The sequence below is a fragment of the Streptopelia decaocto genome (assembly GCF_964273445.1).
Source record: "Streptopelia decaocto genome assembly, chromosome: 7".
Taxonomy (NCBI): domain Eukaryota; kingdom Metazoa; phylum Chordata; class Aves; order Columbiformes; family Columbidae; genus Streptopelia; species Streptopelia decaocto.
In genome coordinates, this window is record NC_138661.1 from 45,990,855 (window position 1) to 46,135,033 (window position 144,179).

Below are 144,179 nucleotides of genomic sequence, written 5' to 3' on the forward strand. Positions count from 1 at the left end.
TAGAACCTGCTGTTGACACGCTCGTGGGCAGAGCAGCCCTGCAGGGGGATCTAGACAAATTATAGAACTGGGCAATCACCAACTGTATGAAGTTTAACGAGGGCAAGTGCCAGATTTGGCACCTGGGACACGGTAACCCTGGCTGTACATACAGACTGGTGAATGAGAGCCTAGAGAGCAGCTCTGCAGATAGAGACCTCGGACTTCTGGTCAGTGGCAAGTTGAACATGAGCCAACAGCATGCCCTGGCAGCCAAGAGGACCAACTGTGTCCTGGGTGCACCAAGCACAGCATTGTCAGCCAGGCGAGGGAAGTGATTGTCCCGCTCTGCTTTGCACTGGTGCAGCCTCACCTGGAGCACTGTGTGCAGTTCTGGGCACCACAGTATAAAAAGGATATAAAGTTACTGGAGAGTGTCCAGATGAGAACCGTGAAGTTGGTGAAGGCTTTAGAGTGGAAACTGTGTGAGGAGCAGCTGAAGTCACCAGGTTTGTTCAGCCTGGAGAAAAGGAGACTGAAAGGAGACCTCATTGTGGTCTACAGCTTCCTCACAAGGGCAGGAGGAGGGGCAGGCACTGATCTCTTCTCTCTGGTGACCAATGATAGGACCCAAGGAAATGTCAGGAAGATGTGCCAGGGGAGATTTAGACTGGATATTAGGAAAAGATTCTTCACCCAGAGGGTGGTGGAGCACTGGAACAGGCTCCCCAGGAAGGTAGTCACAGCCCTAAAACTGACAGTATTCAAGAAGCATTTGGACAATGCCCTCAGACACATGGTGTAACTAACACTGTAGCTAACAGAAGTGCTGAAACCATACTGAAAAAAGCAATATCATAAAATATTTAAAATATATATATATAAAGCAAATCCACTTTAAGTTTTGTTCGAGGTTGAACACAACATGCTATGCCAAATTTGCTAAGCATGGATTGTTTTCTCAGACAGTGACAATTAAACAATTTCATTTAGGTACATTATTGTTCTACTGAAAGAAGCTGCTTAATGTTTTCATATATTATGCAACTTGTTTAAATACATGTTAATACAGCTTCAGGCCTATTACTTTTTAATCATAGTGAGATTAGATTGTTCCACAAAGTGTGCTGCAACATGGAGAAAAACAGTTAGAAAAGACTGTAACCTGTCAGGGTGGAGTAGCTATGGAAAAATCACACATGATTACACACTGTAACAGGCAAAATAGTTTCAGACCTAGAAAAGAAGTATTGATACCAATGTACAAATCACTAATAAGAGCACATCCAGAGCAAGAGTCCATGGCTGCTAAATTCAAAGAAGAGCAGGCAAAGACAAGAGTGAATAAAATGATCAAGAGAACAGAGATCTTGTTTTACGGACTAGAAGAGCATGATGTTTAATCTAAGAAAACTAAGGCTAAGAGGGGAGTTTATTGATCGCTATGAATGTCTCAGATGATATCATCAGAGAGGAAGAAAGCTGTTTAAGCTTAAGGACAATTTCAGCACTAGAATAAATAGAGATAAACTGGCTAGGAGTAACTAGTCTATAAGGAAGTTGGAATGAGGTTTTCTCACATTTGAAAGGAGAATCAGAGAAAACAATATAGCTGATTTTGAGATAGAGCTTAAATTATTTATGAATGGGAAGCCACAAGGAAGTCACCTGTCAAAGGAGGAGACCAAGTTAAATGGCATGACACAGACCTTCAGTTTTCCATCTTCATACTTTGGAGGATAAAGACAGTCTTGAGCTACACAGAACTTTACAGAACTTGCCTTGTGAATATGGTTTTTTTTTTCCATAAACTTTTGTACCAGATTGCTTACAGCCTCACAGATCTGTAAAGGATTTATTCAGAATTCACAAAGATTCTGAAAGCTACGTATAAGCTGAAAAATAATCTGATTGAACTTAAATGTCATGTATTTTGACAATAAATGATAGATTACATTAAACTTTTTAGAAGGCTAAATATTTCCATCTCATTATAAAGAATTTTAATTCATCTGTGTGCTGTCCATAATACTTATCTGCAACTTTCAGCAAAGGTAATTAAATATGTAGTAACAAAAAGAGGGTAATTTATATCTTCTTAGCATCTCAGCTGTGCATGTAAATTACATCAAAATATTAAATAGGGAATGATGGCAGCAAACATAAAGGATTCTATTGTTACTAGCAACTTCATAAATTCGATGCTGTCTTCTTCAAAGTTGATCTTCGCTTATACCAGCATACTCAAGAAAAAAGAGTGTTTCAGAGTCATTTACTTAATTGCAATACATCTTAGATCAGTGAAAAATTAGTTACGTAAAAGTTCATTGAATTAAACTGCAGTAAATAATCAGGATTGTACTAGTATAGATTGATTCAGATCTAGATTGGAGTACAGCTCGACTGATTTTTTACTACTGATTTCAAAAAATTATAGTTTTCTTTATTTTTTTTATAATTGTTGGTCAAAAGCATGTTTTTTTCTGGATATGACTTTTTTTTTTTTTTTTAATTGTCTTGAAAATCTACATCTTAAAATAAAATTCCTGAAAAACAAGCTGTGTAACAGCTCTGGTTGGAGATATCCTTCCTCACCTTTACCTCACTTTTTACCATGGATAGTTAAATTACATTCCTCGTTTCTTTCTCTTTTCATTTTTACTATTCTACTTGTAAAGGGACAAAACTGCAATTTGTTCCTTTAGCTTCCTTAAACTATCTAAACAATATTTTCTCCTGTTTCAGCATATAATTGCATATGTGCATATCTATGTGTGTTTCTAACTCATTGCAAACGCACTTAATGTTCAGAGACATTGATCACTAATATTATTCAGAGGGAAGTCTGAAGTGAAAGCTGCTGCTTGCCACTGTTAGATATCAATGTGAATGTAAATTCCAATGAGTCGCTCACATACAGGGATGCGAGCTAAATAGAACTGTAAGTTGATGTAATTTAGCTTTTTTTTGTCTGAAACTAGAAGAGGAAAATATATCTCTAGTAGAAAAAGGAAAGAAGTTACCTTAATCTTTCCAGAAATAAAGCAATAAAAAAAGTCAAACCATTAGTTAAGCATTTGATATCTTTAATACCAATCAAGAGTTTAACACTGTTTGCTTTAGAACTATTAATTATATTTGATTAAAAAAAAAAAAAGTGTAAAACTAATGGTTTCAATAGTTCTGAAAGCATCTGGTTTCAGTATTAAAATAATTACGACCATAGGCTAGAAATTGGAGAAAAATGTGGCTTTGAGACTGCTCTTCCTACAATAGTAGATCATATATTTTATCTAGAATTTTCATCCTTCTTTCACAGATAGAAGTTCAGCGGGCTACCCAGGACTGGCTCAATCTGTTCACTGACTGCTTCTTGCAGTTTCATTCGCTTCCTCACAGCAATATCAGCAACTCTAGAACTAAGGAGGAAACATCTACACTTTTAAAAAAAGAAAAACAATTGTAGGGCATGAAAAAGCAAATCAATTTCTGTCTAAGGATTTCAAGTTGTTGGTTTTTTTTTTTTTGGTTTTTTAATAAATTTATTTTAGCAAGACCTTTCTATTTTCATGTTCTCCTTAAAGAAAAAATACAGTCACAGAAAGTAGTGGGCATCTAAGAAGAATGTCTAAAGTTTCACTTTCAGTTTTGCAAACAAGCTTCTGTATCTATAAATTGTCTTTTTGCATTGTACATAAGTTGAGTTATTAATTAATTTTATTATTACCTGATTTTAATTTTATTATTACCTGTTTTAAATGTAATTTACATTAGAAATCTCTGTTGTTTACAATGGAGTACTGACATAGAAGTCACTATTCAAAGTAGACTGAGTGAACAGTCTGTGAACAGTATTTTTCAGTTTCCTGTTTCAGAAGTTATAGAAGAGATAAACAGACATTTCAGAACTCTGAAATTCAGGTGCTGTCAAAATTATTTGGCATCCAGAAATCAACCTATTAATAGTCATTGCTTATTATAGAGAGTTAAGCCAAAAATTTAATTTTAAAATTGTGCTTCTCATTAGAAGACAGCATAGGTGCTTATTTGTGAGAAGGTCATTAACAAGATATGTCTTTAGTCAAAACTTTGAAAAGAATATTGCACTGAATTAGAAAAAAAAAAATAATAATTAAGAAGAGTCAAGCCTGAATCCATCTCTCTTGCTTCAGTAATCTGGTATCACTACTTTTGTATATCTTTTTCCCTTCCAAAATCTATTTTAAGTTCCTATTGTTTGAAATTTACCTAATTTCAATGTCTGTGTTTGCAGCAAGCACATATGTCTCACAAAGTATAGGAAAAATAGAACTACAGAAAATAAAAATTATTTTTTATGGAACAGTTCTAGCCATTCTGTTCCTATTTTACTTGTACACAGTCTCAAATTCTCTTCCGTTGTTATTTAAAGTCAATGTGGAAACTTTTTTTCATTTCAGGTAAAAAGAAACAAAGATTTTTTTTTTTTTTTTCCCTGTGCTGAATCAGACCCAAGGTCTATTTGTTTGAGTGCATGTATAGGTATGCATAATGCTGAAAGAATCCAGTAATATCCAATATCTAATATTTCAGATAAAGCTGTAAAATATCCACATCCATTCTTGTCCTTGTTTTTAGTAATTGGAGATTTGCTAAATCAAATATTATCTTGAAGTTTAATATTCCTTCCAAATATTCAAGAGTTATTTCTTATAATTCAGGATAACTTTGACTTTCTTAAAAAACTTAAGCATGTCTTACGTTCTTGACCTTAGAGCTTGTCCTGGTTTTGTTAAAAACAAGACCAGTTTCTCTTTTAGTGAATTTTCCTTTCAGCTAAGTTCTTCTAAGTAACTGCACTTTTCTGAATTTAGCTGCATGTTTTTTCAGAGACTGTCTGCTCTGGAGCTGATAACAGCAGCAATGGTGTGCAGCAATTGTGTGCAGAAGAGGCCCCGGTTTAGACTTATTGCTATGGCAGGCACGGTTACTCATAAATGTTGGATGTCCTGTAAGTGAAAGGGATGTATTTGCAATGAGGAGCAGACAGAACAGGTGACTGAAATTGACCAGCGAAGTATTCCATCCCATGCACATCATACACCCTATAAAAGTAGAGAGATCACAAGGGTCTCGCTCTCTTCGACCATGACCAGCATCTGAGGAGGACCCTGCCGGTCATGCCTGTGATCCGAGGCCTGTTTTATTGCAAAGTCCAGCCCAGGGCTTCCAGGTGCCTGACCTGCAGCCGCTGGAGCTATGCCAGCTCCACCACAGACAGCACTGCACTACCCTGGGAAATTCGAGATTGGTTTTGTATATTTTGTATTATTTTCTCTATTTATTAGTAGCATTAGTAAAGCATTTTTAACTTTTCCAACTTGCAAGTCTCTCTCCCTTTTCCTTATATTACCTTTCCTTAGTGGGGAGGGCAGGGGGGAGGGGTTAACAGAGAGCATCTGCCATGGTTTATTGTCACCCTGCAGTAAACGGTGACAGAGCTTCACAGTGACAATGAGTACCACAGCTTAATCCTGTAGTACTGAAATAAGAAAAAACCTTTTAAAAAAAAATCATATTATTTTCAGTCTTATTTGAAAGTTTCAAGACATTGCTACAACTTCAGTTTCCCATTTTCTGCAGTGATAAGGATATGTGACCATTTGCCAAACATTACTATGGGAAATGGTGGAAAGAGCTACTTTCCATTTGCTCTGGTAAATATGCATATGTGCACAAAAATGATTCTCTTTAATCCTATAGTAAAGTAAAAAGCAAATTAAGTATGATCTTAGTCCATTTAAGTATTTTTTCATTGTGCTAACTCTGCCAATGTATACTGTATTCAGTGGCTGTCAAAGGGATACTGCAAATTACTGGATTTAGTAGTAATACTTGCAGGACAGAACTACCTGTTTGTTCCTCTATCTAGAAGTATTATTATCACTGTGTATAATTTCTGAAAATTTTATCACCTTCTGATTCTCTAATAACTCTTTAAAAAACCCTATCATTATCAATGTGAAGAAAATGTATTTATCGTATTAGCACTTACAGTATGAGATGAAAATGTAAACCACAGCAGAAACAAAGAAGAAGAACCACCTAAATTTCTATGTGTTTTTCAGTCTGTGATCACTTTTGTGACATGAGTCAATGGACTTGGTTCAACAGCGGATAATAACACTATAAACTGCTTCAAAGTAATTTCAGGTTTTTAATGCATGAAAAAATGACAATTTGTAGTTTTTAAGTTTATCTAAGTCATATTTTATTTTCTGTTCTAGTGAAAACAGTAATGTTGCAACATTATTGCTATTTACTGTGAAAGAAAGATGTCTTTACTGCTGCATAGAAATAATACTTACAGATTACTTTCTGAAAGAGGCCAACTGCAGGGTGTTAGACACTCAGCTGAAGTTATACAACATTCAACAGAGATATAAGGCAATGTGAAAAAATCTGTTAGGTGTTAATGATAGGGAAGTGACATTATTGTTTGTATGCTTCCAAAATGCACAGTATAGACGTGGCATTTGTGAATCTGTGTTTCAGTATTGCTGTTTTCCCTGGCCTGTTCATTAGTGCACTGGTCCCAACAACAGACAAATTCTAGCCCCTTATCAAATAGCTATCAAACTATTTTATAATAAATATTGGTCAAAGTAAGAAGTTCAGAGCTTCCCATTTCCATGTGAGAGTTCCTTGTTTCTTGGATGTAGGCCCACAGATTAATCAGCTTTCGTTTGCTGAGTCTCAGTTGGACAGTGAAATTTTAATTACCTCATTCTTCCTTGGAACAGCTTCAGTAGGAGGGAACAAAAGAGCTTGATGACCACTTGTTGTTTGGGAGAGTGCTAGCCAGGTTAAAAAGTGTATGTGAAAATATTCTCAGAAAACCTTTTACCAGATGATCATGTTCCAGTGTCCTAGCTCTGTTGACCATGGGTAAGTCTGGGGACCTCAGTGATGAGAAGTTAAAGATTGAAGGATTGTGGGTGCTTCTAGAGAAAAGCTCAACACAGACCTTTAATGTTGAGATGGAAAGGCATCAGTTTATGTCTTTGACTTAATATCTCCTGACTACATCACTAAGGTGGAATAAAGACTATTAATACTACTAATAAAGGAATATTTATGATAAATAATAAAAGTACTGAATGTCACAAATTATGTAAAGCCTAACACAAAATTTACTACCAGTCCTGGTGGCTTATTAGAACTGCAGTTCAGCAGCTTCTAATTATGTCATTTATGAATTAGAACAGGCTTAGAACAATTCATTAGAGATGCTTTGTTCATCACAATTTATCAGATACTGAAACTTTGGCAGAATTGGCCTTCAAAAGAGCAAGCTTGACTAGCTCTTGGTTTTGGGCAGTACTGTTGAAAATCCTTGTGCTTTGACATAACTTGCATGTTATGAAGTCAGTTATTAGATACCTTGAATGGAAATGTTGGGTTTTTTTGTGATGTTTCCAGCTGCAGTTCATCCTAGCTTTGGAGTTCCCATACCCATGTTAATTTGCTATGCTGGCAAATGTATATCTCCTTTAAATCCAGGTTTACAAGTCATTTATTAAAATAAGTCTAAATTACCTGAGTTTCTAATTTGTCTTTTGGTGAAGCACCCCTGGATGCACAGCATTAAAGGTTCTACTGAAGTTTATCCTGATTAACTGATTAATAGATTTTTCTTTTTACTGGAGCTTATTATATATGTGAGCATAATTATATTCTATCACTTTCAGGGAAAAATGGAGTAATTCAGGCAGAGAAATGCTTTTGTCTTGCTATTTAATTAATGAATGTTGTGTGAAAAGGCCAGATTGACAATTCTGCAGAATCAAGTTCTCTTTATTTTAACACTATTCATCATTGAACTGCCCCTACCCCTGATTCCCATAACTCCCTTTTGCTTACCAGCCTTAAGTAGAATTATTTTAGAAGGATCAGGTTACTGTCAAATGCTGAATTGTCTTGAATTTAGTTGTTCTAATTCATGCAACTAACATTCTTCTTATTTTCTAGCTCTTTTTGTTCTTCCCAATGTCCTTTGATTTCTACAGTCTTCGGTATCTCTTATGAACCATCATTTGTTTCCTTATCCCATTTATTTTTTCTCTAGAACAGGTCTTTCCTGCAGTATCTCTGAAGGCTTCAAGTCTCAACACTTTTGTAAATTAGTGGTGGTCTTCAAGTGTAGGAAGATACTATTGAACCCTTGCAGTGTATATAGATATAAAAGACCATGATGGCTCTACCTTCCTTGTAGCAAAGGAGGCTAAAAATATCTCCTAACATGCATTTTTTGCATTCACTTGCATATCTCGTGTAGAGTTTCCTGGAATCTTCCAAAATCTATACACAAATAATCTGGGGGCTGATATGCATATTTTGTGTATTGCTAGTTATAACTATTTGTAGAGGTGACAGTTTTGTGTGTCAATATTCCTACAATACATTTTCCCTGTAAATAGATTTCTATTTGCAGAGCACCTGCAAGAAAAAAAAGTAATATTACTTTCATCTATTTCAGATGAACAAGAAAAAAATATTTCAAGCTGGGATGAAAATTACAGTTGCTTTACAGAAAGAAGCATATCAGTTCGTATACAGTAGTATTTGAAATGAAGCAGACAAAAAGAAATATCAGTCATCACCATAAGTAATGAAGGCAGATTGGGCTTGATAGGAAAGGCCTCATTGCCAGTACAGCAGTAATTGATGTATAGCATGCAACAGGTGCCACAAGCATGTAAGAAAAAGACAGGCCAATTCCTTCTAATGGAAAAAGCTCGGGTGCTCTTCTATCTTATTTCCTGACATGAGCTGCAGTGTTGTCCATGTTGTTCTAATCTCCTGCTTCTGAAAGTATTTAAGACTAGACATTTCTACATGTTGGCATACCTTTGGGTTTTTTTTTTTTTTGTATTCTACACCCAACACTGGATTATGTTGTTGACTTGAAATGCTTCCTGAAATTTTATTTCTGTGCCTTTGAGACGTTGCTGATGCACATTGGCCCTTCATCTGCTTGCTTGCTTGCTTCCTTCTTTCCTCCCTCCCTTCCTCCTTTCCTTCCTCTCTCTTGTTCTCTCTCTTTTCTTTCTCTTTTTCTCTCTCTTGCTCTCTCTCTTTCTTTCTTTCCTAGGACTTTCTTCAACAAAAATGAATATAAGTAAAGCTGGTATTAGCATTAAGGTTTTACAAACAGTTTCACTACTGCTGGAGACCTATGTAGCATCCCATCCCAGTTTACAAGGATGTTTCTGTCCTTCAGTGGTTATTTTTACTCTGGTTAGTCTCAGATCCTGAAGTCTGTGTTTGTTTACCGTGGCTGCAGTTTGAAGGGGCTACAGATGATAGAGTCAAGTGTCAGTATAGTAGCATTTCCTTGCTCTGTGCTCCTTGCCTGAGATATCCCTTAAGCAGTCTAGACAGGTATGATTTTTTTCATTACAACAGACAGAGTAACTGATAGGACAAAGGGTATTCACTTCCTAAAACATTCAATTTGGAAAATGACCTTTGCATCTTCTTGCTTCTCTACTGATTGAAGCTTTTGCTGACTAACTGCTTCATAAGGAAGCTTTGCCAAGTCAGTACAATATTGATGCCAACTTGAGTTTAGAAGCACACACTTAGAAAAGAAAATAAGTTCAACTGACTCTATGCAACAAAACAATGTTTATTCTAGTGACAAAAATAGATATATTTACTAGCTTTAAAAATTTTCATTGATGAGCTGCATTGCTGCACCGTAGAGCTGAAAATGCCAATAACATTTGCAGTCAGCATGAATAAATCTCTACGGTATGGTGCAAAATAACTCTTACCAAGAAAACAAGCCTATGCACATTGTTTCCTTGAGTGAAATATTTCAAGCTAATTGAACAAACAGCAAGGTTTTTAATCCTAAATAGTGTCTTCTTCTAAATTGGTATTTTTCAACCCTGACATTCCAGTCCTGGAAATGCCTTCACAGCAGAAGATTGTGAAAGAGGATCCTTTGACTGTTACTGTGATTCACTGCAATCCTAACCCTTTGTGTATTTGCAGTGTCAGAATGCACAGTCCTTCACCTCTCTCGTATATCAGAAACAGTATTAATTCTTATCTGTAGTTCTCTTAGTTCTCTACTATTTCAGCATAACATTTTCATCTTAGCTTGGAACAGTTTCTCAAATAACTTTCCTGTACTCATTGGCTATCTTTGTCAGAACACCTCAGACGGGATCTTCTGTATTCCCTGGATCTCTTACGCAGAAGTACAGAGACATTGCAAAATTTCTACGGTGCTTTTGAATTATGCAAAATTGTGAAATAAAATACGGCAAACTTTAGTCCTGAGCTGAGATTTAAAAGTGCACTTCCCTTAAATTCTTGTTGTTGTTATTGTTCGTTAGTTATAGTTCATTAGTGCTACATCAAATCAACTCTTTCTCTTCACAGTATGTATCTCAATGTTGTATGCTTCTGGATGGAGAGTTAGTTGTTTTTTTTTTAACTCAGGATTGTCAAGCTGGTATGTTAGCCTCATAGTTTTAAACAGTTTTGGAATAAAATGGGAGATGATAAGTAATGTTTTAAAAATAAAAGCCCCAATACTTTGAGCCTAAAATGTTCTCCCACACTCTCTTTTCTTTCCTCCTCGCAAGAAGATTAAATCAGTTCTGTACAGCTCTGGTTATAACTATCTGTTTCCTGGTGCTACTGTGATTAAACTGGGTGCATTAAAGTAAGCAATGGTAAATTAAAAGCACAGTAGAAATCTTGGTGGGTGTGAACGGATGAGTAATCTTAATTAAAAACAAAATATGCCCATTATTCTGTGCTATAAATGGACCTTAATATTATAAAATGAAGAGATAAAAACTTGATGTGTGTTGCAGTGCCACATTAGAGAAGTTCTTAACAAGTGTACCAAGTAAAGCCTTTTCTTGTATTATTAAGGACAAAGACAAGCTTTCAAGATGACTCTGTAGCATTTCTTTGCATGTGCAAAAAGAGATGCAACAGTAACCTTTCTGTTGAACATTCAGATTTTCATAATTCTTTTAGAAAATGCCCTGTAAGTACTTTTCTTTAAGGTGGTGACACAGTATATTCCCATTTATTTTACTTCCCAGTACTCCCCAGATGAAGCAACATAATTGGTACTGATTTGGAATCCATAAAAAATGTCAAAAATATGAAGCTGCAAAGTAATTACTTAAGACCCAAAGAGTCTAAGAAAAGTCTGTGTCTTACGGTTTAATGATTCCACGTGATCAACATGTATGACAGGACTCTATACAAATTATATGGATACAATTGACTTTTGTGAGACCTGTGTTTTTTTGGTGGTTTTTTTTTTTTTTTTTTTTTTTTTTTTAATTGAGAAGTAGCACTTGCTATTATCTTTCCTCATTAGAAGTGTTTCTCATGAAATTACATTACCTCTCAGTAGGAACTGAAGAACAGGCTGTGTGGGTTGAACACAAAACCACATTTGAGCCTACTGAGCTTTCCAATCTCTATCGAATTTCAAGAGCTTTTTACATACAATGCCAATTGTGAGCAAACTCTTAGACAAGACTTTTGAGGCTCTATTTTTTGTGATCACACAGTCAAGAAAGAAATAACAAAATCTCTCTCTTCCCAGAATCTAAGTATTTCAGAGCATTCAGACCTCTAAGAAACAGTCTAAGGTGTAACTTGCACTTCTACCACATGTAATATTGTTTACCTGAAATGAAGTGATAGCTGTAAGAGGAAAAAACCCCAAAAACTTTTGCCATTAAAATGATGAATGAAAATGAGAACAACAGTTCCAGTGCTCATCTCTGTAATCTAATGCTCCAAATTTATACAAATGAGAGAATTTTGCTTTAGAAACTAAGATTTAATCCAAGAGCCAAATGTGAAAATTAGTGAAAGAAGTGATCATATAACTGTTACTATAATTAGAGTGCCATAGAGCAATGAGTCAACCCAGATAATTAATTGAACAGAGGATAACCATGTCACCTCTAAGTTCTGACAGCTAGTGCTGTATTTGCCAACATGCCCTGTTGTATTGAATTTAGTTACATTTAGTTACATATTGCGTACATACGCAATATACATTGCGTATATTGTATTTGTATTAGAAGATTGGTTTTTTTGCTTTAAGGAAGCACTGTTCTTCATGCAGTTCAGCAATCTGAGGGCTGAAGGTTGCAGGGACAGAGAACTCCATAAGTTGGAGAATATGAGCTAGTAACTTTGTTCTGCTTTACACCTCTGACCCTCATCTTAACAATTATTCACATATGAGTTACTGCAAAATTCCTACTGTATCTGCTTTATGTAGCATTTCCACTGGTCCTAAACAGTATAGGATCTGAGGCAGCAACATTATGAGCTCATATATAGCATTTATAAGCATCTCTAGAGACAGCTAATGCAGAGACACAGATAATGCAGAAAGATATTCCTTGGACTGTGAATTCTGAGGGTCTGTAGTCTTGAATTGTAAGTGGAAAACAAGATATATTCTGACTCTTGATCTTGTTTTGCTTATGCCAGACCAATTTCACTGAAACATAATTTATTTGCTTCTTTCCTACATAGCAACAGAATAAATCTATGAGTTAATCTTGAGAAAGTACATAGAAATGGGTAAGTATCCTTCTTTACAGTCACCAATGCTGGAATTAGCTTTTCTGATTGGTCCAAGGAAGGCCAAATGTGTTAATCTTCACATTCAATACATGGTGTGAATCTTACATATCATTTCCATCTTCCTGTACCAGAGGTAACATTATGAGAGGACAAGGCTTGGGGTAGTCTTTATGATAAGTTTGTTTTTCAGTTAAGTAAATTATGTCACTATGTCCAGTGTGTGCCTTTTATAAATATAAAGTTAATACGTATCTGCTACTCTTCAAGATTAGATGAATATTAATTAAAACCTTAAACTATGTTATTCTTTTTCTTCTGTTACATCTATAGATTTTACACCTTTTTTACAAAATAATTTTACTGTCTGCAAAATGAGTGAATTTGAATGAGTGAATTCCTACACAATCAAATTCAAAGTTAACTCAGTATTTAGTAAAGATTAAATGCATTTGCAATACATTGAACTAGACTCTCACTAAAGCAGCTCTCAGGCCTCCTCTCTCCTCTGGATTTTTTGGAGTCGAAGGGTGAAATATACCTCTGCTCTCAGCACAGTACATGGAGAGAATTAAGTGCCTCTGTCTATACTGATACTCTAAGCAAGATGCTTCATAACTCTTTGACCTCTTTTTGTTTGACAAAATTCAGTTACTCTCTTAGCCTAATGGGGCTTAAGTCACTTTTCTAGAAGAAAATCTTGATCACTAGGTTGTAGATCTGAAGACTGTTCTTGAACTTATTCCAGAAAAAGTTTGCTGGCCCTGACTCGAGTGGCATGGATCATCTTGTCTACATTCTTAAACATTCTTGTTTTTCCCAAAACAATATTTCTGAATGCAAAATGCTAACTAGGAATGGGCCTTAAGACATTTTCTGAGGAGGACTTGACCTGTGCCAGTGAGGTCAAACATTTTCTCAGGCATCAGGCGAGAGCATTTGCTAACAGTTGAGTAGATGCGACCTTTCTAGACTTAGGTGTGAGCTCCTTAGCTTAGAGCCTTTTCTGCATGCTCTGAACTGGAACTTGAAAAGTTCTAAACTTAAAGAGAACTACAGAGGTGGCTGTTCTACTGCAGGTTAAGAATGCACATCTGAATGTTTTCACTGATATGGGCCTAGGAGTTTATGAAATGCCCAACCAATATGTCATTTGTCCATAAGTTTACAAGTTATAATGATATTAACAGAGTCCTTCTGTCTTTTGTAATATTTACTGGTAGATGTTTGCATGCCTTTGGTGAGGTCCTCTTAATGAAAAATTGACAAGGATAATATGGTCTGGCAGGGATTTAACACTGGGCATTCAATACTTTTGATTGATTTCCAGAGATAATTTTTAACATAAAGTTGAGGAATTCATAATTTGTATTTGGATTTTTTACTTTGCTTTCTTTTTTCATTTGTGTTGTCTTTAGTGGAAAACTTCAATCCAGTAACATGGCACGAGGCTGTCAGGCTTCCTTACTGGATTTATCAAAGACAACAGCACAGATAAAGAACATTCAGACTGACATTCTTTAAGGTTATACAACTTAAACAAGTTCACACTGGCACTTTATCGACAATATCTCTCCTTACCTTGTATTACTCTCTTTTTTTATGCTTATCTCAGAGCTAATTACCACCCTTTAACCTGCAGTGACTCTGATATATCTCTGTTCTTCAGCTATTAGTTGTGCACACTGAAGCAGATGGTTCACAGAATTTCGGACTGAGGTGGAACTCGAAAAAGATAAATAGGATTTTCTTTCCTACTTTTTGTTGGCTGACGCTGCCACCCTGTGAATTCATGTCCTTCTTCCTGAATAGATATATGCATGTCCATTTGCAAGTGATACTCTCTGTGGTTTTGTTTCTTGGCACTGAAAATAATGACCTGAAATTTTAGTGAGACTTTTATTTCACATACACTGCATTATTTCATTTCATGTTCCCTAGCATGACTTAGAAAAAAAGTAAATTTAAGAAATACAAATTATTCAACATCAGATTATGTATATGAAAATGGTGACATAACTAATGGCTCACTAATTATAAGCTTCCAAGAAGGCTGACTAATGTATCTCGAAATAGATTTGATTTGATCATCTATTGTAAATTACATCTCTTTCAAGGACCTAAGTTTAGAAGTTTGTTCTCATATCAATAGAATGCATTTGCACCACTAAAGAGTTTTCCATCTTAGTATTAACAGTTCCTCAATATTAAGGAAGCATTTCTTACACATAAAGAATATAATTTTTAAAGTAAGCCATCTAACTCCAATTAGGTTGTTCTGTGTAGCTCACACTAAAACCTTATAGCTGCCTGTTATGAAACCAAAGGTGTAAGACACAGTTGGAGTGTTACAGGTTTTTCAGAAACACTGGAATAGGATCCATTATCATATCTGTCGAGCCATAGTGTGGGTGAAAAATGTAAACTGTGCCTCCTAACTTATTGTAACAGAGAGTCCTAAAAAGGCATCTTTGTGGCTGTCAACGCAGTGCGAATGTACCTCTGGGGTAGTTAAATTCTTCTTATAACTCTCCAGCTTTTTGTGTGACATCATTGCAGGAAAGACCGAATCCACATTTGGTTGAATGTTTTCTCAGGTTCTAGTGGAAATCAGTGTCAGAGGTAATTAGTAGCTTTGCACACTAAGGGTGATTAATCGTGTGAAGATGGAAGCATATGGGGTTTTTCAGTGTTCCAAAGGTTGCAGATCAAATGTCTTCTTCAGTTCTTAAATAGAAGAATATTTGAGGAAGAAAGGATCTGTTGTTCTTTTGGTTTAGTCCTTTTGTAATCATAGTTGGGTATTTTTCTTGAGCCTTAAGGCTATAGACATATATAAACACAGATACAAACATATATAAATTTGTGGTCTTAGTAATACTGAAAGTTTTGTCTTTCACACTGATTTGCCATAAATATTTGGTAGCCAAATTCTATTTCCATGATGTCTGTGCAGATCTGGTTATTTTTCTGGAAGCAAGGTGAACTTACAAATGTTATTCCATATAGGCTACAGTAATACTGATGAGGAGTATTAAGAATGGGTTGTTTCAACTGCTATTATTCATATCACTCTTCTTTTTCATTGGAAAAAAGGTTGTAATCTCCAAGCAGCCAAACAAATACTTTTCTCCATAGTTAAATGCACATGAAAACAGAGGGAAAATAATATTTATCTAGTAGAATGAATATTTAATTAATATAAGGTACAAATTCTCAAACCTTCAATAGTGATCTTGGAAAAGTCAGGCAATGTAGTACTGAATGCATAGCTGCAAACCTTCTTCTAAATGCCTTTTTGTTAATAAAGTCAAAATTCACACTGAAAGCTTTCTCTTCTGAGTTCCAGAAACAATAAAGTGTTCACTGAGTTTCCACATCTATTAACCTATTAAAACAATCTAGCGATCTATTAAAATAATTTAGCAATCTATTAAAACAAAGATTGTAAACATGGCCTTACGTGAAAGTTCACAATGAAGCACAGAGGACATTGTCGAGCCACTTACCTGGTTTCAGTTAAGATAAAGATAGCAAACTGGCAAAAACAAAGAGAAACCCACATTTCTGCAGTGTTCTAAAAGCAAAACTTGTCTTAGTCATTTTGATTTCATTTAACCTGTAACACACGGTGATAAGTTTTGGTAAGATACAGAATACGGCCATTCAGCTTGCTTTATTTCAAATACAGCTTAGAGTAGGTGAAATAAGTTATGTAAAAAAAATACAGCCATCTCTGGAATATCAGGGTCAGGACTTCTAAAGGTTTGGGTATAATAGAACTCTACGGTACTGAAGAAGCCTTTTTTGCCTAAACCATTATTTTTGAAGTTCCTTTGTTAGAAGATATTAGTATTACTATTTCTCTTAGGATCTAACTGCAGAGTAGGTTATATTGTCTACACAATTACAGATGTATAAAATATAGAGTGTATGAAGATGTTAATTATTAAATTGTACAGAGATATTTTCATGACTGCATAGTACTTTGTGCATAAAGTTTCTCCACGTCTGTGTGGCAGAAGTATTTTTGGTTTCAGTGAGGAGCTAAGATATTACAGGGATTTTCTGAGTCTACCTTTTCAAAAGAAGGGTGTCCTCAGAACACACAGATGAAGATGAAAAAGTCGATATCCACCTTCTCATGCAATATCCATCCAAGTGGTCAGAATAGTCATGTGCATTATGAACAAATGAATTTCACATCTATCTTTCTGTACTGAGAGAAATTTGATTATAAAGTCACACTTCTCAGAAAACCATGCTAACAATTGTGTCATGAGAGGTTCTTTTCAGTGCTTGCATGCTTAAGGTGAGGCATGTTGAGTTAACACACATTCACTGTGACAAGTTTCCACACTTAATTCAGACTACTTAGTAACTAGACCCACCTTGAAGAATACGTTGATTTTCATATGCTTCAGAAACACAGAAAAAGGATTAAAACGTGCTTTGATAACAAAATTTATATATGGTATACACATATATGCTACATATATATTTCTATATAAACACCCTGATTTTGGTAACTGTGTTAAACATTAAACGAAGGAGGGACATTTGTTTCTTCCTCTCTAGTCAAATTCAGAAGGACCGATTTTGTTTCAACTCTTGTGAATCCCAAGTAGGAATAGCATCTTCTAGTCTTAGTTGACAATTCTCTGTACCTTTGACAGGATAGACCTGGGCATCTCCTAAATATATTTCTTACAATATTTTATTTCCTACAAGGATATTTCCTACAAAATTGTATTTCCTACAAATGTGCTCAGTTAGCTCTTTTGGGGAATGGTTTTTAAATTTATTTTATGCCTAATTGTTGCTCCCAATTGTGTTGTGATAAATTTCTTGCTGTTCTTCTGGACATCAGGATGTCTAAAATGTGTTTAAGCCCTAATGGTGATTCTAGGCTTAGGAGTCCAGTTTTCATATGGAGTGTCTGTTAGAATGCCTCCACTCAAATCTACATCTTTAGATAGTTACATGGATACATATTCTCAGGAACTATTTAATGTGAAAACTGAACTGTTCTCAATATGTACTGAACCATGATGAGGGGGCAAAAACCTCTGGTTGTTAGTGGATACTAGATTTTTTTTCCTGGTATTTAGGTAGACAGGCATCAAACTTGTGCTAATCTCCAGCTGATATTAAAAATCATAAAAATACATAAAGAATCTTTTAAATAGTGATAAAACAGTAAAAACATGGTGGATCTGTTATTGAGTTCCAACTTATTTGACTACAATGTGAAATATATAAATATATCCAAGGATATTACCCTACCTTTGAGGTTTGAACGCTTGATGATGCTGTACTTTTTTGGATGTTAAAGATGTTAAGTAGTTTCAGAGACCTGAATGAACCTCTAATGAATTTCAGTAATGGAGAAGTGACTCAGAATGAATATAGATAATTAACCAATTGAAGTTCTGTAAACAACAAGGAACTGGTGAATATTTTTTTTTTCCCACAGACATTTTTACTATCCTGGTATCTGCATTATTTCATTCTTATATTTTTATTAAACAGAAAATTATCTTTAAACCTTGGATTATCCTCAGTATGATCTTGGCTATTACATTACTGGAAGAGAAAGGTACCATTTATAAAATACTATTTTTAGTGATTGTCCATGTTTCTCATTTTAATTGTAAATTGCAGTTGTTTCTAGTTCTCTATGATGGCTGTACCATCAGGATCCCATAATGGTTGACGTAAAGACAGCCTCTTTATTTTCTGACACTAAATGTACCACTAGTCTTGATGCTCGTAAGTAAGGGACTATGGTAAATTCATCAGCAAGACCAATAAGGAAACTGTGTAGAGCTTCATAGGGTCAACAAAACAGGTAGGAAAATAATAGATTAGAAATCTAAAATGATTTATGGAACCTGTATTTGTGCATGTTGCGGGCTGTTTAAAGATAACCTGTAAAATATGATCACGTTTCCTTCCATCATACACAGTAGAATTTTTTTCTTCTTCAGTCCTATAAAATGTCTTCAACTGTTGTCCTCCTCTGCAGAAAAGCTGAAATCACCATTCTTTCCCTTCCTTTTGCATTTGGTCCCTGTATGTTTACGATTACTGTTCCATAGTAGAGTCACTGCCTACCAGTTACAGTGTGTCTTTTTCTGCATTCCGTCATTCACACATACATTTTCTTGACTTCTTTCTTATCTGACTGTTTTTTTAATTAGACCAAGAACTAGTCCTGGTTATCTGAAAAAAGATATGTAGTCAGTGCCCTTGGCCAAATTAATTTGATTTTTTTTTTTTTTCCCCAAGGTTAATGCCAATTGCATTTTTTCTCCTTAGGAATTATTTTAATGACTCTGTTACTTGGTAATCCATGGTCCTTGAAAGCAAACCAAAGTACATTGTTTTCCTGTGCACTAACTCAGCAATCAGTCAACTGGAATACACACAAAATAAAGAACACACGGCCTAATAACATTTGCATTGACTGGATATAAATTTCAGTAATTACAATCCAGATGTCTAGAAGGATTGGGAATTTGGTGATTATTTGTGTGTGGTTTTGTTTAAGAGAGAAATTAAGATAGTTTGGTTCTTTATTGACGATAGGTACATATAGTAAGCTTCTCTAATTTTTTTTCTCCAGGGGTGTTTTAAAATTCCCTTGTCTTTGTACAATAAGTACAGCTCCATTAGAATCATAGAATAATTTGGGTTGGAAGAGACCTTTAAAGATCATCTAGTCCAACCCCCCTGCAATGAGCAGGGACATCTTCAACTAGATCAGGTGGCTTGGAGCCCCATCCAGCCTGGCCTTTAGAATGGGACAGTAGAAATTGCCTGCTAATTTGATGAAGGCAAACAATTCTCTAGTTTTATATTATGAAGAACTGTGAGATCCTGTTGTCTCTGACAACTTCTTATATAACCTGACTGCCATTTACTGATGGGAAGAGCTTGTTCTATTTCACTTCTCATCCTCTCCAAATGACATCAGTTGACAGACTCGATATTAAAAATAACATTTTTTAACCATTATACCAAATTTCTTTTTAGCCACAGTAATCTAACTCACACAATCATCTCTTCCAACACAAACATGTCTGTAGTCAGAGATGACACCAGTTAAACAAAGGGTATATTTAAACTAATCGAAATTTGAAAAGATCTTGTTGGATCAAGGCCTGGCATGTCAGAATTTGACCATTGGTGTTGTGCTTGGCAGTAAGAAGAGCAATGATTTCTGTTCGTGTGGTTTGTGATTAATTTGTTACGGGCTATTGCAAATCCATGCTTCTTTTTGCAGTTATCATGAGAGGTATATATCTTCTCTGGCAATGATGGCTAGCAGCATCCTGTGCTCCTGGAAACCATTTTCTAATTCTGATTCATGTTACTGCAACATCAGGCTCTAATGTACACATTGTCTATAATTTAATAATAATTCAGTAAGTTTACAGTTACAGTTACTCTTTACAGTTTTTGAGACTATTTTTTTTCCTTCACAAACTGTTTCCATAATTTGATAAAGAATGTTTAAGAGGCAGCATTTTTTATTTAGAGCAGACATTAACTGGGAAATTATGATTAAAAAAATGCTAGAGTTGGTGACTTAGTAATCTAGACACCACTTTTCCCAGCAGGTCATACTGTCAAGTGGTCCTTTTTACAGATTACTGCTGCTACAGAGGGCAGGATGTTAGAACTATATTATCACCGAAGACATTTGCAGCTAACATTTTAAATGGGGATATTGCATCAGGACTAGTCTCCATACCTTGGGCATGAACACACCCCTTGTAACATTACTTAGCTAAAGGAGGTGATAGAATTCAGCATTGAGCAAGTAGGCAATCAACAGAGGTTCCATCATCATCCTGTGGAAAATGATTAGTTATAAATTTAATAGGGTTGGCAAATTTGCATTTGGCTTAATTGTCGTATAAGTACATTGAGAATTAATATAGCATATGTAAATAGATAGACAAAAAGAAAAGGACATACTGTATCATTATATAATTCTTTATGATTAAGTTTATGTACCTGCAAGGTACATAAAAAATAATTGTTGTGCCCATTTATTGTCATAGTCAACAGTTTATCAAATCATAGAATCATAGAATACCAGGTTGGAAGAGACCATAAAGCTCTGCTGGTCCAATCTTTCTTGGGAAAAGCTCATTCTAGACAAGGTGGCCCAGCACTCCATCCAGCTGAATCTTAAAAGCATCCAATGTTTGGTAATCCACCACTTCCCTAGAGAGATTATTCTAATGGCTGATCTTGTAACGAAAAATTTCCCTCTTGTGTCCCATGAATATCCAGTGCTCAGGAATATTTGATTGGTTTATTGAATTCTCTTCTGCTTTGGTTGAAAACTGCTGTTCTGATTTCATAAACTTTACAGAATAGAGTGCAACCACTGAGCAAGTGTGACAGGAGAAGCTGGAAGCAATGCTTTTTATGCTTTTATTATTGAGTTGTGTAGGTATCATAGTAAGAAAAAAAAAAAAAAGATAATTATAACTTGTAGTCTTGAAACTACATATGGCTTCAGGACAACAGAGTAAAAAGGGGAGTCTTGGGCTCGAAGTACTGGACAAGCCCAGTGACAGGTCCATTGTGACATGGGAAGACAGCAAAACATAGTTTAAGCCATATCAGAAAGGAGCGACACAATATTACTGCCCAGGGCCTTCTTTTTAACCAGCTAGTTTCATATTGAAGTGCTTTATTGAGATAGAAGACACTGAAACAAAACGCAAAAGTGAAAGATTAAAGATTTAGTACAAAATTTCAATAGAGAGAGATTATATGAACCAGAGCCATAATTCATCAGTGAAGTATTTACGGTGCCTGTAAGCCAAAGCCTGAGAAGTTACTCATTTATGAGTACATTTTTTATAAATCTGACATTAATGAAGTTTGATGATGTGATTATGAGAATGCTAGCATTCTAGGTAATGGCCTAGGTCAGTGGATGAAAACAAAGTGAGGTGATAAGTGTATGAAAACAAAGTCTGGTGACATTTTATGAAAAAGACCTCTTTCTGAGTGAGGCTGAAATAAATTGATTGGCTCCTTAAGGACATACTTGCTATGTTTAGAAAAATAAATTATTAGGTAAATAAATAAATAAACCACCTATGTCATCATAAGGGACTTTGAGAGGCTTGCTATTAACAGAAAGTTTACCAATAGTTAAATATCACTAGATTATCTCTAAATAATAATTATATCTTCATCAGTTAAAAGAGGCTGCCCAAGGCCCAGGAAAATTTTGTATTAGCTATGTTTTCATTACAAAAAATAACTATGTACTAAATAATATGGAGCAAAAGTACTGAAGAGGGAAGTGTAAATGGCTTTTGGGAATATAATCAGACTGCTTTGCTATATAAAAGGAAAAAGGTGACCAAGCTTGTATTTCTTAAACTATATATTGGTTAAAAGCAGAAGAGGAAAAAAAAATCATAACAAACCAAGAGAAAAAAATGAATATTATACCATTGAATATGATAGAAAATAAGTAGATTATAGAAAATGAATAAAGAAAAAAAAAATCCTCAAAGAGTTATTTTTGAGAAAGTAGTTAAGAATAAAGAATTTTCACAGTATTACTAGTACAATACAATACTGCTGTAATATAGCACTGCATGGAAATAGAAAAATGACAGTAATAACATACAGAAAGCTAAAATATTCAATAGCTATACCTATTTTGTATTTGGGAGGAAGGTATGTCAGAATCAACTCTAGCAGAAACTAGATTCCTGCTTCTGGATGCAGTAACTGAGAAGCTGGCAGGTATCACAGTATCACAGTATGTTTGGGATTGGAAGGGACCTCAAAAGATCATCCAGTCCAATCCCCCTGCCGGAGCAGGAACACCTAGGTGAGGTCGCACAGGAACATGTCCAGGCGGGTTTTGAATGTCTCCAGAGAAGGAGACTCCACAACTTCCCTGGGCAGCCTGTTCCAGTGCTCTGTCACCCTCACTGAGAAGAAGTTTCTTCTCAAATTTAAGTGTAACCTCTTGTGTTCCAGCTTGATCCCATTACCCCTTGTCCTATCATTGTTTGCCACCGAGAAGAGCCTGGCTCCATCCTCATGGCACTCACCCTTTATATATTTATAAACATTAATAAGGTCCCCCCTTAGTCTCCTCCAAACTAAAGAGACCCAGCTCCCTCAGCCTTTCTTCATAAGGGAGCTGCTCCACTCCCTTAATCATCTTTGTTGCCCTACGCTGGACTCTCTCCAGCAGTTCCCTGTCCTTCTTGAACTGAGGGGCCCAGAACTGGACACAATATTCCAGATGTGGTCTCACCAGGGCGGAGTAGAGGGGAAGGAGGACCTCTCTCGATCTACTAACCACCCCCCTTCTAATACACCCCAGGATGCCATTGGCCTTCCTGGCCACAAGGGCACAGTGCTGGCTCATGGTCATCCTGTTGTCCACCAGGACGCCCAGGTCCCTTTCCCCTACACTGCTCTCTAATATGTAATCTCCCAACCTATACTGGAACCTGGGGTTGTTCCTGCCCAGATGCAGGACGCTACACTTTCCCTTGTTAAATTTCATTAGGTTATTCCCCGCCCAACTCTCCAGCCTGTCCAGGTCTCGCTGGATGGCAGCACAGCCTTCTGGCGTGTCAACCACTCCTCCCAGCTTGGTGTCATCAGCAAACTTGCTGATAGTACACTCAATTCCCTCGTCCAAATCGTTAATGAATATATTGAATAATATTGGCCCCAGCACTGACCCCTGAGGGACTCCACTAGATACTGGCCTCCAACTAGACTCCGCACCATTGACTACCACTCTCTGGCTTCTCTCCTTAAGCCAGTTTGCAACCCACATCACTACTCTATTGTCTAGACCACACCTCCTCAACTTAGCTGTGAGGATGCTGTGGGAGACTGTGTCAAAGGCTTTACTGAAGTCAAGGTAGACCACATCCACCGCTCTGCCATCATCCATCCACCTTGTTACGTTCTCATAAAAGGCTATGAGGTTGGTCAAGCATGACCTACCCTTGGTAAAGCCATGCTGACTGCCCCTAATAACCCTCTTATCCTTGATATGCCTTGAGATTGCACCAAGGACAAGCTGTTCCATTACTTTCCCAGGGACAGAGGTGAGGCTGACCGGTCTATAATTACCCGGGTCCTCCTTCTTGCCCTTTTGGAAGACTGGAGTGACATTTGCTTTCCTCCAATCCTTGGGCACCTCTCCTGTTTCCCAAGACTTGGCAAAGATGATGGAGAGCGGTCCAGCAATGACTTCAGCCAGCTCCCTCAGCACCCGCAGATGCATCCCATCTGGACCCATGGATTTATGGATGTCCAGACTATTTAATTGCTCCCTAACCCAGTCCTCATCGGCTAAAGCAAACTCCTCCATTGACCTGGCTTCATCCGGGGTCTCAGGGGTACAGGGCTCCCCAGGACAGCCTCCGGCAGAGTAGACAGACACAAAGAAGGCATTCAGTAATTCTGCCTTCTCTGTATCTTCTGCCACCAGGACACCCACCCAATTCATCAGTGGGCCTACATTGCCTCTGGTATTAGTTTTATCTGCTATGTATTTGAAAAAGTTCTTTTTGCTGTCCTTGACCCCTGTCGCCAGCTGTAATTCTAAGGAGGCCTTGGCTATCCTAGCTGCCTTCCTACATCCTCTAACAGCAGCCTTATATTCCTCCCAAGTGGCCAGCCCCTGCTTCCATGACCTGTAAACTCTCCTCTTCTGCTTGAGCATACCCAACAAATCCCTATTCAACCACGCAGGCCTCCTAGCTCCCTTCCTTGACTTCCTACATGTGGGGATGCTCTGATCCTGAGCGTGGAAGAAGCAATCTCTGAATGCCACCTAGCTATCTTGGGCCCCTTTTCCTTCAAGCAGTCTTGCCCATGGGATTTCCCCCAGCAATTGCTTGAAAAGGCCAAAGTTAGCCCTGCTAAAGTCCAGGGTTGCAATTCTACTTGCTATTCTGTTCCTGCCACACGAGATGCTGAACTCCACCATCTCGTGGTCACCGCAACCCAGGTAGCCCTCAACCTTTACTGCTTCGACCAGACCCTCCTTGTTAGTGAGGATGAGATCCAGTAGTGCACCTCTCCTAGTCGGCTCCTCCACCATCTGCATGAGGAAGTTATCATCAATGCACTGGAGGAACCTCCTGGACTGTGGCTGGCTGGCTGAATGGTCCTTCCAGCAAACATCAGGGAACTTAAAATCACCCACAACAACCATGGCCTGTGACTGTGAGGCCACTCTCAGCTGCCCATAGAAGGCCTCATCAACTTCCTCAGCCTGATCTGATGGCCTGTAACAGACGCCCACAACAGTGTCAGCCCTGCCAGCCTGCCCTTTGATCCATAATGATTAACAGAAAAGGGATGTGGTTGAAAAATTTGTGATTGCTATACATACTAACCCACTGTGAAGTGAGAAGCTAGATATCCTGCTTTGGAAGATTATGGGTTTACTTGAAGAAGACAACAAGATCAATGTTACATTTCCATAAGGTAATATATTTTGCCTGACAACGTTTTGATTTAGTGAGAAGAATAAAAGAAAATCAATGTATCACACATTAAATAACAAGGTAGTAAGTCTGATAAAAATACCACAAACTGAGTTACTGTATTTCTAAAGAGTATACAAAGTAATCACTCCTTGGTCTATGTGCTATTCAATACCCATGGCTTGGAAGAGGCACACCAAATCATAGCTGATAAAATTTGAAAATGATACAGAAGTTTGTGAAATAATAATAAGAAAAACAGGTCCCAAATATAAAACCATCTGGATCCTTGGTAACCTGGAATAAGTAAATGAAGTATTTTATTATTATCAAATAGAATTGAATTCATAAAGGACAGGAATGTGAGAAGTGTTTTCCAGGCAGGAGACACTAAACTGAGACTCCTTAGGTCTTCCTCCAAAGCAAAACGCAAAAGAACTTATGCAATACCAGTATCTTTAGATGAAGTAAGAACAAGAAGTTTATATTGGTATGTGTCGCTGTCATGACTGCTATTGGAATACTTTATCCAGTTCTCGTGGTCACAACCTGCAAGTGATGTCTCTGCTGGCTAGGAAATGTTCTTTCGGGGACTGATATCTTAAAGTGCACTAACTCTGGTCTAGGATTTCCTATTTATTTCTTAGTCTGTCTTCTCAGCCATTATATTCCTGCATCAGAGACCAAAGACGACTATTATGGAAGCAGTGATGAGAACAATGATCATATTTTTGAAATGTGGTAGTGTGAAGAGGTTGGCATTTACATAAACCATTTGTTGCAATCGCTAAGTTTACTCTTTTTTTATTGTAGTTTGCTCCCTATATTTGAGCATGGCATCAATCTAAGTAACACAAGTGTGTTTGAAGGGTATGCATTTCTCCTTGATTACCATGTTAGCCAGGAAATTTGTCATTTCTTAAATTTCTAGTGAGAAGTAAATAAGAACATAATAAATGCTTTATTACATGCGACTAAAGGTCTATCTAGGCCACTCTTCTTCCTCCAACAGTGGTAACAACAGATTTTGCTTAGGGACAAAACAATATAGTATACGTACTAGAAATAAGATAGCAATGTGGGAGGAAAGGTAGAGCCATCCCTGACATCAGCTGCAGTTTCTGTCTCTGATTCTTTCTGCTGCAGAAAAGGCAGGGTGCCGTGCTCCAGAGCGAATGTCCTGGAGCTGGTAGCTGAGCACCACCTCTTGCCTCTACGGCCTGGTCCTGTTTCTTCCCCTCAAGTTGAGCAAGTTTGACTGGGTCTTTTCCTGCCTGACTTCTATTAGTACTGCACAAGGCTGCCAGAAAAAGAGGTGGGCTTCTTGGCCAACAGGAAAGCAAAACCAAATTGGGGAAAGAGAAGAAAGAAACCAAGGAAGGGAAAAAACAGAATGATATGAAAAGAGAGAAAAACCCTTCCTATATGTTTTTTCCCATGGCCTCCCCCTTCTCTCACATTTTGCTCACCCCTCCCAGCTCTCCTCCTGCTCTGTCTTTACCACAAAGAGAAATTTCACAATTTTCTCAAATTTTTTAACTTGTTGAAAAACTGAATTTTTGTCTTTAGTCCTGTTGCCATCTTTGAGCTTTGTTTTATTATGAATGTAAACAAAAAGTGATTGATGGTTAAACACTAAACTGTATATTAAAATAACAAGATATTATACATTGATAAATGAAAATAAAACCCAAAAATGAGCCCACTGTATGTTTTTTTTATGTATTATTCCACTGCAGTGTGGCCTATAAAGGGAAGACAAGCTTTTTCCAAATGAAGGATGGGTGCCTAAAATGTAGAAGTGGGGAGCAAAACAAATATCATGCAAATCCATCTGAGATATCTGCAATTGTGTAATTGAGTAGTTATTTTCCTAGTAGTTATTTTCTATTTAAAATAGAACAAAGCATTTCTGTATTCAGGTTACATGACATAATGAACTATTTCTTAGCAACAAAGCTAAGAGGTTACTAACTAAGATTTGAGTTGAACAGGAACACATCAAGATGCAATCTACTGCTGAATGAAAATTGGGCAGTAGTGACTAGTGCTGGACAAATATAGCAGAGAAGAATTTGGGAACATTCATTCTCACTTTAATTTCATGGTCATTTCTGTAAGCCAAATTTAACATTCTACAAGTATGCATATGAGCTTGTATTTACTTTTGAATGACTTGCAGATTCATTTTTCATTAATCTTGCCAGACCTCAGTACAATTTATCATGGTAGAGAAAAAAACACCTTGAGACATTACAGCCCTTGTTTATTGGTTCCATACTTCTTTAAAAACCTTTCAGGCATGTGCTAAAATGCCTGTCTGTTTGGAGTCCCACTTCTGTGATTCCCCACCACGAACTTCTGTATCTGTGACTAAAATGTAGCATCACTTTTGGTGTGCTCATGATGAGCAGTTACAGAAAGTTTTAAACTCTGGAAAGTGTTAAGAAGCTCTTTTCTATTTATCTGAAATAAAATTCAAAGCAATTGGAAAGAATTGTCTAACAATTTATGACTTTCTAACACACCAAGAAATGGTAGATCTAGAGGGTGAAGTGTAAACAATATATGTTTTGACTGGCAGTGAGGTCTATATTTTCTAAGTGTTGCAGTATAAGGATGCAAACTTGTATTCTTCACTCAAGGCCTGATATTTCATGCCTTATGCAGGCATGAGATGAGCCTCATTGTCTTTGTGGTAAGTGACATGTCAGAAGATATGAGCCTTCTGATCATAGAAACAGTGAAACTGGGAACAGTTATCTAATCCATCAAAAACTCACAAGTCATTTAGACTACTCATATGTGCAAAGCCAAGGCTTTAGTGTTTTGCTTTTTCCTTCCTCAGGGTCAAGTGTTCTTTAATTTCAAAACAGTGCTCTCAGTCTTTGCTCAAGAGCAGTGATTGCATTTTCCTGAGCTGGCAACAGGGCTTGTTCATTTCTGTGTTTGAATGATAGTACAAGCTACACATAACACAGGAGAAATGGTAAGCCAAGTGAACATGATGTTATTTTTAACTCACAGAATAATGTTGACACAGTAGGACAAAAAAAAGCGAAACACATGGAAGTTGCAGAAAACGCTTATCAGATAGGTAGTAGAGAGGAAAATTTCTTTTGTTTGTCAAAGCTTGCTTGGGGTTTTAGGCTGCTTCATTTCTGATGTTGAAGAGAATCTATCTTCAAAGATACTTAAAACAGGAACAAACTTTCCAACATCTAAGGAATGGAAAGAACAGTGTATAATGAGGAAATATTTGTGGTGCTCCTCAAATCAAAGGGAAATTTGAAAGCATTAATAAAAAAGGCACTCTGGGTAGCTAAACCTGTATTAGTACCACAGAGATGGCAGAAAACACAGTTCTGACTCATTTGAACGTATTGAAAAGGATAATCTCTATAACAGGAGGTGATCCTGACTAAACTTTTAAATCCTTTTCATTTGTGTTTTTCAGGGTCATAAGAATGTGGTTTTCTCTCTCAAATTGTAATGCATATATGAAAATACAATACTTCTTATACTGAGGATAGATCTAAAAGTCTTGCCTATAGGGAATGTGTTTCTCATGACAACATATAACATTTTTGATTACCATAAAGCAACAGGAATAATGGTGCCACAGGATCAATGTGAGATATTGAAATTGATCATATTTCAGCTGAACTTTATGATCCAGCAAAGAATTTAAGCAAGTATTTTATTTATGTTGTACACAGTGTTACATTAACTGCAGTGGAATATACTTACTATACTTGAACATTATTGTGTGTTTAACTGTGTTACTGGATAAATGTCCATTTCCAGGTCACTGGTACTGAACTTTTCTTCTTCAGACCTCTTGAAACTGTCACTGATGATCCTCATATAGGCTCTAACTCTTCTACGGGGTTAACGGGTAAATTTTGTATTTTCACAATGGCTACAAATGCAGGATGGAGGTCACAAATCCTGATAAGCAGATCTAAAACCACACACATACTGAGCAAGAAAAATTTTGTATGAATTGGCCTAATTTTTTTCATCTTAGAAAACATCTATACAATTCTAAGCACAAGGGCTTTTTTTTTTTCCTCTGAAACAAAGAATAAATTTGGGAAAGACAATAAGACAGTATTCCTATTTTTATACAGGATTTGTCAATCCAGCTTCAGCCTGCTGAATTCTAATTCACTGATGCAGACTTCACTGCAAAATAACAAAGCAGGTAATGGTACTTGTCCTGTAAAAATAACATTGGAATGACTTGTTAACTAAATTTCCTAGAAGGTGTTCCCACACATTAGTATTTACCTCATAATTCTTCTCTACAAGCCTAGTTTTTCTATGCAACATAAATATCCAAGTATAAATCTGTCAGTAATTTTCAATCTTACATAAAATAAGACCACAAGGATTTTAATTTCTTCCTAGTCTTCAGCTTCTTTATTGAGGACTTAATTGTGATAACCACAACAAAAACAGTTAACTTCTACTTTTGGACACGCCTGTTGTATGAAGCAATGATTTACACTCGTTCTTTAGCTTCTATGTGCTTCAAAGTAGCCTGTTCTCAGATTACATTTATTTTTGTTTGTTTCTTTGTCTTTCATATCCCTAGAATATATAATTTTGTATTGTTTTCTAACTTCTGCTTCATCTTCTTAAAATGCATTTCCATTTTGACCTGAACCACAGTGACTTAGGCGTAACAAACCTTCATTTCCAAATGCAGTAGTACCACACAATTGGTCTTCGTATTTCAAAGAGCCAAAAATTCTCCTTTTGTCTTGATTCTGGGATGAACTCTTAGCAGCTTGTAGCCTTTTTCTCTGTCTGCTGAGATGACTTCTTACTATTTTTTGCTCTCCATAGAATACAAAACTTATATACATTCTTTCTGCATTCATAACTGTAATTCCTTGTGGTTGATAGCATCGGGAATTATATCATTCAACAAAAGAAGATCAGAACAGTTACAAAATCTGGGACTTAGGTCGGGCTGGACAGGGTTCTGAGCAATCGGATCTAGTTGAAGATGTTCCTGTTCATTGCAGAGGGGTTGGACTAAATGACCTTTGAAGGTCCCTTCCAACCCAAAATATTTTACGAGTCTATAATATGATTCTATGTCTTAACCGCTGATTTAAAAAAAACAAAAACAAAAACAAACAACCAAAGAAACCCCTGAGCTATCAAAAAGAGCTTTTTTTAAGAAGAGAGAAAACCCCACCATCCCCCTGCAACCTCAGAGTGCTTTACCCCAGTGACAAAATGATCATCCAGCTACATTTCCCAAAATGTTACAGTGTTACAGTGTTTCTAGCCCTTCTCCTTCCTCCTTCTCTCCCTTCCTGTCATATATCAATGGGTTCCATGTTTCGTATCTGAATGTTAATGAATTACCAAAAATGTAATTACAAGTACATATTTATACTTCAGAGTTTAAATGTGAGCAGTTTCCAACTCATAAGTATGAACAGTTTAGCAACAAATTCAAGTCCATTTTTTCTGTCTTATCATAGGAATCTTTTTCCTTATGATGAATCTTTGTAAATATTTTGCACAAATGTAGAAATAAATGAGACCGTCATCTCGATCAGCTCAAATTATTAATTGTGAATAGACCTGATAAGAAATAGAAAAGAAATAATGGAAATTATTTCACCCTATTTGGTTTTCTTGGCATTTCAGAGGTGGCAACTCAGATTCAGCTTCACTCTTTTTTCGTACGTGTTTGATGTGACCTTGTGCTGTAGATTACCTATGCATTGTACAGCATGCCAAAATATCATTTGATTTCAAGGGTGCTTAAGTTTAAATTTTTTGTGAGGTTTTTCATAGTTTTAATGTCTATCTGTAAAAAAAATATATAAACCTGGAGCTTTGATTTTAGTGAGAATGAAACACTTCTATATGTTCTCTTGAAAATCAATGTCACTCTCTTGCCCTCCTTCCTTCTAACAATTTTATTACCAACTCCATAAACCTTTAATCTTTTCTTTAAGCCTGGATTGTGGACTTACTGATATCCTGTGGGAATGACTGCTATGAGTGGACCTGAGATTGTTTATGATCTTGTTATGTGTTTTATTTTTATTGCTTACAACACTCAAAGCAATTACAGATCTTGAAAGCTGCTTACTATAATACTATCTTATAACATATTTATTCTTCAGAAACAGAAAACAGTTTAATTCTTTTTTGTTTATTGATATTCTACCAGCAATTTTTCTTTCATAAACTGTGCATCTTTTAAGAAATTACATCAGTCATACACACTGTTGAATTAAATGTGTCTTCTTACCAGGGCTATTTTATACTTCCTCATCAGGAATATTATTTTATATTCCTGTCATCAAATTTTGTAAATCACTGTTCTGTGAAATCTGTATTTCTGTAAAATCACTATTCTTGAATAACTTAGGTGTCATTAAAAATAATCAATGACCCAGATAACTGAAATTTCATGCTTCAGTAATAATTCATTTCAATGTTTTTAGACTATTAGTATTTGAAACCTTAAGACTTTTGTCATGTTGAGTAAGTCTTTTGTAGAGGGCATCTCCAGGTTTATCTCAGACAACAATGAGGTACTTTGGAATATTTTGTGAGGAAGAACATCCTCAAACCTCATTTCAGTCAATAATAATCCCCTTAAGTCTGGACCCCAGAATGTAGCAGGCTATATCATTGTTGCTTCAGTCTCCAAAACTTCTCATGTCAAGTTCAAACAACCATGATGTCCTGGTTTTGTTAAAAACAAGTTTCTCTTTTAGTGAATTTGCCTGTCAGCTAAAGCCTTCATATTAGCTGCATTTTCCTGGAGAACCAGATACATGTTTTGGTAAACACAGCAATGGAATGTGAAGTTATGATAACAAATTGATGCACCTCTCGTGAGAGGGGCAATGAAAAACAGGTGACCCAGAAACTGACCAATGGAGTATAACATCCCATTCACGTGAATACTTCATATAAAAGTGGGAGATCACGAGGATCTTGTCCCTTTTCCTTTTCGCTTATGGCCGACATTAGGAGAGCACCTTGCTAGTCGTCCCTGCGAACTGAGGCCTAGTGAGAGAGTGAATCCAGCTCCAGTTGGCTGCAGAGTCCAATCCAGGACTTCGGGTGCCGGATCTGCAGTTGCTGAGACTTTCAAGACTGGTTTTGTATATTTTGTATTATTTTCTCCATTCTTATTAGTAGCATTAGTAAAACATTTTTAATTTTTCCAACTCTCTTCTCTCTGTCCTTCTTTCCCTCCTGATCGCCTGTCCTTAGTGGGAAGGGGAGAGAGGGAGGAGCTGAACGGGAAGGAGGGGAGGGGGGTTTAACAATGCATCTGTCATGTTTTTATTGTAACCCCTCAATCAAAACTCTCGACACATGAGTTTTTCCACACAGGACAAAGAGTAGATTTTGAAGGCACTGAATTGCCAAGACAGCACCTGTTTTCCCTTTTATGACACATATCTATAAAGAGGCACAAGAGTTTTTTACTTCTTTCAGGTATATGTTGATGGCTATATGAGATGACAAATACAAATATTTCATTTTATAGAGATATGAAAAACTTTGAGAAATAAAAAAGATAATAAAAGAGACAAGGTAAATATCTAAACCCGGAATTGAAATCTATTATAGGACATTAACAGATACAAAACACCATCTTGTGTACTTCTTGCCTTAACTAGGCAAACTGCCACTGACATCAAACTATTTTAACAACAAATCACTGTAGCATTGATCACATGTATCCCATTCCACTTTTACTTTTAACTTTTTTCCAGAAAAAAAATATATCTCTGTCTCAAGTTTAGTGATATGTATTGGTTCTGTATCTGAAGCAAGACAAAATGAATTCCTGAATGTTTTAAAGGAAAGAATTCTCACCTCATAGAAATTGGAGGGGCAGGATCAATGAATATTTTTGCCACTTACAGGTATACTTGGGCAAAGTAGAATAATATCACTTTGGAAAAGCGATTGGTGATATTTGTAGCTTCTTTTTCCCTCACATAAAATATGTGCATGCCCATTCCATATGACAAAATAAATGGTAAATTATCTTTTGAAATAAAGTTTTGCTGCAAATAGCCAAAGGAAAATCAATCAGTTCTCAACTCTAGAGAAGAGCAAAGTATAATTCTGTGCAACCTGAAAAAACACTGGAATCAATGTGATTCAGAATTTTAACAGGGAATACTAAGTAGTGATGTCTGTCTGCCTGAAATCATCACTATTACCCATGAGTGGAATTCAGTTCTTTGCTTTGTGCTAGGTCTTTGTACAAGGATGACCTTCTTCCTAATATAATAGAAAGCTTTGTGCTTTTCAAATACAGCATACCATGGCTGAAGTTCACAGCAATTCATCCGCAGATATTTTTGAAAGAAAACTTTTCATCATGTGAACAGAGTACTTATTCAGGAAGAGTTAGGTAAGTTTTCATATTTGAAGCCATCTCAGCAATCAGAAAGAAAGCCTTTTCCCTCTGTGCAGTTCTGAACATTTGGGAAGTGGTATAATCACTGTTGAAGGCATCACACTACTATTAATGGGTACATGTATAGTTTATGCTAAATGTCATCCTGAAACTGTGATCATGAGCAGATTTGCTATGCATACAAGTTTCAAGCCTGTGGAAACAAACCTTTGTCTTTGTAGGTCTTCTAGACTGTGATGGACTTGGTATGCATCTTGTTAGGCCTTAAACAGCTGATTTTGCAATAATGTAGAACCAACTAGTTCTGGATCACTCGTCTGATTATTTGGTGTTATGTTACATATTTAATATTGATATCAAATATGAGACCTTAATTTCCCTGCTAGACCTCTTTGTCATTACCAGCTGTCCTGTTAAAAGATCCTGGGAAAAGCTACATCTAGCACCTTTGAGTTAGGAAGAGACTTATTCTGTTAAGGCTTCTAAGGAAGAAAACATCTCAGCCACTGAAACAGTGTAAGTACATATAAGTAACATGTAAGTACATGTAAGTAGCATCCTCCCTTATATTGTTATTTGTTAATGTTTCTGTTTCTTCTACAGTAGGTGAAAACCATGTAGACAAATTCCAATCTTTCACTTATTTCTGCTCACACAAGTAAAATTGGTGCTTGTGTTAAAGAATAGTTACATAAAAGTTGTTCAAGTATTTATTTTTAATTGCTAACTCAGCTGACTTTCTGAAATGAAAATGTGAACTTTTTGTTTCTCTCTGTATTTAGTGTTTCAGAATGTGAGATCCATGGTATCTGCATGTGACCTGTGTTAGCTGACACAACTTAGAAAACTAATATACCTTGACTTTAAATATCTGATTTGTGACTCAGAATGAACCTTTGAATGTACTGCAATAGGTGTTTAGTCTAGGATTGTGGTATTCATAACATCTGGAAAATTATTCTATAAAAATAACTAATAAAATTTGGTTTATCTTAGAAATACCTTGTTCTGTGTTTCTCATTCTGGCAAGCTGCTGAGTAGTGCAAGCAATCCTGATCAGTTTTATACTTACGAGGAGTAAATGGAAAAAGCCTGGAATGATCCATTTGGGTTGTAAATGAGAAAAAGATATTTGTTTAATTGTAATAAAAGTCCAGGTGTAGAAAAAACCCAATTGTCAAACAGCACAGGGATTATGTTATACTTAGATATTCACTGATGCAGGAAGCAGAATAACAGTCTTCCAACAAAGTATGCTGCTCCATTGGCTACAGTAATTTCCACATTCTCCTCGGCTCAATGAATATCTAAATATTTTTTAGAAAGTGGAATGATTTAAATGGTGGTGGCACATCTTGATAAGTGTAAAGGCTTATATATCAGTCTGCTAACATTCTGACATACTTAAGGATTTAGGAAGCAGCAGTATCACTGTCTTTATACAGGTATAGCTTAGATTTCTAGCTCCAGTAAAATGGTATGACCATGAGTACTAACTGGCAGTGCTTGAGAAAGTGAGGCAAAGCACTGTCCTTCTTGTTGTCATTCTGTGCTAGGGAACTGTCCCTGTGACTTCCTGCTTTGTAGAAATCCTTTTTTTTTTTTGTCCCAATTAGGTTGCTCCATGCATTTTATGGGAATCCTGAGGACTCACCTTGGAAGTGTGAATACCCCACAGGGCAGGGCATGTGAGACATAGGAAATGAAAGTACTCTATGATTTAGTTTGAAGAATACAAATGTGATAGGAATGTCCTAAGCTTGACATGTCCTTCCACAAGTGCATAATGCACACCTAAGCACACCACAAAATTTTCATCTGAAGAAAAAAATGTAAACACTCATCAGAAACTAAATTAATTAAAGGTCTGACCACAATATTATGCACATTGTTAATGAATCAATTATAAACAGTAGGGGTTTATTCTTCTCTCAAGGTACAGATGCAATTCCTGCTAATTATAAATAATTTTTCAAATCTTAACTGATTTACATATCTAAAGAAACGCAAAGACAATGTGAGAAAATCACATTAAGCAGGAGTCATGCAGGTAATCAGTTTCTTTCCTTTTTTCTCTTCCTTTGAGTCAGAAGAGTACTGAGTATCTTCTGTCATACTGGGTATGAATTATATTTAACACCAATGGAAATTCACGGTAGTCCGGAAAGATAACTAATGTACATTAAATTTGTCATACTATATATGAGATTGCTTTCTTCATCATTATTAGTTGCACCTCCATAATGGTTTGCAATAGACAAAACCAAGTGGTGGATACTGAAAAGGAGTTATACTGGTAGCTTTCAGGTAGGAGCTAGCTAAATAGTCATAGTGAATATTCAGCATGAATTGAGCATTCATTTGGCTCTTCTTCAAGAACATACTTATTCACTAGTTTCAGCTGATGTAGCAATTTATGCTTGTACAAAAGGAGTACAAATTTAAGGTATAAGTTATTTCCATAGCAAGCTGTTTCACAGCTCTTCCACATGTCTGGAAGTAACAAATTGTAAGTAGGTGGACATTCAGATCATCTGTTATCTGGAATCTAGATGCATAACATATGTTCTTCTCTAGAAATGCTATTCAAATGTTAGAGATTGTGGGCTCTTTCCTGCATCTTCTCCTGGATGGTTGCTGTAGTATAGTTGCTGACTTGTACAGATAGCTGAGTATTTTTAATAAAACAAATTTTTTTACACAGATGCTTTTGGTCATCTGTGAATATAAGACCTGATATATTGGACAACCTTTCATCAGGATTTATGAGAATTAAAGCTTCCCTGCACAAATATGCATGAATAGGGCTTAATAAGAAAGAATGCGTTTGAACCAGATAGCAATTCAGTACTAAATAAATATACTTAGACCCTGTTTTACAGTGTTCAACCAACTTTAGTAATCTTATGTAAACCAATTTCACCATCAAAGTTATCTGCTGCACTCTCATGTATTTATCATGCTGAATATGCTTCTTGATCTATCTCACTGCACATAACTTAATGGGTCTAGAGTCATACTTGGGGCTCCCAAATCACAATGAACCCTGAAGAAGAGGCAAGACATTTTTTAAAATCTTGCAATCTTTCCAAAAAATCACAATAACTGATAATAACTGTCTGATTCATTATTTATGAAAGTGTGCATTAAAGGCAGTGGAAAAATGTCATAAAAATATTAGGCCTTGTTTATGTTTTTAAAGATGAGAAAGACCAGGAGGGGCACAGAGAGAGAGAAACACATACAAGAAAATGATAAAACATGCAGCCAGTTTAATTATATTTGCATGTTAATATTTCCTACCAACCTGAGAGGAGGCTATAGACCCTAAATCAGGGGTGTCAAACTCATTATCACTGGGGAGCACATCAGCCTTGAGGTTGCCTTCAAAGGGCCGAATGTAATTTTAGGACTGTATAAATATAAGTACTCCTACCCTAAATGTTCATGAGCTTATATTGGAACAAGCATGCAATTTTTTTTTCTTACAATTAAACCAGGCATTAAATTCTCAATGTTTAATTTTCCTGTTCTGAACTATAATTTCCTTAATATTACCTGCATGGTTCATTTTTGTCTCATATACACTGTTACTGAGTTTAGATAAAATCTATTTATCCAATTTGTTTAACTGCTCAAAGAGCTGAAGTTTGATAGCACATGTTAATTACATTCTCTTTCACAATAATCTCAATTACCTACTTTCTATTTAATTTTAGAACATTTAAACTAATTTAGAAAGAGAGTTTCCTTTAATCTTTTATACTCAAATGGCCATCACTTGTACTTTATGGCTGTAAAAACTGCAATGGCTTCACAGGCTGTTGGATCAAAACCTTAATTCCTTTACAGTGATATGTAATTCCTGGTAAAAGTTTATATGTATACTAAACTTTAAAGCATTTTGTAATAAAAGGGTTTCGTGATATATGACTACTTGTTAAGAGAATACTGTCAATATGAATGTAAAATACTAGGTTTCAAGCCTTTACATATTATACCAGTAAGTTTTTTGAAATATAATGTTTCTATTAATTGTGAAAGAATGTGCCTGCAAAGAAGTTTGGTTTTGATTCTGCAATCAAACAAGAAATGTTTATTTAATGGAGACCTGACATCTGAGAGGCAAGTAGATACACATCCAACAGAAGCTGGAACTACTGAAATATTTCAGGATTGGGTATCAGCTGTGTAAGACTGTTATTCTAAAGTTCTCTATATATTCATAAAGCTCACATTAGAGTCTAAAGTAATTGGATTTTTTCCCATTTCAATCATCATTTAAAAGCCCGGCCAAATTCCCATTTCAGGCTACTCCAATTTAGCAACTTTATAATCTAGTGGAGTAAACGAGAAACAGGATTTTATTCCTGTGACTTATGGTAGCATAGACCATACAGGAGAAAATTAGGTCTCTGGATTCATGAAACTAAAAATGCTGATAGTTGAATCATTTTATATGCTGTCATGGGGTACAACGGAACTGGGATCTTTCCTAATCAGGAGATACAAACATGCTTGCAGCATTTACAAAGTAGAGCTTTCCAACTGATAGTTATCTGTCAATAAAATCTGCTTGAAATATTAACTATTCTTGAGTAAGATAAGGTAGAATGGAAATTGGACAGTGGGGATAGTAGGAAGATAATATCATAAATAATATTGCTTGGTAGATCTTCTGAACAAATGAAGACATTTAAAATATAAGTATTTCCCAAGAGAGAGAAATAGGTTTTATTCGTAGAAAATATAAATAACAAAACAGAGTCAAATGTTTTCATTATTGGAGACTAGCATAGTGGGGAATGTATGTCTTAAATGATTTCCACTGGCAGAGCCAGCTTGAAAAGTCTTACAAGCACAGTGATATACTTACATGTATAATTACAAATGTAAAACTAAAATGGGTTGAAAACATTGTACAGTCTGAGCCTATTTGTATAATGGATCAGAATATAAAATCATGACATGCTGATAAGAAAAATTACAATCTGGAAACGGGATTATATTTATTTATGGATGAAATAGTCATTGGATGCAATTCAAACCTAGAATTTCTCTTTAAGTTTCCTGTCTAACAGTATCCTACTTCATATCATCTTTGTGAGATTTTTAAGTATTGTAATGTATGTGTTTATGAATATGTGCGTATCGAGATGCATGAAGTCTTCTTGACATATATGTAGAAAAATACTGAAATTTGTTCTGTAAGAGTTAACCTTACATAGAGGGTTACATTTGACTAGTCTACTTTTTTGAAGTTGTTCACTTTTTGTTTAAAGAGAATGGATGCTGTACTTCCATACATTGTTTTGAAAAACAGAGTTCAGAGGAGGGTGACGAGGCTGGTGAGGGTTCTGGAGCACAACTCTTATAAGGAACAGCTGAGGGAAGTGGGCTGTTTAGCCTGGAGAAAAGGAGGCTCAGGGGAGACTTTATCATTGTCTATAACTACCCGAAAGGAGATTGTAGCTTGGAGGGTGTTGGTCTCTTCTCCCAAGTAGCAAGTGACAGGATGAGAGGAAATGGCCTCAAGTTGCACCAGGGAAGGTTCAGATTGGATATGAGGAAACATTTTTTCACGGGAAGGGTTGTCAAGTAGTGGAACAGGCTGCCCAGGGAAGTGATTGAGTCACCATCCATGGAGGTGTTTAAAAGGCATTTAGATGAGGCTCTTAGGGACATGGTTTAGTGCTAGATTTAGATTATGGTTGGACACGATGATCTTAAGGGTCTCTTTCAAGCAAAATGATTCTATGATTCTATGGAATCCTTTTCCATTTCGTTCACATGAGCTGAATAAAATTCCAGGCAAGGTGTCAGAATGCAGTTTTATATGGAGATAAAGATTTCAGTTCACTTAGATCCTATCTCAGACTCCAAAAAAAGACATATCCAAGTTTTTGCCTTGATTGAAGTGTATTGTGTGCTTTAATACTTAGAAGTCTAGCACTTCAAACAGCATAAAGAATTCTATAAACAGCACCAGGGTGTACAACAGGGAATAAACCATTAAAAACTAGAAAGCTTCCAATACATAAAATTGATGATGTTACACTGTATATATGCTTCATGTTTCTACACGAACATAGGCCATGACTTCTCATGTACACTGTGTTCAAGGGATTCTAAAGTGCCATTGGAAACACTGAGTAATACCACAACATTTTTAAATATTACTTAGGATTTATATGTAAGTCTTTAGGAGACAATATAGTCATGATATGTCTTGCATTTTGTGTGACTAGCCTAATCAGTCTTATATCCTTCATATTAACTAAGAAGGAGAGCATCTTGCATAAACTTTCATGGTTAGAACATCTGCAAATGAAATAAAGTATGTGAGCTGGATACTGTTCGTTCTAAGGAAGAAAACTTATTTCCCACTCCTTGGATGAGTATCCTACACACAAGGTAATAATTTCCAGCAGACTCTTCTCTGTCAGCAGTATTATGAACTATGACCTGACTGCTATTATGCATTCTGTGAATGCATGCTAGTATTTCACAGAGCAGTAGACTTGTGCACTCTCAAGGTGTCATGATTTTCACAGGTGTTCAGCAGGTCTGAAATATAAGTCTCTACCATGGTGTTTAGCTAAGGCTGAGATCTTCAACTTTGAGTAACTATTTCAAAAATGTAACTAACAACTTCTAACATGTGTACAATTTTATAGAAATTCACGTGCATTGGACATTTAAATAGATGTTTGATCGTTATTAGGTTTCCAGAATGTAGCTTGTCAACAAGTTCATCCTCCGATGCATCTTGTGTGGTAGGTTTGTTAGCTGGTAAATATTTTTATTTGCTATTATGAGTAGGAAAACTGACAGGAGAAAATGAAGTGACTGTTGTCTTCATTTTTGGGAATGCCTTGACAACAGAAAAGTTTATGTAAGAATATTGGATGCATAGCTTAAGAAAGAATGAGCCTACTGGAAAACTGTCAAGAGCTACCCACTTTCAATCATTCCTTCTTTCTTAATTATGCAACAAATGACAGAAAACAAACAAACAAACAAACAAAACAAAACAAAAAAACACCCAAACTTCCTATGGAGTATTAAAGAACAATATGGTACTAAATAAATATAAGATAAAACATATTCAACTTTGTCATTTTTGCCTTAACCAGTAAAGTTTCTGAGAGCTGGAGCTGGAAAGGCACTGTAATGGAATAAAATCAATAACTCTGAGATACTTCAAGTTAGTTTTAAATATTACACTCTGCTGTCCATGGACTTGGGCTATTGATTATAAAAATTGTTGCCAACCCTTCTTTTTTGCATAATTATGTCATATATATATATAATGACCCTGGAGAATGTAACAATTGGATGAATACACTGTTGAATATTAAAAGGCTTAAGTCTGATGCTGGGCCTTTCCACTTTTTCAGGTAATTCTTGTTTCCATAAACATAAATGTATTTTGGAAATCCATATGTGATATCATTAATTAACTGTAGTCTTTTCAAGTAAGAGCAGGTGAGGTACAGATATTTTTGGATACCTGAAAAATTTAATAAATATGTATGCAATAGACCATAAATTTAAATATTTTCTTCCTTTCTTTCAATTTTATCTAAGGAATTGCATTGAAATATAAGAGGAAAAGGCTGATCAATTTTACTAGTGTGAGGCTTGATCATCTGAGTTGCTGAGTATCTTTCATTTTCATGGAATGGAGTTGAGGCAGCTTAGTATTTCACAGATCTTTGTGCTGAGTGGTTAGATAAATAGCATTTTTAGGAAACAGATATATTTGCAGAATTTTATCTTTACTAGAGATGCTGCTCAACCATAGAGATAAAGCTTAAAACTCTGCAAAATGTAGTTAAAACTACTGAAAGCATTAAGATGTACATACAGGTTTACATTTTCCTCGCCACCTTCCCTTGGAATATAAAACAGCGTAATTGCCTTCTATGATTAAGTGTTCTTATTAACTGGTTAAAGTGAATTGAGTGGTTGTAAAAAATTGTTTGGTTTGAATTTATTTGGAATAATTTCCAATCTGCCAACTGTTAGTTCTGCAAAAATTAAGAGAAACATAAACAGTACATAAGTAATCACATGAAGACATTTAGATGCTACATACTTTAATTACTAGTAGACTAAAACATGGATAGTCTGTGACCTATGAATGGAAAGACAAATATTTCTCCTATCTAGAGTTGTGTGACAGGTTTTGCAACCCAACACTGTCATTTGTTGTGGTTTTCATTGTTACAGGACTTTATTAACAGTGCAAAACCTGGTGAAAGGTATGGTAAGAAATAACCTTTTCAAGGTACTTCTGTGTTTATGTGAATACAATATTAATTTCTGGGTCTTGGAGCCCTGTACAGTCACAGCGGGGATTCTCTGATTGAAAGAGCAAATCACAGCATCATAGAATCATTTAGGTTGGAAAAGGCCATTAAGATCATTGAGTCCAACTGAACCTAACACTGCCAAGGTTACCACTAAACCATCTCCCTAAGCACCACGTATACAGGTCTCTTAAATACCTATAGGGATGGTTACTCAACCACTTCTCTGGGCAGCCCATTCCAATACTTATCAACTCATTTGGTGAAGAAATTGCTCCCAACATCCAATCTAAACCTGCCCTGGAGTAACCTGAGGTTGTTTCCTCTTGTCGTATCATTTGTTACTTGGGAAAAAAGACTGACACCAAACTCACTACAATCTGCATAGCCTTTCTGTCATCTACTAAGCAGGTGACCTTGTCATAGAAGAAAATCAGTTTAGTCAAGAAGGAAATGCCTTTTATAAATCCATGGCTGATCACATGGTTGTCCTATACGTGCCACATGATGGCATTCAAGATGATCTGCTCCATAACCTTCCCTGGCACCAAGGTCAGACTGACAGGCCTCTAGTTCCCCAGATCCTCCTTCTAGCCCTTCTTGTGGGTTGGTGTAACTGATGACAATGACCTTCCATTTTCTACAGGCTCTTTTTAATCCCTTGAATCTACATATTTCACTGATTTACAAACTACAGACTTGATCTTTCTGTCCTTGCAAAAGAGAGCTTTTGTTTTCTACGGCAACAGACATTTTGTTTTTATTCTTGATGAGCCATATATCAAATTTTCATACTTTAGGCAGTCACTGGTAATGTATTTAATGTTTGTAATGAACCATGGCCATTATAGCAAAGGAGGCAAGAGTTTTTAAAGTCATTTAAAAAAGGGCAGACATATTTGATGTGATATTGAGTATGCACAAAGGGCAGAAGACTTGAAGAAGGGGAAGCATAACATAATTGCGCAATTTTCCATATTAATATTACCAACATGCAGGCAGTAGATATCTGTTCATATAACAAAAACTGGTAAAGTGCATTAGTTGTTAAATTTAGCCATACAACTGAAGTCTAAAAGCTACTGTTTAAGTGCTATGTAAATATAATGAAAATAAATTGGACCTAAGGGTCACAGATGCTTATGCAATCCTGTTACTGTACAATGCAGATAAATTAGGTCAAGGTTTCAAGCAAAAGAACATTCCTTATCTTATGATATCTTAATAAATCCTCAATAGAAGCTCTGAACTGCAAAACCAACTAAATTTAGGCTCACAGCATTTTTCGGTAAGTGATAAGCTTTGTTTCAGTGTCAAATAAAGCTCGAAGAAACCCAATGTTTCAACAAAGTTAATCTCAGAGCTTTGAAATACTTAAATTTACTACTACTTGTTAAAAAATTATACTGGAATTCACAATTTTGTATTTTAATATACAAAAAAAGGAAGAAAACAACCCATTGTCTGTTAATGTATTTTCAAGTCAGAAATGAAACCGCTTTAGATACATGAATTACTGTCTAACAGCTTGAAAATTGACAGTGAATACGAAGCTGTTAATTGTATTTCTAACTTTAGGCCATACCACTCTTTGTATAGCATGGAGAAAGGAAAATGAATGTTTTCACCTACCTAATTGTCCAGTTCACCTGTTGTACAACAGAAAAAAGCACAGTACGTGTAATTATGACTCAACTGTTTATTATACTTAATGATACACTTAACCATAGAATGCATTCATTGAAGTTTACGTTTCAAAAAACAACATATGGTAAATTCTTTATTATTACATTATTTTTTAAATAGTAATGTTAAACAAAGTAAAACAATCTTTTCCCATGTTATATGCCTGAATTGAGTGTTGAACTTCATACTTTTTTCAGGGGAAAAAAAAAAAAAAAAGGCATTTTTTCAGAGACACAATGTTTTATTCAGAGATTAAATTTTGATAGAAACAGGGTGAGTTATTTGCATAAAGAACTGTTTAATAGGTCAACATAATCTCTAAGTCTTCTTCAGGAGAACTGTATTGTGTAAAGTCCAATGTCTTATAATCCAATACAGGTTGTCTCAGTTTCTTAGAACTCATCAAATATATTACATTACTTTCTACCTTAAAATAAGGGCAACATTGCAAATATGTACATTGTTTGTATGTAATCAGATTTGGACAAGTGATAGAAAATTTGGTTTTCAGTCTCCTGAATTTCACTTTAAGTTCATATCAGTCACAAATGTAAAAAAAGTGATTTTTAATAAAACACTTATGAGGTCTCGGTCCAATTTTGGGCTTGGGATGGTTTTGAAATGATCCAAAGAGTGAGATTAAGACACAAATGAGGTTGAATGCCACCAACTGGACCAATTTATTCAATCCATTGATTATGTAGAATGTAGCAACAGAGAGTAATGAAATTCAGGAGACAAATTAAGCAAGTATTTGAGAAGATAAGCAAGAGATAAACAAGAGATAGACACCACTCGGATGCAACACTGTCTTTGTCTTGCCAGGACTGGCAGCTCTCAGGTCTCAGGTCCCAGTAGTGCTCCAGCTATATCTGGTCTCAGGTCCTGCCAGTCTCAGGTTTCAGGTCCTGGTGGTGGGTGGCCACACCAAGGTCTTTTTGTGTGCAGTTTTGATTGCAGTTGGTGGTGGCCATTACCTGGACAAATTGCCAATCTGGTCCCAGATGTTGGTGGCTGATATTGCTTGAGCTTCTCTTGAGCTTACACAAGTTTAAGCATTTTTTGAATCTTAGCAGCTCACAGTGATCACACATTTTCTGCCTTAACTCACTGTAGTTAAGCATTTACAGCAAGTCCAACAAGCAAACACTGTGAGTAAGCATTTTCCTGTCTGGTTCCAGACAATAATTCATATTATTTCAGACAGCAAGCTTTGAGACTTTCACAACACCTTAGCCTCCTAAACTGATATTGTGTACTAAGAACCACTGTCTCTTTTAACACTTGAATTGACTTGATATATAATAATTAAATTAAATTGAATTATGTTTGAATGTTTGAGGATACTTGGCAGGAAAATAATTACATGGTGTCAAGAGGTGTTTCTCTGTAATACATCTAAAAGTAAATTTTATCTTGTTTTTCATTACATTATTTCCTATCTCCATCTAAGAGAGGAAGCCTTAATTCTAATAATGGAACAGAAGTAGAACTGAATCTTTGGCTTAAAGTAGCAGTTATCTTCCTTGCTCAGAACATCTTTTAAAAGTATAATCTGCCCTTTTGTGTTTGACAGTCTTTTTAGTTTAATAATGAAGACTGTGAATTAATAGGTTCTACCCTTCTATTTGACTTCATTAAATTTCAAAAATTCTTTTCATACTGTCCTTCATTGTAACTTCCTACTTTCTATTGTTTACCATCCTCACTGCACTGCCCAAACTGAAGTAAAACCCTATTAATTTTGAGTAATTCTATATTCAGTTTCTTTTCTTATATCCCCATCTACCAGTGTTTGTATCTCCATGTTATTGTAACATTTTATGAACTTTACTGAGATGTGATAAAATATTTGCTGAAGTTTAGGTGGTTAAAGAATAAGGATCTTATTAATTGTTTTTCTTAAAAAGAAGAACCTGCATGAGATTCTAAATGTAAGAGCTGCATTTTTCTTGAAAGAAAAATACATAATGCTGATTGAAAACTTCACATGTTTAAATTTACAATTAAATAGAGCTTTATTCAAGATAAATATAAAGACTGAATACTGTAAATACTGCAACTACCTAATTGCAAAACTGCTCTGACTCTTTAGTTCTTGGAAAAGGCTATGGATCAATGTCATCATGACTCAGTACACTTGTTGTCAAGACAAGCAGGTCCTGTTCATATTTCAGATTTCCTGAACAGCCATAATATGGTCACTTGATAAGATAGCAATGAGAAAGACTTGTGGCAGTGTAATGTAAAGAATCATGTCAGGTTTTTTATTTGATTTTGCTCTTTACAACTGAGAACTAGAATTCCTCTGGCTTAACCTAAAGTATAGTCTAGACAGAAGGCATCTTCATGGTGTTTATTGATGGCATATTGAAATACAGCAGTGGTTTTATTGATCATTCTCTGCTGGGTCTTCTGTCTGTCATCTGTGCTTCTGTGCCCCAATGAAATGCCACTGAGGCTGCAGTGGAGCACAATCAACCCTTTGCAGCCAGAGCACCAGAGTCGCATTTTTCTGAACATACAGGGTCATGGCTGAAAAGTAGATGCTTTTTTCTTTGTGACCTTTTAATGTTATTGAAGTATTCACAGTAGCCTTACAATCTTCTTCAGTACCCAGAATGTTCTCAGTGCTGCAACAGTCTTAAAGATTTACTAACATCCGTATTGTTTGCAACCATGTACCTTTAAGGGTATTGGTTTGTGAAATACATCTACATTCACTCTGCAAATATGAACACATCAGCAATAAGCATTAAAATAATTTGTCATTTTAGACTCTGTCCTCAGCACCATTTATATGACACATTCAGTCCTAAAGCCATCCTAGCAGAAAGCACTGCATGTAGAAATCAAAAGTTGTATTTTTAAGATTCCAGTCTAAACCCCAGGAGACTCAAATTCATAAAAAGAAAGGAGGAAGAAGAGAAGGAAAAAAAAAATGAATATGTTAAATACATGTATTTTTGTAAACCAGTGAAGCAAAGTAATATATTTCTGTAAGGCAATTGCAAAGAAAGAAAAGTGCAAACAAGAAGAAAAACCTCACACAGAAAAAAATCACATAGCAGCGGTGCTAACTTCAGCTGTGGTATCTTCAGGTTGGGTTCTCGTTTAATTTAAATATTTGAATCATACTTATACTAAATTAGTGTTAATTTCATTGATCTGATGACATCAAAATCAACAGTTTCTTTGCAGAAAACCACTAAAGATGCACAGTAAAGACTTTTCAATTGTCCTTTTTTTTATCAAGGAAGAAAGGTGTGATATTTGGACACCAAACCAAAAAATACTTGGAAACGTATTAGTTGGTATGTTCCTCTACACTCAAAATTGTGAAAATTACAACTATTTTCCACTACCTACAAAGTTTTCAGGTCTTCTGTTTTCAGTCTCACTGAGAGAGAAAATGTGTCTATCCTGCTACTGAAAAGGAAATGTTCCTACACAGTACAATTGTGTATTTGAATGAATTTTCTACAAAAGCACTCAGTGCAGTCAACATGGCATAGATATAACACAGGACTTTAAAACAACGTCTTTCATCCCACTTTCAGTGTTTCCAATGAGGTAAGCTGCTAAAGACCTGTCAGAAAATACCATGTTAAGTAGTGCCTTGTCACTACTTTATATTGCTTGGTACAGACTGAAAAACTATTTCATTCCTATTAAATACAATTACTAAAGAGTCCACTTTCCAAAACAGCCATTCTATTACAATTGCTTGTTCACCCATTGTTGAATTCAAATTGGTTGAATTCAAAACAATGACAGTTTTACTTGAAGCAAGAAACTGTTAAGACAGATGTAGCCATATACAGGAGGGACTAATATACAACCTCAGTTTTGATACTTTACAAAGCATCTTTTTGAGTTTTTGTTTTATACGTATAGGTATTCACATTGTCATAGGTTGTTGCTTAGTAAAGGATTAGTTTAGTTTAGTTTGTTTCATTACGTCTTCTGAAATGAGGCATATGAAGTTCATATAAATGACAAAGGGCGGGCAGTGCTTTTTCTGGGCACCCAGGAGCATCTGCCTGTTTAAATAGTCATATGATTTCAACCAGTGAGGAAGAACTGTATGTCAGGATTGAGTAGTGGAGTTAAGGCCTAGATTATCAAGAGTGTTGTGGGGTGTCATGAAGTTTTTATTTTTGAAGAGTTTTGTATGGAAAGTTAATAATTTTTACATTTTCAAGCCAATAAAGATTGTCTGAACAGTTCCTCTCAAGTAGGCACTAAATTCAGTCTCACATACATGTATGAAAACACGGTTTAACCTGAACAAAGAGACTTACTGTCATTTGAAGCAGAGCCTTTGCTGATGTGATGGATAATGTTTTCACCAGCTCAAAACTTATTTTGCATTGTTATTGTAATCCTTTTTTAATCCTGAAAGGTCAGCTATCAGGAAGAGGTGAAGTTTTTAATATTTTTGTCCCTCCTCTCAGGCTTTTAGTTAGTAAGAAATGATGATGAATTTCAGTAACAAGTGCTATTTCAAATCTCTCACAAGACTGAAAACATGCATATAGTGTCCTCAGGTACATGTATAGAAAGGTCTTGCCGAGAGTGAAGAAGGGGTTTAAATATGGAATGTCAAACAGAAGTCTATTCTAATATGTAATCTTGCATAGGAATCATTGCATCTCAGAAATCAGACTAAAATTTTCACTTCTTCTCACAGAATTACAGTATGGACACTCAGTTTGAGTGTAGACTTAAATATCTAATATTTTTCTCTGTATTTGAGTTTCTATAATCATATTCCAACACACAGAGACTTTGATACAAGTCAACTGTCATTTAGCATTCAAATTACTGGCAAGACTAGGCAGCAAAAATTTATCCTACTTCTGTTGAAATTAATGGCAATCTCATTGCATGTAATGACTTTGGATCAAGATCTTGATTTGCTGTGAGCACATGTTGCTGTACTGACCACTGTATTTAGTGGGCTTCTCTATCTGTTCCTCATCTGTTGTTGCTTGTCTGTATGAGAAAGTGAGAGGGGCTATCAAATGGTAAGATATTAAATTAAACTAATGCAGTTTAATGCAGTCATACATGAATAGTCCATTTGCTCTGTGGTAAAAAAAAAATAAAACCCACAACATTAAAATACATTTTATGATTATTTTATGTTGCCTGGGAACTTTTTGCAGCAAATTTGAGTAGTCACTGGCAGTCTAAGAAGAGAATAGTCACTAAGAGTGTATAATAAAGGTATATAATTGATGAACTTTTCCGTGGTGATGAAGAATTTGGTGGTAAGCTTTCAGACAGAGAGAGGTTATATCTTTGTTATACATATACAGCTGCTGTCACAAATATGTCTCTAATCCCTAGAGACATCTTTTCCCACTGCAGCACTATATGTAATAAACAGCATAACAGTTGCATTTGCCAGCGTGTAAGTGATGATCATAGAAAGCAGTTCTATTCTTCTCTCTTCTATTTCTGTTAGCACAGCAGCTAGGAAAAGCAATAAATGTACAAGTCAACGTATAAAACCTAATTTTTTCCTGCAATGAAATACAGAAAATATAATGAAAAGCATTAATTCTTCATTCATTCATATACCCTAATCATTTTAATATGGCCTTTTATGTATATATACATAAGGAATAAAATGTGAACCTGAGCTTCCATTCCTTAATAATTTGTAGTATCTTTTACTTCAATGTAAACAAGTGTAAACTTTCTGAACAATTAAGCAGTATTTTTCATTGGTAAAAATGCTGGTACAAACTACCATCAGACCTTAAATATCCATTTTGAGACCTCTTTTTAATTTGTGCCCTTTAAACACGAGTCACTCTTGGCAGGAACAGCCAGACATTCACGTGCACACAAATGGTATTCTGTTTTAATTGGCTATGCTTCTGTAAATGATTTATATATTGACAAAAAGTCAACAATAGCCTGATTTTGGATCTGGACCCTGAACTGAATCCATTGCAGACTCTGGCACTGATGATTCTTGATTGCTAATGTTCACAATGGCACCATTGGCAGGATAATAAACAAAAACTTATTCCTGTCTTCTGAATTCCTGTCTTCAACAGCTCATTATTTTGTTTTTCTACTGGTCCCTAAATGTAGCAGGTGAGAATACAGAAATGGGGTGAAATCTAAGTCCAATGACCTGAAAAATCTTTCTGTATACTTACTATATAGTTAAAAGCGCAAGACTTACCATTGTTCTTGGAACCTGCAGAAGACCAATACACTGTTTACATTCAAATTAAATTATAATTTAGAGATATAAGTGAGTTATAACAAGTAGCTCATAGTCTTTACACTGCCTATCTACACAGACATGAATTTCACTTTGAGACAGATGATTCTCTGGAAAATAAGAAATATCTATGCAAGGACCACAAGATAGTTGTGAAGGGACTTTTTGGATTATCGGTTATCTGCTGTATAAGATACTTCATGTTATTGAAAAGTAGAACAGCTATGTAACATCTTTGATAGAAGCTGTAGTTCCTTGTTACTATTTCACTAGAGTCTGATCTAAATCATGCATAGTCAGTGCATAAATGTTCAGATTTTCTTTATGAGTTTTCTTGGCAATACATTGCAAACGTTGATGTTCAAACAGTAAGAATAAGAAATACAGGACATTTCAGAATACAATAATAATCTCTGATACCTCAAAAATTACATCTATTAAAGTATTTCACAACATTAAGTACTGGGGCCAATATTATTCAATATATTCATTAACGATTTGGGTGAGGGAATAGAGTGTGCTATCAGCAAGTTTGCTGATGACACTAAGCTGGGAGGAGTGGGCTGACACGCCAGAAGGCTGTGCTGCCATCCAGCGGGACCTGGACAGGCTGGAGAGTTGGGCGGGGAATAACCTAATGAAATTTAACAAGGGAAAGTGTAGAGTCCTGCATCTGGGCAGGAACAACCCCAGGTTCCAGTATAGGTTGGGAAATTACATATTAGAGAGCAGTGTAGGGGAAAGGGACCTGGGGGTCCTGGTGGACAACAGGATGACCATGAGACAGCACTGTGCCCTTGTGGTCAGGAAGGCCAATGACATCCTGGAGTGTATTAGAAGCAGAGTGGTTAGTAGGTCGAGAGAGGTCCTCCTTCCCCTCTACTTTGCCTTGGTGAGACCACATCTGGAATATTGTGTCCAGTTCTGGGCCCCTCAGTTCAAGAAGGACAGGGAACTGCTGGAGAGGGTCCAGCGTAGGGCAACAAAGATGATGAAGGGAGTGGAGCACCTCCCTTATGAAGAAAGGCTGAGGGAGCTGGGTCTCTTTAGTTTGGAGGAGACTAAGGGGGGACCTTATTAATGTTTATAAATATATAAAGGGTGAGTGCCACGAGGATGGAGCCAGGCTCTTCTCGGTGGCAAACAACGATAGGACAAAGGGTAATGGGATCAAGCTGGAACACAAGAGGTTCCACTTAAATTTGAGAAGAAACTTCTTCTCAGTGAGGGTGACAGAGCACTGGAACAGGCTGCCCAGAGAGGTTGTGGAGTCTCCTTCGCTGGAGACATTCAAAACCCACCTGGACATGTTCCTCTGTGACCTCACCTAGGCGTTCCTGCTCCAGCAGGGGGACTGGACTAGATGATCTTTTGAGGTCCCTTCCAATCCCAAACATACTGTGATACTGTGATACTGTGAAGTACTCTATCACCTATTTTTCAGTACACACTCATAATAATGAAACCACATGTGTTGTCGTACATCACTAAGCATAAGAATCACCAAAATTCTCATCACTAAGAGAAGTAAATATCAACAGGAATCTTGTTTCTTAAATATTTGTCTGGGATATAGGATTTAATTCTGGTTTGCAAGTCAGCCACTAATTCCACTAAAGAACTCTTGTATTGAGATTCTTTTTTTATGGAAGACAGCAGAAGCTGTGTGGGTGCAATACTCATGTGTAGGCCAAGAAACCCATATTCTGCTGTCTTTCTCTGAAAGTATTTGAAATTCCAGCTTTCAGGAGTCAGTTGCAACTATAACTTCAAAGAAATTCTAAAGCAGAAAATGTTGTTAGAGATTATATACCCTGCATGTATTATTTATGTATTATTTTAATGGCAAGAACCCTTGGATGGGGGGGGTACATGTTCCCAAGCAATTAATACAAAAGAGCAAGCAATTATATTGAACTTGGATTTCACTTTTTAAGAGCCCATGATTCTTGTAAAATATAGAATCAGACGTATTTCCTTGTGTCATTCTTATTTAATAAGCTGATAAATAGTATTAATCTCTCTAATTGGGAGAGCAGGGGACATGTGCTTTGCCTTGGAGGAACCTGGAAGTTTACAAATTTGGAGCAGTCACCTCAGCTGTGAATCAGTGACTTCAAGCAAGCAAAGCAATGGAACATAGATCTACCTTGTTTCCCTGAAAATAAGACCTACCCCGAAAATAAGCCCTAGTATGATTTTTCAGGATGCTCGACATATAAGCCCTACTCCAAAAATAAGCCCTAGTTACATTTCATTTAAAAAGTAAATTTAAATAGTGTCCAGGCAGCATGTAAAAAAGTAATAAGTTTTGGAGCAAAAAATAATATAAGACCCTGTCTTATTTTCAGGGAAACAGGGTATGTCCTGAGTAAACCCTTTTCCTATGCTAGATTTAATAAATAAATAAATAAAATCATTTTGGTGCAAAGATCAATCTATCAGATGCTACACCTTGGTGCAGCTATATGTCATGGAGATATGTCCCTCTGTTTCGGTATTCTAGTGTTCCAACTGTCCCCATTGTCTACATAAATGGTGAGATTCTCCCTGATATATAGGTAGTTCATTTGCTGAGAGAAGTTGCAGAGCTAATGTACATTTGAGTACTTTCCCTACATTTAGAACAGGTTTTTAAACCAAAATTTAATCTAAATCCGAAGAAGACATACAACACAGATACAACTTGTTTTCACCACTCAATTCCAAACTGCAATGTGCAGGTATATGCTTCTGCCACAGATAGTACTGGAGCCTCTGGAAAGGCCTGTAAGAGCTGGGTCTGAAGAAAAGAGGAATAATGAAAAAGGTTGCCCCAAAACGGGTCCAAAATGATTCTGCATAAGCCTAGAATGTCAACTAGGGAGTTTCAATACTGGAAACTAAGGAATGTCTATAGTGTGCATAGGAATCCTGTACAAATAGCCCAATGGTAGTGAAGATTTAAGTCACTAAGTTCCCATGACAGAGCTCTTTACCAGATCAAGCTTGGATATGGAGGAAATATCTTCTAACCTAATAAACATTATATCTCTAAGAGGCATACATCAAGAGATCAACAATACAGAAGTCCTTGACCACAGGGGAAGAAAGACACACTATTTACACTTGCTCTGTTACATAACAATTTTCTGACATCACTGAACAGTTAGTAGGGTAGTTCTGTTATTTAGATGTCCTACAATGTGAGATAAGATTGAAGAGACATACATGGGCTGTCGCCCACCTCCTGTATCAGTCAGCTGGCCTTGTTTGTGGTTCATTAGCTTGTCATTGGTATGTAAATCATAATTCACTGAATTTACCATTTCCTGTGGCTGGATGAACTGTTTTTGCCACAACGTTTGAACCATTATCCTTATCAGTCTCTGACAATAACATATAAATATAAGAGTTTTGAAAAACCCAGGGGAAAGAGGCTATACTTTTAGCTGGAGTATTACTGAGCCTGAGTGAACAGAAACAAGTGTCTACTTTTGATAACTGTGCAGATATTAGATTGAATATTAAAGAGGTTTGGCTGTTAAAGTATAAGCTGAAGCACTTGCCATTTATGGACAAACTGTGTCATTCTTAGTGGAAAGCCAACTAGTAAATGCTCCAAGATTTTATCTGCTGTGTTTCTTCTTTGGTAAAACAGAAGATGAAGAATAAATGAAACAAACCGGGAATTATTTAAACTAGTTATTTTCAAGAGATGAGTTTCCAATTTAGATTTAAATGTGCTGTTATTTAGTGGAATACCAGTGCTCAGCAGGAGGCTGATTTGTCAGTGGTTTGCCGTATGTATAACAAAATGCTGGATAAATCACAGGTAGTAGACAAAAAAACCCCTGCTCTTGTCATTACAAAGTCTCTGAGTATGTGTTCAAGCAGTAAATCAGTCTGCAGGATCTCCATTTCTAAACAACAAGTAGTCTTTATGATATAATACAATACACTGTTTGTATGACTTAGGATAGACAACATTGTATTCCTGAAGAAGCTACATGACTGTGACTGGTGAAATTACTGCCTATTTTTCATTTAGGTAGTGCATATCTCAGAGGACTTGTGGTTGTTTGAAGGCGCTGTCTCCCTTCTGGGGATTAAAGTTGGCATGGAGATGGCAAATAACTTGGTACAGCTAGGACCACAGCTTGAGCCTTTTCTTACTGGTGTCCGATGCAAAAATTCAGTTGACATTGGTACTTGGAGAACCAGGCTGTGAGTCTGGAAAAACTGACAGTTTTCGCCACCAGACCACCTCCATTAACAAAAGGGATCTTAGCTTAATTTCTCATCCTATTAGTGTTTTGTGCACCTGCAAAGCAGCAGTTACAGCCAGCCTTAGGTGGATTATTTAAAGTGCAACATCTTTGTGATCTGATTGTTTGCATGTTAGGGAGAGAATTACAGTTTCGGTATTATGCTTTCTGTCTCTACTGGCTTAGTTCCATGCCTCTGGTATGAGAAAACATTAACTCAAGTGCCTGGCACAAAGAATTTCTCTAGAGGAACAATATATTTCTCTAGAGCAGCAATATATTTCATATACAAAATAACTAGACATGTTCTAGTTTAATGAGAACTATATGTGAAACCACATATGCCATTAACATTTCTTAGAGACATTCATTTATTTGACATTGGAAATAATATGTTTTACAACAACTGCTTGATCTTTTAAAATTACATTTTGCGTGTTTACCAGAGTTATTTGAAGAAGTATAAACTAATTTTGATTTTGTTATTTGTAGTCATTTGGACTGTATTTTCTTTCTGGCCTGTGGAGTATGACAGGTCAAAATTCTGCCTCATGAACAAGCTTACTTCAAGGCTCTTAAGTAACTTAGAATAATTTCATGTGTACTGTCACCTCCCTGCTTTTATTTAATTTTTGTTTCTCTCTCTTTTTTGTACTACAAGATTCAGAGTAATTTACACTTCTATAGCTATGCTCTCAAAGTGCTGATCAAACATTAATAAAGTTTCGCAATGAAGCCAGAACATTTTTATCACCTTCTTTATGGGACCCACAGATTCATCAAACCCAAGAATTTTCCATTTAGAAAACATTCTGACACAATTCTGAAGAAGAGAGAGCACACATATTTCAACAAGAATTCCACATATTTTGGAAATAGCTTTTCATTTGCATGATAAATAATCATTTAAAATTGAAGCTAAATTAGGCCTTTTAAAAGCATAAAAATTAAAAACTTAGATTTATGAGATTTGAATTGATCAAATGTTTACTTTCTGAATATTTGTAAAATTAAAGTTCAGTGTCCCTTTGAGATCAAGGAAGGAAATGCAAAATAATCTACTTACCAGAGAAATTGAAGCACATGAATAAATCACTGAACTATATTGCATGACATGCCAAGTCCTGACAAATATGCCAAGAAAGAAGACAGTTTGAATAATCTAACATATGTTTAGTGTATAATTAGTAAAATCTCAGGTCACTTACAGATGTAATTGTTCTTCTGTCTATCCACAGGAACACACCTCTTTGGAGAATAAGCAAAATCAGACCGTCCCAAGAACAATATTCACTTTTCTGTTTTCTTCCTGCTATACTGACCTGTAGATGATGTCTCCCACAAAGTAATGCTTTTAACTGATTTTAGGCTAAGAATGTGAGAATCACTAATTTCCGTTGCTAACTTAAGGTTCAGGGAGATTTAACTTTAATGAGTTGACTTTCTAACCCTGTAGATCTTTTTTTCTGATTTATATGTGCTAACACAGTTAAGTCTTATTGTACAGTGTGACAATGTACTATTTCAGAAGCAGCATATGTAAGCACATTAACAAAGGCTGATGTAACCTGTATGTGCATTTACATAATTCTGTACATAAGCCATATAACATATGCATGAGAAATTTAAGGTAGCAGTCAAAAGAAAAAAGAAAAAAAAAAAAAAGACCAAACAAACAAAAACAAAGCAACAACAAAAAACAAAACCAAACAAACACAAAAACAACAACAGCAAATAAACAACCAACAAACCAAAACACTTTGAACCTGTTTTTGTCAGGGTTTTAATTTGAAATTGATCTGATCTGATAAGGTTTATAGATAGATGACATCGATGTTAAATGATGAGGAAGGAACCAATACACAGTAATCAGTCCCATAGCTCCTTTCTAAGCCCTGGATAGGAAGTTCCATTCTGCAGGGTCCTGGGCGTCTGTGGAAAGATACTGGAGGCTCTCAGCTCTCTACTGGAAGATGCACACAGTCTGTGCTTCATAAAAGCACTCAGCATCTTCAAGGATGAAACCCATCAAGATCAGTAAGCACACTGATCGAAGAACAGTCTGATCTAAGGTTTTAATCAAATTTCTGGTCCCCAGAATAGGTAAGTTCATCAGTAAGAACCACTGTCATTTGGTACAAAAGGTTTATAGAATCGAAGACTCATAGAATGAAATGAGTTAGAAGGGACCCAAAGGGATCATCAAGTACAACTCCTGTTCTTGCATAGTACAACCTCACAGTTGACACCATGTGTCTGAGGGTGTTGTCTAGTCTCTTCTTGAATACTGCCAGGCTTGGGGCCATGACTACCTCCCTGGGGATCCTGTTCCAACACTCCATAACCCTCTGGGTGAAGAACCTTTTCCTAATGTATAACCTAAACCTCCCCTGGCACATCTTCCTTCCATTCCCTTGGGTTCTGTCATTGATTACCAGAGAGAAGAGATTGGCACCTACACTTTCTCCTCCCCTTGTGAGGAAGCTGTAGACTGCAATGAATCTCCTCTTCTCCAGGTTGAACAAATAAAATGACTTTAGCCTCTCCTCATATGTCTTCCTCACCAAAACCTTCACCAACTTTGTGGCCCTCTTCTGGACACTCTCCAGTAGCTGTATATCTTTTATAGTGTGGTGTGCAGAACTGCATGCAGTACTCCAGATGAGGCCGCACCAGTGCAGAGGAGAGCAGAACAATCACCTCCCTCACCCAACTGGCAATGCACCCCAGAACACAGTTGGTCCTCTTGGCTGCCAGGGCACACTGTTGGCTCATATTCAACTTGCCATGGACCAGAACCACCAGGTCCCTCTCTGCAGAGCTGCTTTCCAGCATCTCATCCCCCGGTCAGTATGTACAGTCACAGTTGCCATGACCCAGATGCAAAATCCAGTACTTGCAGTTGTTGAACTTCGTGTGGCTCATGATTGCCCAGTTCTCCAATCTGTCCAGATCCCTCTGCCACTCTGCCCTCGAGAGTGTCAAGAGCACCTCAGAATTTTGTGTCACTGGTGAACTTACTTAGTATTCCCTCAAGTCCTGCATCCAAGTCATTTATGAAGACATTGAAGAGTGCTGGCCCTAAGATGGATCCCTACGGAACCCTGCTAGTGACTGGTTGCCAGCCTGACATAACCCCATTTATTATAACCCTTTGAGCCCAGCCCAACAACCAGTTGCTAACCCACTGTATTGTGTGTTTTTCCAGCTGTGTGCTGGACATCTTGTCCAGGAGGATACTGTGAGAGACAGTATCAAAGGCTTTACTGAAATGCAAAGACGTCACATCAACAGGCTTCCCTTGGTCAACTAAGTGGGTAACCTTGTCGTAGAAAGAAATTAAGTTTGTCAAGCAGGACATTCCCCTCATGAACCCTTGCTGGCTGGGGTAAATTACTGCATTGTGATTCAGATGTTTTTTGACAAATCCCAGAACAACCTTCTCCATAATTTTGTCAGATGCAGATGTGAGGCTGACAGGCCTGTAGTTTCCAGCATCATCCCTGTTACCCTTCTCATTGACTGAGACAACATTTGCCAGCTTCCAGTCATCTGGGACCTCTCCAGATTCTCATGAGTCTTGAAAAATCATGGAGACAGGTCCCACTATGACATCAGCCAGCTCTTTAAGTACCCTTGGATGAATCCCTTTAGGCCCCACTGCCTTGTTGGAGTCTAGCTGGAGTAGCAAATCCCGCACAAGTTCCACATTCATTGGGAATTTATTGTTCATGCAGCCATGGTTTTCTAGCCCAGGATTATGAGGGGCCTCAAGTCCATCTTCGGTGTTGAAGACCGAGGTGAAGAAAGCATTAAACATCTCGACTGTGTCTATGTCCATGTTAATAAGGTGACCATGCTTACCAAGTAATGGGCCAATGTTATTTCTAGTTTGCCTTTTAGCATTAATATATTTTTAAAAACCTTTTTTATTGTCCTTCACAGTTCTGGTCAGCTTCAATACTAATTGAGTTTTGGCTGCACGAGTTTCCTCCCTACAGTGGTGAGCAGCACCTCTGTAGTCTTCCCATGGTGCCTGGCCTTGCTTCCACTGACCTGGTCTTGGTGACACTTTTCCTCCCATTAGCATAGATTTTGAAACTGACTGCTTCATGGGCGCTGTGTCCAGGGGAGCCACCAGTCACCACTTCTCCCATAAGACTCTCTCTGTTAGTGAGTAGCAAATCTAGGAAGGCACCATTCCTGGTCAGTTCCCTCAGTACCAGTACCAAGAATTGATTGTCCAGATGCTTCAGGAATCTTCTGAACCTGTTGGTGCCAGCTGTATGATATTCCTAGTTCACAACTGGCAAACTGAAGTCCCCCATAAGGACAAAGGCAGATGACCTAGAGGCTTCACTTAGTTCCTTAAAGAGCAACTCATCAGTGTCATCATGCTGGCTGGGTGGCCTATAGTAGACCCCCACGATGACATCTGCTTTATTCATCTGACCCTTAATCCTTACTCAGAGGCTCTCACCTTTGCCACCACCAACTGCCAGCTCCATGCATTCCAGTCCCTCTGCTACTTACAGTGCCACCCCCCTGCCTCTCCTACCCTGCCTATCCCTTCTGAATTGTCTGTAGCCATCCATCATGGCACACCAGTCACAGGACACATCCCACCAGGCTTCATTAATGCTAATTATGTCATATCCCTGGGAACAGGCCAAGGCTTCTAGTTCACCTTTTTCCTCACGCTGCGTGCATTAGTGTAGAAGCACTTCAAGTGTCGTTGATTGCGCCCTTCACCTCATGGTGCAGTCTGAGGAATCTCACTGTCATGCACCTCCTCAAGCTTTGGTGTGACTGTGTTGAGGGTTTAGATTACGGGGGGACAATAAAACCCTAGCAGATGTATTGTTAACCTCCTCTCATCCCCCCACTTCCCCCTTTTGCCCCTCCCTCTCCCCCACTTCCCACTAAGGACAGGCAATCGGGAGGAAAAGAAGGACAGAGAGAGAAGAGTTGGAAACATTAAAAATGTTTTACTAATGCTACTAATAAGAATAGAGAAAACAATACAAAATATACAAAACCAATCTTAAAAGTCTCAACAACTGCAGAGCTGGCACCCGAAGTCCTGGATTGGACTCTGCAGCCAACCAGAGCTGGATTCAGTCCCTCACTAGGCCTCAGTTCGCAGGTACGACTAGCAAGGTCCTCTCCTAATGTCGGCCATAAGCAAAAGGGAAAAAAAGAAGGGACGAGATCCTCATGATCTCCCACTTTTATATGAAGTATTCACATGAATGGAATGTTATACACAGTTGGTCAGTTTCTTGGTCACTTGTTTCTCATTGCCCCTCTCGCGAGATGTCCATCCATGCTTATCAATAACTTTGTGTTCCATTGCTATGTTTACCAAAACCTCTATCTGGTTCTCCAGGAAAATGCAGCTAATATGAAGGCTTTAGCTGACAGGCAAATTCACTAAAAGAGAAACTTGTTTTTAACAAAACCAAGACATTCCACCCCTTCTAATATGCCATTCGCGGAATACTTAAACCTTATCAATACAATCTATCAATAGAATCTAATTAATCACTACTACTATATATATATATATATGCATATGTACATATATACACAGGAGTAATTCATCTTAATCAGTGGACCATCCTTTGAAAAGTTCATTAAGTTCATTTTGTCACAACAGTCTCCCAGGGCAGGAAAAATGGTACAAGTGCATCTCATGACCACTGTTTGTGGGTTAAAGGCATCAACTTTGAAGAATTTCAGGCGCCACTCGAAGAAGCTAGCTCTGGTTCCATCATCACTGTCTTGATCTGAAAGACACTTATTAAACACTGTTAGCATGACAATTAACATCATGCGGTTCAGTACTGCATATTTTCACCTAAAATCAGATCCCCTTGAACTACACACCAAACTTCTCCATCCTTAAGCATCACCCACCAGGTGCTGCCAGGTTCCTGGGCAAAAACAATCCCACGAATGGGCTTGCATTTGCCAGAGGCAGGAGTAACCCAGACTGCCTTTCCTAACATATTTTTCATGTGTACTACAGGGACTTTATCTCCTTCCACAGTCCACAGAATTTCTGATTGGGCAGGCCTGGCTCGATTGGTTGATCCCCTGGTGTTGACCAACCAAGTGGCTTTTGCTAAATGTGAATCCCAGTTTTTAAAGGTTCCACCACCAAGCACCTTTAGTGTAGTTTTTAACAAACCATTGTACCTTTCAATTTTCCTAGAGGCTGGTGCATGATATGGAATATGATATACCCACTCAATACCATGTTCTTTGGCCCAATTGTCTACAACACTGTTTTTGAAATGAGTACCATTGTCTGATTCAATTCTTTCTGGTGTACAGTGTCACCAAAGGACTTGTTTTTCAAGGTCCAAGATAGTATTTTGGGCTGTAGCATGAGGTACGGCATATGTTTCCAACCATCCAGTGGTTGCTTCCACCATTGTAAGTACATAACGCTTACCTTGACATGTTTGTGGAAGTGTAATATGATCAATCTGCCAAGCTTCTCCATACTTATACTTTAACCATCACCCCCCATACCATAAAGGCTTTAACTGTTTCGCTTGTTTGATTTCGGCGCAAGTTTCACGTTCATGAATAACCTGTGAAATAGTGTCCATAGTTAAATCCACCCCTCGATCGCGAGCCCATTTATATGTTGCACCTCTACCTTGATGCCCTGAAGCATCATGGGCCCACCGAGCTAGGAACAGTTCACCTTATGTTGCCAGTCCAAGTCCACCTCAGCTACTTGAATCTTAGCAGCTTGATCTGCTTGTTGGTTGTTTAGATGTTCCTCAGTGGCTCGACTTTTAGGCACATGAGCATCTACATGATGAACTTTTACAGGCAGGCTCTCTAGCTGAGCAGCAATGTCTTGCCACAGTGTGGCAGCCCAAATAGGTTTACCTCTGAGCTGCCAGTTGCTTTTCTTCCATTGCTGTAGCCACCCCCACAAGGCATTTGCTACCATCCATGAGATAAAGTATTGGCCACTTCTATTGTTCAGCAATGTCCAAAGCCATATGGATGGCTTTTACTTCTGCAAATTGACTAGATTCACCTTGTCCTTCAGTGGCTTCTGTAACTTGTCGTGTGTGACTCCACACAGCAGCTTTCCACCTTTGATGTTTTCCTACAAGACGACAGGATCCGTCTGTGAACAGTGCATAGTGCTTATCAGTCTCTGAAAGTGTATTATACGGTGGTGCTTCTTCAGCGTCTGTTACTTCCTCCTCATCTGGAGACATCCCAAAGTCTTTACTTTCTGGCCAGTCTGTAATCACTTCTAAGATCCGTGGGTGATTGGGATTTCCAATTCGAGCTCGTTGCATGATCAGTGCAATCCATTTACTCCATGTAACTTTGGTTGCATGATGTGGAGAGGGAACCATCCCTTTGAACATCCAGCTCAGCACCGGCAGTTGAGGTGCTAGGAGGAGCTGTGCTTCAGTACCAATCACTTCTGAAGCAGCTCAGACTCCTTCATATGCTGCTAATATCTTTTTTTCAGTTGGAGTATAGCTGGTCTCAGATCCTTTGTATCCTCCAAAAACTCCAAAAACCTAAGGGTCGACCTCGGGTTTCTCCTGGTGTTTTCTGCCAGAGGCTCCAGGTAAGTCTATTATCTCGGGCTGGGGTGTAGAGCACATTTTTAACATCTAGTCCAGTCCGAACTGGTCCGAGGGCCACCACATGAGTTACCTCACGCTTAATTTGTTCAAAGGCTTGTCATTGTTCAGGGCCCCACTCAAATTGGTTCTTTTTACGAGTCACTTGATAGAGAGGGCTCACAATCTGGCTGTAGTCAGGAATGTGCAAAACCTACAACACCCAAGAAAGTCTGTGTCTCCTTTTTGTTAGTAGGTGGAGACATTGCTGCAATTTTGTTGATCACATCCATTGGGATCTGACGACGGCCATCTTGACATTTTATTCCTAAAAACTGGATCTCTTGTGCAGATCCTTTGACCTTGCTTCATTTTATGGCGAAACCAGAATCCAAAAGAATCTGAATTATTCTCTCACCTTTCTCAAAGACTTCTTTCGCTATGTTGCCTCATACGATGATGTCATCAATATATTGCAAGTATATTCTGGAGCTTTACCTTGCTCCAGCATGGTCTGTCTGGATCAGTCCATGGCAGATGGTAGGACTGTGTTTCCACCCCTGGGGCAAGCGATTCCACGTGTACTGGATGCCCCTCCAGGTGAAAGCAAACTGTGGTCTGCACTCTGTTGCTAAAGGAATAGAGAAAAATGCATTAGCAATGTCAATTGTAGCATACCACTTAGCTGCCTTTGACTCCAGTTCAAATTGCAGTTCTAGCATGTCAGGCACAGCAGCACTAAATGGTGGCGTAACTTCATTCAGGCCACGATAGTCTACAGTTAGTCTCCACTTGTCACTAGACTCTTGCACTGGCCAAATTGGGCTGTTAAAAGGTGAGCAAGTCTTACTGATCACACCCTGGCTTTCCACTTGACGGATCGACTTCTGGATAGGAATCAAAGAGTCTTGACTGGTGCGATATTGACGGCGATGCACCATTGTGGCAGCAATTGGCACCTTCTGATCGTCAACCATCAGCAGTCCTACAACAGAAGGGTCATCTGAAAGACCAGGCAAATCAGACAGCTGTTCAATTTTCTCAGTGTCCACAGCTGCTATACCAAATGCCCACCTATATCCTTCTGGGTCCTTAAAATACCGTCTCCTGAGATAGTCTATGCCAAGGATGCATGGAGCATCTGGACCAGTCACAATGGGATGCTTTTGCCAGTTTTTTCCAGTTAGGCTCATTTAAACCTCTACAACAATCAGTTCCTGGGATCCCCCAGTCACTCTGACAATATTGATGGATTGTGTTCCTTTATAATTAGAAGGAATTATTGTGCACTGAGCACCAGTGTCCACTAAAGTTTTGTACTCCTGGGGGTGTGTTGTACCAGGCCATCCTATTTGCACAGTCCAATAAACTCTGTTATCCCTTTCCTCCACCTGGTTGGAGGCAGGGCACCTCAAATTTCTGTTTTGCACAGTCTCTGGGTGTGAATTAGACGTTCCTTCAAGAGCATCAGAATCTCTTCTGCTCCTTTTGTAAACTGGATCAGCCACCTTCCTGGGAGTTTTTCCTTTGATCTCACGTACTCGTTCTTGAAGTTCTGAGGTAGGTCTTCCATGCCACTTATTTGTGTTTTCTCCCTGCTCACTTAGGAAGAACCACAGTGAACCTCTTTCTGTGGGCTGCCTCTGTTCTCTCTCTCGAGATTGGAAATGCCTTCTCCTAATAGCTGAAACATAGGTTCGTACAGGTCGTGCATGGTATGTGTCTTCTCTGAGTTCTTTGATTTCTTGCAACAGCTTTTCAAACCTGTCATCAGATTTTTCACACAGTTTCTCCACAGCAGAGACACAAGCCCGTAGAGAACCAGCAGGACTGTCCTCAAAGTCCCGGAGCTGCTCAATCACTTTAGTAACATTTTGTACACCTCTAGATGACCAGACCATTCCTGCCAATGACTTAGCATATGCAGGCGGTGCACTTTGTACAAATCTGCGCCACAGAGGTCATGTAAAATTGATTCTATCGGGGTCCATCCCTTCTTGGCTGTTTGGTCCAAAATAGATGATGTCTCGCACAGCTAATTCTCTCAGGAACTGGATACCTCTCTCCATAGTATTCCATTTCCCTAACTTGGATATACAATCTTCCTTGCAGGGAAATCTTACTTTCATAGCTGCCAGGAGTCGGGTCCAGAGAGTAGTGGCATTAGACTCTCTTGAAATTGCCCTATCAATGGTGGAATCTTTTGACAGAGATCCCCGCTGCCTGGCTTCACCACCTTCCAATTCAATTGTTTCTGCCCCATTGTCCCAGCATTGGAGCAGCCAGGTTAAACTACTCTCGCCTTCACGACGACTAAAGTCTTTTCGCAGATCTCTCAGCTCACCTGGAGAAAAGGACCGAGTGGTGGTCACTTCATCTCCTCCCTGCGCTGATGATGCCCCTTGGATTGATGTTGGCCCTGTGTCACGAAATATTACACGGAGGCACCCCGAGGTTAATTTAAGGGACAACAGAGTCCAGAACAACTTTTATTAAACCAGTGAGAAACAGGGTTCTTGCACTCCACAAGTGACTTAAATACAGGTTCGGATATCAGTTGAGGAAATAATTTGAAGGGGCAGCAACTAATACAACAGGCGGTCCCCAGTGTGCATGCACGTGGCTGCACCAAAACAATGCCGGAGCCGGCCCTGGGTCGCGGAGAAGCACACTTGCCAAACACGGTGCAGGATTATTTTTTTAAAAGAGATATGCGCACTCGTAGTGAGTATGGGAAGAGTACACTCGCAACTCCGCGAGGGTAAATTTATAATACACTCGCAATTGTGCGAGGGGCTCTCAGCGGCCACTCACGACTGTGCGAGGATTAATTTAAAGTACCCGTGCAAATGTGCACGGGAAATACATGTGCAAATGTGCACGGAAAGTATAAATAGGCTCGCAATCCTGCGAGAAGTTTTACTTACACACGTGGCGGCAGGGCAAGTGGAGTCTCCATCCCGGGGAGCCGGGGGGGGCCCGTGGCTCCCGGCGGCAGTGGCCAAGCTCGTGCTCCGAGGGACCCGCGACAATGGGCGGAGTCGCCGACGAGAATCCCGTTTTTATACTGGCTGATCAGATCTGACTTGTAGGCATTCTAGAAGCTTCTCTGCACCCCCACACTGGAGTGGGTGCCCCTGAAGCCTCCAAAACATCCCCCGCACTGGCCGCAGGCACCCAGCGGCTCAGTGGCGCCTCGGCACTCCCTTCTCCTAATGGCCCTGGCCAGGGTGCTCTGGGGCCAAACAAAAGAAGCTGTTAGCATCAAGTACCAGAGACAGAGGGAGATGCGCCCACTCCTTCCAAACTGAAGGCGGGGGAGGGGGAGGGGGGGGGTTGCATTCCACCACACCCTGTGACCCCTGTGCCATCATCTGCTGCATGAGTAGTCTTTCTAGTGACTTTCTTACAACGGGTAACTGATGCTGATATGGGTTCACCATCATTTGATTCATTTCCAGAGTCTGAATGACTATCACAGTGATTACTATGATTACAGCAGCAACAGTGACCAGTGTGTGAAGAAGGGGGGGCTGCCTTGTTAGCCTTTGAGGCTGAAGAAGTACATCAGAGCAGTAGAAAAGCCAAAAATCTCCAAATTTACCCCTTTCTCGAGCCCCACATTGGGCGCCAATTATCTGTCGAGGTTTTAGATTGCAGGGGGACAATAAAACCCTAGCAGATGTATTGTTAACCTCCTCTCGTCCCCCCAATTCCCCCTTTTGCCCCTCCCTCTCCCCCACTTCCCACTAAGGACAGGCAATCGGGAGGAAAAGAAGGACAGAGAGAGAAGAGTTGGAAACATTAAAAATGTTTTACTAATGCTACTAATAAGAATAGAGAAAACAATACAAAATATACAAAACCAATCTTAAAAGTCTCAACAACTGCAGAGCTGGCACCCGAAGTCCTGGATTGGACTCTGCAGCCAACCAGAGCTGGATTCAGTCCCTCACTAGGCCTCAGTTCGCAGGTACGACTAGCAAGGTCCTCTCCTAATGTCGGCCATAAGCAAAAGGGAAAAAAGAAGGGACGAGATCCTCGTGATCTCCCACTTTTATATGAAGTATTCACATGAATGGAATGTTATACACAGTTGGTCAGTTTCTTAGTCACCTGTTTCTCATTGCCCTTCTCGCGAAATGTCCATCCATGCTTATCAATAACTTTGCGTTCCATTGCTATGTTTACCAAAACCTCTATCTGGTTCTCCAGGAAAATGCAGCTAATATGAAGGCTTTAGCTGACAGGCAAATTCACTAAAAGAGAAACTTGTTTTTAACAAAACCAGGACAGACTGTCATGGAGGCACCCCGAAGTTAGTTTAGACGGACAACAGGGTCCAAACCAAAATTTATTTGGTACAGAAGGTGCAGCAGATTAACCCGTGGAAGACGGGGTTTTAGCCCTCCAATAGCAACATAAATACAGGTTCAAGTATCAGTCAAGGTTATTGTTAAAGGTGCAGCAAATAATAACAATGGAGATCCACAGTATGCATACACATGGCTCACCAAAAAAAATGCCAGAGCCTTCCCTGACTCTGCAAATGTATACACTTGCCTGAATCTGGCAAGGAATTACTTAAGTTTTACACGTGCTTATATTTAAGCATGGAATAAGCACCCACGATCCTGCGAGGAATTATTAAAGAGTACTTTCATCGCTCACTCACCTGGCTCGGAGGGGGAATCCCTGTCCCAGGAGATTACCTTAGGCAGCCATCCTGCCTAAGGAGGAGGGCTCTCAGCCACAGCACTTGACCCGCGCTCCAAGAGGTCCACACAACGGGCAGCAAAACCTCGGCAGGAGGGGTCCTGTTTTCAAAGCCTTGTCAGATCTGTCTGTGGGCATTCCAGAAGCTTCTCTGTGCCCCCACTCTGGCTGTGGGGTGCCTTGAAGCTTCTAAGCACCCCCACTCTGGCTGTGGGCGCCAAGCAGCTCCTTGGTGCCTCTGTGCCCCCACCCCTTTCTCTCTCTTAACGACACTGATCAACAGGGTTCTGGGGTCAAAACAAAAGAAGCTGTTAACCCCATTGCAGGAGACTGGGGGGGAGATGTGTCTGCACCTTTCATATAGAAGGAAGAGAGAGGGAAGGACGGAGGTTGTGCATCTGCCACAGTGACATTCTGCTGCCCATCACTGACAGGCCTGGTACTGCCCTCTTCTCCCTTCCAGTCTAGTTTAAAGCTCTATCAATCAACCTTGCTAACCTGTGAGCAAACATCCTTTTCCTCTTCTGAGACAGGTGCATCCCATCAGATGTCAGAAGATCTGGTGAAGAACTGACCATCCCATGGTTGAAAAACCCAGAGTTCCATTGATGACACTAGTCACGGAGCCACATGTTGATTAGTTGGGCCTGTCTGTTCCATTTTGTATTCCTGCCTGTTACTGAAAGGATGGAGGAGAAAACCACCTGAGTACCTGAGCTATCGATCAACCGCCCCAGATCTCTGAAATCTCTTTTGATTCTTTTTACTACCTCTTCCCTGCCAACATTAAAAACCAATAGCGGGAAATAGTCAGGGGACCTTACCAGCTTGGGGAGTTGTTGAGCCACATATCTTATCCCGACCCCAGGGAGGCAGCTGACTTTCCCTGTGGATTGTGTCAGGCCATAATACTGGGCTTCCTGTTCCCTTCAGAATGGCGTCAACTATGACAATTACTCTTCTTTTTCTCTTTACATGTGTGGTTTTAATGGTTTTATTGCATTTCAGTGGGGCGTAGGTTGCCTAGAGGACTCTTCCTTCCCATAAGGGTTTTCATCAGCAGTATCAGCTACCTGCTGATGTTCTTCACTTGGGTACATTGCAGTGTGCAACTGAGTGTGCAACTCAGGCACACTCTGCAGTCCTGGACCTGGACCCCTCCGAAGCTCAGTTTGGGTGGCTGCATCAGTTCTTGCAGCTGGAGGGACCGTGATGGACGCAGAAGGCACAGCTCTTCGCTGGGTGGATACCATGCTTCCTGATGTTCTTAGCTACTTGCTAGCGGGTCATAGCCTCATAGCCTCCATTTGAAGTGACAGGGTCCTCCCTCTTTGCCCTTCCCGCTTGCCCTTCCATGTGAACTGCCACACTAACAGCCTCATCCCTGTTTGCTGTGCTTCTGGTTGCCTGCACTCCCTAGGAACCATTTAAATCTCCTGGCAATGCCCCTGCCACATAAGCCTCTTGCGTGAGGTCAAACACTTTCCAGGTGGTATCTCTGCCTGTCCATGGATTTGCCTGGCTCCAGGTCTGCCCATCTTGTCTCCGTGATCTGTGCTCTGCAACAGAACTTACCATAACTGCCACTGTGCTCCTCGCTCACTCGTCGTTGACTCAAGAGTCAGCAATGAGATGCCGTCATGAAGAAAATATGTTTATCACTGGCATTTCTTATTACTTTCTCATTTAGAAATGACCTTCAGCATTTAGTTGATTTTTCTCAGCAATTAAATGCCTAAGCTTTAAGTAATTGGGCTTAGCTACCTCAGTGTTACAATAATAAGCCTCATTCACTGATAATATTGTGCAGGGTCAAACTTATAGTGAGGCACTGTATATTCTGGATATTGTATTCAAGTAATGTTAGAGGCACATAGATAGGTTTTGCCTGTGCTGACTGTGATTTGGACCCACAGATTTTTGCAAAAGTTAAGTGTTAACTTGCTGCTATTCTTCTTTCTTGAGGGTTTACCACCCTACAATGTCTCTGTTGTGCTAACAAAACAAAGGTAATATTCACAGCAATGCTCAGCAATGGCAGGCTCTTATCAAAGGCATGCAAATGTCTCCTTTCTTGCTGAAGCAGTGTCAATTTATGCAAACAATTCAACAGACAGGATGCACAAAAAAAAGTTGTTGGACTCCTGTGGCTGAAAAATTTATCTAGAAATGAGGACGGTTCTACTTCTAACAACTACTCAACAAAGTTTTGCAAAAAATCAGTTTTACATTGATGTGAAATATAGAATCATGCATGGGAATGGGGGCTAAAAATCAGTACTTGATTGTCTTTCCTCTGCTTTTCCCTCGACCTGTACTGTATTCTCCAAATATCAAGAAGTATTTTTGTGTATCTTTGAATTGTTTTAGTTTTAGGAGGTAATAGCTTGGGGAAGAATGTCAGATAGTTTCTGTTTTCAAAGTGGTCATTGCTTGGTTTTTACTCAACTAGTTGTAAATATGTCTCCTTTCAGTATTCTGTTGTTTTTTCATTTTATTTTGAGATGTCTTACATAATGTAGGGAGAAGTACATGCCTAACATATCTTTCTGTACTCCACTTCAAAGAAAAATGAGAGTAGTGTGAGCAGGAGTGAGAAATACTCAAAAGCTACCAGGACCTACCTTTACCTTACTAAGTTCTTTATATCTTGCCTAAAGACAAACAAAAAAAATCTGTGTCATGCTGAGAACTGAATTCCTTTTCAGATCTTTTTTCCTGAAGTTCATATCTATTCTTCCTAATGAAGTACTGACCTAGCATAACTTAATTTATGAAATCTGATGAGACCACAATCCTTTATGAAATAAGTTCAGGTTAATTTACTTTTTATGTTATTGTAAAACTGTCAAGCAATAGTCAATATGTGGTTTTGTAATTTTAAACTATGCACTGAAACATATAAGAGTACATACTGGCGGGGGTGTTCCACATAGAAGAGCAAAATATTTATGGCTCATCTGTATGCCTAGAATGTGTAGTCTTTACTTGGCTTTCCTGGAAACACCAGAATTCTAGCAGGGCTAACCTGTGCCCGTCACACATGTACAGCTTTAAAAATGCCTTTGAGTTTCCAGCTTCTGAATACATTTAATTTTATGACAAACTTGTACCCCTGCAGTTTTTTAAGTTTACAGGACCGGTAACAATAACATGGCACTCAAAAATCTGCTGCATGGAAATTGAAAGGTGAAAACCACGATGTACCGAAGTCTATCCACACATCATTTTTCTTCATTCACTGAGCATGCAAATAGTCTAGTACCATCCAAAAGAGATATTCTAGCATATTGCTATTACTATGTAGAAATGAGACTTACACTTTTGAGATTTTTTTTAATATATAAAATGTTGCAACTACTGTGTTTATGAGTACATAAATATTCTCTGGTGTTCAATGTTTTGTATTTACCATAGTCTAGACCCAAGAGAATTCTAGACCAGAGAAGAGAAGAAAAATGCTTGATTATAAATAAACCACTTAAAACCAAAAGAATTCATGGCTTTTCTTTTTGTGCAGTTTCCATGGAATTTTCATGGTAGTTTGCTAGAGAGTATGATTTGGTTTTATGATTCTTTTAAAACAGTAGTTTAAAGTTTAAAATAACTCCGTTTAAATATTGGGAGCAGTTTTATACTTCCAAAGAAAATAAATGGTTTGGAGATTTTATGGTCTACAGCTGAAATGGAAATTCTGATTCCAAGTTCTGTTTGCAAAAAAGTAGAAAAATTGCAGTCTTTAATGACTGAAGTATTTTGAATATTCAAAGACTATAAAGGGAAAGAACACTAGAAAGACTCTGTACCTCACAGATCTGTAGCTCCAAAGGACAGATTTTCTTTTTCAGATCAGACTACAGATAGCCTGAATACAAATAGCTGTGGTCCCACTTAGTCTTTCCCAAAACTTTTTAATTTTTACATAAACTTCCACAGAAGTAACAAGCTGGACTAGCTCATAACTTATTGGTTTTTGAGAAGACCACAAAAATATGGGTGTTATGAAACTGGCTTTTGTCTGTGCTGCAAGCTGAAAGCATAGTAAGCATGAAAACATGTACCTGCCTGCCCATGTTTTAGCTACAGTAACACTTATCACACTTGTGGCTCCAAAGTTTTCATGAAAGAATGGATCTCTGTCAATAAAACACTCTTGAGGCAGTTACGCTACAGTACCTGGATCTGAAAAGATATTTGTATACAACTTGCAATATAACCCGGCATTAAGCTGTCTTTTCTTTTCTGTCTTTACTGGCAGGTCCTGAAAACTCTAGTTCTTCATATTGATTTGGACTCTTGTGTTCTTCCTGATGTCGTCTTGTTTATATGGAAAACAGTTCCAGTATGAAACCAAAGCTACAGCCTTAGATGTAAGAAAAATGCATAAAATGAGAAGAGTTTCATGTCAGACACAAAAAAAGGTTCTTGAGTTAAGTGCATCAATGTCTAATGAGGCTAGAATTGCTAAAAATTAAGCAGAGAGGTGAAAAGATTCAAATAAGAATAGTAGCACTTCATGAAGCTCAGTGAAACTACCAAAAAAAATGAAGTATGTCATTCTCTCTCGTTAATATCTGTGCAATGAAAACTGTAGTATTGTTTCATAGCCAAGGAGAAAGAACTGGCCAGTTATCAAACTGACACACAGAAGTTTGGAAAACACTGTGTATTCTACGTTTTAAGATATTAACTGCATAAGAGTATTAAAAAAGAGGAAGAATTGTTGAAATGTGTTTCGTAATTCTGAGACCATTTATGTGGAGGACTCCTAATTCAAGACTAGATTATGGTTTAAAATCTGCAACCTAGGTAAGGATTTATGGAAGTTACTGTCTCAAACTTAAAATAGCAATAAAAACTTTCCAAGCTAATGGAGTGTTTTGGATAGCAAATTGAACAATCTTACATGGAATTGCTTAACAAATTGGCAATTTTTCCTCTTTATTAAGATATTCCCTTAGGCAACTTGGAAATGTTACAGAGGGTCAGAAAAGCAGAGGAGTCAGTATAGTTTGCAGGTAGATTAATTGGATCAAGTTTTGGTGTCTCCCTTCAGATAAGATGAATTGGTTTTTAGATTACATTGACTGTATTTGGTCTGCATTGACTACAGTGAGAGATTAAAAAACTGTCTTGGAGAGAAGGACTTACACTGTAACCACCAAAACTGGCTGAAATTAACCACATCCTTTGAAATTCAACACATAAAGAAAGATAGTAAAAGGAGAATATAGTACTTGAATACAGGCTGAACTTCCTAGAAGCATGGGGAGCAATGGAAAAAGTACGACCAAGATTTTCATCTCGTCAAGAAGTCTAAACAACGTCCTGCCTTTGTACAAAGCTGTTACGCGTGTCAGAAGGAAAAACATTTTACAACATTTAGAGAAAAGGAAACATCCAGAAGAGAAGAATACACAAGGAGAAGAGAAACAGGAATTATTGTCATGAACGTGTAAATACTAGGAATTGTTCAAGAGGCAGCTCGTGAGTGGAATTTGACCTCTGACTGAGCAGGACATATGAATAAGGCAGTAGTGCATGAGACAAAACGCTAATTATGCAAGTTAAAATAAGGAAGAAAAAAATAGAAATTGAGCACAGACAAAGAGAATCGATTATGTACTAGGCAAATTATTTTTTACTATATTATGCAAACTGGGTGTTTAAGTAAAGTTAGTGAATGAGTTTGTTACTGGTTTAGAAAATAGAAGATGTAAGCTAAAGTTGACATGTCAGACGATGTATCCTTTTTGAGAGAGAGATAATGATGAAGAGCTTGAACCCATGAAAATATATTTTACAAAGTAACTAGAGAATCTAATGTAACAACTAAAGCAAACCCAAGAATGTGTATTTGCTCTGTATTATAATCACACAGAAACAGCATTATTAAAGAATATAGTTGCAGGTCATGTCTCAGATATAAGAACTCTGGGAAGCCAACTATAATAATGGTAGACAATCAATCATAATTTGATTTTGTGCATTTACATGTTTTCTTGAAGAGCGTAAATACTCCAAGCCCAGGGTATCCATAGTCTAATGGTCTCATAGAAAATAATATCATAATTATTAAAAATTTGGGGACTAATGGGCACAACAAATATATGTAGCAATGTTCTTGAGCCTGGCATTGTCACTGGCTAAATTATTTGACAGGAAGTTTAAAAGGAGACTACCTGACTGTGTAACCACCAAAGGATATAAGCAAGGATTCTTTAAATTCTTATGAACAGTAGAAAAAGTTCAAAGAGAAAATCTAATGTGGTAAAACACAACGTGTGACTCTTTACAGAAGCAAGATAATGTGTTTGCAGGATGAAAAACAGTGAAAGAAGCAAAAGATTTGTGTGAAATTATGCATTGCTTCTGGAAGATGACTACTAATTGAGAACCAACCTAGAAAGGATCTGAATCATCTTCTACAGCAGGAAGTAGCCGGGGGGGAGGGTGGGGAGGAATGAGGCCTCAAATGCTTAAACTAAACAGGAGAAGTCTGTAGATTAAAAAGCACAAAGTAAAAACAAACTAGCAGGCCACTGCAAAACCTGAGTGAATCAGAATGCTGATCCCATGAGTTAAATCAGAGACCAGTTGAAATACTGGTTGTGAATTACTTATTACAAATACATTTCCTTTAGAAAATAAAGGTTGCAAAGTACTCATCATTACAAGGCTTTGAATAAAACATTACATCATCTGAACTGTTATGAGTGAGACTAATGACATGAACAGCTTGAGTTCAAATGTCCCTTACACAAACTCTTGAAACATTTGTAAGTCTACCTGTTTTACTAGAGACTCACTGTAAATATAAGAGCACGTTGAATACACATTAATCACAATCTGTGAATATTGCCTGACATCTGCTTCTTGTCTTCTGCCCACTCTCTCCTCACTGATTATTCCCCTTTCTGGAACATATTTAACAATTTCTCACATCCAGTTTCTATTCTTGTTATTGAAATTCTTTCCAAACATCCACTTTTTCTTCAGTTCCAGCAAATATAGTCCCAATCTTTTCTCTGCCTTATTGTTTTGGCAGAGGATAAAAAGGTAAATCAAAAAAGCATAAAACAACTTAATATATTCACTTTCTTTCCTGTTACATCCATCTTTTTATGTCTGTTCTTTCTTGTAATATCTTACAAGTAGAAAGACTGTCTTTGCATTCGTACCACCTTGGATAATGCTCATATCATTGTTGTCACCTGAAAAAAAAAAAAAGAGAAAATTTAAATTAATGACTTGGACACATATTTTACAGATTTTGCTCCAAAAGGCCTTATTCTCCACTCAGTTACCCACATAGGGCACCAGTGCAATGGTCCCACTTGTCAACAGAATTAATTGCAGGTTTAAATGGTGTGGGTGAAGGAAGAAACAAATCTGGAGAAAATTAGGAGACTGATGAGCTGTTAGTGAAAATCCTATCTGGCTGTTATCTGCTTAGCTGCTTTCAGGCATCATTAGCACTGTGCTAGCACATGCTCAAGGAGGGCAGGAGGAAACATAACCCACCAACAGGTAGGATCACAGACTGTTTGACATCTCACTTTCCAAGTAAGGTGTAGTTCTCAGTCCCATGTTTGGATACAAGTCCTGGTTCTTGTGCTGATCCTTAAACTAACACTGGTGGTAGCTCTGATATAAATGGATACATGAAACCTCTGGGACAGGGGTGTCAAACTCATTTGCACCGGGGGCATTAAATTACATTTAATGTAATTTAAGGACTGTATAAATGTAGGAGTAGTTACATTCAGCCCTTTGAAGGGAACCAGGAGGCTGATGTAGCCCCCGGTGCAAATGAGTTTGACACCCCTGTCCTAGGAGGTACTGGGGGTATTCAATAAACCTCTGAGTTTGACCTTCCAAAGATAGAAGCTATAGAACCTTTAAAGTTTTTTTCCATGAATTGGAAACTGAAGTGGACATCGACCAGAATTCATAGCCAGAAACACATACACAGTTGTCATTTTTTTGGTGTATTCTTCTATCTTCCATTGTGTGACATTCCTAAATTAAGGCATCAGTCCCAGAAATCTGAATTCTTGAAACAAGTTCTCACTTAAGATAAAATAAATTCCTTTGACATTTCTTGTGAAATTACTAGTCTGCTCTCAGAAGCCATCACAAAGTGGCTACATATCATGATACCAGCTTTTTTTTAAAAAAATAATCTCCCTTCTGCAGAATGTATTAGGTAGAGCATAAGTTAATAGCACAAGTATGTAAAAATATAAACATATACTACTTCATTCTTGTTTTGATGAGCAGAAGATGGAAAAAGAAAAAAAAAAATAGTTCACAATGGAGATGTGAGTTTTGGGTTAAAGCTTTGCAAATTTCAGGATGCAGCAATGCTCTTGTATAGCCATATTCCTTGTGCAGTCCCCAGCTGCCACTTACCCTTCTGTAAGTCACTAACATTTTAAAGTCAGAGTAAGAATGCCAGTTTCCACTAAAGTGAAAAGCAGCTTTTCATATGTTTGTTTTGTAGTCCTTTCCAAGACTTTTATTTACATGATTTTACTATTGAAATCTCAGGATTCCTTCTTTTCAAATGAAATAATGACATTTTTTGGACTCATGTTTTGGGTGACAAGTTAGAAACACAATAAAGGAGCATGAATTGAAAAAAGTACTGATCATCGACTCTCCAGAAGCCCATCATCTGTAAGGCTAGACTGTTGCTCAAACATTGAGGAAGATAAGTTACAAATAGGGTGGGGGTTTTTTATTGCAGTTGTTTTCTACTCTTCTTGGTATGTTGTTCGTTTACAGATTATACATCAGTGTACTTTTTGTAATTACTGGCAAATAAATAGTGACATACATTTGGGAAAAATATAAATCACCCCATTTTTTCATTGTTGCTGGCTTGAAAAACAACCAAAACTAGTAAAAATGTACACTAGTAATAAGTAAATTATGAATCAAACTGGGCAAAATACCAAAATGTGTGCTGTGAAGTACAGAGAGCTGAGAAAAGCATGCTGAAAACGTGAAAAAATATGCTAAAATTCTAATCTTTTCCAATAGAAAAACTTTGGATCTGAAGTTGATGCTTTTTTTCTACAAAAGCTGATGTTTGGTTTTATTTACCAATCCCCTGTATAAATGATCATTCGTCTCAAAAATGGTAATAGGACAAAATACAAACATGCAAACTACTGAGGGAGAAAAAGCTGTAGAAAGAAAAATCCCACCTGAGCTCTGGAATTAAGATCTATATACGATTAGTGGACTAATTTCTCCTCTCCTTTCCTAAGTAAGAAGCAGCAACAGAAGAAGAAAAAAAAAAACAAAAACAAAAACAAAAATGTAAGTTCACTATTTATTTCTCCTTTGTTCTAGAAGTGTTGATTTTTTTAAAGAGGAATATTTACTGATTCATGGAGCATAGAGAGCAGAAATGCCCCCAATTTTTGCAGAGTAAAAACATCAGCATGTTTTCAGCATGAGGAGACAGAAGGTTTGACTAAAAATATATAAAAACACATTTGAAATAAGGGGGAAAACAACCTAAGAATATTACTTGGATGAGCATAACATATTTAGGCATTGTAAAACTGCTGCCAGATTATGTGATCCCATATTTTCAGGGCTCTTATGAGGTCATCCATTAAGCCTTCTTTCTTTCCAAAATGGCTCATACCAACTGTATTTAGCAGAATTGTTGTTTAGATGCACATATCTACTTCCAACTCCTCAGTTCACTTCACCACCTTGATTATAACCCTCTTATTATGTGAATGAAGCATCTATGATGATTGAAATTACCAGTCTGGGAATAGAGTCAAACTCTGAGTAAATGTTTGATTTCACCTGAGTGACATCATGCTGAATGGCACTGTCAGTTTTTTAATCCTTTCCTTACAGAGTAAGAAGACTGCAGACTTATGTGTGTGAGCATGTAGAGACCGGGATCAGTTTTCGTTATTGATGGTCTGCATTATGTGAATAGATGAATATAGGTATATGGATTTTCTCCTACTCCTTTTTTCCTTCGTGTTAATACCAACAGGCAACTAGGTTTACAACTACAACTGATCTAGTGTTGTAGAGGAAAACCACTATATTGATTGTGTTTGACTTTTTCCATACAAAATAAGTCAATTGTCAAGCCACACCAGAGCTGGTATCACTTCTAATCTCCCACTATTTTATGGTGAGCTACACAAACCTTCTGGGCTGCAAAATCTTCAAAATACTTCTAGGTTATCCAGAATGACGCAGGACAAGAGAAGCTAAGGATTCTGGAAATTCAGATCAGGAAGTCCTAGAGAGCCAGGTGAATTTCTATGAGGGAGAGGAATTCTGGAAACTCTCAGACTTTCTTAGTTGGAGGAGCAGGAGCAGTAGGGGCCTTGAAAGCACCTGTTCAGACACTCACACGCAGAAAGATGTATGTACTACTGGAAGCTTCCAAAAACTAAGAGCGATATTCCTTGGCTATTTCCCAGCAGCAATATTGCCCTGAACTAGCCTACACTCAAGCAGCAGTTACAAATGTTCTAGTCCCTGGCACCCCTCTTTATGTTACTGTTCCAGAAGATGGTAGAATCCTATGCTTCTTAGAAGCCCATCATATGAGACCAGGCCTGAAAGTATGAAGATTTAAGTTAGTTTTCAGAAGCAGATCATCAGAAGTGAAGTATTTGTTATCAAATTTTGTAGTGCATTAAAATAATTTCTGATTAAAAAAAAAATGTTGTATTACAAAAATTGTAACAGCTACCTTCTTGTCAGCCAATGCTTCCACTGGGTGCTGTGTACAAACACTCTAGGAAGCAGAAGTGCAAATAAATCATGATACAAAGAGGCAAAACTAGATCAACATACCAGTTTTCTTCTCATTAGTTAATCTCTTTATTAGGAGGAAACCGCTTTTTTTTTTTTGGGGGGGGGGGGTGGGGAAGGGGAGAAGGCAACAAACCAGATTGTCCTGTGTCCAAGAGCTGGAAAGACCTCATATCATTAAGAATAGTGAGACTACATAATTGATTAACCCCACATTGTAATCTGGCACTAAACTGAGAGAAAAAAAATGCAAGCATAAAAAAGAGTAAAAGCCGCTTGTTTTCCTCAGGGCATTTATTTTTTTTTACATGTGTGAAAACGCAGAATTTCCTTAACTAGGAAGTGAAAATAAGGAAAGGTGTCAAAATCATGATAGATACATACATTTAATCATTCTGGCACTTAACAGTTCCTGTCTTACAGTAATAAGGTCAATTGTAGAGACATGCTTTCAATCTTCACAGTGTCCCAAGTAACAAAGACCCTGAGGTATTGCTAGGAGATTACCAGCTCCTCAGGGGAAAGATTATTTTGCAGAATAGATGGGTCAAGCCACCTTTATGACAGGTGGTGATATATTCAGATGGTGAGAGGAACTTCAGGAATTTACAAAGGCTTGCAAGTGATATTGTAGAGTTTGCGCTTTTTTTTTTCCTTTCTTTTCTCCCCCAAAAATGTTCAGTCAGAAGATATTGCACTAGTTTCACTGAGCCTATTTCACTGAACCTCCCAAACCCAAGCTCCCCAGCTTCTTTCTTGAGAGTATGGTAAACAGAGAGTCCCTTCATAAAAGCTAGGGTTTTGTTCAATCTCAAGGCAATAAGTTTTCCCACTATGAAGTCAGAATAGGATTCCATTGTGCATAGAATACTGTCTGGAGAGAAAGATCCTTCACAAAGCCTGAACTATATCAATTCAAAGCACTTGTGCTTTTTTTTTTTCTGATTTATTGTAGAAGTAACAGTATCTTAGAGAGTACAGAGACCAGTCTCCTTTATTGCCTTCGGGTAAAATGTGAGGAGGAAGGGGACCATAAACAAACAAACAGACAAACAAATACCAAAATTTCCTTTAGGCTTTTGCCTCTAGCAATCCAGTACTAAATGCAAAAATTGCAATGACGATTAGCCATGATGAATTTCAGAAAGTTAAAAAGACCCAAACCAAAACCTTAAAACCAAACCCACAAAACCTGAACTATTCTCCAGAGCAGGTCAGTCACAGAATCACAGAATGGTTAGGGTTGGAAGAGACCTCTGGAGATCATCTAGTCCAACCCACCTGCTAAAGCACGTACACCTAGAGTAGATTGCACAGGAATGTGTCCAGGCGGGTCCTGAATGTCTCCAGAGAAGGACACTCCACAGCCTCTCTGGGCAGCCTGTTCTGGTGCTCTGTAATCCTCAAAGTAAGGAAGTTTTTCCTCATATTCAGATGGAACCTCCTTTGCTTCAGCCTGTGCCCATTGTCCCTCATCCTATCGTCGGACACCACTGAAAGGAGTCTGGTCCCATCCTCTTGACATGCACCCTTGAGATATTTAAGAACATTTATGAGATCCCCTCTCAGCTTTCTCTTCTCCAGCCTGAGCAGACCCAGAGAATAATCCTATTAGGTAGCATACTGTGAGATTTAAATCTGTACACATTTTAGGGTTAAAAAGGAGGAAAAAGCTGAAGCAAGGTATGAAGAAGTAGAAATGGTGCACACTGACCCCTCTGTGAGTAGTATATACTGTTACAAAAGCAGTAATACTTGGGACATAGAATTTTATATCCCCAGAAGCTTTCAAGACTATGGGATCAAATAAAGTTTCCCTGACAAGTTTCTGTGTGGCCAATATTTTTGCTAAAGGTATGGGCTCAAAGTTTCATGCCTGAGTGTCCTTATACAAACAGAAAGATGAGAGGAAACAATTAGAACTGAAGCAAGAGACAGTTGAAGTGATCAAGAAATTTTCAGTGGAAATGTTATCTTAATGGTGCAATCCTGGCTTACGGAGCTGTACAGTAATGTTAAGTGGCAAACCATGATGGCTGAACCCACTTCTGATTGTCAATTACCAACAAATTTGTCAGTAACAACAGGTATTCAGTCTGACACTTTCAGTAGCATGACTACTGTTTTTGTGGGAAGTGTGTGTACCTCTCCTAATCCACAAGTTTATCCCCTGTCCTTCCCAGACAGGCAAATTTCAATAAGGGGTCAGGGGACCTCCTTCACTGACACAGTCCTGTGCACCTCTAATCTCCAACAGTTTTTTCGCTTTTGCTGGATATATAACTATAAATGCCAAAGTACGTAAAAACTTTTAAAATTTTTTGCACTTATATTTATCTCTCAGAAGTATTACGAGTCTTGGAGTGATTTGTAGAATATTCTGCAACTATTTAGTAAAATCAGTAGAGCAGGTCAAGAGATTACTTGCTGTATCTGCAGTTCAAAAGCTGAAGGGAGGTATTCCAAAGCACATGTACAAACAAATGACAATAAACAACAAGGCAGCTATATTTTGGATTTTGATTGTTGATAATTGATACAGTCTCCCAGAACACACTTTTCCCAAATGATATATTGTCTTCAGTTAAGTTATACCCTGCTCTGTGGAAATCCTGAAAGTGGAAGATGGATGAATCAAAATCCATCCAGAGAGTTACTTTTTGAAGCCTGTTTAGCTGATATTTAGCTTCCACTGACAAAGGAAATTCTAAAACTGTATAATTTCATGCCGAATCATTAACATAAGGGTTTCTTACCAGTGGCAAATTTCCTGATATCTCATTTTAATTGTGGCAAGGAAAAAAATCAGAATGTTTCTGAATGCTGGTGGATAGGTATTTTCAAGATTCAACTGGTATGAATATTTATTGGAAATGTTGATAATCCCCATGGAGGAGTAATTAAAATATATGGACTTGTCTTTCTTAATTTTTAACTTAAGATGTCACCTTGTTACACATATCTTGGTCGACACATCATCTTTATCATTCCTCTAAAACCAATTTCAAATTCTTTCTCTTCTTTTGAATGTGTCATATGTAAAGTAAACTTTATTTGTATTTTTTTAGATGATTAAATGTGTAGAATGAGTAGCACAAAGGAAAAAGCATATAAGGTTTCCAAAACCTATCAGGCTTTGATATTTTAAAACAAATATGTCTGCAAAAAAACCCACATAAGACCATGTGTATGTATATTCATTGGCAAAAGCTGAAAACTATGATGAGTGAAATTTTTGATGAGATTTTATGGGGAGAGAGGCCATGGAGAAAAATGAGAGAGAGGGTAGTGGAGAAAGTCTGTTATTTGAAAAGATGAAAGTATACCAGGTCTAAAATATTTAGAAATATAACATCACTTTCCTGATTTGAACTTTGGACAGCATATTGACATTAAATCAATTTGGCAATATGAAAAGCCTTCACTTATGAAAAGATCTGAGAACTCTAAACTGAGATTGAAGCCTCCCTAGGCCTGATCTTCCTTTATTCTCAATAGCAACAATGTCAGAAAGACACCCAAGATAAAAATCCCAAGAGGGAGTAATTTTTTTTTCCTTTGAAAATTTCTATGCTTATGAAGACATAGTCTGGGTTTCTGCCTTTGGAATAATAACTAAGCTTTCTTTAGGAGGAGGGCAGAGAGTGAGTGTGCCAGGAAACAGGAATGAGTCTCTTTAGTCACAGAATTCATTCTCAGTTGCGATGATGTGTGAATTTGAGGCAACTTATCAGCTTTGGTCAAACTGAGAGAGAGGAGCCGCATTCTCAGTCTCACAGCAAACATCTGACAAGTAGAATTAGTTTATGAATAACAGCTAATACAGAATACTCAGCTCTCTTATTTCATCTCCCTCCTGGTGTTATAAATCCACACTGGCATGAATATCATATTTTATTTGTTAAGCCTCCTGAGGAGGGAAAATGAATAAAAATGAGTATTTGAAGAAAAGGATCAATTTGAGATCTGCATTAAATGTTTTGTATTCACTGTGTGATGGATATACTACCTCTTTCTTGCCACTTCGAAGTTATTTAATGGTCCAGCTGAAATGAGTTCTATAATGAAGGAATACATAAAACAAATACTGCAAAGAGCCATTGCACTGTCTATTTATCTGACTTACAGGAGTAAATGTATTAAATGGAAATACAAGCAGAAGGATACTACTGAAACATTGACAGTAGGAGTAACAAGTAAAGCAAGACTATCAGTAGATTCTTAAGAAAACAATGACAATGGAATAAGCAGCAGTAACATGCCCTTAACATGTACTATTCTTTTTTTTCCCCAGGAGTTTTACATACTTAAAGATTTTTAACAGCTGAACTGCTGATCATTCATGCCTTGCCTTATAAAAGCATGCTCAAATATAAGCTCAATTAATTGAATTAAAACCAAGGAATTTTTCATATATTTTCCTAAAGAAACTGTAGGTTTATTTTGTTCAGGGCACTTTTTCACCTTCACAACTAAGGTCCAGTTCTACATGACCTTCACCTACTTTAGTGGAGTTACTGTAGTCATACTAGAGGAGAGATCTCAAAAAAGAGAAATAAATTAAAATTATGAGATATCTAGAAGGAAAAAAAAAATTAACTGCAAGAAAGAGGAATTAGGTCTTCACTCATGTTCCTGTAGGAAATATGTGAAATTCCCTGGGAAGTATCCAGAAAGATGTAATTACCTCAAAAATTATTTATCAAACAAAATACTCAGTCTCCTGCTTAGAAAAAGTAATGGTAAAATATAAATTAAAGAATGAAAATGTATGAAATAATAAATAAATAAAGAGTTTTCATCTACCCTTCAGTAAGGGAAGCTCAAGGAAAGAAATAATGACAGAATGGTGGCAAACTATCCAGAACTTCAATGACAAAGATAAAACTTAGAATAAAATGGTGTAAACTGATATTATAGGTTAAGATAGAAATCTATTCCCACTCAAATGTTCTAAACCTACAGATGTGAAAGAGAATGAATGCACTGGCACTAGGGAAAGGTATAATTTCCACAAGTAATGGCAGAAAAATGAGGAAGACTCACAAAACAGGCAAGTAGAGAAGGCAAGGATTTATTTGAGCTGGGAAAGCAGAAGGCAGATTCAATGAAGAGAAGCATGAGTTGCTCATTAACTCATGACTAGCTTCCCAGACCTGTGGTTACAAAGGCCAACTGCCCCCTTACCAGGGATGATCCAGTGGCATTCCCAGGACTAAGTGATCCAGGAGCACACACCCACCCTGTACACAGATGTTGCTGAATGTCCCTGTCATGTCACATGGCAGGGAAGGAGGATCAGTCCTGACTTGTGTTTTAGTCAGTGGTGATAAGAACAACAGAAACTAAAATAAATACAGACTATAATTTCTGAGAGCTGAAAGTGATAATGGAACAGAAAATGGAATAGGCAACCCAAATGCCATCTTCCACATCTATTTGTTTAATTTTGGAAGAGCTGGACTGAGAAAGTCCTTTGAAGATTTTGTAATGTGTCTTTAAGAAACAAGTGGCAAGAGTTGGAAAGTATTTCTAGTCTATTACCTCTAGAGTACCACTGATGTGATCAGTTCAGTCCCTTCCACTAGGCATCCAAGACAGAGGACGAGGATCAAGATTGCATTATTCTGAGAGGGTCATTGTAATTCTTTCCAGTACATTAGGCACAAAATATTATCTTTGCAGACAACTGCATAATTAGAGAATGTCACTGATGAATTCACTAATTAATGTAAAACCAAAACTATACTTTATTAATACTATACAGGCTGTAGAGTTCCTCTTTAAGCAGATGTAGAAAAAGACCTGTAATCTTATTATAGCTATGATAAAATTTTCAGTGTGAAGTTTTACTGGCCTAGATAAAATGCATATGGATGGAAAAAAAACAGAGAATGAAGTATCTTTACCATTCCTATTGGAGAATTTCCTGCCAGAGGTAGATATTCACACAGTGGTGGCCAGGTTACTGAATATTATAAAACTGTTGTGCTAATCAGTTTGCAGAAGATGCAGTAACTCACCCACCCCCATCTCCATGACAATCTTCATCTCCCATTTCAACTTCAGTGGCCAAGACCATGCTTAGACACTGATATGGTCTATCCTGTATAGCCTGCCTTAGCAAATCTGTGTTAAGCATGAACTGCAGATAATTTTTTCCCTAACACACAACCTTGAAAGATTGGACCAGGAATAATGTTTTAGAACCACTATTATTTACATACAAAAAAATATATATTAGCTAGTGAAATACTTGCAAGTTGTTTTTAAAATAAAATACATAAAATTACGGCTAGTTTACAGATGGCAATTTAAAATTGCCACCACAAATCATTCATTAAAAAAATCACATTAATGAACACCCTACCAGTGCAGAAGCCTTAGCAGACAGAAATATGTATTAAATGTGGAAAAATAAAACTTTATTTTAAAAAGACACAATGCTTAGTTATTAGGGTATCTGAGTAGTCATGTTGATCAGAGAGTTATGAATCTCTTCTCATCTGCCCAGCTCATATACTATTTGTTATATGGTGCTTATGAAATTATGCATACCAGCTCCAAAAACATTTGCTTGTGCTTAACATGATTTCCATGGTTATCCAAGGAATTAATAATGATTTAGTACTTATTGTAAGGACTGATACCTTCAATAGAGCTGAAAAAAGACAACTTGAGTGTTAATTGCATATATTCCTGATCTGTAACTTTTTGATGCTATTTCCATTGTTTTTCATTATGTTGAGTTTGACAACATTTTTTTCTTCAGTTCTATCCCTGCTAGTGGTTTCATTTGACTGATGTCAATGTATCTTTTGCTTGAGTAATGTATATTTGTACTGAAATGATACCTTTTTGGGGGGGTTGCATAATTATTTTTTAAGATGCGCAAAACTGGGGGTTGGTAAATACTTCAATGAAGCTAATCAGACATCAAGATGTCCTGTCCTTTCCTCTAGCATCCTGACTGGTATCTGTGATTTCTGTATTTCTTTAACACGTATTATTTTTCTTTCAAAGATGACAAACTCAAAATTCATCATAGTGCACAACACATTCAAATCACTTTTTTGGGGATCACTGGGAAGGATATTACATTAGTTTTACAACTAAAAGAAAAGCAGATTCCAACTATTTTGCAGAAAAATATTTCAATAGATGTGGATGTGTAGCGTCTGTCAATCCCTTTGAAGTTCAAATTTGAATGATGTTTATACTTGCGTGACTTGCTAAACTGTGCAACAAAACCTTATATGGAGTTATCTTAGCAATTCAGTAGTAGATAAACTAATACATCTGTGTATTTGGCTGTTTATTTCTATGCTGTTTCCCTTCAGTTCTCAACTAGATGTTGGTATTCGTCTTCTGTCTTTGAACTTATGCTTTTATTTTAAGCCCCATGGAGGAGGAGCAACATTTATCATGTGTTTATATGAATTAAATTGAATCAGGTCTTACAATGTGATGTTGTGGGCACTACTACATTTTAGAAATATTATAAGGCATTAGAAAAATAGTAATAATAATAAATAACCAGACTGATTAAATTGTAATTCTACTCTAAGATTGGATGATGAACATTTTTTAAGTTGATTGTGGTATTTCCTGAAGAAATAACAGATGCCATGTGCATATGCAGATGTGTGCATTTGAATGCTACAAAGTGAGAAAAAACTCTTCCCAAAAGTTCACTCAGAGAAACATTTTTTGCACACATACTCATAAGTAAAGACATAAACAGTAAGCAAGCAGATTTAAGAGTATGAATTTTTATTAATTAAATCTTTACGTACCTTCTGTATTACTGTATGGTATCTGAAAACGTCTCTCTCATACCTGTCACATGGTGCTTGAATACCAAGAAGAATATTGTGCACTTACAAAGTATATTTTTCTCAGATATCTTTAAAGGCTTTACAGACGTTAAAGTACTGGACGTCTAAGATGCTGCATGAGGCAGAGAATCATTGTTATTTCAATTAGCCTAAATATTTAACTTGTACAGTTTTCACAGAAAATCTATATCATATTAACACTAGAATCTAATGCTGTAAAGCATCAGTTCTAAACCTATCCTCAGTAAAATTTGAGTTCTATATTACTATTATTAACACCATTGTTGCTTTTAATCACAATTTATGTAATGGAGAATGTGAAGCGAATTAATGCCTGAACACTAACTTTAGGAATGAGACCTGTTCTTTGATCACTGCCCTGTACTGGTTCTTAACATGTTATATAGCCGCATGCTTTCATATATCTTCTTTTTTTGTTGTTTTAGTGTTAATGAATATCAAGCAGGCTTTGTATATACAAATTCTGTCATACCACATTTTCATTTAAAGATTAAAGTAGAAAGCTCAGAATGGTATTAAGAAAAAAAGAACTTGAATTTCATTATTGTATTAAGAAATCAATACGGTTATCTTGTTTTTTCTATCTAAGATGGAAAACATAGAATGACTTTCAATCATTAAAATAGTGGCAGTGAAGGAATATCAAATAGCACCTGCTTATCATATGACTTTTCTCCTGCCTTTTAATTTTTTTATGGTCTCTCTCTTTCCTACATTTAAAATAGTTTGCTTTCCTTATTCAGTTTAATCCTACCTGCAGAGATCTGTGATGCTAGCACTAGGCAATACATCTGCTCATGAATGTAATCCTGTATCAGAAGGTTTTCTTTTTAGGACTGGGGCCTGATATACTGATATTTTGAAAAGAGCAGGATCTGGCATAATATATGATTCTACTTGTGAACCTAACCTAACCTAACTTCCACTGAGGGCAGTTATATGGTTCCGAGGGCTATTATATAGCCCCTTCTATTTCCTAAAATTGCAAGTCTTATATTTATCATTTGTTATCCCATTCTGCTGAATCAAACAGGAGTCTAAAGGCTTCAAGTGACTTCACCATACTGTAAAAGTGAAAAGTACTGTTACTCAGTGAATGTAACATGTGCTTGCTAATGATAGCTAAATTTAAATACACTTTCCTTGTTTGAAGACCAGCCTTAACTCCCTGATACAGTTTGAAATCAATTAAATTAATTAACTTCAGAACATTAATTTGCAATTTACTGCAGACTTTCTCTGATATGACCCAAGTCTGGATTCATCCTCACTAGATAATATCGCAGTAGTAACAGTCTTGGGCTTGTGGGACACCTTGTGCCCTGACTGATTTTCTGTGGTTTAGGGTTTATTGATGTTTTCTTCTTTTTCAGTTTCAAACGCGAATGCTCAAAGGTCCTGACCTGCAATACCTACACCCTTGACTTTTAAGGGGCTTAAGGACTGGGGACTTAACTAAGGTTTGAAAATCACTTCAGGTGAGACACACAGCAAGTCACCAGCTGAAGCAGGTGTAGTGTGTGGAACACACCTTGGCATGGGAGCTAATGTCTGTGGTCCTGCACCCATCTGCACAAGTTAGATAACAAGTACAAAGTTTTGTCAAGGTAGCATGACCTTTCCTGGCTACCATAGTCCAAGTAGCAATATATGCAGCAGCTCGTAAAGGTATGAACACTGACAACCTCTTTAATAAAAAAGCCATGTTGCATAACCATGAATGAGCATCTTGGGACTGTTAGCTAACAATTGCTGTTACTCTTTCCAATATTTTTTTCTTCCTGCTGTTATCCACCACCTTTTTTTCTTTGTTTGCCTCTTGAGACAGTTTAAGACAGTAGAATCCATGTCAGGCTAAAAAAAAAAAAATAAATCACAGATTAGATGAATCAATTTCTTTGTGTCTTATTTTTGTGTTGTCCTAGAATATTGTTTATGCATGTGCAAAGAATACAGGAACACAAATTTGGAGATTACTGTAATAAAATTTCAGTCCATTTCAGAAAGTCTGCATTTTGTTTTCTCTGCTCTAGGCAGATAGATGTGCATAGGACATCTGTCAAAAGGGTGTTGCAAAGATTAAAGAGTTAATGTTTTTGTAGTGAGTGGAAGAAGAGTTATGTTTTATAATAATTTTATGAAGAAATCAAGTGCTATTACTATTTTTAATGCTTTAATCTCAGAGAGATAAAATAAAGGTTTCCAAACTTGAGAGTTATTTGTTCTTTAACTGTTCCTTTAGCAGTTTAAGGACTAGAGACTGGAATACCCACTGTGTCTTTTCCTTTCAAAGTTGTTGATGAGGTTTAGTCAGCATTGTTTGCACCAGTGCACTGCTGAAGCATCATCAGTGGTTGCTAGATATACTTCTCTGAAGGCAGCTACATGCATTATTTCTAATTTGGTAGGTTAGCCTCTGGTTTTTGCATGTCAGGGAGCATACAGATGGGTGTTTGAACATCCTCTCTTGTTTTTACTGATGAGAGACATCAACAGGCTTGAACCCCTGGCTATAGCCAAAATGTTATTTGATAAGAAAAATTGCACTAGTTGGCTTTAGGCTTCTTCCAGAAGCTTCATCCTGAAGCTTTACTTGTTTCCATCTAGCCTCGATTCAGTTTCCGTCAGGTTCCCAGGGTGCCTACAATTTTGCACAGTACAGTTTTTATAGCTCCAAAGGACTTAAGGGTTATCAGTATGCAGGGTCTTCCTATTTCTATCTTCTTTCATCTGACAACTGTCTCTAATGTCATCTTGAAAGAGATGCCATCACACACAGTATTGTGATTCTGTGACACCTATTGATTCCCTGTTACCAGTTAAGATAGCCTTGAAATATCTTTGAGGACTACAGTTCTGCAAGCCTGCATTATGCAACAAAGAATCTCAGCTTCAGGTTACAGGCCAGATTAAGATCACAGCCATTGCATTTATAAATCCAGAAAATAAGTTCTAATATATTTTATCTTATTTTAATTGTAAAAGAGCATAATTAAGATCAGAAATATAGTTTTGGCTAATTTATTTAAAATATTTTCATGGTTTGATGTCTTTCTCCACTTTACATTCAGAAATTGTGCTACGATCTACTTACAGGTTGTGCTGGTTTGACTGAAAACGAGTTAATTTTCCTTCATGCAGTTAGAAACCTTTCTTTTTCGTAGCTAGCCTAGTCACAGTTTGAATTTAGCTTAAGAACAAGAAGATAACAGCCTGGGACAGAGTTAATGTTTTTAATTGCTGTTGTCTGGAACCCAAAGCCTCTGAGCTGCTGGTCCACAGGTGTGAGTCAGCTGGGAAGGGGGACATAGATGGGACAGACGTGGACTGACATCCAGGTGGATCAATAAGAATATTCCATGTCATTAGCATCGTGCTTCATATTTAAGGAGAGTCAGGATCTTCTGACTAGGCAGGCTTGGAGTTAGGACAGAGACCTGTTTGGGGTAGTTCTGCTTGGAAGTTTCTTTAGTTCGGTCTTTTGCCATCCTACCATTTTGCAGAGACCTCTGGGCCTTTCTGGGTTTCTCTCTCTCTTATTTTATATTCTATTTCTATTTTATGTATATTTTTATTAGTAGTAGCATATCAATGTTATTTTTTTACTTTATTTAACTGTGTTTACCTCAACCCATGATTTTCTCCTTCCTTTTCACTTCTCTCCCCTATTTGGGGATAGGAGTGTGGGGGGAATAGTAAGCGAGCAGCTGTCGTGGTTATATTGCTAGCTCAGGTTCAACCACAACACAGGCACATTAATTTGTTTTAGACACATGGTAATTATTAACCCAATTCAACAACTGTTATTCACCAGAGCAATTATTTGCATGAAAATGGTTTGGTGAAGATGGTGAATGATATTTGTATTGAGCAGATATTTGATGCAAAAGAGTTTGTAACCCTAAACTCAAATGTACAACTAGATGAAAAATATTTTCCTAAAATTACTTGGTAGGTTGAATGCAGCTGTTCAGAGGAGCCATGTGACACTCTGTGCAAATTCATGTATGTCCTTAAAATTCTTCAGAATAATCATATTTTAAAGGATCTTTATGGGCAATAGTTAATTTCAAATAATTACTTTATTTTTGCAGAGGTGTACTTATGCAGCCTAACAGGATATATCTCGATCTATATGTATATATAGAAATATAAAATGTAAGTAAGGTTAGGGGATAGTACTAGCAAACTATACTCCTCACTCTTTATTAGTGTTTTTCCTGTTTAGATTTGCTCTCTGTGAAATGGTGCTCTTTGAGACAATACCTTTGTATGACTGAGAGGACAAAGCATGTTAAATGGAGAGCTTGAAGAGAACTACTACAAGTTCTGCTCACTTTGCTATTAATTTGCTTACATTTTTATTTAATTTTATTGGAAATTTTTCTTCAGCTAACATTACAAGCCTTTGTAACACAGCCAGTGGCAAGCACTGCTAACTCTCAGGTTCTTGTTGTTAAAAACATTCTAATGCACAGCAATAGTGCCCTTAAATTGCTACACCTACTAAACTATGAGTGTAAACTAGGATTAACTATAACACAGAGCCACAGAAGACCCAGGGCCAACTTCTCTCAAACACAGATACAGTCTGTGCCCCTTGGACTTAAGGCCAGCAAATAGTGCCTGGCTTTGTTTAATTTGTCACTGTAGATATATTCTCAGCTATATATACCACCCTATCAATCCCACACTTAAAGGCAGTTACTTGTGGACTAAATTTTGCTGTTCTGCATAATAGAGAAATAGGAAACAGACTCTTCAAATTAACCTACAGCTATTATCTTAGGAGCAAAACATGCATGCTCCATGTGGTTTCCGGTATGGTGGTGTGGTTTAACCCCAGCCAGCAACTAGGAACATGCAGCTGCTTGCTCATGGCCCCAATCCCCTGCCAAGTGTGATGGGGCATAGAATTGAAAGAGGAGAAAGAAAAAAACTCATGGGTTGAGATAAGAACAGTTTAATAGCACAAAAAAAAAAATTAAAAAATAGTAATAATATATAATATAATATACAAAACAAGTGATGCACAAAGCAATTTCTCACCACCCGCAAGACCAATAGCCCATCAGTTCCCAAGCAGCAGTATTTGCCCCCTGGTGAACTCCAGTTTATACACTGAGCATGACATCATATGGTAAAGAATACCGTTTTGGCCAGCTTATGTCAGTTGTCCTGGCTTTGCTGCTTCACAGATTCTTGTGCACTTTCAGTCTTCTCACTGAAGGGTTCTTGACTTGGTATAAACATTACTTGACAACAAACAAAACAAAACAGTACATTATCAACATTCTTATACTAAATCCAAAACACAGCACTGTGCCAGCTAGTAGGAAGAGAATAAACTCTGTCCCAGACAAAACCAGGACATATGGTCTTTAAAATAACCACCTACTTTCTTATGAAATCCATATAAAATGATGGTCTATTAAGGGAAATAAATACATACAGTCAATTTTATATCTCAGTCAAGTAGGGTACTTCCAGGATAAACTTGATGGACATATTAAATGGAGTAATTATAAAAACTATTTTAACTATTTTTTTAAGTCTTATTTTCTACATATTTATATTTTCATGACAAGAGAAAAAATCACATAAAACCATGAATTTATGTGATTTTTGGCTTTTTTTTCTCAAATTAAATAATGCTAAAATGTAATTTTAAATAAAGAAAAGCCACAATTTATGGGCAAATATTCTACTGAAAGTAAGTGTCATTTGTCAAGCAGATGCGTAGTAGCTGAAGAAAAACCTCTCTCTTAAATAACCATTTTAGCATTTGGGGTTTCATTCCACCTAAATGGTGACCTATTTCAACCCTACTTAACTTTTAAGATCTCATGAAAACACTGCCTAGAGTTGTATGGCTCAATACACTGCGAACAGCTGAGCTGGACCATGATTTATGATTAAAATTATACTTAATAGAAACAATCAAGTACAGTTGATCTAGATCAGAAAAAGAAAATGAACGGATCAGTCTTTAGTCACTCCATGAAGTGACGCTTCTAGCTGCTTGCCATGCTCTCAGCTTATAAGTGAGTTTCTGACTTATTTACCTCAGCTTTTAACTGCAGCACAAGATAATATTCCAAAATCCATATTTATTGCCTTACTCTGAAAACAGTCATACTCATTTCCATTAGATTGTACTTATGGTAGGAAATCATGTATTAGAAAACTTTATAATTACTGTGTTACATGTATCAGAAACTACTGTATTGCATATTTTTTGAGATAGCCTTCATGTTAATTCATCAGAAATTTTACTATAACTCCCTTGTCTTCCTTTTTCATAGAATTATTTTTAATGTAATGTCTTAAAGTTAGTACCATTACCAGTACCAGTTAACGTTATGTGTTACTGGGTAGAGTTGGGCATTATTGTCTACCTGAATTTAGGATTCCAGTGTTGTCCAGAATAGATAGCTATGATTTAGTCCATAACAGCATTATGTTGCAGGCAGCGATTTTGTTGGAAGAGGTTCTGCGGAGGTTTTGGGCAGGGAGTTGCTTGGAAATCTAGGGTTGTTTGCTCAGCTATTTTAATGACCCTCTCTGTGTCTCCTGTGCACAACATAAGTGCAGGCAATGACTTCTTTTTACTCAATCAGTTAAAAAAAGTTATTTGTCTCAGAGACTTTGAGACTTTGAAAGGAGAAAAGAGGAAAGAAAAACAAACAAACAACAAAAAATAAAAGGACATTATTTCTTATAAATTAATTAATTGGAAAAATGAATAATTTCATATCAATACTCTTTAGCCATTCCTGGCTTTATATGACTCACCAAAGTCTTCCCTATCAGCACCTTCCTTTCTCAATATTGGGAAAGAGAAGGGGTGAAAATAAAGCAAACAAACAAAGAGGCTTCACACTAGACTGAGGCTTAAGTAAATGTATTTTAAAACTGTGCCCAACCACTCTGACATGAGCAATGTGCTGTAAAGAAGTTGGCAACATCCAGCTGGAGAAATTAAATCTTGTTTGCATGGTAAACATTTAATAACTTTTTGCTGTGTTAATGGAAATTATTAATTCAGATTTGACTGTAGGATATCTGTAACCAAGAAAGGCATATTTAGGAAGTGTCTTTTTGTCTCTAAAGCAGAAGAATATGTCCTGACTGCAAAGAAGTAGAACTGCAGAGCACAGTGACATAAATGTTCTCCATTTTTTTCATACATAATAAACCCTGACAGTGGAAAAAAAAAGCTCCTTCAGCTTGTGTGGTTGACACCTTACATTTTAGAACAGATGTATCTCCCAATACAGCATCACTGAAAAAGTCATATTCTAAACACTGGGGGGATACAGCAAAGTGTCAAAACACAAAAAAATATCTGTGAAGTATTTCACTAACCAGGTTTCTGATACTTCATCACAACGCTGCTGTGTTGCAGGCACTTAACTTTCACAGAATCACAGAATGGTTAGGGTTGGAAGGGACATCTGGAGATCATCTAGTCCAACCCACCTGCTAAAGCAGGTACACCTAGAGTAGATTGCACAGAAATGTGTCCAGGCGGGTCTTCAGTGTCTCCAGAGAAGGACACGCCAGTGCTCTGTCGCCCTCAAAGTAAAGAAGTTTTTCCTCATATTCAGATGGAACCTCATATACTTCAGCCTGTGCACGTTGTTCCCCATCCTATCATTGGGCACCACTGAAAGGAGTCTGGTCCCATCGTCTTGACATCCACCTTTGAGATATTTATGAAAATTTATGAAACCCCCTCTCAGCCTTCTCTTCCCCAGGCTGAACAGATCCAGGTCTCTCAGTCTCTCTTCATAAGAAAGGTCCTCTAGGACCCTAATCATCTTAGTAGCCCACCGCTGGACTCCTTCCAGGAGTTCCTTAATCCTTCTTAAACTGGGAGCCCAGAACTGGATGCTGTACTCCAGATGCAACCTCGCCACAGCACAGTAGACGGGGAGGAGAACCTCCCTCAACCTGCTGGTCACATTCTCCTTAATGCACCCCAGGATACTGTTGGCTTTCTTGGCCACAAGGGCACACTGTTGATTCATGGTCAACCTGTTGTTGACCAGAACTCCCAAGTACTGCTTTCCAGCAGGTCAACCCCTAACCTGTACTGGTGCCTAGGGTTATTCCTCCCCAGGTGCAGGAACCTATACTTGCCCTTGTTAAACTTCATCAGTTTGTCCACTTAAATGTATATTGACAAGAGCTGCATGCTAGGCAGGGCTTATACCTGCAGTGGGATAGCTTCAGTTCTTTGTTCTGGAGTTGGCTTCTGTCTTTTCTGGGGGCTCATGGAATGAAATGCAGAAGGGAAGTTCTTCAGAGCTGCAGATAAGCCAGTTAATTGCTCTGCTCTGTTTCTGAAGTCTTTCAAAGCACAAAAAGGGTTGCTAGGCACTTAAAGTCTTCTTCAGATTCCTCACTGCAATTTCGTACTGTGAAATTTGAAGAATCCGGAGGATTTTCTACATGCACATTTAACAGTTTCTCTTGAATGATTTAGTAAAGTCAACACAACTATATCTTGGCCTGTGGACAAAACATTTAATTTCAACACCTAGCTGAGGAGAGAACTTGTGTATTAATAGTGGCCTGAAGATGTGGTCTGTGGATTCTGATCACTCTTTCTACTCATGAATTACACAAATAGGTGTGGTATTTATATATGAAGTTTTGCTGAATGCTTGTAATAGTTTACACAAATATTTTATTAATCAAATGGAAGTGCTCCTGCAAAGCTTCATGACACAGATTGTCCATCAGTTGATCAGGTGAGCTTACAGACAAGTAATTCTCTGGCCAAAATGGCATGCTTTCAGCTGAGACTGATAATCCGAGAATGTTTCCTCTTTCTTAGAAGAAATATGACGTTCATACAGCAAACAATAACCTGGTCTATCAGCACAGCAGTGAATGTAGACTATTGACATTTCACAAAGCTTTCTATGACCATGTACTAACTCTGATTGGATGTGGCAAATGTTCTAAATTGTAGCAGAACTTACAATTACTGTATCTGACAAAAAAGAAAAAATAGGAATCAGGAACCATAATAAGTTTTGATAGTTGTATGCTAGCTGTTTTCAGACTGATGGCAGTCAGTTACATGTGTAATATTCTCTGCCTGGTTTGTGTCTGTAACAGTGTTGTACAGATAAAGGGGAAAAAAAAAGACAAGAAGACAAAACCAAAACAAACCACAAACAAACAAAACCAACACAAACCCAAAACCTCCTCAACAAACTTTAAACTAGGTGTCTTTTATTTTCTTTCTATTAGAGTTGTGGAAGTCTAGAAAAGAACCTTAGTGTGTTTGTTATCTTTTGTTTGTTATCTTTTGTTATATTAATAGATACCTTTATTAATTTAATTAAATGGAACTCATAAAACTTAGCAGCAGCTTAATTGGAATCAATGGAGAAATTAAGAATGATTAAAAATGAGGCCAATGTGAAAATAAATTACAAGGAAGGCACTCCTGAAAATAGAAAAAAACATCCCTACAATAATCCAGATTTTAGGTTGAGTGTATCTAATGGCAATCATAACATGCAAATGGTAAGATCACATTTAAATTCCCCTTGAGCTTGAAGTTTGGAGCTCATAATGGTGATGTGGGCCAACTACGCACAATGAGAAATATCTGTGCTGAGCTTTTGGATACATATTTGAACAAATATAAACAGGGATTTTTCGTTCTTGATGTATTCCTTGGAAGGGAAAACACTGTGGCAAGTATTTTTTAGTCTTTATTTAGTACAGAGAGTTTCGCTGCAATGTGTACCTAAATTCAGATCCAGATTCTCAGTAGAAAGGAGAGCTCCATTGTCCATATTGAAGCAAAGCCCTTCAGCAAAAGTTCTGTAGAATTTATTTTCAAATGTACTATTTAATTAAGTAGGAAAGCAGCACTTAGGACTCCAGAGTGTTGTAGTTTAAATCGGCAGTCAGCTGAACACCACACAGCCATTCAATTGCTCCCCATCACCAGTGGGATGGGGGAGAGAATGGGGGAAAAAAGATAAAACTTGTGGAATTAGATAAAGTCAGTGTAATAGGACATGAAAGGAAAGGAAAATAATAATAAAGATTAAAAAATCTAAAACAACAGTGATGCACAATGCATTTACTCACCACTTGCCAATTGATGCCCATCGGGTCCCAAAGCAGCAGCCCCCTAGCCAGCTTTCTCCCTAGTTTAGATACTGAACATGACATCGTATGGTATGGAATACCCCTTTGGTCAGTTGAGGTTAGCTGTCACAGCAATGTCACCTTCCAAATTCTTGTATACACCCAGCCTGGTGAGGCCGTGTGAGAAGCAGAAAAGTCCTTGACTCTGTGTAAGTGCTGCTCAGCAGTAACTGAAACATCAGTGTGTTATCAACATTCTTCTCATCCTAAATCCAAACCACAGCACTATATCAGCTACTAGGGAGAAAATTAACTCTATCACAGCTGAAAACAGTACAAAGAGTTTCACTGATAGGTCTGCCAGTGGGAAGACAATTTATTTTCTGCGAGTCTTAGTTCACATGGAATTTAATGGATTGTTTCAAAAAATCTCTTTGAGAACCAAAGTTATTATACCTTGTTGATTATTTCTGGTCCTCCAAGGTCATTTGCAGCCTATAGAGTTGTGTCAGTGTGTTTATGGGACTGTATCATAAAGCAGATTTACTAAATCATCCAAGTTAAAAAAAAAAAATCCTCCAAAGTATATTTGCTTAATTCTGATCACAATTTCAGTCATGTCGTTTATAATAAGGCTCTCAAAACTGTTGTATCAAAACACCTGAAGGGGCAACAAAGTGCTGCTGGGATAGGAGTGAACTGTTGGGTTAAGATTAATTGGAATTTTTAAAGTCAACTTTGCTATCAAAAAGTCACTGGAAAAGATTTCCTATCTTCCACTCATGTTTCACTAGGTGACAGACTGCCACTTGTAATGTTAAGTTTTGCATATTATCACTGAAAAGAATTCACCACTTTCTGGAAGTTAAAAAAAAAAAAAAAAAAAAAAAAAGCACATGATGTTTCATTTTCCCTACATGCAGATACATTTTGAGCCGATTAATGCCATTTTTGAAAATCAAAGACTTGATTTGATTAGAGCTTTCAGTGTCTCTGAAATGCAAACAGTTCTATGAGTAAATTATTACCCTTGAATGTGAATTTTTGTAGCAATTCCTCCAGCCAGACCCATAGGGAAGAAGAACTGTCAAATTGTTACATTGCATCAAAACATCATCACATTTAGAAATAAAATTACAAAATAATGCTATTTCAGAAGTCATGGAAATCCCTTAAGCTTTGCTATGAGGTTTGAGCTCATTTTTCTTAAAATGGGATTTCTGAAAGTACTAGGACTTAGGCAACAAGAGGATTAGCAGAGAACCACATTGCTGGATAGACCTTTGTGTCATCTAGGTCAGGGGAGTGTAAAAAGCAGAATACAGGAAGGAAACACAGGCTAGATATGTAATGATGGGACAGCAGACACACTGCTGAAGCTGGCAGCAAGCAAACAATAAAATGTCATCATCTGGAACCAATGCCGTGAAGTTTTTTTTATCAGTGTTCTGAAGGGCCAAACTACCAAGCTGTGATGCAGTATTTTTTCAGTTAAAACTAACAATAAGATGCATCTATGATGATATAAAAGAACATTGAGATCTGACAACATTGGTGACAAAAGAAACATATGGATAAAATTATTGAGTTTCCATTTCTCTGGAAGAGAAAGGACAGCAAGGCCTCTGTCTGGGAGGCTAATATAGTACCCTTCACACCTCCTTCAAGGCACAGTTTTTGCACTAATCTCAACAAAGTAAAGCTAGGACTACAGGATAATACACAGAAATACATAGAAATATATACCTTGAAGACCAGCCTTCTACCCTAATATAAATGTCTCATTAGTTACATCCATCCGTCATTTCTCAGTCATTGAACTTCAGCTTCCTGGTTCAAAAGAAATCAAATGCAGATTCTGGTTATGTTTTAAGGGTCCACATGCATGGTATATTTATTAATATAAACCCTAAACTATACAAGTAATGTAGTATTACTGTAGTTAAAAATACAAATTAATTGAGTTCAAAAATAAATCTACACAGGGAATTGCCATAATGATATCAGTCTAATTATGTTCATAAATTTCCTCATATAAGCCCTTAGTATTACTTTTTTATTTACATATGTAAATAAGTCCTGGAAGAAATGAACTTAAAAGCATCACTTGAACAACACACCTTTCCAGAAGTCTCAGACCACATACAGAAAGGCCAGTTTCCCAGGTTACTCCATTTTATACACAAATTGCCTCTAAACATAAACCATATGGTATGGTTTCTTTCTCAGAGTTATTCCTAGGAAAACCTAACAGCAATGCAGTTTTGCTTCAAAGGTCTGTGGATCAATCATTTCACATTAAAACCAACGCAAATTTTAACATTGAATTGTGATATGGAAAAGTCTCATAAACCTCTGAATTCTAAGTTCTTCATCTGTTTCTAATAGTGCTCACAGTAATTATCTAAAGAATTAAGGAGCAAGAAGGGTAAATCTTTAAAGTCTAAAATGTGCTTTGAAAGCTATAGTAGTGCAAAAATTTCTTTGGAAGAATATATGTTCATGTTGTGAGCTAGAAAGCTCTGGAATTGAAAATCTATGGATCTTTCTATGCTTTTTGATGTTAAAATCACAACAGCAAATACCAGAATTGGGGTTGGGGGGCAAGACAGGGAAATGTAGATCAAATTGATCACAAATTGTTTACCTAAAATAAATTGAAAGGTAGTTTTTAATATCTTGCTGCTTACAGTATAATCAGAGTTTTGTTTTGTGAGACATAAGAAATGGCTCATAATGAATCTTACATTTCATTTTTGTTTATAACCAGCAATACGATACTAACAACATAACATCTTTGGACTTTAAATCTGCTCAGCCACTATATAAATGGGTTTGACATGTGCATAATCTGCTGCTAAGATTTATGGTGGACATTTATTAAAGGATTAGGGAGTAATGACGCTGTTCATGACTGTGCTACTACATATTTTATTGCATATTTACCAAAAAAGAATCCATAAACATAGTAAGGATTTCAGCAACTTGAATTAAAACAACTTTTTTCTCTAATCCTTTTTTTGCTTTGGAAATTCTTACATGAGCTGATTTGCAGGAGGGGAGAAACATGAATTCTACTATGGTAGAGTGTAAATTGAATATAAATGGATTAATATATTTGCTTTGACACAGATACCCTTCATACTCAAGATATCTAATGTCTTAAAATAATCTATGGATTCAATATTCTGAGCTATGCCCACAAAAAAAATTAGTCACCTGAATCTGCAGTAGTGATCAGTTCTCAGTTTAGCTGCTATGGGGCCCTGGTAAGTATCTATAATGCTTTTTAACATTCTCACAAACATCTCAGCCTGCACCATACTGAGCATCTAAAGATGAATTCATGCTTACACACTTTCTGGGGCAAGAAGTTAAATATTCCTTCTGCCTTATTTAGAGGTTAACTACACTGTCTTCAACTGTGACTGCTCCTAGGTGCCTTGGAGAAGTGGATGTTACCATCTACTTTCCTGCAATAATCACCAGTTCCTCAGCAATTTAGGGTTCAGAGACTTCTGGAATTTAATAATGTTTTGCATTTAGTAGTTCTTGATGTACATTTTTTCTTACACTCATTATTTTTAAACCTCTAAAGGGTTTCAGACTCAAAACATTCACTGGTAAACAATTTCACAGATTAAACAGATACTCTATCAAGGAGTATTTCCACTCACTTGTTTTGAACCTTATGTTACTTTTATTAGATATTTTCTACTTTTTCTTTTGGAGGAAACTCCTATTTGCTTTTTCCATGCCACTGCCAATTTCACAGACCTTCATCAGATTTCCTGCACATCTTTCTCTTTTACTGGTTGAAAAATATTAAACTACATATTTTTTCATCATACAAAATCTATAGTATATCTTTGAACATCTCTTCCAGCCTTCTCTGCATCTTCCATTTTATCTATCTATCTATCTATCTATCTATCTATCTACCTATCTATCTACCTATCTATCTATCTATATTTTTAAATAGAAAGACCAGAACTGAGCAGGTATTAAAGATTCAGATGTACCATGGTTTATACTATGCCATAAGAAGGCTCCCTCTTTTGATTTCTATTCCTTTTGAAATAGGTCCTGGTAGTCTATCTGCTTTCTCAATAACTATTGATAATTAACTTGACACTTCCTGGAATTCATTATTATAAATCCAAATCTTAGTCATGAATAGTAATAAGCAATTTAGAACCCTTTTCTTTGTAAGTACAGTAAGAATATCTTTTTCTCTACATGTATAACTTGACATGTATTCACATTTAATTTTGTCTGTCTTTTTATTACGAAGTTACTCAGTTTTGTGAACTCCTCCTTTGCTGAAGATCTTTCTTACCTGTAATAATTTATTTGTTGCCATGAAAAACTTGGTCACCTTCTTCATCTCATCTCCTTTTCTGATTCATTTGTGATTATCTGAAACAACACAGATATCAATGCAGAACCACATGTGAGACATTCCTCCACTTTTGAGACTGTCTGTATACTTTTACTCTATTTCCCTTGTGTTAAAGATTTCTTAATTATGTGAAAATATTCCTTATTATTATATGACAGCTTAATTTTTTTAAGAGAGTTCAGTAAGACTTTACAAAATGTTTTGTGAAAATCAAAGCAGACCACACTAGCTAGGACTACTATGGACTGCCTATGGACTACTTCAATAAATTTCACTAATTTGTGTGACATGATTGCCCTTTAAGAAAGCACGCTGATTCTTCATCAATATATTATTTCTAAGCTATGTGGTTCCTAAATATAATTTTTAGAAAGTATTCTGCCAATGTACATGGTAAAGATAGCAGGTTTACTCATCTGTAGATGAGTCGAGAAGTCTAGGAGATTGTAGAGGGACAGAGCTTAAAAACATGGTACCATAATGGTAAAGCCCTTTGTGAAATTAAGCCACATTTGCAGGAAAAAAAAATAAATAAATAAATAAAATCATGCAGAATATACAGCTATTTCAAACCTGAAACTTGAAACCAAAGTTTTGATCCTGCTCTCTTGGGATAATTCATGATTCAGACTTTTCATAGCAGGGTCTTAGCTAGTTATTAGTATTCTAACTGTCTAAATTTTCTTTCTCTTTCATTCCCTGTATGAAAGTTACATATTATCTTGTCTTCTTGGCTGCTAAGCAACTGTAATAATGCCTATCACAGGCAGCCTAACAGCTGTGACTGCTGTTTACTTTGTCTGTTTTATATGAATATAAATAGGAGATGGCAGGCAGTGGCAATAACAGAACAAATTTCACTGAAACTTTTGAGAAATGCAAAGTTAAAGCTTAGGCTATGTGAGAAATTGAGGGAGTTTTGTGGCAGGGTCTGAAATCGAAGGAAGAGAAGAAATCACTGTGGTGGGAGTGAGGTTGCAACTCATTAATTGTATTTATTTAACAGCTTATGAGCAATGTTCATCGTATCAGTGTCTGAGTTCTTATAACCAGCAGTGGATTTATCCTCAGATCACCTGAGTTACATTAGAAGTGTTATTTCCTTTGATTTAATGGGTACAAAAAAGACAAGTAGATCTTGCTTAATTTAGCACCTATGTAAACCCCTGTTAGTGAAGAATTAAGATCTTAATAACATCCATCCCCACCAAACACACAATTTAAACTGTTAAAAAGTCAGTATTATGCATAAGATGTTTGTTTGGTGATACCAAATGTTAGGGATTTTTTTTTTTTCCATTGACCCCATCCAATCAACCTTCAAACTCATGACATTATGTTTTTTGAGTTTAATTCTAACACAGTAATGGCATTGTTTATTGTTAATAATTTACTTATTTTAATGAGTTAGGCTTTCCTTCAATATGAGGGAAAGTTGGCAAAACTTCAGTATTACCTTTTGCTTTTTTAAAATAAAAACGCCCATGCGTATGCAACAATCCCAGGAAAGCATAAATAAAAGTATAAATTATTAAGATCTTAAAGCTGTAAATGATGCTCTGTTAAAGCTTAGTTTCCCTTCAAAAGGGAAGTATGTCTACACTGAAACTCTGCAGTTCACCTGCAATCCGCACCAAAATATCAGCTTCAAAGAGAGAGAGATGGACTCAAATGTGTAATTCTTGCTCAGCTGCTGACATCAATATTGGGACTGCCAATTAGTATGACAGTTCTTGTTATCTGACCCATTCCTTCCCACTAGAACAAAGCCACTGGTTTATAAACAAAAGAAACACTACTAGATTAAAACAAATTTTGTCTAATTATATAGTACTTAACAGTTACACATTTAATCAAGTGCTTTACTAACTTTACCAAAAGAGGCTAGAATTAAATCAGTGACTTAAGGATGAATGTTCTTTTCAATGCAAACAAATTCTTAAAAGGAAAATCAGGCAATGGGATGAAAAGCAAGAAGTGCCTAATTGTGAGAACACACTAACAAAATAACCTGTGTCTTACTTGCTGTTTACTTGCTAAATTATTGTCTGATTTTAAACAAAACTTTTCTCACTTTTGTGCTTTATACTTCTACCTACCTTGTGACAGGAAGGTCTTGCGGACTTCACGTTTGAAGAGGACACATGGTCTGTCTGTCTTTTATATTTACGATGGGGCAAGGACTGCCTTTTGAAGTAGGTCATGTTCAAAAAAATTTTATATCAGTGCTCCAAACCAAAATAACAGGGTAGCAAAAATCTTTGTTTCCAAAAAATTATTTCTGACTAATAGTGATGAAATGCCAATAATATTGGTTTTTTGGTTTTTTTTTTTTTTGGTTTTTTTTTTTAAATAAGTGACATTCTTCTTATATACAGTAGTTATCTAATAACAGGCACACAGAAACATGAAAAAAACGAATTACAGTACTAGCATGTACTTTGGGACTTTGAGATACAATATCACTTTCAGTAAAACTCTTTAGCAGGCCAATCAGTTACTTTCTTCACATCATAATAGTTGATACATATTTTGCATGTCTTGGAAAGTGGGAATTTCTAGAGGTAGATTATTGGAGAGCAATTTCATCTTTGGAAGTAATTAGGAAGTCCATGCAATGTGATCATTTCCTTTGTGGAAGAATTGATAGAAGCATATGAAAGCTTGCTAATGTTAAACAGAGTTGTTAAGGAACTCCATTAGAAAGAACAAAGAGGAACAATTGGGAATACACAATGAGGGAAATTTGGAACATTTTTCAAATACAATGTTGTTTTCAGCAGTGAAGGCTGAGATAGTTAAAAACCTCATGGAAACACATGGGAGATGGAGTATATGTAAGTGAATGAGGTTTTTGTGAGAGAAATGATTGTAATTTTCATACAAATAATGGTGATCTTATTACATAAATGCCATTGGAAAAATTAGAGGGCATTCCAGCAAATCCAAGTAGAATATGTCAACAATTGAAGAACACAGCTTACAGAGGAAGTGCTAGGGAACTTACTTTAAACACTATAAAAGGCATAAAACTTTTTTCTGCAAGGTGCGGGATTAGTCTGAAGCAATACTGAATGCAGTAAAGACAACAGAATCTGAGGAGCTGAGAAGCTAGAGAGATAAAATCTATCCGGATTTATCTGACAGCAGTTGAGAGGCAGTATATGCCAGATATTGTATGACCTGACTATGCATATCAATTCCTCTTATTCTCATTGAAAATTAAATATATAATGCAAATAAAGTACTAGGTTTCTCAACATTTATCTTCACTATTGCTACAAGTTTCACTTCGTTTTCCATCTATGAAAAGGATGAAAGATGGAGTTTTCTTGTTTGTTTGTGCTTTTATTGTTGTTGTTTTGTTTTCTCTAAACTACTCATGTATCTAATACTCAGTGCTTAATTTAAAAACGTACTCGATAGAGCTCACTGGATATTTGTCTTCAGAATATTTTTTTTAGATTCAGCAAAGGAAACCAAGTTTTCTTGAGAATGTTGAGTTGGAAATAAGATCTACTCCAGACTGGATTGGTGATTATAGCACTCAATTGAATTCAAAGCTATCCTTTGCCTCATCACATCTCTTCTCAACTTAGCTAACAGTCACAGTCTGTGTTTCAAATCATCCCTGGCAGATGCTCTAAACTCTCACTTCCTCCAGCTTAGATTATAATCAATTCTAAGGTGTTTTGTTTGTTTGTTTGTTTTTTCTAAGTTAGGTTTCCAAAGCCTAAGGTTTTGCACAAATCAAACTTCTGCCTTAACTTTGTGCTTCTATTCACTCGATTCAAGTGAAGAAAGATACTTCTGTGTTTATTCAACCTCCATGTCTTTCACCAGAAGTATGCATGACCCTGAATCCTCATCTACGATGTTTTCTATTGTTGCTATGTTTATCTTGTAAAAGTGAGAAGAAACTTCAGAACTTATTTAGGAGTGTTTGTTTCTAGGTAGCTATTGACAAAGATACTCACATTAAATGGCAGACTTCTTATAAACTGATGCAAAATAGCAAGTGGCACAACTAAAAGACAAAAAGAAAGCTCTCACACACTATAGGAAAGAAATGAAACCCAGAAATTGTTTATTTTGTCTATTTTTTTAAGACAAAGCTGATACAATAGTTCATACTCTACAGCACTTTGCTCAGTGCCAGAGCTACAAAAGATAAAAATGGATTCATGTTAATTTTAAGCCTCCAGATTCGCACTCCTGGGGTACTACACTCACCAATGATTAATTCAGAAGCTTGGCAGACAGTAGTGCTTTGCCTGCAACTGTGTCAATGGGAATTACTCAAGCATAGAGACTAATCTCAGATAAAGAAGCTGTGAGGAATAGTCACAGACAGAAGGCATGTAATATTTGGCTTTTAAGGACATACAGGTGAATTTTTAGTTCTTATCACTTAGCTAACACATCACAACATGAGTAAAGAACATATATATCCACACCATCACTTTTCTTCACAACATGATGTTGAGTTTTTTATTCTTAAAAAAAAAAAAAAAATATATATATATATACATATATATATATGCAATGTACTGTCTTTGTACCACAGAGAACTATTTTTAGGTCATATCCTCAGTAGTGGAAATTGGCATTTTCTGTGGACCTACGATGATAACTTTTGTTCATAGCCTAGACTCTTGTATTCACAGTTGTGCTCAAATAGCCAAAACAATATGGACATTAACCATGTGGTGTTTCCCAACACAAGGTAAACAGAGTTCAAGCTGATTGAGGTACATTCATTACATATGGAAAATGTTTAATCTAGCTGTTCCTACAAGAAAGAGATTGCAGAGGCAGAACTCAGTATGAGTGGGAAGTTTCAAAATTCTCATGCATTCTGGAAATCTTGTAGGTTAATTGCCATCCGAAGTGTTGGACAGGTAGCACAGCCAGACATCTGAAGTGTGGACATCAAAAGCAACTTCAACCCATGTGAGCTGAATGTAAAGGAAAGCAGCAATAACATCTGAGAATTCAGGTTAAAGTGCCCATAGTATGCATTGCGATAATTTTAAGGAGGAAGTTAGAGAAACCGATAGAACTACTGTTTGTCTCTTTGTGTTTTCAGAGTCCATATGCTCTTATGCAGTTAAAAAACAACTTCCTAACATCATTACTATCAAGGTGACTTTGATTCTAGTTGTCCCAGTACTCTGTGGTTGCTTTCTGCAACACTTTAAACAGATTGGGGTGTGTGACTTTGTTTACTAGAGAAACGACTATTTTTTTGAATTATTTTTTGCCTGCTTTAGATCTTTGGGAAGACAGTTCAAAGCCGTCAATCCCTTTAAGGAAGGAACTTAGAAAGGTAAAAGGAAAAAGCAACATACCCACAGTGATAGGAAGGAAGTAGATGTCAAGACTCTTCCTTGTATCATACAAGGCATAGATAACTCAGGATGCCTGCTATTTCCTGCAGGATAAAATGGGTAATTAGGTACATATCCATGTATAATTTTGAAATGTGGGAATTCACTGCTTCTTTGTGACTTCTAAAAACCATCATGAAATCTTCTCATGCTTGTTGACTGTACTTCTTCCCCTAGATCAGAAGCCATTGCACTGTGTCTATAGATTATGTCATTCAATCAATAAAGAAGCCTTTGCATTTGAAGTTTGACCAAAAACTTAATAACTCTAAGCCTTGGTAAGTAGGACTCCAGTGCTTACTGGAATATCCCGTTCCCATAATTCTCTGTGCTCAGTTTATTTTACATTATTTAATTAATTTTTAAGCACATCTCCACTACAGGGCATAATAAAACAGTGTATTTTCAGAAAGGTCAGAAGAACAAAGTCAGATATATTGAGAAGATAATCAATAAATATGTCTATCTGTGCAGTAGTATTTAGCACTTCAGAGGATGAATGGAATTCTTTGGCATAAAACCAGAAATTAAGCTGGTTTTCCAAGCATGAAATTTTCAGTTTTGCTTACTATCCCACTGCTTCTCATTGAAAAGTGCCAATAGCCTAAGAACGCTACTTCATAACTTCTTAAGACTTTCCTTAGTATCATACAACATTTATTGATTGTAAGTAATTTTTAAATTATGGATTTATAAACTCTTTTATTTGATAAAAGAAAAGATGGATAACTTTCCTTGTTTCTACCTAAAATAATTAGGATCAAAACTAATTTTCAGCACTTGTAATGTTCATAATTCAATATATGCAGTCTATTTTGGGATTAATATGATTTTTAAATGCTAATAGGAGATAATTTTGGCTTTGCTAGAGATTATTGTGTTGAAGACACTCCAGTTCTGATTCTCCATAACACGTTGAGAACCTGCTATCATGCTTTGCTCTTTTGCATAAACAGAAAGCCTAGCCTACAGCACAATAGTAACAAGTATCATATAATGTAATACAGCTGCACAGCCTTATATGAGACCATCAAAGAGTGAATGAGTGTAGTGTTTCTGGGTAAAACCAAGGTGTATCACCAGAGTAATATGAGAGCTCAGGCTCAATACAGTATAGCAAAGACAGCAGTGTTTTGGCAGCACTTTCTGTAGGAAACCTTGGGCGCTTGCTAGCTTGTGCACTTGAATGCAAAAAAAATCTTCTTCCTGTAGCATTTTAGGGATAGGATAGGATATAGGACAGGACGGGATGGGACGGGACAGAACGGGACGGGATGGGACGGGACGGGACGGGAGGGGACAGGACAGGACAGGACAGGACAGGACAGGACAGGACAGGACAGGACAGGACAGGACAGGACAGGATAGGATAGGATAGGATAGGATAGGATAGGATAGGATAGGATAGGATAGGATAGGATAGGATAGGATAGGATAGGATAGGATAGGATAGGATAGGATAGGATAGGATAGCCCAGCTAAGGTAGTACCTTAAAAACAGTAAAAAGGCCTGAAAGTACTGATTCCCAAATCTGAAGGCTTCAGCAAGAGAGGCCAGGGACACAAATCCTCTTGTGTGCATGATTTTGACAGAGAGGAAAGTAAAACCCTTTTGGCACGAGGATTCCTAAGTATAAATCTTGGGTAAATGCCAGCCGTCCAGCCTCACTGCCCTCAGACCTGGCTCAGCAAGCTGGACAAAACAGCTCCTAAGAAAGTGGGTGAATGCTTACCAGTCGGGTATTGACACATTTTTGGCAGGCAAGATTTCTTCCTGAAAACTCTTGTAAATATTTAATTTTGAGGAATTTACATTCTCCAACAGAAGCTTTTAATTCAAGAATTTCCGTCAGGTTCTGTCAAACTCCTTTATACTTGGCACACTTGACCTTTCATCAGTTCTCCTACTAGTTCTGATATATATGGCTCAAGTCAGTGCAATGAAGTACTTCTTTTTGCTAACATGATAATTCATGCCTTTATAGTGAGAAATGGTAACATGGCATTTAAAGTCACAGTCTCTTCTAACTCACAGTGTACCTCTGTTCAGTTTAAGTGTAGATCATTACATGTACCATTTCCCACCTGTTTCTCAGGTGACAAAAAACAGGCAGACATATTTTCTTGCAAAATATAAATATTATCTGCAAATGTTCGCATTGTTTGTTAATGTGGTTTGAAAAAAACAACAACAACCTGGCTTTGAATTTGAGGTTTTTTCTAATTAAGCAGAAATGAATACTGAAATTCAATAAAACCAAGCAGTAACTGGGGGATTGAGTGAGTCACTTTTTTATTATACTATAATCATGTTATATAGAGAGGCTTTCATGACCTTTAGGGCCACTTTAGAATCCAATAAACAGCATCAGGCCCAACTCTGTCAGCAGCAAAGATTTTTATCAAGATAGTACTGTTACTGCCACTGTACTAGGCTTTTGTGCTTTTTAATGTCATTTTTGTCTAATCTAGAATTTTAAAATGTTCTAACATTTATTTTTATACCATACATTAAGCTGTTGCTTAGTGAAGTAAGTGCAACATTTTGTATATATATATAGTGCATGGACTTGTGCCACTAACCTCATCTTGTTTCCATGGTTTTCTGTTGTTCTCCACATATCTGGTCTGTTTTTAAGTCATGTGTTAACATATCTTTAGGAGGAGGAATTATCAGGCAACAACAAGCAGGCACTGAGGGACCTGGGACCTTAAGATTGTATTGCTAGCTGTTTAACTGCGAACAGTCCGTTAAAACAAAAGACTGAGAAACTGAATGCTGGAAGTCTATGCTTCTGTCACCAATGCATTACGTGAACTGAGGCAAATCACTTTACCTCATTATAAATTGACATAGGAAAATTTACCTCAAAAGACTTCTGCAGAGACACAGGCAATTTTTTTTTCTTGCCTATTTCTGATGTGTTTTGATTTTGGTTTTTTTTTTGGTAAAAACTCTTATTTGAAAATAGTTGGTTTACATTTGTTTGATAAACACAAAATCCAAATGGTCTTTAATGTCAAAAGCTGGCTTGAAACTGAAAAAAATATTGGTTCTTTTTCCCAGTAAAATTACACTTTTAGAAAAAACATTATCGAATGAACCATTTTCTGCTGGGAAAAATGCTTTGAATAAATTTTTTTATCAGTTCTGGTACTATATATCTGAGATTTCTTCCCAATACAGGCAAGCAGGTAGAGGATGGGAGAACCCATCCTTCAAATGATGCCAGAGGTGAATTTGGCTGCTATTGTTACCTTAGTTCACTGCTTAGAGAAAGAAAAATGCTAATGGTCCAGCTACTCTCTAAGATTCTCTCTACTCACTTCCAGAATTGTTATAATACTTCTCTATCTGGCTTACATAAGTGTGAAAACAAGCAACGAACATTGTAGACATTGTGTAATAAGAATCCAGGTACTGAATTTACTTGTAGGCAAACTATCTTCAAATGTTAGAAAAGTGAAAAATTAAATATCACGTAAATAAAATCCCATTGAAAATGTGACCAAAAAATCTGCCAAAATAAACAATCAAGTGTCAGAAGATGTCATATTTCTCATATATTTTATTTAGGTTTGCCCTCTATGCTTGTGCATTTCTATTTCATTACCTTTAGCTGATATTTCTGGATGTCTTGTAGTCTATCACTGATTGCTACTTGTAATGTCACTGACATAGCGTTTCCTTTTCTAGAATTGAAACAATGGCATCAAGTGACATTTTAAATGACAAGAAAAATGAAAAATATTTGAAAGGAAGAATTTTCATATATTTCTATATCTGAGCCTGTAATCCTGGCTTACACTGTTGGGACAGATATCAGTGCATGACATCTAGTGGTAGATGAAACAAATCCATCGATCTGTGCTAGCAAGGAAAGATTCCTAAATTGATGCCCCTGCATGTACCTAGCACAAGGGAAAATTATTCTTGTCTAAAACCAGGTGATCATATAAGGCAAATTTATTCTTTATACATCCATGGAAAACATTTATTTCAATACATGAATGGTTATTCAAGTAATAATCATAGAAAGATTGATCAGGAATAACATATACAAAATACAGGTTAGATAATAATTAGAAAGAGCTTTTTTTTTTTTTTTTTTAATGTAAGCAGTGAAATTGTAAGCAGTGAAATGTTCTGAGGTAACACAGCAGTCCTGTTTTTTCCATAGAGGTATTCTGGACTTTCTTAACCTCTTCATATCTACATGATATTCTCCACTGTGAATTATAGTAGGAATTTCAGCTGGATTAAGGAAGTACAATAACCAAATAATATCAAAGTATTCCAACTTTAGACTGAAGTTTATTTGGAAAGATGGAGTAGCAGTGTAGAAAATATCTATTCTGGGGATATATAAAGCTTTTCACATATCTGGTTTAACAAACTACACTTTTAAAAAGTTTCCAAGCTTTCAGGCATCGTACTTGGTCAGAGACTGCCTGTTCAACCACACTAGAGAGTCCATTTTAAGCTGTTGGTCAGTGTTCTCAGCAGAGGCAAATGTTTTATCTTTCTAAATTCCCTTCGCTACCTTTTTTTTTCTCCCTCCCCTTAACTCTCTTTTTCTCTCCTGAGTACCACTGTTCTTAAAAACGCTTTTAAGTTTCTTTTCAAAACTATTTTTTCCAGTGAATTCACACTTTACTGGAAATTTTTTCCACTTATATTTGTAATTTTTCTATTCTAAATGAGAAGACTTCCCTGATTACAGAAACAAAACAAAACAAAAAAACCCTAAACAACAAAATAACCCCAAACCCAAACAATAAAAAAACACAAACACACAAAAAATCTCCAACCAAACAACAGAAAAAATGCAAACAAACAAACAAACAACCCCAAACCTAAAACAAACCCAAAACTTTCTCAAGCCTACAGTGGGGGAGACACTACAAGTTCTAAATGGGGAAGGTGGAATAATATTTTATCTGGACAAAACAAGGTAATGCTCATAAGACAGTGGGTTGGATTATTTGAAATAAGTTTTGATATGAGTTCATCTGATAACAGAATGTTTAATGGAAATTCTCAGCCCAAACTATTAAAATCAGCAGAAGAATCAACAGCTGAAAGCTAGAGTCTTGTTAAAAAATTCTTAAGCAAATATTACTGGATAGCGCAGCCTTGCAATACCTGTTTTCCATTTATTTCTCTAACACAAAATGCATTTATGTTCTGTCAAAGTTAGCATGTTTGGAAAATAGTATATCAACAACTGGAGTGGTAATAATGTTTTTTCCTTTTGAACATTTGCATGCTAATGGTGGTTTAATTTCACATATTAAGCAACTGTAAGACAGAAAATGTTTGCAAGAGAATGCCCAGCCCTGGAGATACACTAGCTGCTTTCCATCAAAGACAATAAAGCAAGGGAGGTTTAGCAGGTACAAGAGGCATGTGACATTGTGGCCCTGTGTATGAATAAGTGTGGAAAATCAGGGCTGAGCTGGGTTGATAGAGGGAAGCAGCTGAGACTCAGATGATACTCGAACAAACATCTACATAAATAGGTATGGACATGAATACGAATTATCATTCTGAACTCTACCTCCTGTACCATATAGCAGCAATAACCATTAACCTTATCTAAGGTCTGAATACAAAGATCGCACATTTAATGTAATGGCAAAGACATCACAGGGACAGAATACAGCACATAAAGAACAGAAATTATCTGTGAAAAGACAGTGCAGAAAGGAATTTCTACTGAGCCTTCTTCAGTAACATTGACCTTTGAAGAGTCCTTAGTTTCACTGAGAGTTCATGCAATTGCTTAAGGAGTGTTATGGAAATATTTGTTATATAATGTGAAACAATAGGACAGAACTTGTTACTTTTGGTAAACAGTAATGTCCAATTCAGCTGCAGTGTGACTTTTGACTCATGCTTTTTCTGGTTCCTTTCCAAGACAAGGTACTAAGAACTCCTTATGGTGTCCTATTTAGAAAGGGGTAAGTAAAATAAATATAGTCAAAAAGTGCCTAACCTTTTGTACAAAACTACTGTGGTAACTGTTGCCATCACCCATTTGTACGATGGGGAATTGTAGCAAGACTGGGTAAGGGAGAACGAAGTCGTAACCCTTCATCAAAAATAAGCCAGAAAAAGCTTGATCCTGAAGGTCGCCCAATTTTCCTTCCTTGATCCACCCCCTCACACTCACACATGCACACACACAGAGTCTGTCTCTGACTGTCTCCATGGTAACAGCAGCATGGGGATTTTGCCACTGCTGCATGTTTTGAAAGCTGCCTTTGCTCAGGGAGCCACTCGCCCAGCCCTGCTGATGCTCAGGTGCGGCTATATCACCTCCTGGAGACTCTCTCTGTGTCCAAAAGGCCACTAGCTGTTAGACATACTTGGCTGCAGGACCCTGTGTGTGCTGCTGTTTCTTTTGGCTGTGAGTGGTTTAACAGATGCTAAAGTGCTTTGTAACATTTGTACATTAGGCAGAGAGATGAAGTGCATGCCTGTTCATTTGTGCACGTAGCTACCAAGTCAGGACAAAAAGCGCATAGTATTGTGAGTCTCTAGAAATAGGAGTGACCTGTTTTCAAAATTTGGAGAAGAGATACATTCTTACTGAAGATGTTGCTGTTTACAGTGTCTCCAGGCAGCAGTCATACTATTTCCTACGCTCCCATAAACCTCCAAAGATATAAATGTCAACTCTGGGGCAAAGTGAAAGTCAAGAGTACAGAAAGCAAGCCAGAATGTTGCCCACTTGAGGCTTTTGATGGAAGAGGAAAGGAGCTAAACTCATATAGAGGTGGTGAAAGTCCTCTGTTGCACCAACTCCCATGGATGCTGATGAGAACTTTTACTATCTGTTAGTAAGCATCTTTCTGAGTTGGGAAGAAGAAGCCTGGTAATAAGTGCCATATTTATAAAGAGATCATGGTTATAATCCTTCATAGAAGATACAGGAAGAAAGAAATCTGTTGTGTTCACTATTTTTTAGTAATACAACAAAATGTATACCTGAGGTATTTCAATAAGTTCTGTCCTAGATATTCCTCTTACACAGTGAATTTTTGCTTAGTGGTAGTATATTACCTATTATGTTATGTTAGCTAAACAATGTTATATAATTATCTTTACATCAATGCTGTTAATTAGTAATATATATATATATTTTTCTTTTTAACGTTATACCTTCTAAAGTGGAGGAAAATCAGAACTGTCACACTGACCATGCACCTAGAAATAGGAAAGGTTTGAATATGTTTCCCAGTAGGGTGGTTCAGACTTTTAACTTTAGGAGACAGAAAAAGAACACTGAGTGTCAAACACTGGGTCTTAGAATTTAAGTGATGCTAGCTGGAATTCCAAATTGTGTTTTTGACATAGTAAAAACAACAATAATAACATTTTTCATTCATAACTTCTACAACATTTTGTGTATCCACAGTCATCAGTGAAATAAATTTACCTCTGTGATGGATGTTGGCAAACAAGCAGACCAGGGAAAAACTGCTTGCAGCACAAGAGAGAGGAAGACAAATTTTGGTCAAGGACTCAGGGACAAATCCTGCTGACAGTGAGATTGCTGTGGGCTCTTTAATATCCATGCAGCACAGGAAGACCAATGCATAGTAAATGCCATAGCATTCAATTTCTTTGCTCTTTATATAATGTTTAAATGCTTCCCATAAAACATAATCCTTCCAATAGCACTTTTCCTCATTCACTGTCCTGGTGCAGGGATTCTTTTTTTTTTCTTTTTTCTGCATGTTAATTGTCCACATCAGTCTTTTGCCTATTTCTTTCACATATACCTTTACAATTTCAACTGTTTTCCTATAGAAGATGCTCATGTTCAGTCAGTCAGTAAAGGTCACTAACTAGCCTATTCACTACCTCTGTTCCTCTTTTTTCAACCCCCCTACTATGATACCTATTATTGAAAGCAAGTTAGGAAATACTTGTCCGGTGCTTAAAGAGCTAGGTCAGTATTTCATATTCATATGTTCAAATTAATATTTGTCTCAAAATCTTCAAATCATAGCTGTTCATTTGATATGTTTCTATTCGTATTAAATCTCTCTTGCATGTTTTGTCCACTGGGGCCAGCATTATTCAATATATTCATTAACGATTTAGACAAGGGAATTGAGTGTACTATCAGCAAGTTTGCTGATGACACCAAGCTGGGAGGAGTGGCTGACATGCCAGAAGGCTGTGCTGCCATCCAGCGGGACCTGGACAGGCTGGAGAGTTGGGCGGGGAATAACCTGATGAAATTTAACAAGGGAAGGTGTAGAGTCCTGCATCTGGGCAGGAACAACCCCAGGTTCCAGTATAGGCTAGGGAATGACCTACTAGAAAGCAGTGTAGGGGAAAGGGACCTGGGGGTCCTGGTGGACAGCCGGATGACCATGAGCCAGCACTGTGCCCTTGTGGCCAGGAAGGCAAATCGCATCCTGGAGTGTATTAGAAGTGGGGTGGTTAGTAGGTCTAGAGAGGTTCTCCTTCCCCTCTACTCCACCCTGGTGAGACCCCATCTGGAGTATTGTGTCCAGTTCTGGGCCCCTCAGTTCAAGAAGGACAGGGATCTGCTGGAGAGAGTCCAGCACAGGGCAACAAAGATGATTAAGGGAGTGGAGCATCTCCCTTATGAAGAAAGGCTGAGGGAGCTGGGTCTCTTTAGCTTGCAGAAGATGAGACTAAGGGGGGACCTTATTAATATCTATAAGTACATAAAAGGTGATTGCCATGAGGATGGAGCCAGGCTCTTCTCGGTGGCAAACAATGATAGGACAAGGGGTAATGGGATCAAGCTGGAACACAAGAGGTTACACTTAAATTTGAGAAGAAACTTCTTCTCAGTTCCAGAGCACTGGAACAGACTGCCCAGGGAAGTTGTGGAGTCTCCTTCTCTGGAGACATTCAAAACCCACCTGGACATGTTCCTGTGTGACCTCATCTAGGCGTTCCTGCTTCAGCAGGGGGATCGGACTAGATGATCTTCTGAGGTCCCTTCCAATCCCTAACATTCTGTGATACTGTGATACTGTGATTACACCTTTCAGTTGCATGTTATCATTAGAGTCAAGTAATCTTCCTGAGTCAAGAGATACCCTTTAATAAGATTATCATTCCATTGATCCCCAAACCCAAAGAAGGCATTAGGCTATAGTTACATCTAAAAAATCAACATCATGGTTAATTCAATGTATGAATAGTGAGGGATTTTTTTTTTCACTGCTTTTGTTTGTTTCATTTTTTTAAAACTGTGGCTTTTTGTGAATGAGATCATTAGAGAAATCTCATTATTAAATTCTATATTACAAAAACAGCTGAGAATTGAGGAAGTTAATTTAAACAAAAAGTAGAGAGCAAGAGAGATAGATTTCACTGATGTAGGACCACTAAAAAGTGGCTGGACTCTGAACAGGAATGTAGTGATCGTGGATTATGGCATGAAATAAAGAAGTAAAATCTAAAAGACAAAAAAAAAAAACAACCAACCAAACAAACAAAAAACAACAACCAAACAAAAAAACCCTTGCAGCCATTGCACTATTGCATTTGACTTTCTAATAATGTTAATCTCAGAGGAGAGCAGAGATGAAAATGAGAAAGGGTGCACTTGTGATGCAGTCATTCTTGCTGTCATCACCTTTATGGCTTTTCAGCAGGTCACAAAAAGCCAGGCCAGCAGAATATGAATGAGATATGATCATGGGCCCAGCAAGTAAATAGGATGCATCAGACCTCCCTGTTTGGGTCCTAATAGCTTTTTCCACCTTAGTAATCTCTCACTGTAAAGGAAAAAAAAAAAAAAAAAAAGGCAGGACAAACTGAAAAAAATTATCCTCCCTCACCATACTCTGTCTCTACCTGCTCCCCTTTGATTGTTGTTCTGTAGGACTTCAGAAAACTAGAATATTTAATAGTCAACAGGGATTTGATGAAGTAAACCCCTCTTGGAGTGAGATTTACTCCCATCAGCTAGACTTCTGGATTAAATATATAATGTTACTCAGTTCTGTGTGAAAATATCTGACAGATAGGCATGGGGTGTGGGGGGGAAGCGTTAAAGGGAAAAATACTTTAAAGAATGGATATTTTCTCCCATAATTACGTATCTGAAATTCATTAAGAGATAGGTGAAATGCAAATGTTACTACTCCCATTAAGTTCAAGGGAAAATCTGGACAACAAGTTTAGGTAACTGAATCAAGGCTGTTTCAGAATGTCAGAGTAACATTTATAACACATTATACTTTGCTGGATCACGTTAGCTCTTAGTTTCTACTGCTGATGGCCTTGTCCATTAATTGGAAGTAGAAGTGGCAGAACTATGGACTTCACTGAATTAAGTGTGTACCCAAAAACCAGCTCTTCATTGAGTGTTTGAGATACATGTGATTAAAACATTGCATATACTTTTAAATAATAAATGAATAAATAATATAATAAATAATATAATAAATAAATGATATTTATTTCATTACACAAAGACTTTGTACCTGTGAAAGGCAGAACTATTTCTGGACATGAGATTCAGCCAATGTTATTGGCAGAAAATCACTTAAGGTTTTTTTCTTAAATACATTTATTTTGCATCTTTAAATTACTTAAATAAGATACTTGAATAAAACTTTTTTTTTTTGAGATTTGTTTTACTTGATTGATTAAGAAGATAGTGATTTTGAAAATAAAAAAAATTCTTTAGCAATGGACATTGCCCTCGGGTTTTTGGATCTTATATGTTTGGACAACGAGGATTAAGTTGTTTGACAAAATAATTTTTTTGGACAATGTGAGTATTGAGTAAAGTGATTCCTGCAGGATGAGAGTCAAATCAGTTTAACCTAGTTCTAGGGAAAACAGATTGGTGAGACCGATCTATATTTTAATAAAAAGCATTCTTCAGTGCCGTTTCTTATGTTCACTGGCTGAAACTAAGAGGACTTAATACTATCCACATTGCACAACCAAAGGCTAAAAAATATGAGGTTTATATTTAAAATACAGGTATCCTATTCAGCCTAAAAACTTGAACATGACCTATTCACTGTTTAGAATGTGCAAGTAAGTCCTTTGTCATACTCTGTTTCTAATGGATCCAGTTTTTAGCAGGAAAAGTAGAAGCATATTGATCTTTCCTGATGCATTCAGTGCAAGGCACAGCTGGGAGTGGGAACAGAATTTACCAATTCCCTCTTCTATGAATAATTGTCTCTGCAACAATGTTGAAAGCCATAATCTGATTCTGAAATCATCTTCAATTAGGTTGTATGTATGTATCACTGTGTTCTAGGAAAATATGATTTGAACCACTAACTTTGCCTGTATTTAATATTGTCTCTTTATACTTTTTGTTTTCCTCCTTCAGTTTCATCTCCACATTTCTGATATAAATTAGATAACAATAATCTCTTTCCCTTCCTTCCTTCCTTCCTTCCTTCCTTCCTTCCTTCCTTCCTTCCTTCCTTCCTTCCTTCCTTCCTTCCTTCCTTCCTTCCTTCCTTCCTTCCTTCCTTCCTTCCTTCCTTCCTTCCTTCCTTCCTTCCTTCCTTCCTTCCTTCTCCTCTTAGTTAAAACTATCCATATCCAAGGAATTACAATTACAAGAGTATTTTCTTGCCCAGAGTTTAGATGCACCAAATGCATCACTGTAATCTTTTATCACCTTTAATCATATTTCAAGGAACTGAACTTGCAAAGGCTGAAGAAAAAAAAAAAAAAAAGGTATATTATCCTTATTCTAAGTTTATATCTGCCACCCACACCTGTTCTACTTCAACACCCGCCCTCCAGCACTGTCAGAGCAAGACTGAGGCATGAAAAAATAACTGGAGTATTGTGACAACTACTTGATAAAAACTTCTAAGTTACTTGATTTAGGCCCTAGCAATCTTTCTTACTGAGTTTAAAAGAAATTACTTTCTCTGTTGCATGATGGCACAAAGAACTTTCACATACAACTTCAATGGACAGGATGCCCATTTTGTAGCAGTAATATCTCATATCTAAACCTGTTTGATTTTCTGTTCTTGAGTTGCCATTGAGAACTTACATAGCCCCATCTTTTTGTCTTGCTGAATTGTGCAATTTGCAAGAAAACTGTAGTGTCCATTCATGTCCTCCCAAAATATAGAAATTCAAGCAACCTACTAGTACATACATCTCACAGTGTAGCCTGAAGACAAATTTTATTAATCCTGTGATATGTAAGAACAAATCTTTTCTCCCTCAAATCACATTCTTGAACCAATCTCTTTTATCTTGACCCATATTTCTTTTGTAGAGATATGTACAGAATATTTCAGAGTGAGGACCAAAAGAAAAAAAAAAAAAGAAATATTAAAATAAATAAAATTTAATAAGAAGCAACCTTTGGTATTGAAATCATTTACTTTGGAGTAATCTGGATTTATAGCATGTTCACATGGTTCAAATGTAGCAGTGGTAATGTATAGGCATATACTTTCAGTACGCTTTATGATGTTGTGGTGAAAAATGTTTAAAAGCCTCTGTTCATAGAAGACCCTGGGTAAGTTCCAACAGAGAAAAATTCAGTTTGATATAAATACTTAGCATGAACAAGTTTGAGATTAACTGTAAACAGTTTTATTGTAACATTAGAGGTACAAATCCTGAACTACAATGTAGGGAAAGAACTGCCGAGTTAATATTTCTGAGTAAAACTACTACATTCAGTGATAACTGTGTTTCTTTTGATAATTGTTACTGACAAGTGTTTGGATAAGATCTAAAGAAATACATACAGTGAAACTAGAAGCTTTGATTTTTTTGATGACTCCTTTCATCTGAGAATTTCTCCCTGAAATGTAATACTTGAGGTTTGTAATTCAGTATTAACCTGTTCTAAGTATCCAAAATAAACATGCATAATCCAAGTATCCAAACACATCTGAAATGGTGAATGCTATAGTGCTTAATATATATTCAGCAAAGTCTTTCCGATTTTTCGATGAACAACTTTCAGTCAACTTATTGATTACATACAGATATCTAAGAAATATGGGTAAAACAAGGCTGGTTTTCAAATAATTAATTCATCAAAACAGGGGTGTTAAATTCATAACATTAATCATAAAGAGTAGTTTGAATAATTTGACCTGAAACACATTATTAAACAGGGATACATATTTTAAACCAATATATCTAATTAAAGGTGATTTAATCACTGCTTGTTAAAAAATAATCCATTGACAATTGTCCTATCCTGTTGAATGAATCAACATAATGAGCAAATCCTGAAGCAAAAGGAGCCATCATTTATCATTACAACAATACATTGTATGTGTAAGAATGATAACTCGATCTTAGACCCATGTCAGTTTTACAACTAATGTATTAAAGAAAATGGAAAAAATAATTGTAATAATAGAAAGAGCAATCATTTAAATGTTATTCAAACAATGATTAATCATGGAAAAATTACTACATCAACAAGTCTCTGTTCATGTCAGGCATTTTGAAATACTTCAAAGGAATTGAGGAGCATTCTTCTAAGAAGGTGACATGGCCGACAGCCCAGCTGAAGTGCCTCTACACTAATGCACACTGCAAGGGTGACAAACAGGAGGAGTTGGAAGACATCGTGCTGCTAGAAAGTTATAGCTTAGTGGCCATTACTGAAACTAGGTGGGACAGATCCCATGGCTGGAGTGTGGCTATCAATGGCTACAGGTTGTTTGGAAGGGACAGGCGAGGAAGAAAGGGTGAAAGGATTGTTCTTTACATCAAGAGATGGATAGAGTGTGAAGAACTGTCTCTGAAGAATAGCAATGAGCAGGTTGAAAGCTCATGGGTAAGAATCAGAGACCAAAACAGCAAAGGAAATTTTGTGGCTGGTGTCTGCTACAGGCCACCCAGTGAGGGGTACACTACTGATGAAGCCTTCTTACTCCAGCTACAGGAGGCATCATGCTCCCAGGCTCTTCTCCTGATGGTGGACTTCAGCTACCCTGACATTTGCTAGAAAAGCAGCAGGGTGAGCTGTAGGCAATCTAAGAGACTCCTAGAGTGCATTCAGAATAACTTCCTAAACCAGGTAATAGACAGCCCTACCAGGGGGGATGCGATACTTGGACTTGATGGTCACCAATACAAGAGAGCTAATCGGTGATGTCAAGAAGGAAGGCAGCCTACTGCAGTGATCATGCACTCATAGGGTTTGCAGTCCTGAGGGATGTGGGAAAGGAGAAAAGTCAGGATCCTGAATTTTAGGAAAGCCAACTTCCAGCTCTTCAAGGACTTAGTCAACAGAACCTGCAGAAAACTGCCCTCAAGGACAAGGGAGCAGAACACAGCTGTCAGATCTTTAAGGATGCTTTCCATAAAGCACAAGACCTCTTGATCCCCAAGTGCAAGAAATCAGGTAAGGAAGCAAAGAGACCAGGATGGCTGAGTTGAGACTTGCTGGTCAAACTAGAGGGCAAGAAGGAAATGCAATGGAAGCAGGGACAGGTATTCTGAGAAGAGTATAGGGACATTGCCCGCTTGTGCAGAGATGGGGTCAGGAAGGCCAAGGCACAGCTGGAGCTGAACTTGTCAAGTTATGCAAAGGATAACAAGAAGTTCTTCTATGGGTATGTCAGACAGAAAAGGAAAGTAAAAGAAAGTGTACCCACCTGATGAGCAAGACTGGCGAACTGGAAACAACAAATGAGGAGAAGGCTGAGATACTCAACAACTTCTTTGCCTCAGTCTTCACTGGCAAGCTGTCTTCCCACATGTCTCAAATAGATCAACTGCAGGACAGGGACTGGGGCAGCAAAGTTCCTCCCACTGTAAGTGAAGATCGGGTTTGTGAGCATTTGAAGAACATGAACATAAAGAAATATGTGGGACTTGATGAGATGCATCCCAGAGTCCTGAGGGAACTGGCTGATGTAGTTGCCAAGCCACTCTCCATGATATTTGAGGAGTCTTGGCAGTCAAGTGAAGTCTCTGGTGACCAGAAAAAAGCAAACATTGCACCCATTTTTAAAAGGGATAGAAAAGAGGACCCTGGGAACTGGGAACCCTGGGAACAGACCCTCCTCGAAGCACATGAAGGGCAGGGCTTCACCAAGGGCAAGTCCTGCCTCACCAACCTAGTGGCCTTCTATAATGGAGTAACTACATCAGAGGACAAAGGGCGGGCTATGGATGTCACCTATCTAGACTTCTGTAAAGACTTTGACACAAGCCTCCACAACATCCTTCTCTTTAAATTGAAGAGATATGGATTTGATGGGTGGACTGGTCAGCGGATGTGGAACTAGCTGGATGGCCACATCCAGAGAGTAGTGGTCAATGGCACAATGTCTGGATGGACACTGGTGACAAGTGGTGCTCCTCAGGGGTCCGTACTGCGACCAGTAAGTAGATCGAGAGAGGTTTTCCTTCCCCTCTACTCTGCCCTGGTGAGACCCCATCTAGAATATTGTGTCCAGTTCTGGGCCCCTCAGTTCAAGAAGGACAGGGATCTGCTGGAGAGAGTCCAGCACAGGGCAACAAAGATGATTAAGGGAGTGGAGCATCTCCCTTATGAAGAAAGGCTGAGGGAGCTGGGTCTCTTTAGTTTAGAGAAGACGAGACTAAGGGGGGACCTTATTAATGTCTATAAGTATATAAAAGGTGAGTGCCATGAGGATGGAGCCAGGCTCTTCTCGGTGGCAAACAATGATAGGACAAGGGGTAATGGTATCAAGCTGGAACACAAGATGTTCCACTTAAATTTGAGAAGAAACTTCTTCTCAGTGAGGGTGACGGAGCACTAGAACAGGCTGCACAGGGGGCTTGTGGAGTCTCCTTCCCTGGAGACATTCAAAACCTACCTGGACATGTTCCTGTGTGACCTCATCTAGGCATTCCTGCTCTGGCAGGGGGATTGGACTAGATGATCTTCTGAGGTCCCTTCCAATCCCAAACATACTGTGATACTGTGATACTGTGTGAATTAATTATATAGACAGTGGGATTGAGTGCACCCTTGGCAACTTTGCAGATTACTCCAAGCTGAGCAGTGCACTTGACACACCTGAGGGATGGGATGCCATCCAGAGAGAGACCTGGACAAGCTTGAGAAGTAGGCCCATGAGAAGTTCATGAGGTTCAACAAAGCCCAGGTGCCAGGTCCTGCACCTTTGTCAGGGCAACCCCTGGAATCAGTAGAGTCTGGGGGATGAAGGGATTGAGAGCAGCCCTGCCAAGAAGGACTGAGGGTACTGGTGGATGAAGGATTGGACCTGAGCCGGCAATGTGTGCTTGTAGCCCAGAAGGCGAATAGAATCTTGGGCTGCATCAAAAGAAGTGTGGCCAGCAGGTCAAGAGAGGTGATTCTGCCTCTCTACTCTGCTCTGGTGAGACCCCACCTGGAGGACTGTGTCCAGCTCTGGAGACCTCAGTACAGGAAAGACACAGATCTGTTGAAGAGGGTCCAGAGGAGGCCACAAAAATGATCAGAATGATGGAACACCTCTCCTACGGGGACAGGCTGAGAGAGTTGGGGTTGTTCAGCCTGGAGAAGGGAAGGCTCCAGGGAGACCTTATTGCAGTCTTTCTATACTTAAGAGGGGCCTACAAGAAAGATAGAGACAGACTTTTTAGAAGGGCCTGTTGTGATACGGCAAGGGGAAATGGTTCTAAACTATAGGAGGGGAGATTCAGGCTAGACATGAGAAAGAAATTTTTTACAATGAGGGTGGTAAAACACTGGAACAGGTTGCCCAGAGAGGTGGTAGCTGCCCCATACCTGGAAACATTCAAGGCCAGGCCGGGTGGGGCTCTGAGTAACCTGATCTAGTTGAAGATGTCCCTGCTTGTTACAGGGAGATTGGACTAGATGACCTTTGAAGGTCCCTTCCAATCCAAACTATTCTGTGATTGTATGATTCTATGAAATCGTTTAGGTAATTCTTTTGACCTATGTAATTATTGCATGAAACTAGGATTTATGTAAATATTCCTCAAGCAATTTAATTTTAGTAGTGTCAAATAATAAAGTAATCACAGATTATAAGTGGAGCAGTGACTTTTTCACTTACAGCAAATAAAATAGAACTTTTAAAAGCATCTCGAAATACATAGCTAGCATTTCTGAGCAATAACAATTAATTACAATTAAGGGTCATATAAGGATAAACATATGCCTCCAACACACATTTATTTCAGCCTTCTGTAAGCCTGAAGTGGTTTGTTGAAAAATGGCAGCAGTAATTCTGTAAGGCATGCTGTGTGCCATGGGAATGTTAGAAGGAGTTCTGGAGTTATGAAGAAGGTAAAATGTGAGAGTATAAAATGGAAACAATAGTGCATCTGTATGTTTTTGTGTGGTAGTTATACATGTACATATATATGAGTGACAATTTACTGTAGAATAAAAATAGTTCTTTTTTTTCATTAATTTCTTTTATTTTTTTTTCTCAAAGTTGATATTTCTGTGATTTCTGATTTCTGGATGAGACTTTAAGCAACCTGATGTAGTTGTGTGTGATCTAGATGTCCCTGCTCATTGCAAGGGGGTTGGACTAGATGAGCTTTGAAGTTCCCTTCCAACCCAAACCATTCTGTTTCTATGAAACTCTGATGCTATGATTCTACGATTTTTTTTACCTCCTGTTCCTTTTATGCAATCAAAGAACAAAAATTGTTTGAAAAATTACTAAGTAGCAAAAGAACACAAAATTAAGATTTTAGTCTGTCTTTCAGTGCATTCAAGTTAGTCTCTGGCCAGTTTTGTATGCTCTAGGGAAGACAAAACAAATATCTAAATCCCACAAATGTATAGCTTTTGGATTAAAAACTGAGGAGTGCCTTCAAGTTTGGGGCACTGAAAAAAAATTATTATGAAATTCATTTTAGCCATTTCTACTGTATAACCTATATATATATATAAAGTGCATGGACATGTATACAGATTGCATAAGACCTGTGTATATTCACTATAGACGTATGTGTGTATCTAGTGTGTGTGAAAGAGAAAGAGAAAAAAGCCCCAAAAAAGCAACATTTTTTTTCTGAAATAAGTAGAAAAATAGTTAAATCAGTAGTGGCAGTAGTGCATGCTAATAATTTCAACGAATGATTGTTTTTAGGATTCAGGATTGCTCTTTCTGTCTGTCTCCCTGATTAAGTTCCTTTCGTGCCTTCTTTAAAATGACTGGCAAACTTGCAGTTGAAAAACTTGCCCTGTGCTCAGTCTGTTAACTTCCTAAAATTTCATGTCAATTTGCAAAGTAAATGTGGCTGTCTTGTGACAGGTGTAGCAGAAATATACAGAAATTATGCCAGAGAAAGAGAAATACTAGATAACTAGGTATTTGAAAAGTGATTTAAATCACTTGGATAGTTATGTATACAGTATGTCTTCACTATTTACCTCTTATTTTGTTCCATTTCTCTGTGTGTATGTAAAAATTGGATAAGACTACATCTTCAAACATTTTAAGAAAAAAAAAAAGTCCTATAACAGTTACAGTGCCTTTGTTAATGAGGTTAAAAGAACCTATGGATGGTAATTTGAGAAAAGCAGAAATGTCAAGTGTATCCCTGTTCTGTACCTGAAATGGAAATAGGATACTACCCTATGAGAAGGAAGTGGGCATGGAAAATTATTTATAACAAAAGAAGTGGCAACAGATACTAAACTTAAAGAATTTCAAATCTGTAGGCATGAACAATATGTAACTGAAGAGCTACAATTAACTACCTTTACAGCTCTGTGGAAAATTAATATTAATATTTAGTAAGTATTGGAAAACTGGAGAAAATAAAAAGAACTAGAAGACTGTAATTTCCATTCCATTAAGAGCTAAGAGAAATGGGAAGCTTCAGGCTGGTTAGCCTGGAAAAGTAGTTGGATCAGTAATTCATGACTCTATTGAGACATTTGTGCATATCATGCTCTTAGATTTCTTTTTTTTTCCCAACATCTTCAGGGCATAATGTCATGATTATCAAAACACAGTCCACCAGTGGTACAGGCATACAATGGCATTTCTGTTGAGTTTAAAATTAGAGTACAAGATAAGGTGGTTTTGTTGTTGCTTTTTTTTTTTTTTCAGAATTTGTCTTGTACATAAGAAGAAAATAATAGTTTGTGTTGTGGTTTACCATAAAGATGGAACAGATTCAGGAAAAAAAAAAAAAAAAAGCTCTGCCATAAAGTTTTGTCATTCAAAGTTACCTTTTCTTTTTTGACTTACCTTTTATTTTTTTGTGTGTGTGTTTGGTTTCTGTTGTGTTTGTTTGTTTGTTTGTTTGTTTGTTTTGTTGGTTTGGTTTGGTTTGGTTTGGTTTGGTTTGGTTTGGTTCGGTTTGGCTTTTTTAGGGAATAACTCCAGGGAGTTACCAGAAAGGATTATATATATTATATAAGAACTATCAGTTTTGCCTTGGGTTTATACCTAGCAGTCCAGATGTTTTCAACAGTCTGATTGCCAGAAACAGATCCTATGATTATGTAGACATCATCCATGTAACTTCCTCCTGTGCCTGTGCCCATAAAATGTTATGGTGCACTAGTTTTTGGATGTGGTGTGAAAATCTCTCTGGATTATCTGGTTGATTTGCCTTGCTTATATACTCAGGTTTATATTGTTCACTTAATTTAGAGTGAGACAGGAACTTCCTCCTTGTTTAGACTGATAAAGCTCTAATGCTGGTTTTGCTTCCAGTTTATAACCTTTCTCTAAAATACAGGATATAGTAAACTTCTTATAATCATATGGATATCACCTCTTAAGAACATCCCAGGCTTTTTTTCTACAGATTTTTCCCTCAAAATCTACTAAGAATACAGAAGGGCAAGCTTCTCAGTCATAATAAGTACAGCAAACATTGTGGTAAATGAAAAAAATAGCATCTTCGTATGTCTTTTTGATGATACTTGTGTTTGTTTCTTAATAGAACACCAACAGAACATAGACAGGAAGTAATGTCACAGCTATTCCAAGTCCATCCTTCAAATTTTGTTGAGCAAGAATCTAGCTTAGTTAAAGATTTTAGACTTACTGAATTGCATGACATACACTAAGTGATCACTAATGGTGAAACTATGTGATCAAATGGCTCCTCCTGGCCTTAAGCACATCTGAATGAAGCATTTAATGTGCTACTTGAATGAGGGAAGAACATTTCCACACAGAAGCAGGGTCTGGTTGATGAAGAAAAGTCAGATCTGAGACTTACTCTTTAAGCATCTAAGGTCTTTGTTTTTCTGCTATCTAAATTGAGAACACTTTGTCTAGTTATATCGAGAAGTTTTTATTTTGATTTGTTTATCAGACTTTTCAGCTCCACTTTCTTCCTTATTCTGTTCTAATTTAATGCCAGCAAACTTAAAAACCTGTTCTGAAGAGAAAACTTTTCTTCTGTATGAAACAAGACAGAGTTATCTGGTTTTGGTACTTTTTATTACCACTAAACTGCCTTGAAGGATCATCAGGGAGGAATATTCACCTGACCCAGCTTTATATATTTAGTGAGCTATGGTGGTTTCTTAAAGTCAGCACATATGAACACTTGCTTCTGTTCCTTCGAGTTCAGTGACTGAAATATAAAGCAGCACCTGACATTTGATGGATTCAGTCAGTGGTGGATATTTAATTGTTGCAAAAACGATGTGTGTGATATAAATGAACAGAATTATAAGAATATGTAAAAGAATAAAGGAATCTATTTCTTGTTAGTATCTAGATGCGCAAATCTTCTCTTCTGAATTTCCTGGCAGAAATCAGCTCATTCCCCAAAGTTCTCTCTAGTCCCACTCTAAATAGTAAGTATAAAAAAAGTAAAAAAAGTTTGTGGTTTTTTTTTTTAAAAAAAAGCCTATTTTTTAGTTATGCCTTTGCAAATTCACATGTTAAATAACCATCGAAACAGCTGTGATCCTTTGTGATCCTTTGTCCTTGGCAATTATCAGAGAGTTTGTCTGCAAATTTTGATTATTTTCATTATTTCTTTACAAAACTGGCTATATGGCTGAATTCTGTGTGAGTGAGACTTTCTTATAGCATCCATGAAAGGCACTGATCTACAGTGGAGCATTTCAGTATTCTGCAACAAAGCACTTCCAGGAAATACTTGCAAACAAAGCTTAGAAGCCATCCTAGACAATAATCAAGAGATCTCTGTAAAAGGCAACACACATTCTTTTTACTCTCTTTCTGTTATGTACTTTTTGTTCATTAAGCTAGGACTTGAAAAGTAGCAAAACTAGACATTACAGGTGAAGGTAGAGCAGGAGGGTACTCATACCAAAATTATGAATATGTTCAAGTTCTATTCTCTCTCAGATCTTTAACCTCTGCACATTGAGGTCCCTTTCATCAATTCACCTGCATGCAAAAGAAAGCACCATGATTTATTTTATCTATTTTTAAAAGGCATAAGAGATGATTTAATGCTGTCATACATGAATTAAATGATCCATTTTCTCAAAGGTGATTCTTCATATGGAAAAAAGAATTTTTTAATATGTAAGTATTACATCATTTACACTGAAAAGCATTGTATAATTGTATCAATGATGAAATTGAATTACAGAGTGACTGAGGTCAGACTAATACCTTCTGTCAATATTCTGAAATATAATTTCAGTTCAAATTTGAACCTCTGTTTTTGATTTGGAGATTAGTTAGAACCCATGTCCCAATTTAAATCTACATTTCTATATTTTTGAACTAATTTCTAATACATCTGTCATCAAGTAAAATGAATGAACAATTGAATTTTTAAAAATCATATTCACAGTTCTACCTGTTTCTATCACTTCAAAGTATTTGAAAAATATCATTTAGGAAAATAGTTTTCCTTGACCTCCAGCCTACAGAACCTCACAGGTATTTGATTTCAGGTCTGATCATAACGTAAACCCTATTCTAATCCACATCTATAAACTGCAACTTAATTTTTCATTTGTGAGGTTGCTATTCCATTGTGAGGATTCTATTGTGGTGGTGGGTAGTTGGTCTTGAGGCAGTCTTAGAACAAGTTCACCAATATAATTTTTGTTTATATAGAAAGGATTAAAAATAAATTTACTGACGAAAAAAAAAAAAAAACAAAAAAAACCAAAAACAACCCCAAAAGATAACTGAGGAATTTGGATGCTGCTTCTTATTTATAGGAGCATATAATTATAATAAGAATTTCCACTTTTTCAACAGAATAATTAGAGATACCTCAGAGAAACTTAACATTCTCCATGTCTTTCTTCTTCAAAGATAAGCCATAAAGTAATGCAATAAGGTGTAGCCATCTCCTTGTGAGGAGTTGTAAAAATCTGAGAGAACATGTGCTTTCTTGAAGCCACTAGGTAGAATTTCTGACCCTAGTCAAAAGAAGAGTATCCATCTTCCTCTGGGAAATAAAACTTCAAGCACAATACTCCTGATCACTAGTCTTTATGTTCAACATCTTCTAAATTAACATGTTGTACTTCCTTTTACCCAAATGATGAAACAACAAACTTTTATTGACAGAAAAACTGAAGCTATACATGAATAGAAAAGTTGTAAAGAGTATTTTTACAGTCCTTGTAAACTGAAAGAATTATTTATAAACTGAAACTTATACATTTTGTTTTAAAGCTTTTAAAATAATTTGCCATACATTGAAAAGAAAATTTGTTGAGGTGGTGTTTATTCTCAAAAACAATAATAATGCAATTCTTCATTTTTTGTTATTTGAAATAGAAATTTTAAGACATAATTTGGGAATCTGAAGTATGTAATTTTTGTCGTTTTTAATATTAGTTATTCTGTATCAGTTTGTGGTATTGAGAAGTACCTCAAGAGGGACAAATTTCAGTGATGCAGAAGTATTTCATGACTCACAGTCATGGTTTGATGGGCTAATAAATTTAGATAACAAATCTGTGAAGAAAAATTTCATCTGCTTGTGGACGGATAATTATATATAATTAGTTTTAATATAGATAGAAATAATTCCTACAGTGGATTTTTTTAAATATAGAAGAATTCAGTAAAACAGCTGATAGATCTTCTGTGACAGAAATGTCCAGTGGTGATACTTTGGACTGCAGTGAATTCTAAGATGAAAGATTTTGTCTGAAATGGAATACTGGTATGCTGGATGCATCCCTGTTTTAAATATATATATATATACAAGCATACAGGTTTTAAATTATGATTTATTCTCCCTTCAGTACTGAAAGCTTTAAGTCATTACCATGGAAACTGTTTGCATCAGAATGCTACTTTTCTGCCCAGCTATTTCAGTATCATTAAATTCTTGCTAATACCTTATTATTTGCTATCTTTTAGGCCCATATGCATTTCAGTATCTAATTTACTTAACAAATTGTGTGTGACAAAAGAGAAAAACTTATAGTACAATAAACAACACTATTAATTACTCTGTGGAGCAGGTTGCCACTGTGTTTGTCAGCAACATTATGCCTTCAAAATGATGGCATCCAGTAATTAAGTATGAACATATGAACATATTATATATTATATATCCTTTCTTACATTTATTTATAACAAAAAAAAAAAAAGTGAAGTTGCATTTATTATAGCTATGGCCTTTATTCTGCTAAAACAAAGCAAGAGGAAAAGAAAAAGGCATTCAGCCTTGGAAAATATAAGAAAAAATATGTCACTATGGCAACCAAAATGTGATTTGTTATACTTTACTCATTAGGGCATTGGAGGTTACTTTATTAAAATATAGGAAAAAAGTCCTCTAAACTTAGGAAGTTCATCAGTTACAAAATATTTCTTTCTGGAAGGGAAGTTCACGTGGTTACAGTTTGGGGCTGTATCTTAAACCTCTTATTTACATGATCAAGTCCTCATTCATGTATGAATTTTCATTCCTGTTATGAAGTCTTCCTGGTTAAACTCTTCCTACACAGAAGACACTGGGATCAAATTCTGATCTTGGAAATAACAATTTTAAAAAAATGTAATTCAGCTGTAATTGTCTTCAGGATCACACTAAAGTAACCAAGATGGGATGTTGACCTCTGCTGGAGAGAAACTGGCTTCAAGTTTGCTGTATAGTGAATATTACATATAATAGAAAGATTGTCAGTTCCTTAAGCAGTGTTCTGTAAGCTATGAAATTAACCTCTTAGAAAATACAACATATACATTGGAAACAAGTTGGATTGCGTGTTCTGGTATCTGGGTGTGCAGCTAAAGAAATTGGGAGGAGAAATCTTTGGCAAGAAAAAGAAAATGCACCAAAATGTTAGAATTTGCTTTTGAGAGTGTTCAAAGAGCTTGTGAGTTTAATGTGCCAGATTTATTCTGCTCTAGCATGTACCCTAGCAATGACAGAATGAAAATGCAGTGACATTGGATGAGCTTACATGATTGGGCCCCTCAGTTCAAGAAGGACAGGGAACTGCTGGAGAGAGTCCAGCGCAGAGCAACAAAGATGATGAAGGGAGTGGAGCAGCTCCCTTATGAGGAAAGGCTGAGGGAGCTGGGTCTCTTTAGCTTGGAGAAGAGGAGACTGAGGGGTGACCTTACTATATGTTTACAAACATATAAAGGGTGAGTGTCATGAGGATGGAGCCAGGCTCTTCTCAGTGACAACCAATGGTAGGACAAGGGGTAATGGGTACAAACTGGAACACAAGATGTTCCACTTAAATTTGAGAAGAAACTTCTTCTCAGTAAGGGTATCAGAGCACTGGAACAGGCTGCCCAGGGGAGTTGTGGAGTCTCCTGCTCTGGAGACATTCAAAACCCGCCTGGACACATTCCTGTGTAACCTCATCTAGGTGTTCCTGCTCTGGCAGGGGGATTGGACTAGATGATCTTTTGAGGTCCCTTACAATCCCTAACATTCTGTGATTCTGTGATTGATAGCTACATGATTAAGGATTCTGAATTTCCTTTTAATTTTTGCCATGGCTACTGTACAGGCCCGTAGTGTGTACTTCAGTTTGTCCTTTCAGACTATCCAGGCAGATCTAAAAATGTCCTTTTGTCCTTAAATTATAGCTCATGGGATTTTTCTTGTTTACTGCCTTTGAACCAAACCAAACAGTGAAAATGAGAGAATGGTTGATCAGAATTTCCTTACATAAGGAATCTTCTTTTTCCATTTTATTTTGCTTGTAATCATTTTTGTCTTTGTGATTCTTTCAGGATTACCTTGGAATATATGAACCAAGCAAATATTTATGCTTTGATAATTTAACTAGTCCTAATGTATATGGTATGCAACATGTCATAAGGGTATTTTTAACTGATAAGACAGTAAGGAGTTGGCCAAAATATTTTTGGTGATAGTACCACCACTTTATCCTTACAGCATTTGCATGAATTTCTCTCTGTCATGATATAAAATGCTCAGAAATAAATTTGAAAAAATCTGTAGGTATTGCTGATCATCATGTGTTACAGAAACATCTCATCACAGATGTGCCAGGTTAACGATTGGACTCAAAGGTCTTTTCCAACCTAAACAATTATATGATTCTATGTTTATAATTCAGCAACTATTCTCCAAATGCCTTTTCTGTAGTGCATACACATACATAATTATCATTATAATATGGCTTTTCAAGCTTTTTTATTCCTTATCACTAAGATAATTTCTAATTTATGAGTTAGACACTTCATCTGTTGTGATATTTTTGTTTCATTCAGGAAAAAAAAAAAAAGTTATTTGAGCATTTTTTTCATAGTGAACAAGAATAAAAAGTGAATAAACATTTAGGTTTGTATCATAAGCCCTGGTACTGCCAAGGACAATTCTGCTGACAGTGTGATTCATACCTAATGAGAAAACCTTTCCCTTTAGACATCCTCCTACCTTTAGTGAGCTGTATTTAAGAAAGCCAGTTAAGTTGGCTTCAATGCAAGTGTTCTTCCCTGGATTCTACTGACAGTGTCACTGTTCAGTGAATATCCCAAGCTCTGTAATAAAATAAAAAATATCATTGGTGCTGTTTCTGTTGTGAACTTGGAATGTAACTATTCACAAGGCATGAATAATTTAATACAGAATTTTCACAAGATACTCACTTGCTCTTTTTTATGCCTATGTTCTAAAGTCCTTATGTTCACTGCCACCCAGCCACCAGAAAGCGTGTGATTAAGTGTATTCACACAGTTTATGTTGTGCTCTTACAACCTAGAAGGAAAGAAGTAATGAGGAGGAAGCTGCCAGAAGCTAATTTCCTTAAGCTCTTCTGTTCCTCAATAGTCACCTCTCATGATAGTACTAACCATTTAAATGCTAAAATTGAGGTAATTTTCTATAAAGATTAGTGTCCAAAGATCAGAAACTATGCTGGTGCCTCCATGAGAGACCAGTCCAAAGCAGTATAATCTAATCATACATTTGTTTCTCCTTCAAAGACTAATGTGAGATGTCCTTAAGTGAAAATAACCTTTTCCAGGTCCTAAAGGTTTGCCTTAAATACTTTCAGTTTTGCCATCTCTATTATTGTAGTATTTTCTGACACAAAAGAAATCTTTAAGTGCTCAGGCACTAGTTCATTGAGTACTTGAAAGAAAACTGTCTCGGTCAACTGTATTTCAAAACTAAAAGCACTAAGTTGACCTTGAAGTTGCTGTGTCTGGTCTGGATGATGGTCCAAGCTGTACTCCAAATTATGGTAGCTGATATTTGTCACAACAACTACAAAGTACAGATAAAATAGCATAAGTACCGTGCAGTCATCTGTTCACCATTATTAGTAATGCTTCTGATATTTTTGTGTTTTACTTCCAGACTTCACGCGATTATTTTGAAGGCAGAGGTAGATGTCACTAGAAAAGCAATGATGTCAACTCTTTCCATAATTGGAAATAATATTGGCAGAGCACAGGGCTGTGCACTGGAAAGTTGATTTTACTTTCTCCCTTTTAACCTGGGCATTCCTGTATCAGCTGCCTTGCAGAAGACTTCGTATTTGAGAATTTAGTGGTCTTGGGCAAGCCTTGTCAGCTCTATTGAGGCTTTTACTTAGAATGTGAAAAGCCCTTATGTTACAAGTATTTCCTTGCTAGTGATGTGCACATAAATCCCTCTGGTTCAATTACTGTTATAGGCAGACACGGACTTTCAAATAAGAATGCAGTGCTTTGGTAGCTCTAAGTAGCCGCAGAATGACTTAGGCACCAGGACTACTTTACTCCAGATGTTTTTGAAGATGTATATTCTCTGTCTTCTCCTTGGTCGATAATGCTAGAAGACAGACAAAAATAAGAGCCTGGATAAAATCGTCTTGAAAATTCAACACTATTTCAGATATACTCATTGTTCATTCCAAATAACATCCCTGTTTCTACAGTAGTCAGACACGCATATATAAATACTAGGACTCTTATTACGCAAGCATCATGAGGATAATGATATATGAGCAAATAGAATTTTATTTTGCAAGAACCAATTAATCAGCTGTTACGAAAGGAAGACTTGTAATAACACAATAACTATAATAGGCACTAGAATCGGATCAAACTTTTATGTGACATTTTTATCAAGTTCAGATAAAATATGAGTTCAGTTTGGCCAGAAAATAAAGCTGCTTTTCAACTTTTTTTTTTAACTAAAGAGTATTTTATTTTAAAATTTACATCTTTTAACTGCATCTACTTCTTATAAGGTAGGCATTTAAAGTGGGATTTATTGCATTTAACTTTGGACAAATAAATAACACTGTTAAGATAAACAATAATATCCGGTCTATCTGCATTTCTAGGAACATCATTTTTATCTTTAGCCCTGAAGCTACTGAAGAGAAAGCAAGAATGAGACACTTATTTCTAAATATTTTTCATAAAATGTTCATAAATGTTCATATTTTTCATAAAGTGTTCATAAAAGCTAGATGAATCATCTTAATAAACCTGTTACCCCTGATTATAGATGGAGCACGTGTTGCTCAATTTTCAATTTAAGCATTTCACTTTTTAGAAGGCTAAATTTAAACAAGAAGCATTCAGTCTGATGTTGCACTGTTTGACTAGAAACTTCTCCCACTCCAGTTGGTTAGTTGTTGTTGGTTGGTTGGTTGGTTGGTTGGTTTTTTTTGTGTTTTTTGTTTGGTTGTTGCTTGTTTGGGGTTGGGGGGTTATTTGTTTGTTTGTTTGTCTGTTTGGCTTGTTCAACTAGCAAGCCAGAAAAAAAAAAAAAAATCCTACAGCTCTATACGTTATACATGCTAATATTCCCATTGCAGTAATTCTAGTGGTTACGATTCATTCTAGTATTTTGCATAAGGCTATGTACAAATAGTTTGAGAACAATAGTCCATTCCCCAAACTGTTTATTTGATGTTAGTTAGAACATAACTCATGGATAAAATAAAACAGGGATTAGGAAGGAGTCAAATTCAGTAATGACATTGGAGTATTTTAATATCAGCAATAACAGTAATGGCAAAAGAAATCAAAGCAAATTGACTTATTGGATCTTGTTCAACAGAATTCAGGGAAAAAAAAAAGAGAAATGAAAAAAAAGGACAAGCAAATAATGTAATACAAATGTAAGATGAATGATGGTACCATTTATAATTTAAAAATGAGATGCTCATACTTTAGGCATGTAAATTTTTTACAACATAATCCTAATCTGAATTCAGTGAATCTGTTATTCCACCTAACCTAATCTCTCACCAACGCTCATGATTGTAGTAGGCTATTAATCCTGAATCTAGAGATTTGATTTTTAAAAAATTGCAAGATTTCTTAGCTCCACAGTATTAGAGCATTAGATGTATATTTCAGATGAATTTAAAACTGAACTTCTGATAACATGAAGACTGAGAAATTGGAATAAACATCCTGTAAAAGGTCCTGCAAGTCAGTTCTTAATTGGACACAGCATTAGGCACAAGAGGACAATGCAGAGCTAATCCCACTAATGGTTGTATGGTAAATATAATAACTAAATATATAAAAAAATAACTAAATATAACTAAAATAATCACTAAATCAAATAAACAAAATGTCAACAGCAAACCAAACAAGAAAGTTCTCATCCACTTATCAGAAATGTGTTGAGTTTTTTCCTTCTGTCAGTTTGAGTGGATGATTCTGTGATCCAAGTTCACCTCAGGGAATTATTGAAAACATGACAGCAATAGATGTCATCTGTGAGAAAAACATGAATGATATCATGTGAGATTGCCCTTATTAAGGATATACTGGAATCCGCTGGTCAGGACCAACATGTAGATCCGGAGACAAAAATAATATTCTTTTGCATCAACTATGTGTGCAAGGGGCACTGGAGCCCTAAACTGTATTGCTGATGAAAAAAATGCAATGCTTTGTGTGCTCCTCTTTTCAGCCTAGGCCTCTCTTCTGAGCCTATCAATTGCAAGCTGTTGGCAAATTCAGTGGCAGCTTTTTGGGAGGTGGATGCCTGTCAGTTAACATCTAGATTGAAATGCAAATAGCTTTATATAGTCCATCAGGTGGTCATTTAGTATCGCCTGTACTTAGTCACCAGTAGCTGCCTTACATTGGAAGTGATGACCTAACTGTGATCATTCTGCACTTTATCAGCCAAATAGTCTGGCATTGTCATATTTGCACACATTAAAATGCAATGTAAATCTCTTTGTTTTTAAAACTATATTGCACAATCAGTCACCTCAGATAATGAGTCAATGATGTGTAATAACTGCTCTCTCTGGTGTGAAAACCCAAGCACACTGGATGCTGTATTAAAGCAGAGAAAATTTTCGGCTCTCACATTCTGGTGAAAATACATACTCTTGGATTTGAAAATTAGGAATTCTCTTTTTTATTTCTCTTATAAAATGTCCATATGTAGAAAACTACTGTTTGACATAGAATTTGGGTCTCTGTGGGAAGACTGAATTTTATGAATTGTTTTCTATACATGGGACTGCATGTCAAAAGCCTGAAAATGAAAATAGGAGAATAAAATTAAGAAGTAGTGACACCAGTAACCACACCTGCACAAATGAGGAAGCATGTAATGAGATCTGAAATATAAGGTCATAAAATGTTCTGCAGAGCTGGGGGTGTGAGAATGAGAACTTCAATGTGATGACAAGGAAGGAAATGAAGAAAGTAATTAGAAGAAAGAATGTATAGATTATGATTGACAAGTGAAGAAGATTATTACAAATGCCAAGACCAGAAGTCTTACTTTAAGATATTTGTCTCCTATTTTGAGCATACAGTTTTGTATTGCAAACATCTCTGCATGCTTTCCAGTATTTTTCACATGTAAGCTCTTAGAATGATGCTCAATATGGAAAAAAGTCACATGAAAAGTGATTAGATTTGCTACTTCACATGCAGACGTAACAAAAAACAATAGCTTTGAAACAAATCTGAAAGAAAATATTTGAAATTTTTAAAATACAAAAGAACTACTCTCTTCATGAATTGAAGACTGTAGTAGTACTGGTTTGTACTTTCTAATGATGTGTAGCTTGTTTAGCACAAATCACCTGTCATGTAAGTGGGCTGAAATTGTGAACAGTCTTGCAGATGGTTTCACATTGTATTTCTGCTCTTGTCCTGTTTTACCCCAGTAATGTTAAACTCCAAGACAAGAGCAGTTCTAAGTTCTGGACTATGAATTCTGGTTTGAATCAAGTTCATTTTTGTCATGGTTGTCCTGGAAGATTTTTAGTAATGAAATAAAACCCACCGCATTTCTTTAATTGCACCAGATGTTTACTAGTGTAGCTGGGCTGGGCAAAACAGCCACAGTCTGCAAGTCTCCTTGATTCTGAAAAACTGGAGTTTTTCTTCAGTCATATCTTTTAATATTTAGTCTATACAGTAGAATATAAACAGCTAAACTTCACTGAAGGTCTTGGTCATATTGTTGTCATTTCCATATACCCACACACACACAAAGGAATCAGTTATTATATATGCTCCTTAAAATAGCAGTAACGTCTTTCTGTATATTAGCACATTATTTGCAAGTGAAACCTCCAAATACCATTATTTAACTAAATGACTGTCATTTTTATCCTGCCCAAGCTTACATGATAATTTCTTCCTCAGGCACCTACAGCTAATGTAATGGATATTTTTTAAAAATAGGGACAATAGAAAATACTGGTGTGAAAGGATCAGCAAAAAAACTTCATCAGCACTGAGGTTCACTGACTGAGAACTGCTGGTGACCTGATTCCAGTTAGAGGTTAGCAAAAATCTTCTGCTTTGAAACAGTGAAAAAATTTAATTTGAAAACTTTGATGAAGCTGTCAGGCTCTGAAAGTCAGAGACTATCACAGGAACAAATATAATATTACTGAGTAGAACAATCCTTCTTCAGTAAGGAAATATTAATTCTCTTAGAGATGTAGGTGGAGGATAAAAAGTCTTCTAAGTGATTTTCTGAAGGAATTATGTTGGTAAAGGTTTTGTCTTTTTTTCTGGCTTTTAAAACATACCTAGAACAAGGACATAATCAATACGACAAGTTCATAATGAACTTTTCAACTGTGTCTTGCTCTCAGCTGAAGAAGGGCAAAATCCTGTTGCTTAAATTCAAATCCACTTTAGTTTGAATGGGTGGTAATTTTAAATGCTACATGAATAGACTGATTTTTCTCTTTTGGAGTGTCCGAGTGAATAAAAAAAGAAGATATGTAGAACAGTTACAGAGAGGTGTTAGGTAAACAAATCAGAAATAAAATTTTAAAGTAGAACTGTCCTAGAAAATATGTTTGGAAGAAAATTTAGTAGATCACCTCACTAATTTAATATTTCTACCTCTAAACCTGGTAGATAGGCAGTCTAACATACAAAGGATGTTACCTATGCTTTGATGTTGTGAGGCAGTATTTCTTTCCTTCCTTTCCCTTTTCTTCAAATGCACAAACTGTCAGGTAACCAAATCTTCATCTGTGATACCTGTTTTTTCATGACTATTTCTGAATGTACATATATGACATTCATCTGTGTTGTAACTATTTGTTGTAAGAAATAAACCAAAATCAGAATCTTCTTCTCAGTTTCCCAGACTGCAGTGGCTTAAATAAGCTGAGGCAACATATCAAATTTTCCTAGACTGAATGTATTTGTATGACATTAGAGTTGCTCAACCTGATAGGACAAATATTTGTTACTATAGAAATACTGAAGAACAGGATTGGGCAAATTTATTGCCAAAAATTTTGCTAAAAACAAACGAAGTTTCAGGCTTCCTACAATGAACTTTTTTATGGTTTGACTATGCTTTTTTCTTTAAAAATGAAAGGGGAAAAAACCCCCCCCCTATCCTTGTGATTAATACATGGTTAACACTAATTTTTCCATGACCTGATACTCCTTTTGTATGCCAGAAGAGATCTGAGACTATCCAAATCAAACATTTATTAAATATATTTGTTGATTGTATTAAACATTTCTAACAGGATTATACCTAGTATCAAGATTTGGAGATGAAAATTGAAAAAGAGTATCACAAACAAAACCACAGGACTTTTATATTACAGGAAAAGTTTTCTTTAAATAGGCTTCAAAATATCATGTCCAAGAACAAGCTATCATTCTTTTCCTAATACTCAGTGGTACCCACATTTCATTGCTACATGCCCAACATATCAAAAAAATGGAACTAGAGCATGCAGTCTATGTCTACATGCCAAATACCTATTCTTACCAGTGGAGAACAGCCTGTAATCCTTTCACTTTCAGTTAAAAATTTTCACAGGAGCCCCTTGCTCCTCCCTGACATATTGTGGAACACCTGTATGAAACCATTACAAAAAGTAAATTTTGACATAAATTCAATAAAGAAACACATACTGAAGCTCATATGCGCACCCCAAGACAGTTGTATGCTAAACAGACACTATGTTAAGTGCTATACCATGGATTTTAGATAGATACCATAGATTTTAGAAAAAGTGATACAGAAATGTACTATGTGTCAGTGGTTTGGGGCCTGACTGAGGCCTAGATTTCTAACATCTGTCAAGTAGCATGCCGATTCTTATTTTTAGAGAAAGTAGCTGGATTATTTCAGAACCATTGTCTAGGCAAGACAGCCAAGAGTTGCTGTGAAGTTATGAAAGGTAGCTTTTTGTTTGTTTGTTTATTTTTTTAATTTACATAGTATGTGCAGTTTTTCAATATACACTAACAATAAATCTCAGTTTATTACTCTTGATGTAATACTGGAAAGACAATGATCTCTTTATATTAAAATTGATACATAAAGAGCCTTCACTAGAATAAAAATTATATATTTAAAAGTTTCTACAACACACTCCTACGGTTTCAGCAACTTTTGTTACTGTGGTAACTGTATGTAATAGTTTCATTAAGTTGTTTTTCTTTTGTTTCTTCTTTTACATGATAAAATGAAATCAGTAAGAATGTTTACTAAATGAATAAATAGCAGAGTACATTTTATTTTATGTTTTGATCTGTTCAGATGTCAAAATTTTAATGCAAGCTAAAAGTCCTTACTTTAATTCAATATGTCATACAATTAAACTAACAGAAAGCCTACTTAACTGTTCCAATCTAACTGCTAATCAAGCAATTTGGTAATTACCTTCCAAGTTAAAATAAAGTGAACTAGGGATATAAGGATGTATGCAGCACTAGTTTTACTACCATTACATTAATTTGTTGCTTTCCAATTACATCGGACCTAGCATATTTGCCGAATCATGTAGGTACCAAAGAAATGTTCAGATTAGTCCAATATACACATATACATTTGACAATATAAACTAGCTTATAAGAGATTATGGGATCTTGTCAGTTCAAGAAACACAAGATGGTTAGCTACTGCCATCTCTCACAAGAACTGTGAAGTGGATATATTGATGACAAACCGCACAGAACATAACAAAATCCTCACCTGAAACATCGGAAGAAAACACAATGGAACAGACACCAAATGGATTGAATTTTTGTCAGAAATAACCAAATCTTTAGCATTTTTACTTCTCATACTTTTTTTAAAATGAGATCTGAGTATAAAAATCAGCTTAAAGACTTGACCTATACCTAGTTAGCTTCTTTTATAACCTGAATTTGTCCATCTCTTCTCTCTATCACCTGTAGGTCAATATCTTCTCAATCCCATTCACACCATCTTTTTTGATGGAATATTTTCCTACTCAAATAAGACCCTATGAACTATGTGTTAAAATTCCTGAGCTTTGAGCAATAAACTAACTTCTATTACAATGTCCATTAGGTAGTACCAACACCTAACAGGTAAGCAGGTGTCAGGGAAAGAGATCTGATCTCTCCCATTTCATTCAGACCCCTCTATCTTCATACTTACTTGGTGATACTCTTCCAGTGCCTTCCATATATTTCTCATAGAAACTGTCCCAAATTTATTTCTAGCCTGATTAAGGCAGGAACCTAGACTGGCATCAACAGGGTCTACAACAGTAGGTGCAGAACCTAATATGAAATCAACTTTTCATATATTGTCCACTTCTGCTACATGATACAATTATTTCTCAACACTGGACTGCACCCTTGTTTTCTAAATAAAATGAATATTCATATGACTGAAAAGTAGGCCATTAGTAATTTGGCATTTGGCACTTCAGACACCAAATTTAAATGAAACAGGATTTATATATTTCAACCCATCATGTTCATTCCACCATAAGTCTTTTCCCTGAACAAAAGACAAGGTTGAATCTCTGTTTGTCAGCTCTGTGTGCATAGTGTGAACACTATAGACAGTTCTTTTCAATGGAGATAAAAATAAATACGTATTTGACAGCATGCATTGCAATGACAGTAAAAAAGTGTGCAAAATTCTAGTTAATTATATTATTTTAAAACTGACTTCAGGACTTTCAACTTGGTCACATATTATAACCATGGAATTTGAGGCAGTCTTGGTAATTATACAGACTCAAGGCATATGATCTGGTCATTGTTAATTCCTGAAAAGTCATAGGCAATATACTTAATAACATGTGAATGGGTTTCTGTTAGATGGAGATTTGTTACTGAACTAGCCAGGCGCAAAGGAATTTCAAGGCCACCTCGGAAAGCTGAAAACAGGACCTGCTGTGGGGGTGAGGCAGTTCTGCAATAACAGAGCATCAACATGACGTAAATCAATGGACCTATCAGCAGTGAGACCCCAGTGCGTGGACAGCTCGTGAACATAGATGATATCCAATTAGTGAATGCATGCTTGGAGTGTGGACGTGTGATCAGAGAATAGTTGCAGATATAAGGACGCTTTTTTCTGTAACAAATGGCTTTGCGTGATTCACATTGAATCGGAATGCTGAGGCCTCTATTTGCTCCAACAAATGGTGACCTCGATGTGATACTCTGAATGGCATCTCACTATGATCGGGGAAAAGCCTGGAGCGGCCCAGCCGGAGGCGGTTCAGCTGGACTGAAGACCGGACGGAGGCGTACAGATGCCCCTGGGATAAATTTATCGACAGATCACTGGAAAAGGTGAGCGGCTGGGGGCAGGAGGAGGGAAGAGTGAAGGTATGGAGAAAAATGTATTTTCTGAAGAACAACCCATAGTTAAACTCCTCCTCATATCCTCTCTGTGAGAGGACCTAAATATGAAGAAAGTAACATACATAGACTATTAGTTTGGTGTAGAACTAACGGTTACCCGGGAGAAACTGAGAAGGCTTTTAAACTTGAACTTTGGGATGATATAGGGAAGAAATTATGAGATAAAGTCAGCAATGGAGATAAAGAAGCTAAATCATTAGCAACTACATGGAAGCGTATAATTACTACCTTAAAAAATCCTAAGGCTGAACGGTCTGCTGCTGCCGGAATTTTTGCAGCGTTGCAGCCTGATAAGAAACCTGAAAATCGCTATGAAACTTACCCGGTTCGTGTCTTTGATACACTCTGTACTCCATCCCCTGCTGTGCTTTTGGCACCCCTGATGGTTCAGCAGTCCGGGGTGGGGGGAGGAAAAATGCGGAGCGGGTAGCCTCCTACACTATTAACCAACCCTGGTGAGAATAGCGAGTCCAAAGGATTGGAATCAGACAACTTGCCCAAAGAACCTGTGAAAGCTGAGAATGTTAAAGTCATAAACAAGTGTACTGTCAGTCCTTTTAGCAATTTGTATCCACCTTTACCGTCTTTTAACCCTCCAGCTTCCACGAGAGAGCAGAAGGAGTTGCTGGATAAGAACTGGGCAAATGAACTGTGTGAAAGATTACATCAGCTAATAGTGATTGAATCCAGAAGTCAGCAACGCGGTCATGCTGATCGTGACAGGAAAGGGGGTGCACCTGGGGACTCAGGTTATATGAATAATTATGATGCTAGAAAGTATTGGCAAGAATGTGCACTGTTCCAAACCCCCCTGTTACTAATGATTCTCCAGCATCGTTCAAGTCCGTGTTATCTGATGACTCAGATAAAGATGAGGGTTTGCAGCATTTTCTTGAAAAGTTAAAAGGAAAAAGAGTATGTGTATGTGTTGCCCTAAGATCAGATAAAAACCATGAAAGACTCAAACAAAATTAGACCTATGTAATGTAACAGCTATGGATCATTTAGGACAGAACAACTGGGATTCATTGAAAGAGGCGAGTATCCCCTAACTCTTGGAAGAGACAGTAATTGGCACAGCACAATTACAGGCCTGATTAGTTTCTGATAATCCTGAGGCAGTCAACGGACCTCGCATATCAAGCTATGATAAAGGTGCCTGAAACCGACAAAGCAGCCAAATCATTTATGACTATTAATCAGGGTTCCAATGAGAATTACATGCAGTTTATTGACCATCTTCAAGAGGCCATCAATAAGCAGGTTGAAAATTTAGAAGCTAAGGAAGCACTAGTGTTGAAATTAGCAGTAGAGAGTGCTAATGTTTGCTATCAACATTTTGTCTGTGATTTTTACCGTACATATTACGTGCTTCTGTGTATTGCCTCTGTGAAAATCAAGCAGCTTGTCAGGAATGTGAGTTAATTGTTTCACTGGTTCTTGTTAGAATTGTTTCTTTGTGGTATATGTACACCGTAAAACCTTCTCCCCACTTTTCCCAGTCACGCTGTAAGCAGCCCTGTGCTTCCCCCCGCCTCCCTCCCTCTTCTCAAGGTTTTTACCTATGAGATGGGGTCAGGAATGATTGTTTTCAGTTGTATTTCTAAGAAACTAGTATTGGGAGGTGTTTTAGAACATAGGAAAGCACTTGGAAATATGAGGAAGGAAGATCTTGTTAAATGTTGAAATCAGTGTTGGCTGCTGTAAGTTAAATGATTGGGAAAAGTGTACAGAGAATAGAACCTTGAAGTATAACACTTTGTTGCAATTAATGTTGTTTTTAAGGTGAGAAGAGCAGGACAAAATAAAACTCTACAAGAGATCATCAGGTCATTTCAGACAGTTTTACAGGCAGGGCGGTTTGAACTTCAACAAGCTGAGAGTTAACTGATAACACACAGGTCAGAAAACTTGCTGAAGTCTGCAAGATGCTTTCCTTATTAACCTGTTTTCTTTGTGGGTATCTGTTTAAGCATGTTGCAGTTTTGGTAGGTCTTTGTTATATGGCACGATGAGTTCACAGACTGTTAAATAATGAGAATCCGTTGACTCAAAATGTGCGCTTTGTGATTATACAGAAGATCATGAGTAATTTAGTTCTTTACTGCATGAATGTGATGGTAAAATCTTGTGTGTAGTAGCTGTTATTTTTATTTCTAGCATGCTAGCTTTATTCCAACATCCAGACTTGCACAACTCTGTGATAGGCTGTGTCTCATCTTGGTGTTCTAAATTTGGCTCTTTTGTATGCACACCAAGAATCCTGCTTTTGGAATAACAGTTGTAGCACACCAGATGAGAAGCTAATAAAAGCCTTGCCCAGTCCAGCTTGCTGGACCGGCGGGAGGGCAGGTGCCAATTGGCCTCCAGCGCACACTCACCTGTTTTATCAGAAAGACCCAGAGGTACCTCTGCCTGGCTGAGCAGTAAGCAGTTTGAAGATGCAATGCAAAAATTACGATATTGTCATGAATAAGTGTAACTGTGATCCATCTGCATATTTGAACTTGGTGTTTGGTTTGCATATCTGGGCTCAGCATTTCAATTTGCATATTTAAATTTGGTACCAAAAGAATTTTGTTTGGGGTGATAATCACAAAATGGGCACCAGTTCCACTACTAAAATACCACCTTGCTCCCCTTTAGGATGCATCCTTATACATTAGAGTTATTGCTCATATTGTTATCTAATAATTTTGAGACCAGAAAATAATTTAAGTTGTTAAACTTTGATTCGCATTGAATTTATGTGTTTGTTGGAGGTATGGGAAACAAAACTAAATGCTATGATGGATGTGAAGTTGGTATTGTATGAGGTTGTATTTAAAAGTTGCTAGACTATGAACTGATTTGGATCTAGGAAAGTGGAATAATGGATTGATGTTTAATATGCTGGTTTTTGATATCTGTAAATTTTAAAAGGTAAATGAAGCTAAGGAATGTAACTATTGCTGAGCTACTTGGAATTGCATATAAAGTGTATTATGGTTGGAATGAAATGGGAAAACAAAAAAGGAACATAAATTTCAGGCCTGTGTCAAGCTGTAAGATAAACTCAGCTCATTGTAACCGAGGAGTTTGCCAGAGCCTCCCACTTCGTACCAGCAATTATACCACCTTCATAGCCTTGGCTATATCTAAACTGCAGCAAGAAGAGAAAGAAAAAAAATAGAAAAACCTGATGGCTCACTTTCAAGGCAACGAAAGGGGGGTTTTCTTCCCCACCCCCCCCCACCCCCAACCCGCAGCGATGTTGTAATACTGAATGGAGTAATCTGAGGGTGAAGTTTAAAGGCATCCATAGCAGATCTGTAGGTCTAATGAAACCGGGAAATTAAACTAAACTTTTTTTAATAGACTTATTCTGTGGTAACTAGTTGTAAGAGACCTCTAGTAAATTCCCTGTGATAGTTTTGGAGATCATGTGAAAGAATGTAAGAAAGGCTGTTTTTGAGACCAATGGAATGCCAAATTTGGAACAAAGTTTTATCATATGAATTCTTGTATTTGCCAGAAAGCCCTATACCTCTCTTGGGTCAAGATTTGTTAAGTAAATTGTAAGCTCAAATAACGTTTTCTGAGAATTCTGTTTAGTTGCATGGCCTACAAGAAGTTGCTTGGATGGTGCAGATCTGCTTGCTGCAAGTGAGAAATCTCCGAGGAAATTTTGAATGCTATATTTCCACTAGTATTAACAGCTAATGTTTCGATAAAGTAAACACTACACTGATAGAACTGAAACAGGACTTTGATCCAGTAAGGAAAAACAATATCCAATAAATATG